The 144,179-nt window shown below is 38.7% G+C and overlaps 1 long non-coding RNA gene across 1 annotated transcript; it reads right to left on the bottom strand.

Moving 5' to 3' along the window:
* Positions 1-43,335: 43,335 nt before the first annotated feature.
* LOC140505910 (uncharacterized) lies at positions 43,336-125,242 on the bottom strand. Its single transcript, XR_011967703.1, has 5 exons — positions 125,182-125,242; positions 121,120-121,247; positions 118,770-118,926; positions 112,068-112,291; positions 43,336-43,489 (listed from the first exon to the last, which is right to left on the bottom strand). It is a non-coding gene; the product is annotated as an uncharacterized lncRNA (long non-coding RNA).
* Between the last annotated feature and the right edge of the window lie 18,937 nt (positions 125,243-144,179).

Below are 144,179 nucleotides of genomic sequence, written 5' to 3'. Positions count from 1 at the left end.
GGCGACCAGCCTAGAGGACATGCTAGGTTCCTGGGGAGGTGAGGCTTACCAGAGGAGAGAGTTGCACGATTATTGAAGGACCCATCTATGATCTTTTCTCTGATTAATTGGGCTTCCCCCGGGGTAGTATTGTAAGTCAGGAAGATTTCCAAGACTTACAGGAAGAGGAGGGCCACTACAGATATAAGGAGAACTATTGACAATCTTTGGCTTTAATAAGGATTCTTTGTATTGTTTATTGGGTTAAATAAGGTCTTTCCTATATTTAACGTTTTGTTAGACTGAGTATTTACATGGGAGCTGACAGCCATTTTCTTTTTGTTGTAAAAACCAGGACATAAGCCAAATTCTGATGTTCCCAATAGGACCTCTGAACGGGGACATACACCAAAGAGTATAATTATTGCTAAGCCCCCAACATCAAATCTGGTCCATATAATCCCAGAGCTCTAATTCTGAACCATAAATTATGCTTGCCTTCTAACAAATTTCTGTATGCACATCTGGATGTGGGTGGGGTTTTCACAAATGGATTACCACTAGACTGTGGTCTGTGTCTAACTCATTCCTGCATTGGTTTAAGGTTGTAGGTCCTAATATACAATTCACTTATAATAAGTTTTCACTATAGTAAGTTTTCACTATAATAAGTTTTAATCTGATGAGACAGAAAGCCATCTGAAACTAAAAATCAATGTGTTCAACTGCAACGAAAGATGGTCAACATTCCCATGAAGGCTCATTTACACACATAATCCAGTTTTTAATGCATCTCCCTGACTTCCAACCAGCAAATACAGCAAGACAAGGAAGAGAATATATGTATAACACATCATATAACGAGCTCCTGGAATATTTTGGCCTTGCACATTAAGCATTCTGATGCAACTCAAGAAAAACTGTGTCCATTGTGATCAGCTTAGCTGCCTGAACATTCAAAACCGAAGGCTGTCAAGGGCTTTTTGCTGCATAATTCCTGCTTAGTGAACTGTTGAATCTTTTTTTTTTTTTTTGAATGTTCCCACAGATGAGCCTGGCTAAATGGGTGGCTCTTTTCCTTTAAATAAGGGGAGGAGGTGGTTTAAGAAGCAAGATAACATCTGTCACGAATGAAAATGATGTGTTGCATCCCATTGTTTTGTGAAATTAATCCTCTCCCATCAGGGTTCTGAATTTATCTGAGAAATTGGAAGTCTCAGATCTGAGAGAAATGCCCTTGGGCCTAGGGGGAAAAAATGGAGGAAACTGGGCCTCCAATCAAAAGACATAAGACGATGCCGAGTCGTAAACTACATCAGGTTTCTGATTTAGTTGAGAAATGATGTAAAATCCCACGTTACCAGACACAATTGGCAGTACATCTGAGGCAGCTGAAATGATTCCTTCCAAAATTCACTCAAGTTCATGCACAATCAGTCGGCCTAAACTTTCGCTGTCTTGGGCAGCAGTAAATGATTAAAACATCTTGGCCAAGCCTCTCGCTCTGATCCTCTAGGAGTAACCTTAAGCACCATGGAATCCCAGAAAAATCACGTTAAAGAAAACAAAAGCCTACCAGGCAATTGTACATTAAGTTCTCAGTGTTATATGCTCTCTCTTTTGGACATATCAGCCATACTCTGATCATCCAAGTTACCAGGGCCTCCCTCACCCCAAGAAAGGGGTGTGTGTGTGTGTGTGTGTGTGTGTGTGTGTGTGTGTGTGTACTTTATTATATAGTATTATTACTTTATTATATTTTAGTATATACACATCATTATATACTTTACTATATATGATATTTATATATTTTTCAAAAAAAAGGTACATATAAAGTCAATCAATAGATAGATTTACTTTCTATCACTTTTTTGTACACATGTTGTTTCTTTATAAAGACAATTCTAAAGGACTCATGATGAAAAACTGCTGTCCAACACCAGAGAAAGAACTGAGGAACTCTGAGTGCAGTGAGGTATAATTTTCCCACTTTTTAAATTTTTCTTGCTTTTTAAAAAAATGTGGCTAATATGGAAATATGTTTTGCATGATTTCAGTGTGTAATTCACATCAAATTGCTTGCCCTCTCTCAGTGGGCACAGGAGAAGGTGGTTGAGAGAGAATTTGGAACTCAAAATTTAAAAACAAAAGAACTTCAAAAATAAATAATAAATTTAAATGATAAAAAAAAAAAAACCCAACTAGTTTCACTATCCTTTCAGTCTTCTGGGATGTATTTTTTAAACTTAAAAGTGCATCTAGCTCCAGAACTCCTGCCCTGAGGCCCTGCTCTCTTACTTGGTGAACTAACTCATCACACCCACCATTTCAGGCAGGTTCAGCCACGCTTCCTCTCCCTTTCTACTGCCTACTGTCACAGCATATCCTGCCCTCTTGCCAGTTATGGGACCATACTCAAACCAACTGTCTTTGCTCCTGGAAGGAATGTGTCAGTCTCATCCCTTTTGGTCCTCCTCACCATTCCTACATCTTTAAGGGCCAAGGTGCTCCTTTCTGGACTCCATTTGCCTATGTGTTCTCCCATAGTATTAGAATATGAGCTCCTTAAGGGCAGGGATTGTCTGTTTTTAGATCCCTAGAATTTGGCACATAGTAAGCACTTCAGAAATATCTTCTCATTTCATGTGAGTTTTGGAGCAGGCAGATGAGCCTGTGGGGCCCTGGCCCACTTCCCTGGCCATGTGTAATACTTTGGAATGTCACAGCAATTCCTCGGTGTCCCTGCATCACCACCACCAGCCTACCCTCTGATCTCCCAGGGATACTTCTGTCAAAGGCAATTTGCCTCTGAAGCAAGAAAAGTTGCCTATTCAGTTGACATTAAATACTTACCTTCTTGCTCATGGCTCTTATCCTTTCTTTCTCTAGAAGACTAGAACATTAGGCATGTCTGAGTTTATCTTATCAGCCTTTTAGACTATGAACTCCCTGAGAGCAGGGACTCTGGCATATCTAAACTTTCTTTCACAACACACAGTGTAATGTATGCTTTATGTAGGTGCTTATAAATATTTGTGGAGTTGAATTCAATTAAACGGAATTAAACATGAGATCTGAGAAGGGAAATGTCATTGCCCACTGACCAAATCAGGGAAGGCTTCCAGGAGGAGGTAGCTTTTAGGTCGTGCTTTAAGGGATGGTAAAGGGTAAAGGACACTCCAGGCAAAGGGAAAATTAAGAGAAAAGTCACAGAGGCAGGAAAATATGGGACACAGAAGTAGGACAGCAGTTTGGCTGCAGGATAGTAGCATGGAAAGGAATACTCTGAGACAAGGCTCAAAGTGAGAGCTGGGTCAGATGGTGAAAGACCTTGTATCTCAGCCTAAACACTTTGGAATTTACTTGATTAGGCCCCCTGGGAGAAGGAACAATGATTATATAGCAGGACTATAGCTTTTCCCATGGCTCTCAAGTGAAATGAATTGCTCAAAATTATACGACTCTTAAGTACCAGTCAGGATTCAAACTCAGATCTCTCCAGACCCTAACTCTGTTCCTTTTTCCACTTAGGGAAGCGAGGAAATAAGCATTTATGCAGTGCCTGCTATATACCAGGTACCGTGCTAAATGTTTTTTACAAACATTATCTCATTTGATCTTATTTTAACTTAGGTATATTCAGCTTCTCCTTTTATAATAATTTATAAGAGCCATAGGACTACAGAATCCATTTGTTTGTTTAACAAGATAGAGGCAGCTTGTGACACAGTGGATAGAACACTGAGTCAGGAAGATCTGAGTTCAAATTTGGCCTTAGACAATTACCAGCCATGTGACCCTGGGCAAGTCACTTACCTGCTGTTTGCTCAACTGTAAAATGACAATAACAATAGCATCTCCCTTCTAGGGTTGTTGTGAGGATCAAATGAGATAAATATTTGTAAAGTTTTTAGCACAGTTTTTTTTTCTTCCTTATTTTTTTTTTAAATTTATTTATTTAACTTTTAACATTCCTTTTCACAAAATTTTGGGCTCCAAATATTCTCCCCATTTGTCCCCTCCCCCCACCCCAAAACACCGAACATTCTAATGGCCCCTATCACCGATCTGCCCTCTCTTCTATCATCCCTCCCTTCCCTTGCCCCCATCTTCTCTTTTGTCCTGTAGGGCCAGATAACTTTCTATACCCCTTTACCTGTATTTCTTATTTCCTAGTGGCAAGAACATTACTCGACAGTTATTCCTAAAACTTTGAGTTCCAACATGTCTTCATGCCTCCTTCCCCACCCATTCCCTTTGGGAAGGCAAACAATTCAATATAGGCCATATCTGTATAGTTTTACAAATGACTTCCATGATAGTCGTGTTGTGTAAGACTAACTATATTTCCCTCCATCCTATCATGCTCCCCATTGCTTCTGTTCTCCCTTTTGATCCTGTCCCTCTCCAAGAGTGTTGACCTCAAATTGCTCCCTCCTTCCACTGCTCTCCCTTCCATCATCCCCCCCACCCTGCCCTGCTTATCCCCCTATCCCCCACTTTCCTGTATTGTAAGATAGGTTTTCATACCAAAATGAGTGTGCATTTTATTCCTTCCTTTAGTTGAATGTGATGAGAGTAAGCTTCATGTTTTTCTCTCACCTCCCCTCTTTTTCCCTCCACTAAAAAGTCTTTTGCTTGCCTCTTTTATGAGAGATAATTTGCCCCATTCCATTTCTCCCTTTCTCCTCCCAATATATTTCTCTCACCGCTTAATTTCATTTTTTTAAGATATGATCCCATCCTATTCAATTCACTCTGTGCTCTCTGTCTCTGCGTGTGTGCGTGTGCGTGTGTGTATGTGTATGTGTGTGTGTGTGTGTGTGTGTGTGTGTGTGTAATCCTACCCACTACCCAGATACTGAAAAGTTTCAAGAGTTACAAATATTGTCTTTCCATGTAGGAATGTAAACAGTTCAACTTTAGTAAGTCCCTTATGACTTCTCTTTGCTGTTTACCTTTTCATGCTTCTCTTCATTTTTGTGTTTGAAAGTCAAATTTTCTTTTCAGCTCTGGTCTTTTCATCAAGAATGCTTGAAAGTCCTCTATTTCATTGAAAGACAATTTTTTCCCCTGAAGTATTATACTCAGTTTTGCTGAGTAGGTGATTCTTGGTTTTAGTCCTAGTTCCTTTGACTTCTGGAATATCATATTCCATGCCCTTCAATCCCTTAATGTAGAAGCTGCTAGATCTTGTGTTATCCTGATTGTATTTCCACAGTACTTGAATTGTTTCTTTCTAGCTGCTTGCAATATTTTCTCCTTGACCTGGGAACTCTGGAATTTGGCCACAATGTTCCTAGGAGTTTCTCTTTTTGGATCTCTTTCTGGTGGTGATCGGTGGATTCTTTCAATATTTATTTTGCTCTCTGGTTCTAGAATATCAGGGCAGTTTTCCTTGATAATTTCATGAAAGATGATGTCTAGGCTCTTTTTTTGATCATGGCTTTCAGGTTGGCCCATAATTTTTAAATTGTCTCTCCTGGATTTATTTTCCAAGTCAGTTGTTTTTCCCATGAGATATTTCACGTTATCTTCCATTTTTTCAATCTTTTGGTTTTGTGTTGTGATTTCTTGGTTTCTCATAAAGTCATTAGCCTCCATCTGTTCCATTCTAATTTTGAAAGAACTATTTTCTTCAGTGAGCTTTTGGACCTCCTTTTCCATTTGGCTAATTCTGCTTTTGAAAGCATTCTTCTCTTCATTGGCTTTTTGAACCTCTTTTGCCAATTGAGTTAGCCTATTTTTCAAGGTGTTATTTTCTTCAGCATTTTTTGGGGTCTCCTTTAGCAGGGTGTTGACCTGCTTTTCATGCTTTTCTTGCATCTCATCTCTCTTCCCAGTTTTTCCTCCACCTCTCTAACTTGATTTTCAAAATCCTTTTTGAGCTTTTCCATGGCCTGAGCCCATTGAATATTTATTTTGAGTGTTTGGGATACAGAAGCCTTGACTTTTATGTCTTTCCCTTATGGTAAGCATTGTTCTTTCTCATCTGAAAGGATGGGAGGAGATATCTGTTCCCCACTTTTTTTCCCTTTTTTGGGCATTTTGCCAACCTGTTGCTTGACTTTTGGGTCCTTTGTCAAGAGTAGGGTATACTCTGGGAATCTGTAAGATCTCAGTTCCTCCAAGGTGGCACAATCAAGCGTGTACTGGTCTGGATGCAGAGATGGATTTTTGTGCCCAGAATCTTTGCAGATACCTCTCCACAGCCACTTGGCCTCCAGTTCCCAAGTCAGCACTGGGGGCTGATTTTCAGATAAGCTGGATAGGCAGGGCCACCATTCAGGGTGAGACAAAGACCAGCTCTCCCAGAGCCTCCACCCAGGGCTGAGGTAAGACTCAGCTTTTCAATGCCCCCAGGGGTTTTTACGCTCCAACAATGGAGCTTCCCCTACAGGCTGCTGTGTACCCCCTGTGGCTGCTGTCTGCTGCTGGAGCTATGGGAAAGCCCTTCTCCCTTCCTGGCCAGCCAATTAAACCCTGTCTCTGACCTTTGATGTCTGTGGGCTGGTGGATCTGAGGACCCACTACTGTGACTGGAGATTCCGCCCTGAGGTGTCCTCCTCCCAGAGTCTCATTGCGCCACACTGCTCAGCCAAGGCTGGGCTGGGCTCCACGCTCTGCTCTGTGCTCAGAGCAACCAACGTTTCCGTGGGCCTTTCAGGTCACCCTGGGCTGGAAATCTCCTCCACTCTGTTGTTCTCCACTTCTGCTGCTCCAAAATTTGTTGAGAGTCCCTCTCTACAGGTATTTTATGGGCTGTGGGGAGGACCCTGCGTAAGTGTGTCTTTCTAGTCCACCACTTTGGCTCTGCCCCCTTTAGCATAGTTTTTTAGGGGCAGCTGGGTGGCACAGTGGGAGCACCAGACCTGGATTCAGGAAAACGCCAAGTTCAAATCTGACCTCAGACAGTGACTAGCTGTAGGACCCTGGGCAAGTCACTTAACCTCTGTTTGCCTCAAGTTCCTCATCTGTAAAATGGAGACAACAACAGCACCTACCTCCCAGGGTTGTGTAAAGTGCTTAGCACAGTGCAATAGAAATGTTAGTTATTAGTATTATTATGGAGTCTGGGCATCATTGTCATCATCAACAAAATTTTGGATGTCTTGTTTCCTTTTTGTAACATGATAACAACATCCAGCAGCATATGCAGTGCTGAACTTGGAGTCAGGGAGACGTGGGTTTGCCACTAGCCTCAGACACCAGCTGTGATTTGACGGTTTAGCTGGGAAGAGAAAAAATAGATGTGAAGACCAATAGTAACACAAGACCGTTGTATACCATGTGCCAAACGGATATTTCAGACAAATATTGCAGGAGTCGATAGGGGAGGGGCTGGGGTAATGAGAATAGAAAGATTTCCTAGAGAAAGTAGGATTTCTGCTAGGCCTTGATGGAAGGTAGAACTCAGACCAGCAGAGAATTTAATCTAATAGACACCATTCATCTTTTGTTTTCTGGAGAAAAAAAAGTCACTAACTCACTGGATTCTTACAATAACCCTGTGAGGGAGAAGCTATAAGAGAATTCTCCATTTTACAGATGAGGAAACTGAGGCTCAAACTGGTTAAGTGACTTGCTTTTGGTCACACAGATGGTTAAGTGCCTGAGGAGGGATGCTGGACAACCCAGTCCAGACCTCTTAACTGAGGGCTAGATGAAATGATTTCTGAAGGACCTTCCAACCCTAAGACTCCATAAAAATATTCTAATTGCTCAGTGGGAAAGAGTCTACATTTATAAACTGCCTGGGAAGCATACTATTATTATCATTATTATAACTACTATCTAGAGTTCAACTTATAAATGTACTTGGTTCTTTAAGATACTGCAAACTATGATAATTTATGACAAATTCCTTTTGAATAATTCCTCCACCCAGGCAAATTGTCATATATCTGACCTAAATACTCATAAATTTGGGCTCTGTATTTCCATATTGATAGGCAAATTAGAGAAGCTGAAACATTCCACAGCACACTCATCCTTCCAGACACCTGGAGAGTCAGTCTAGAATCAGGAGAAATGCCCCCAAGTATGAACAAGTCCGAGGGTGGTGCACATGGGTAAAGGAATAAAAACTGGGATTCAAACCTTGTAGCTCAAGACTTCATGCTAAAACAGGTTCTCGACTTGAAGCACAAGTAAAATTGCCCAGATGTCTTCCCTAAACTGCCTTCCCAAGAGAACATGTGCGTTTGGGAGCTGACTAGGACAATCTTGAAGACACTTTGTTAATCTATTACGAATGCCTCAGATTCATGAGAAATAACTGTAAGGATCCCTTCTGAAGAGGTGTTTTATGGAATCAGACTTGGAAATCTAGGATTATAAGATTTGGCCATTCTTTTGACATCCGGAAATATCTAATATTCCTTTCTGCTACTCTCAGACAGAGAGTATACAAACGTAATTTTGTAACACTCACTCCTATGGTATACAAAGGAATCAATAGCTTAAGAACAATGCATTTTTCATTATATACTTTGTTTCTATTATGGTAACATATTAGTGAGTTGGTATTTGCAGAGCTGGAATGAGAAATACTGGCTCCTGGGGTGAAAAATTGTGGGGCTATGGAGAAGAAACCCATGACAGGACCTTAGACCTCTGGACAGAAGAAAAAAGGACAAGACATCATCTCATGAGGAGGAGACAGAAACACTGACCACCGGCTCCCACATGTTGAACACTATAGAACCAAGAAAGGAACAGGTCAGGGAAGGCTTCATCCAACAACTTATATTATTTTTTTTTAGCATTCATTTTTACAAGATTTTGAGTTCCAAATTTTCCTCTCTCCCTGCCTCCCCTCCCCTATTCTGAAAGTAGTAGGCAATTTGACATAGGTTATACTTGTAGCAGACTGCATTTTAACTAATTATTCTTGCTAATTCTCGATAAACTCACTTGTTCCTACCTGAAGAAGGAATACAAGTGCAATTGGTACCCTTTGAATTCCAATCTCCTGAGACAACTCCCCTTTTACACAGCCCAAGTTAGTACTCTGTGTATTTAAATTCCTTACTGTACACAGAGAAACATTTTAAAATTTCCCCAAACTTAGCAGCCAATACAGCAGAAAGATTCAAAGGCTACAAGAATTTTTTGAAAACACACATAAGAGATGAAGTTTTTAACTTACTAAAAGAACATAAGCACTTAAGATGAAAGAAAAAAATAGCAGATGACACCACAGTATAGATTTACTGAAAAGGGAAAACTGGTGACCCAGGCTAATGGACAACATTCTTTTCTTATTTGTGAAGATACTGCTATCAATTTCAGATAATTAAATGGTTACATGATATTGTTATTTTAATTCAAGGGGTTTGGGATCTACCAGTAAAACTTGATTTTCTCAAAATGTTCAAAATGCTAGAAGAAGGATGGTCTCCAGATGTTGGTCATTCCTATTATTGCAGCTGCATTTTGAAGAACTGTTTTCCTGCAAGTATCATCTCTCCATTGTCCTCATTATTTGGGAGTACATTGTCCCCCAGACTTTTGTGCTTAGAAAGACTTAGCATCATAAGCATACATTATATTAAGAAAATTAATGCATCAGAGTTATTCCTGAATGTTTTTAAAGTATTCTGTCAGTCATAGCTGTGCATAGAGAACAGACCAAGCATGTCAGTTCTATGAATGCTGGTAACTATAAACAATGTGGTCAAATGACTTCCCAAGCCAAACCAAGCAGCATTTATTGAGCACCTACTATATACTAACCAGAGCAGCAAGGTGGTACAGTGGATAGAGGGCCGGGCCTGGAATCAGGAAGACTCATCTTCCTAAGTTCAAATCTGACCTCAGATACTTACTAGCTGTGTGACTCTGGACAAGTCACTTAACCCTGTTTACCTCAGTTTCCTCATCTGTAAAATGTGCTGGAGAAGGAAATAGCAAATCACTCCAGTGTCTTTGCCAAGAAAACCCCAAATGGGTCTCAAAGAGTCAAACAAGATTGAAAAATGACTCAACAAGAAAAAAAACGTGCTAATCGCTGTGCCAGGTACCAGAGACACAACAACAAAACAATACAGTCCCTGACCTCCAGGTGCTTATATTCTACTGGGAGTGAGGGATACAACATTTAAACAAGTAAGCATAAAACATGATCTTCAGAGGAAGGAGTGAGCACGAAGAACCAGAGGGATAACCAGGGGTTTTCTGTACAAGGCAGAATACAAACTGAACCATTAAGGAAGAAAAGAATTCTAAAGAGAGACCCCTAACATGGTAAACAGCCTGTGCAAAGGATCTAAGGTGGGAGATGGATTGCCAAGATCAGGGATACAAATTATAAAAAATGAATAGATTGATTACAATTCCATCAAAAGAGTTATTTACAGCTAGAGATAATTTCCAGCCCTCTCCCCATTCTTTCCTCACCTTAGAAAAAAGTAGTTTGGGGCAGAGCCAAGATAGTGGAGTAGAAGGATGGACCTGTAAAATCTCTCCCCCAATAGCCCATAAAATACCTGTAAAAAATGACTCTAAACAGATTCTAGAGCAGCAGAAGCCACGAAACGACAGAGTGAAAGAGATTTCCAGTTCAAGGCAACCTGGAAGGCCAACAGGAAAAGTCTATCACACTGGTCTTGGAGCAGAGCGCAGTCCATGGAGCCCAGCCCAGCCTTTGCTGTGCTTGCCAGGGACAGGACCAGAGCAGGCCTCAGGGGGTGGGGCCACAGGGAGCAGCTGCAGTTCCCATATTACTCAACCCACAAATGCCAAAGACAGCATCAAAGGTCAGTGAGAAAGCTTTTTCACCTGGGTGAGAAGGGAATGCAGTCTGACCTTGGCTCCAGGCAGCAGCAGTGTCCATTTTTGTAGCCCTCAGCCTAAAGACCCAAGGGGAATAGAGTGGCTGATCTGTATCTCAGCTCTGAGTGGTGGTCCTGTAATGAAGAAGAGCTCTGGGTGGTGCAGGGTCTAGAGACAGACTTCTACTCACAGACCCTGGGCAGAAGAGTGCTTATGGTTGCTCCCAGACCAAAGTCCAGGCCAGGAGAAGAATAAACTCCTCTCCCTTGATTGTGCCACCTTGGAGGAACTAAGAACTTACAAGTCCCTAGAGTATACCCTCCTCTTGACAAAGGACTCAAAAGTCAAGTAACTGGCTGAGAAAATGCCCCCAAAAAGGGGGGGAAAGTGTCTATAGAAGGTTACTTTCTTGGAGAACAGGTATTTTCTTCCATACTTTTGGATGAGGAAAAACAATGCATACCATCAGAGGAAGACATAAAAGTCAAGGTTTCTGCATCCAAAACCTCCAAAATAAATATGCAATGGCCTCAGGCCATGGAAGAGCTCAAAAAGGATTTTGAAAATCAAGTAAGAGAGGTGGAGGAAAAATTGGGAAGAGAAATGAGAACGATACAAGAAAATCATGAAAAGCAAAGTAAACAGCTTGCTAAAGGAGACCCAAAAACATTCTGAAGAAAATAACACCTTTAAAAATAGACTAACTCAAGTGGCAAAAGAGGTCTAAAAAGTCAATGAGGAGAAGAATGCTTTAAAAAGCAGAATTAGCAAAATGGAAAAGGAGGTTCAAAAGCTCACTGAAGAATATAGTTCTTTAAAAATGAGAATGGAGCAGATGGAAGCTAATGACTTTATGAGAAACCAAGAAATTACAAAACCAAACCAAAAGAATGAACAAATAGAAGACAATGTGAAATATATCACTGGAAAAACAACTGACCTGGGAGAGACAATTTAAAAATTATAGGACTATCTGAAAGCCATGATTGAAAAAAGAGCCTAGACATCATCTTTCATGAAATTATCAAGGAAAACTGCCCTGATATTCTAGAACCAAAGGATAAAATAAATATTGAAAGAATCCACTGATCACCTCCTGAAAGGGATCCAAAAAGAAAAGCTCCCAGGAGTATTGTAGCCAAATTCCAGAGTTCCTGGGTCAAGTTGCTGGTCATATTACCAGCAACTAGAAAGAAACAATTCTAGTATCGTGGAAATACAATCAGGATAACACAAGATCTAGCAGCTTCTACATTAAGGGATAGAAGGGCTTGAAATATGATATTTCAGAAGTCAAAAGAATTAGGATTAAAGCCAAGAATCACCTACCCAGCAAAACTGATTATAATAATACTTCAAGGGAAAAAATGGCTATTCAATGAAATAGAGGACTTTTAAGCATTCTTGAGGAAAAGACCAGAGCTGAATAGAAAATCTGACTTTCAAACACAAGAATCAAGAGAAGCATGAAAAGGTAAACAAGAAAGAGAAATCATAAGGGACTTACTAAAGTTGAACTGTTTACATTCCTACATGGAAAGATGATAGTTATAACTCATGAGACCTTTTTCAGTATTTGGGTAGTTGGAGGAATTATACACGTATATATACATAGACAGAGGGCACAGTGAGTTGAATAGGAAGGGATGATATCTAAAAAAAATAAAATTAAGGGGTGAGAGAGGAATATATTGGGAGGAGAAAGGGAGACATGAGATTGGGCAAATTATCTCTCATAAAAGAGGCAAGAAAAAGCTTTTTCAGTGGAGGGGAAAAGGGGAGAGGTGAAAGGGAAAAAATGAAGCTTACTCTCATCACATTTGCCTTAAAGAGGGAATAACATGCACACTAAATTTGGTATGACAATTTATGTTACACTACAGGAAAGTAGGGGAGAAAGGGATAAGTGGGGTATGGGAGGAAGGAATAATTAGAAGTAAACACTTTAGGGGAGGGACAAGGTCAAAAGAGAGAAAAGAATAAATGGGGGACACGACAGGATGGAGGGAAATATAGTTAGTCTTTCACAACAGGACAATTACAGAAGTCTTTTGCAAAACTACACATATATAGCCTATATTGAATTGCATGCCTTAGTGAGGATGGGTGAGGAGGGAGGAAGGGAGAGAAGTTGGAATTCAAAGTATTAGGAACAAATATTGAGAATTATTTTTGCATACAACTGGGAAATAAGAAATACGGGTAATGGAGTATAGAAATCTATCTTGCCCTACAAGTCAAGAGAGAAGATGGGGATAAGGGAAGGGAGGGGTGTGATAGAATGGAGGGCATATTAAGGGAAGGGGTAATCAGAATGAAAGGTGCAATGGGGTAGGGGAGGAGAGAAGGGAAGAAAATTTGGAACTCAAAATCTTATGGAAATGAATGTTGAAAACTAAAAATTAATTAATTAAAATTTAAATTGAAAACAATTTTTTTAAAATAGTTTTAGTTTTTCCCTTTGATGTGGCTTATTCCTCAATTAAGTGACAAACTCTTTGGTGCCCTCAAAGTTTCAGGCTCTCAAAAAACATTGACTGCTGAAAGATGCAGCCTCCAAGACAGCTGGATTGCCCAGCTCTCACAGGGAGAAAAGGGAAGAGAATATTCTCCTTAATTCTGCTGTTGAGTCATTATGAAATGTTGGGAAATGTCAATGGAATGAAAAAGTAGACTCATCCCAATAGCGGTGGTTCCCCAGCCTACGCTATAGAAACACAGACATTCTCCCTTCCTTCAGGCATTCTCTCAGGGGAAGTGAGCTTGCCTTCCATTCACAGAAGGAAGAGTATAGAGCTTGCAAGCAGTTTTGTGTTTTTGTGGAGAGGATCAGAGACGGCTGTTGTTACTGATCATTTTTCAGTCATGTAGGACTCTTCTTGGTTCCATTAGGGGTTTTCTTGGAAGAGTTACTGGAGTGGTTTGCCATTTCCTTCTCCAGCTTATTTTACAGATGAGAAACTGAAGCAAACAGGATTAAGTGACTAGGCCAGGATCACACAGATAGAAAGTATCTCAGGCTAGATTTGAATTCAGAAAGATGACTCTTTCTGACTCCAGACCTGTCACTCTTACTATTGTGCCACTTAGCTGCCTATCATAGACTGTAGGATCACAGATTTAGAACTGGAAAGGTTTGGAGATGTCATCTAGTCCAACTCCCCCCTAATTTTATAAATAAGGAAACTGAGCCCCAGAGAGGGCCAGTGACTTGCCTAGGATCACATAGGTCAGAAGGGATTCACATCCAGGTCTTTGGAGAGGTAGCTGTTTGGAACCTTTGGCAAGAGGTTTGGATTTGGAATGAGGCAGAACTGAGTTCAAATCTTGATGGGGATACTTTTGCTAACTGTGTGACCTTGGGCAAGTCATTTAACTTTAGGTGTAAAATGAGGATGATTTATTATCTATTATTTAGAGTCACCCTCACAGGATTGTTATGAGGATCAAATGAGAAAACATACACTCGGCACTTTGCAAACCTTAAAATGCTCTATAAATGCTAACTAGCAAAGCCCTTGGATTCCAGATTCACTCTGAGAGCCTGAACTAGTGACTCCATGGATCAGTTTCTCATCATTTTCCAGTTGCTGCTAATGGCTGAAATGGGAAGGATAAAAATATAAGTGAGAAGGAAAAGGGAGAAAATACATATTTAAAATTAATGTCACACCTCATTATCAACTAGTCACACGTGGGAACTCATAGCTCCTGCTTGCAAATGGCACTTAAACCCATGGACAACCATAAAATTAGTTTATATACAAACACTAATTAATATGCCTTCCACTTGAGGGCTACAAACAAAGCTTTTAATCTGTTTTAAAATCCTTATTTTTAAACCCACAAAAATCCCTGATTTTTTAGGTATAATTGACTCAATTTTAATGTTACCAGAACCTGCTTTGTTAATCTGCAAACTCGATAATTCTCCCCCAAACCTCAGCACACTCAGCAACAATTTAATAGCAAATTCCTCTAGTGAGGTTCATATTACTAAGATTTTATTACTTTTTATATTACAAAAAAAGTACTAGTACACTCTGAAGTATTATAAATAGCTCAGACCAAGCAAGGCTTGTCAAAAATAAGCACAAGCACATTTTTGCCCTCAGTAGCTGAGATTTTTATTTCGCCTACTGGTAACCTATAGAGCATCTCCCTATTCTTCAACCAATGGAGAAAATTACGAATCAACTTCCTTTGTCTTAAAGTCTTTTTATTTCTGCTGATGTGATTACTAGGGATGTTACGTTATGTCACTAGTAATGAGATTCTGTGACTAAATACAAATAATTGTTATATCTCTGAACATCTAGGACTAATGTGACTTTAAGCTTCATGTCTTTTCTCTAGCCAGTCCTCACAGCTGACAATGGCCAACAAGGCAGCTGGAGCAGGCATTATGGAGTGCTTAGAGGTTGGTGCATCCAAGCCACCAAGGTCATCCACTGCATCCAGTCGACTTGATTTTTGTCTTGCCACTGAACTTGGACAACTGGAAGAGAGAGAGGCTGAGGACTTTGTGCAACTCTGCTTCAATTAAATCCAATTCGTGCACAAGTCATCACCTTGTGATGTCATTGGTCTGCTTCGAAAATGAAGGACAAACAACAGCTGACAAAGTGAAATTCATAAAGCATGGGTCCTACTCCCCTGCACTAAAAGTTCCAGTGGCTCCCTATTGCCTCTAGGATCAAATACAAATGTCTTTGTTTAGTCTTTAAGACCTTCCACAATTTGGCTCTAGCTTTCCTTTCCAGGCTTACCTTAGACACTTCACTACAATCAACCTGTCCTGCTTACTCTTACTCTGTACATGACATTCCATCTCTCACCTCTTTAACTTTGCGCAGGCTGTGCCCCATGCCTGGTGCACATTCCTTTCTCTTCTATAATACTTAGGGGCAGCTACGTGGTGCAGTGGATAGAGCACCAGTACAGGAGTCAGGAGAACCTGAGTTCAAATCTTACCTCAGACACTTTACACTCACTAGCTGTGTGACCTTGGGCAAGTCACTTAACTTCAGTTGCCTCATCCTGGGTCATCTCCAGTCATTCTGATGAATATCTGGTCACTGGATTCATATGGCTCTGGAGGAGAAGTAAGGTTGGTGACCTGCATGGCCCTCCCTCACTCAAAACAAAGTCAAGTGCAAGTCATGTCATCATTTCTCTGATGGCACAGTCTTCTTCGGCAATGAAGGACGAGCACACACACAATACTTAGGCTCTCCAAGCTCAAGTACTACCTCTTATATGAGGTCATTCCTGATGCCCCTCACTTCTAGTGCTCCCATTCCCATTACTCTGTATTTACTTTTATATATAATTATGCATACCCAATTTATATATTATATATTTATATAAACATATATTTATATCATTACATATCCATATAATTTTATATATCATTACATATGTTATTATCCATGTTCAATATATGTTAATTCAGAGTCCTTTATTTTAAATGGTCCTCTATTTCATTTTTTTGCCTCTGTATACACAGCACTGGGCACAATGCCTGACATATAGAAGGTGCTTAATAAATTCCTATCAATTGATTAAAGTGGGCTCCCCAAATTTGCAATGTTCTAAGAGCATTAAGGGATTTTTTGAGATTGACTATATATCAATTGCACTCACTGTCAGATACTCCAGCAGAACTTATTGGGTGAGAGTTCTCTTTACTAATTCAGATTGCAACCCATCTGCCCCTGAGCATTGTGTAGGGCCCTCTTCTGCATTCCCCCTGCATTAATTCACCACAGGTAGTCTGCCCTGTGTGCTGGGACCCTTCCTCATATTCTCTTTCCCTTAGAGGGATAATATCAGAGAACATAGGCTATCTATCTATCAATCATCCCTGGCCCTCGATAGGTGACTGGCCCATCTCACTCCCCCCCAATACGGCCTCCAGTTCTTCATTTGTCCGATGGCATCTGTCTGGGCTCATACTTCATGAAAATTCTAGCAAGTTTGCGGTTTAGGAGACAGAGACATAAATCGAGGTACTTGTTTGAATATTCGATGTAATGCATATTAAATTACATTCAGGAGGGTATTTATCCTCCTATTAATAACTAGTCAAGTGTCAGACCTTGGCAAGGAAACTGTTCAATAGCCTTTTTTTAAAGCACTGCTGTCATTATTAATAAGCCAATTCCAAGCATACAGAAGTATGTCAATCAATAAATACCCAGCTAGGTCTGCATTGAAGAGACTTCCTGCACCTCCCCAACTGAAAGATTTCTATTCAGCAATTTTATGATATCTCAATTTTAAATGGATCCTTACCCACTCATTGTCTGATCACTCTTGTATTTATTTGTAATCATCTGAAATACTATTCATATCGCAAATGGGCCTTTGCAATCCATAGATTCTTTATTAGTGAAGAAGAGAGAAACACCGCATTGCTTATTAAGCAAATCAACTATCGGCATTGTCGCTTGAGCTTGGGCCAACACAGTTACAACAAATGACTTTCCAGCACTTCCAAACTGGATTTCTATGCTACACAAGCAGCAAAGTCTAGTGGCTTAAAAATATATTTTTCAGTACAATGCTTTACATCTCACATAGTGCCTTCTACATTATAATATTTATTATATTTATATAAACATAAATTACATTTATTAAATAATTTCCTACCAAATCAACCATCCCATTCCCTGCAAAACTCTGAAGTATTATGTCAATATACTCTAGACTGACACGGGAGATTGGGGTGGTTCCTTTGAGGAGTGTCTGGCCCTACTGGCTAGCTGCTGCAGCAGTGTGCTCTGGGCATTATTCCATAACAGAGTGGGTCTCATGGGCAAAAAGCTTGTAGCTTTGGCTCCCTGAAGGCTGGAGCCAGGCAATGAATGCCTCCAAACTGTCAGCTGAAGGGAGAATGGTTAGAAAGGCACCCATGATTGCAGCCAACAAGGGATTTCTCCTTTTAAAAATTCCTGGCAGGTCCAGAACCCATCATGGGCCTATTAAGAAGGGCCTGAAACTTGTGTCCTCTTCCTGAGTCTGCCTGAATTGGTTTCCCCTGGGGAGTAATAGGTACAGATTGTTTATCATGGGTCACAGATCACTTTGTAAATTGTACTTCAATGAACAAAAAAATCATTTTTCCTCACTTTTTGATAAGTACTATGCTAAAAGGTGTCCCTGCTCTCAGGGAGCTCATACTCTAACTAAGAGAAACTATTTACAAAAGAAAATTCTACCACAGGGAAGAAGCAGGGACTCCTCCTAAGAGTGTCACTTATGGGGAGATTCTAAGGCCCAGAGGTCGTTGGGTTATATGGGAGGGATGGGCAGGGAGAGTCTACAAGGCAAAAAAGCAGTTCAGCAGCTTACAGGACCTTCAAGAGGCAATGGCAGGCCATGGTTACTTTTCCTGGTCTCCCAATCCACTGGAAGGAATAGAGGTGACTCCCATCTCATTGAAGCCCAGCGGGCGATCAAGCCCCCTTGGTAACATCTACTTACTTTATCAGCAGCACCAACAGTAGCACTTTATTCACTACTTTCCTATACCTAATACTGTAAAATATGAAATTAATCCCAAGTTACCTAGAACCCACAAACTCAAAATGCTAGAGTTGGAAGGGTCCTTAGAGATCACCTAGTCTATACTCCTCTAGGAAAACTGAGGCCCAGATGACTTGTCCAAGAATTCCTAGCTTCATAACATGATTCAAAGTTTTATACTGGTTCTATCAAGAAAAATATTGTTCTTTTATAACACCTAGCATCTAGGATCTATTGATAGCTTCTCTAAACTCCAAACGATCCTCCCTGCTCAGCTACCGAGGTAATTTTCCTAAAGTACAGGCTGGATATGTGACTCCCTACTCAATAAGCTCCACTGGCTCCTTAGTGCCCTCAGAATCAAATATGAAACCTTCAGTTCTTTCCTTAAAGTTCTTTAAAACCTAGGATACACCATAGTACAAATCTGTGGCCATGTAAGCACCATGCTAGAGAGTTTGACTTGGCATATCATATCCTTTTGTTTCAACCTCCTTTAGGGGAATAAGACATTTATAACATGCCTCCTTCATGAGGATTTCTAGGCTTGAGAAAAGAATGTCCATGGACACCTTGATTGAAAAAAAGTCTAATGATGGTCAAGTTAATTAGAAGCCAGACTTATTTGTATGTATATGTATGTGTGTGTGTATATATATATATGTATATATGCATGGTGGGAGGGGGAGTGCAGTCCATATTTGAACTCATACAGGCACTGTTATTAGATTAAATTATATGTCCCTATACAGTCCATGAGCCCAGAGCTCTCCTGGCTCCAGTCTATCAACAGTGAAATAGCTTAGCTCCCAGCAGACATCTCTCTGCTACTGCTGAAAGATTAACCCTGTGTGGGTGGAAACTTATTCACTTTTTTAAAACTCCCTTCTTTTTTTTAAAAAAAAATCTTTCTTCTCTACCCCTAAAACATCACATAAGCTTTTTTGTTCTATGGAGTGAAAAATGCCAACTGTCGACTCACTACTAGCTGCCAAGGAAGTAGCTCAGGAGATAAACATTGGCCCAGAATTTGGGGGGAAATTAGTGTTTTTGATTATAAAAAAGTCACTTGGCTAGCCGCCATGGACCAATTTCTTCCATTCATTAAAGGACTTTGGGCCCTCAATCACTTTTCTTCCTGTTATTTTTCTGCCTGTCAGGAAATTGTATCATTTTAAAGGTGGCCCCTTGACTAGCAGGACTGAAGGTACTAACTGGAAAAAGATGGAAGGCTATTAACCAAGGCCTGGGAATTCATGCTTGATTTCAATTTAACATCCTCATTGGATTCAGTTCTGGTTCAGGACGTGGCTAAGGGCAGACTGGGAAGAGATATTCTATTCGTAGTAGGTGGCTTGGTTACTTCATCTGGACAAGGTAGAGGTCATCAATCCAGATTGATTGTAAAGGACTTAACTGTGAGGGACCTCAGAGGTCATCCAGCCCAACCTCTTGATTTTACAGATGAGGAAACTGAGTTCCAAGGAAGTTAGGTGGCTTCCCTAAAGTCACATAGGTAGTAAACATAGTAAAAAGAGGCAGAAAAAGTAATTCCTCAATCAAGTGTCTATGAATAAAGGTCCCTTATAGTTCTAACAATTTATAAGTGCATTATACATTGCAGATTAGCTCTAGCTAACCAACAAGACTACTTGGAGTCTAAATTCCCAAACCAAACAAGTGCCTAAGTGCCCAATGAAGTAAATAAGATCTAGTTTCAATAGAGATTTAGATATATTTAGCCTTATTCCCTGCCCCTTTCCTTTCTGTAGGCTACTCAATAACCCATTTTTAAAACAAATATTGATATGGATTTACTATGTGCTAAGCACTTGGCTAAGCCCTTTACAATTTTTATCTCATTTGATCCTCGAAACAACCCTTAGAGATAGCAGCTATTATTATATATTGTTATCTAAAGATGAGGAAATTGAGGCAGACAGAGGTTAAGGACTTGCCCAGGATCACACAGCTAGCAAGTTTCTGAAGTGAGATTTGATTCCTGTCTTCAAATCTGTCTTTCCTCCTTTTTCTCATCTCTCTAATTCCACCACCACTAAGCATGACTTCTTTAGGGAAACTGAGGCATAAATGAAAACCAATTACAAAATCACCCCTACATATTCATCAGGTTGAATACTAGATGGTATGAATGAGAAACACCTTAAATCCATTGAAACTCTCATGATTCCTCCGTAAGAGCATTCTCAACCACTCTGTCAGTAAAGGGTATCAGAGAAGACATATGATCTCAGAAAAGTCTGATACTTTATTGCATCTGGGTGTTTTCTCCTTTTCAGTACAGTTAGGAGTGTAGTTCAGATAACCAAGAAATTAATGGGCAAGTACTTAGAGGAGCAGTTGGCAAACACAAAATCAGAATCTTTACCCAACCAAAACTTGATCTTAGAAGGAAGCAAGAATACCTCTGAGCAGTCAAAATACATTTTATAAAATTCATGAACTAAAACCCACTTACTTTATTCAAAGAACTCCTTAGATTCTTAGAACCTATTTATTCTTGTTTTTACACATTGATCTAACCAGTTTGTCTATTTGGCTTCCAAATTCATAGCAGTTTGTAAGTAACAAAGCAGTAGAAAATCTTAGAGGCAGAAACGTAGTACAATAAGTAGCGTGCTTAATCTGGAGCCAAGAAAATCTTGGTTCAAATCCAGCCTCAGGTACTTACTAGCTGTTTGATCCAGGCCTTAGTTTCTCCAACTGCAAAATGGAGATCCCAACAGCACCTAACCTCCTAAGGTTGTTGTGAGAATGGCATGTGGTATTTGGAAAGTATTTTAAAAACCTTAAAGTACCATATAAACGCAATATCAGAAGAGAGAAGAGTTGTGATAAGTAGACCCTGAGATGGCTGCAACGAAGAAGTTGTAAAGACAATAAGGAGGAAGCAGGAAAAAATGAGAAAAACCGGACATGAGAATTAAAAACACATACACACAATATTCTGGAGCATTGCAATGCAGAGATAGACATTGCTACACATCTCAATACCCTCTAAAGCCATAACTATCGGCACATTTCACTAGTTAATGTGCATAACAGGGATTCAATCATCAAGGTTAGACTATGTTAAACGACGTACTCTCTTTAAGAAGTCAAGAAAGTGTGAAATAAAGTTTTTTTTACATTTCCATTCAAAAAGATTAATTTTTAAAATTAAATTATTTTATTTGTTTTCAGTGTTCTACAATCACTTCCATATATCTTAGATTTTCTCCCCTCTTTCCCCTTTCCCTCCCTGAGATAGCATACAATTTTATATAGGTTCCACACATATATTCCTATTAAATACATTTTCACCTTAGTTATTTTGCATAAAAGAATTAAAATGAATGGGAGAAATCATAAAACAAATCAAAACAAAACAATACAAAAGAAAATGGTCTGCTTCATGCTATGATCAAATTCCATAGTTCTTTCTCTGGATGTGGAAGGCATTTCACCTCAAGAGTCCATTGGGAATTTTTTAAGTCCTTGCATTGCAATGAAGTACTAAGTCTACCAGAAAAATTCCTTGCACACTGTGGTTGTTGTTGTCTACAAAGTTCTTTGGTTCTGTTCCTTTCACTTAGCATCAGCTCATATAAGTCTTTTCAGGCCACTCTGAAGTCTTCCTGTTCATCATTTCTTACAACACAATAGTATTCCATTACATTCATATATCACAATTTATTCAGCCATTCCCCAATTGATGGGCTTCCCCTTGATTTCCAGTTTTTGGCCACCACAAAGACAGCTGCTGTAAATATTTTTGTACATGAGGGACCAAAAGGGTTAATTTTTTAAAAATTATTTAGAACGTACAGGGGATTTTTCAGCTCTCTAGAAAATGCCACTATCCAGAATAACTCATTCCCAAAGGGTTCCACAGAACTAAAATGTTATTAAAGATAGACAGGCATCAATTTTGCATGGAAAATCCTCAAATTATAGAACCATATGGTGGCAAAAACCAAGTTTTGATCATAGAATCACACACTTCGTGTTGGAAGGGATCTCAGAGACTATCCATCCAATTCCTTCATCTTACAGATGAGAAAAGTAAGGGCCAATGTGGAAATTCCAGAAGTTCTCTACACAGTCTTTCCAGTATTTAATCACCCTAACAGTCAAGAAAGCCTTTTCCCTGTCCAAGAAATCTCTCTCTTGTTGCAAGTTCAACTCATTATCTTTGCTTGGTCCTGTGAGATGGAGAGCAACCAGTCAGAGTTCTCCTTACAGTAATCTTTCATTGTTTGCAGACCCTTATTAAGTTATTCCTTAACCTTCTTTTCTCCAGGATAAATAACCTCCAATCATTTTCTCTGGAAATATTTTCTATCCCTTAACTCATTTTCTTGTTTCTCTAATACAGACTCTCATCAGTTTCTCCAGCCTTTTTAAAATTATTAGGCACTAATTAAACATAACATTCTATGACCTATTCAGATTATAATGCAAGCCTTACTTCCTGCCTCCAATTCATACTGCATTTGATATATCCCATCATCATACGACTATTTCATATCAATGTTATGTTAGTAACTTGTCATTCAGCTTGGGATCCACTACCACTTTCAGATCTTTTTCAGCGAAACCTACGCTTAATCTCTCTTCTCTTGCTCTTTCTGTTGTTGTTATACTTCCTTGCCTTTGTCCTTATTAAACTTTTTCCTATGTCTGATGGACCATTTTTCTATTTCATCTGGGTCACTTTAAATTCTATTACTGTCTTCCAAGGTATTAGTAATCCTACCTAATTTCTTGTTATCTGCAGACTTGCTAAGCATATTTTTAATTCCTTTAGCCAGGACATTGATTAAATCATCAAATAAACATTATATTAATATATTATGTATCTATTATATATAAATATTATAATATAAATATTACCATAAATAAATCATTAAATGACCCCAGTACAGATCATGGAAGAAGATATGTCCCCCTAGGTGGTTCTCCAGAAGCTAAGGGGAAGAAAAGAAGGAATGCCCAATAGCTTTCAGGATATCACAAGTGAGTCAATTGAACTGCTTGCTAATATTTATTTTATATGAATTTTAAGTATTTTTAGTTGGCCATCCAATATATTTGAGAGAAAAGAGGAGAGTCTCTCAATGGCAATTCAGATTGAAACAATAAAGAGAAATATTAAGTTTAATATTGCAGTTGTTTTGACTTTCAAAAACTTAGGAAAATACCAGCCCAAACTTGTGAACTGAAGTGGGACCCTACGGCCATGTCTAGGGGATACCAAAACCAAAGGCACATTACGAAAAGAGAAAACAATCTGTAGGACTGGTTGTTTGGCGCCCAGTGGAACAGACAATAAGGTTTCAGGCTTAACTTGCCAATTGTTTGGGTGTTCTGGGAACATGGCCAAAAAAGCCTATGCATAATTATTTTTATCTACAATTTATTGTCATTATCCTAAATATAATAAAAATGATGTTTGAATTTAGCCTGTGGGGTGAGATAGAGAAAGTCACATCCCTCAGGGTATTCTTAGCCCTAATTTCAGTAGAGTGGTTCTTAGGAAGATGGGTTCACAGAAGTGAACGGGGAAGGAGAAGATGAGGATGTCAGCATTTATTGGGAGGTGAAGGGACAGTGAGAGTGAAAAGAAAAGTACTGAAATATGGAAAACATCGCACCTTCTTCCAAGGCCTTGGGAGATGAGTTATTATTCTCATATCCCAATTACAGTGAAACCATAGGTTCAGAGATTTAGAGCACAGAAGGACCTTGGAGGCAGCCCCCTCACTTTGCAGACATGGAAACAGATCCAAAGAGTGACTTCCCCAAGCTCATATGAGTAGTAAGTGGCTGAGATGAAATTCAAGTCCAGATCTTCTGACTCCAAATCCTATCTTCTTTCTAATATTCTAGAGATTCCCGCCACTATCAATGCAGAAAGGAGTTTTTTGTTTGTTTACTTTTTAAACAATTAATACATGCAAGGACCAATTTTAGCCTCTGAGAATAGATAATGAAACACACTTCTTTTCTCTCAGTAGAGAAGAGGGGATTATGGCTACAGAGTGTTGCATACTCTGATACACATGGTCAATTTGTTATTTCTTTTAGTTAACTGTTTTTCTTTGTTACAAAGGATAGGAGGTATATTGGGAAAGGAGAGGGAAAGAAGTATAAATAACTCTGCCGTAAAAACAAAAGACATCAATAAAGTTTTTTTTTAAAAAAATATTGTTTGTTTATGAAAACGCAGACCAGACTCTAGCAAAGGAAGAAATTATCCTCATCCAAAAATAATAATATAAAGAAAATCAATGGAAGCTTTACTTCTCTACATAAGGCACTAAGGAGAAATGTTCAAGTCTCATTCCAGCTTCCCATACATCCCTTCATGGATTTGCCTGAAGGGCACATGACTCCTAAATAAGAAATGAAAATGTAAAAATGATCTTCTCCCAGGCCTTTTGTTTCCCAGTATCAATCAGGAAGAATACTAATGAGATATTTTGGCACATACCACTTCTCCCTCAACCAATGTCAGAAATCCAACTTCACTTGTTCATGGAAATGCTTGTGAAATAAAAAATGTAATTCATCTCTAGACAATAACTAATTATTACTGATTACAAAGAAATAAGTCAACAAAGATATTTTCCTGTTTACATTCTTATCAGACTGTATCAGAACCATCTGTGTTTTCAAGTTGGGTTGTTTTTTTTTTCTTTTTATCCCAAGGGATAAGTACTTCACATTGTTCTCTGAATATATGCATGCAAAAATGCCATTTGATGCACTGCTTGCAAAGCTATAGCTAAGATGGATGGGTGGGGGAAAACTTCCACTACCTTCCAGTTAAAATAAAAATTAAGAGAGACAGCCTAGGAGAGTGACTAGAGAGTGAAACCTGCAAGTCAGGGAGAAGTGGACCCTGATTCTATCTCAGATATATCCTGGTGGTGCCACCCTGGGCAAATCAGTGAATATCTCAGCGCCAAAGACAGCTCTTTAAGAATATAAATTGGCAGAATTACTGCCAATCAGGGGAGAGAGGTTTCATACTAGGAGTTTCTTACACTGATGAACTCAACAGGTCCAGACATAAAAAAGAAAATCAACTAAGCCGTCTGCTGAATATGCTGTCATATAAAATTCAAGAAGTTATAATTACTTGCCCCAAACCTCAGATTATTTTCTCCAGGTTTTCAGATTTATAAGCATGTATCATGGGCCTTTGTAACAATAACAGTAATCCCACACTAACAAAGACAATAGGCATGTGTTAATGAGAGAAATATTCTACTCCTGGATGCCTATTCATAAAAGTGACACTTTTATCTTCCTAAATGTTACTTAACCATCACCAGGCCCCTGTGAAACAAAGAATAAATATCACTTCTTCACAGAGAAGGAGAATTACCCCTATGGTTTCAAAAGCGGAAATAGTGGATTTTCAACCTGGACTGTGATACTTAGTGAATTTGCTACATGGCTTGGGGCAAGTAATTAACCTCTCCATGTCTCAGTTACTTCATCTGTAAAATAGGGATAAAGATGTTACACAGGTGTGATGCCTAGACTAATTAGTATAATTATCATTACAGATGAGGAAATGAGGTTGGGAAGCCGATGTCAAATCTCACATTAGAACTCCAGAATCCTTCCGTTAGCCTTCCCTTAGATGAGATCATTTTTCCGAGGTCTAGAGAAGACATGACAAAAGCCACAATTTGTGGCTGGGGACCAAATGCCCAGATAAAATGGACTATATTAACCATACTGTTTCACATCCCTAACGAATCATCTTTTGGGACTGGCTTGTTGTTCATCAGTCAGCTTGGTGTCTAACCATGTTCATACTTATAAATAACATTTAGATCTTAGCATTGGAGCCAGGATGCAAGTGCAAACACTGGATACTAATCTGGTCTTTGTTGCTAAGCTAGTACTCTGCTTCATCTAGTCTGTGTTAAGCCACTGTTACGAATACGTACAAACCTTTGTCTGATTCAGAATCATGCACATTGGACTCAAACTCTTGAAGCTGACACCAAAGGAAAACCAAAGGCAACTAAGAATACTCTGGAATTAGTGTTGAAGTACTACAAAATAACATTTATTCTGATTTTTTTTTTAAACTGAGTCTCCCCATCTTGACCAGTCTGTTAGTACAATGAATACTCATGGACTTGATCCCACAGCTGGTCAGCATGGAAGCTTTGACCTATTATATTTCTGACCCAGGTGGATCAATCCATCCACAGGCAACCTGGTACTCTTTATCCCATTGTATGACCTCATCACATTGGTGGTAGCCTTGGTGAGGACAATCCCACTGGTTTAGGCTGCTGCAGCTCAGAATTCCAGAGGTCAAGAGATCCACCAGCTCCAACCTCCGCAATACAAAGGACTACAAGTATATGCCACTATACTTGGCTAATTATTTCTTTATGCTTATCTGCTCTGCTGGAGAACTAATAGCTAAATGTCACTACTGTCCTGGACCATGAGGGCCTTTGAGGTAACTGGATGCCAATTTCAGTTCAGGAGAAAGGCTGTAAAGGGGGTCCATTGCACCTCAATGAAGACCAGCTCAATTCAACATTTATTAATCACTTACAATGCGTCAGGTACTGTATGAGGAGCTGAGGATACAAAGATGGAGAACAATAGTCCTTGCCCACAAGCTTGCAATTTACACAAACAAGCAGGACACACACACACGCACATACACACACACACACAAAATGAGAGGGCAGCTAAGTGATGCAACAGGGAGAGTGATGGGCTTTGACTCAGGAAGACCTAAGTTCAAATCCTGCCTCAGATTCTTACTAGCTGTGTGACCACAGGCAAGTCACTTAAATGCCTTCAGACTCAGTATCCCCATCTGTAAAATGTAAAATTTGAGGTCGATGGCCTATAACATTCCTTCTGCATCTAAACTTATGATTCTTTGATCTATGAACTTTAAGTATACAAAGAAATTATGAAAAGAAATTTGAGAAGGGAAAGATGAGCTAGGAGAAGTCAGGGGATACTTAAAGGAAAATGTTACATATGGAGTTGAATCTTTAAAGAAGGGAAAGACTTCAAATGGGGCAGAAATATGGGAGGAATCTGTTCTGGGAATTGAGAAAATTCTGTGTACAAAAGATTGGGGCAGCAAGACAAAATTAGAGAAGAGTCTGTTGTCCAGTATGACTGGAATATAAAGTCAGGACAGGAAGTTGATTGAAACAATAACCCCAGAAAGCTGGTTTGAAGGATCTGAATGACAGTTAAGATTTTTAATTTTGTCCTATGGGTAATGGGGAATCAGTAAATATTTTTGAGTTGTGGGTATGACATTTTCAGGCCCATGAATTAAAAATATAATTTTCTTGGGATGAACTGGATTGTAGAGAGAGTAGAGGCCAGTGAAGGAGCTACTGGTGTCTTCAAGATAAGTGGGAAAGCAATTAAAGTATGGGGGGAACAGTTCTGAGGATCTGAATTAGGGTAGTGGATGTGATGATCAATGGAAGGAAAAGGAGTTGAGCAAGAGGAGAAAGAGCAGTGAAAGGGGTAAGTCTTAAGCAGTTTTTTCAAATGAAAACATTCTTATAGGTTCTCTTCTTTGTTTACACTGAGGTCTAATATGATGGAAATATAGCTTTCACATTTCTAGGAAATGTAACAGAGCATAGAAAGGAATATTTTTAAAGAACAAGAACTTAAAAGAGGACTTCTCAGAACTCTGTAGAAGCAATGAAATACAAGGTACAGTTTATGGCTACAAGTAAAGTACACGGACAAAATGGCCTGTATATTAATCACCGGAATTCTGCAGCTACTAACACCACGGTTGCTAGATCCCTTAGTTTCAGGGAAATGTAGCTTCCTCATCACAGAACTCCTGATGTGATTCAGTTATAAGTTCAAAGCAAAGCAAAAAAGCAGCACAATTCAGGGAAAAGAGAAATAACTTGAGAGTCAGAGGATCTGGATTCAAATCCTGACTGCCACTTATGACCTGTGTGACCTTGGAAAAGTCATTTCTCTTAGCCTTAGTTTCCTCATCTATAAAATGAGGAAATCAGACTAGATAACCTCTAAGGTCCATTCCAACTCCATGTCTATGATCTTGACTCTTGAAATCAACAGACATTTCAGCCTGAGATCTAAGTCAAAGGCCGCTCATTTCTATGAAGAGCTAAGCCTGAATGTCAAATGCTCACTCTCCTGGTTCTTTGCTCCTCCTAATTTTTCCTCCAAAGTCTTGGATAACAACTTTCAAGTTGCTGCATCAAAGCTCTTGTCATTCCCATACTCACTTTTGCCCATCACACAAAAACATAACAAGGAGTCCTTTAAGCCAGAGCTGAAACTGCTAACGCAACTTCTCGTACTCCATTAAACCTGATTAGAAATCCCTCTGTGATTAACATTCATCTCACCGGATCGTGCTTGAAGGTTAACATCTAGGCTCTCCTGAGAGAGGGGGAGGATGAGTGTATTTATTAAATGAAAACTGGTATAGGGGCCCCAGTAAAGGAGTAAATTCCACCCTTGGTCCACTAGAGGGTAGCTTCAGCTGAGCTCAACTGGAGTATTTTCAAGGCAGATTAAACCTTCTCTCTGTCTTGCTTGCCTGGTCTTTAGTTGGTAAGAGGAAGCTGCATTAGTATTCATCGCTCTCCAAAGCTCACCCTCGGTGGGTTTTAATTTCAAATAAAGCCACTACACAAATGCCAAAAGTCAGTATCGACCAGGTCATATCATGGGGGGTAAAATCTGTCTATGATGATAGACTGCCTAAAATAACATCTAGCCTGTGTGTGTGTATGTGTATTCACATATATTCACATTTTTTAAAAAATGTACACTGAGGGAGATAAATACATAGTCAATATTAACAGATCCTAAACTTAAATCCCTCATCTATTATTGAGAAGCATCCTTGTGCTGCAGACAGTGGTAGGGAGTGGGAGCATTATAGGAGAAGGCATCTACATTATATATAATGCATAAAGAAATCTACACAGCCTTTGGCATGCCAGATGTTTCTGCTCATGACACTGAGTTATTCATGAAACCATGGAAGACATTTTGTAGCGAATACCCTACCTGGTTGATTTTTTAGCCCACTGGAGTGGCCTACCCACGTACGGTGACTTCTCTAATTTAAAAAGCAGACAGGAATTTAACACGTTGAGCCAAACCTCCATCCCACCCCCTCCCCACCCAATCAAAACCTTTCTTGTCCTGAGAAGGAAGAAAGAGGGAGGAAATGACCTTATTTGGGTGTGCTGTGCACAGGAGAGAGCACAAAATAATCTGTTTTTTCTCTCCATGATATTGCTCAGTGTAGCAAACTCATTTGCTTGTTACAGTAGAGTAAATGGGGTGTTTAATTTGGGATTCAATGTAGTCTGGAGTCAAGGTGCAGCAGTTTTATTACAGAAATACAATTTTATTGGAGGCTGAAGATTTAATTTCCACCTTACGTATGGAGCCATAAACGGACCACCTATTCTGTGTTATGCACAGTATTTGATATATGAAATCCAGGCTCTAATTTTGGATTTCGAAAAAGTAGAAGAGTCGAATTAGGAGTATTTTCAAATAATTTAACACTTCCACTGCAAACACCACCCTGGGGAAGCCATTTAAAAGGCAACATTTTTCTGTTTCTCTGGCATGGGTTAAAAAACAAACAACAAAAAACCCAACACCTCTCTGGTGCCCATCTCAGTTTTTTGCAACATCTTTAGTAAAACTGTTTCTAGCTTTCGGACCTACAAATGAGTTTCTGGTCTCGGGGCCCACGTTTTCTTTGTTTAATTGGGTTTAGTGAATAGCGGTCCAAACTAAGAACGAGACGTTTATGTTGCATGAACAATTTATGTTCCATTGTTGAATTTCATAGCCCAAGATTCTGGTGGCATTGCATCCTGTCAGGGCTATAGTTCTGATATCTACTCAGCCTGGCATATTTGGAAATACCATCTTTATCAGGGATCTGACTGATTATGAACTAAAACATTATTTGTAGAGACATTGCTAATGCATTCCAGTCCGACCTGGAAAAATCACCTGAGGTTAGCAAGATAGTGTAGACATTGCAATCTAAATGCCAGGCATTGTTTCATTTAATTTTCTCCCTGTGTAGCCACTGCAGAGAAATTTCTGAAAGGAGTCCGCTGTTTTCTTTGTAGCTGCTTTAATGAGAATGTCTTTGCTTTACCAACATTGAATGCCGCCTGTTTACCACCAGGTGGCGCCAGTTGTTTATAGACATCTGTCCATTTTCTTTTCCCTAAGATGCTTCCAGTAAATAATACTAGAACTAAAATTGTGTTGCAGACAAGGAATTTAACACCCACAGATCAAAAAAGTAAGGCTTTTGCCTGCATTGGTACAATAAACCTTGGTTTAAGAGCCTTGTTGCTACTAGATTTAATAGCTTACACATTTTCCTATTTACAACCACTGCACACCAAATAGCTGAAAATAGTATTGTTGTGTGTGCCATAAACAGTGTTTCTGCAGATCTATTTTATGGAGTGCAACTGTATCTATCATCTCAAATGTTTGGCAACTGCAACTGATACCACAAACCCTGCAATGTGTCGGGGAGCCTCAGTCTTCTCCAATCTCAGAACTGCATACCTGACTGAAAATAAATTGTTTCTGTTCAGACAAAAGAAAGTGGTCGTGCAGCCATGGGCAATCAGAGTCCATTTTGAATTCTCTTAAAATTTCATTAAATCCAACATTCAGGGTTCGGATGAGGATGAGACAAGGTTAATCTCAAGTTTGCTATTAATGGTGCACTTTGGGACAGTGTGGCTGCTAAATCAAACTACAAACAAGATTTCTCATCTTGTTTAAATAGTTTTAACTTAACAATTTGCCCATGAGTAAAAGGTCATGTCATTAAAAAAATTCCTAATTTACACATGCAAATTTTTGTAGAAGAAGCTAACCCATACTATCTTGCCAATGGCCTCAACTTTCATCTGAAGTAGTCATTTATTTATTCAGAAGAAATACATTCATATCGTCTCTAACTCAATCTCAGATCCTTCTTAGGACTGTGTACTAACTGTGAATATGGGACAACTCCAAATATGACAGGCATTTATGGATACACTATGGCATTATCTGTCTGACTGCAAGATGCTACTGACTGCATTTTTAACAAGCCAGGATCCCCTGAACCAATACATCAAAAATACAGGTTATGGATCTGGGAAGCCCTCGGGTATACAAAGGTTGGACTAAGCCCTGTAATTGGTCCCAGAGATCGACCTAAACCTGAGAAGCCCCAGCTTTTCTGTCAGCGGGAGGACAGGTTCTGCGTTCAGAGGCTGAACGGGAAAGAGCCCTCATGCAACAAAATGCTGGTAACCACCATTTTGCTGTCCGCCCACACAGCAATAAAATGGTGGTTGGTACAGAAAAGAGCTAACACATAATACATTCTGCCTGGTATAGTGGCCTTAGGAGTCAAGCTTGTTTCTCATCTAAATTCTTCATAAACTTTTTTTTATGGTATTAAGAGGTGGTAGATTTTCAATTTAACAAAAAGGCAAAGAAAGACATGACAGGGTCAATTGTATGGAATCTCAGGAAATCATTGGTTAAAAATTAATACTTGAACAGAGGTAGAAAACACATTAAGTAAAAACTAAACAAAGCAAAACAGATTCAAGAAAATTGTTTTGTTTTGTTTTAAGATGTCCTATATATAGTACATAATATTAAAGTGTTAAGTTCCTCTCAAGGTTTCATTACTTGCCACACAATATGCAGTTTGGGGAAAATTAGAATACTTGGTGCTTTGGTTCAAAAGCATTATAAAAATAAGAGGCAATTTTCATGCCTCCCTCACACCTGAAAATCCTGTAGCCTTGCTGTTTCAAATCAAAACAAAACACAAGAACAAATGTTTTTCCCTCCCTCTTCTACTCCTCTTGCTCTCATTTTTAATCCTTTGAAATGCTGCCTTGGCTCTTTCTGAGTGTGGAAATTTTCATTTTCCCCCAGTGCTCTCTGCCTCAGACAGACTCCTTAGGGATGGAGTGAGGAGTTAACCAACTGCACATGGGAAATGAGAATTTCCGTGGTTAGGAAAACTGCAGTCTTCAGTGATTTTCTGTATGCAGTGGAAGCCTCGAATGGTCATATTTTCTTTTAAACAGAGCAACTTTTCTTGAGCACACAACGGCTTAAATATGTGAATATGCAAAGAACCTAGAATCTCTTGTAAATCGTATTTGACCTCTTGGTAAAAGAGTTTTGCTATTTCCAAGTTCATGATAAGGAGGTTGAGGGTTGGGGCAGAGTGGAGGGTGGAGAGAGACAGAGAAAAGGATCAAGCTTTCCCTCTTCTAGGCAAACTTAGAGAAAAGCTGCTCTCTGTGAACTGGAAATAATCCTGAAAGCTGCCTATGCTGGTTATGTAATATGGGACACAGACCACCAGGGGCTGAACTGAATCCACTAATACTTTTCATTGGATCATTTGCTGGTCTTAAACCAGGTGTCAAAAAGGAAAGATGGCAGGCTGACTCGATACTTGATAGTCACATATACCTTCACTTCTGTGCATTTTCCCCCCTTTAAAATTAAACAGCCACTCAAAAAATGTTTTACAATTTAAAATGTCACCAAAGCAAAATATATACTTTCCCAGACATAAGGAAAAAAACAATGGATCATTTTGTCATCAACGGAGCTTTCCAATAAAATGCTAAAACTCTCCTGCGAACAATGCAATCTGAATTTGAGGCTAAGGAGAGGCTATTAAATTGAATCTCCCCCTGTAGTACTTTATAAGATACAATTCATTTATTTGGTTCAAAATTCCGATCTTAAATCAAAATTTGCCTCCATCTAAGCTGAGTGCGTTGTAAGGCTGCTTGTGCACTGCATTATTCAGCATTCTTGACCCTTTGCTGACAATTATCAGAAAAAATACGTGCTCTTTTTAACAGCTGCTTTACAGTTTTGGAAACATAGCTTTGTCTTGACATGCACTGATATTTGTTGGACTCTAACTTAAATAAAACCAGTTTGCTACCCTAATAAATCCAGGCTTGTTACTGAGGAATAAATATATTGGGTCAATAACTCGGAGTCAGATAATAGAAAGGGGAGTATATGATTATGGGTCCAAAAATTAAAGTCTGTGTTTCTAATTGGTGTTATATCCTGCCCAGAGTCTATGAGGTTTAAATCACAGGCAACCACATTAACCTGGGAAGGGGACATAATAATACCCTCTTTCATCCACTAACTTGTGTGTTTTTAATGCTCACCCCCAATTTTTGTTTTAAAAAAACTTCCAGGAAAAGACAACAGGAAACAGTAAACATGGCAACACCATGAAAATAATTTTCTGATGCACTATTTCTGTCAGTGTTCAAAGAGTAAATTGTATAAGCTGGAAAGGAAACTTCTGTATCATTAAATACCATGCAGGCTAAAACAGCCACCCTTTAAGCAAAATGGATACACCCCCCCACACACCTTCTTAATCCCATAAATCTTGTTTCAAACTAGGCTAAAGCCTGGGATTGACTCTGCCTCTCACGTTAATGGCTTGAAACTGTTGTGCATCACAGTTCTATGTTCAAAGGGAATCAGGAGTATTTAAAAACAACTTCTGGTGCAGAGATGCAATTATAACTGACAGCCAGATGTCTGGCCTGTCTGCCACAACAAGTCAAGCAAGATTGCAAATGGTCTTGAGACCTTTGGATCTAAACACTGAGTCCAAGTGAATGATATACAGATAAACAATAATACCACAAATCATCAGCACCAACCTTAAAAGTTGCTATCACTGATAAAGATTTCAGATGTCAAGAGCTGGCCAAATCAGCCTCCTCAGCCTCCCCCTTCCTTGTGCCAAACACAAAGCTTGTCAGTGGATGCAGGCCCAGTGGGAGATGTTTTTACACCCACTGCCAAAAGTTAAGCCTTTAATATGCTTAAAGGTTTAGATTATTGTGGTAAAAACAGAATCCTAAGAGAAGGATTTTATAGATACTACATAGTGATCTGAATAATTTGGTTAACTGTGTACTGCAAATAGCTGTCCTCAATAGTGGATTATTTTTGGAATGCATTTATAGTCTCACATTGAAATCCAAAAGAGAAAAAAAAATGTTTTCAGTGCTAGGTCAAATGATAATCTGTTTGGAATTTATTGTTCTTGAGCATATAAATCAGAGCCAAATTCAGTTCTTAAAATCAGTTATAAAGTATTTTTAACCTAACTATATGCTTTGCTCCATTGATGCATTTCACATAAATTTCTTATCTTGTCTTGAAATGTCTCTCTCCATGCCTTTGGAGAGACATACAGACATATCTATTCCTATTCACATTCCAGACTCACAGGCATACACACAGAAACCGAAGACTTGACATTCAATCGTGGTGATTTTTGTAAATGTATGCAAACTGTAAGCATTTCTACTATCCATTTGAGTTCAGAATTTTGAGGGGAGGGGAGAGGAATCAGTAAATTCTTTTTCATTTTAATATTCCCTCTATTTACTTTTAAAGAATATGATGTTAGATGAATACAAAATAATTTTACTATATTCAACATATTTAATACTATCAGTAATATTATATTATATATATACATATATATCAGTGCCATTTCTAACTCCATCCTATTTTGTAGTCCATTTTAAAGTCCATAAACATTTCCTCTCTCAAGTAAATTTCTATTCAAACGTCTCTTAAATTATTGTTTTTCTTGTTTTGGATGTTTTTTAATCTTTCTTTCTGTCTATCTTTGTCTCGTCTTTTTGTTTGTCTCTTTCTCTCTCTCTCCATCTCTCTCTGCATTTCTGTCTTTCTCTCTTGTACACATAGGCTGTTTTGTTACATTCATTCCTTGAGCTTACAGCTCACATTTTATGTAGTTATATCCCTATTACAAAAGCCCCACTGGTTCTTCAAGTTTCCTAATTCTAATTTTAAATCCAGAAACCCTCAATGTGGCCCCAGATTCACAAGAAAACTGCCAGTAACCATCTCTTCTTTTCCCATAAGAGTCTGACCATACAGTTGTACAGCCAAGGAGACAGCCAGCAGACACTAATACCTTGTGCATTTTTCCGAAGGAAACGTTACCAGAAAATGCTCTGAACAGGCAGGAACAGCAGGGGTAAAAGAAGTGGTCAAGCCATTTGCACCACCTTAACAAGCCCTAATTAAATATCTTGTTAAAAAAAAAAGGAAGAAAAGAAAAAAATGGCCCAAAAAAGGATGAATACAATAGCTTCTTACAGATGCTTCAGGAAATAGCAAGGTCAGTCAGATACAAGTCAGTCATTACGAAGTGGTGCCCCAATGTCTCCTCCAGGTGCTAGTAACTAGAGGTGCTAGTTCATCCTCTGGAAGACATGGTCAGACTCTCCCCTAATGGAACCTTCTTTGCTAAGGGGAAGCAGACTTGCTGATTTCTTCAGTGGCTTGTTACAATGTCCAGTCAATGACATATCAAGCATTAGCAGCCTTAACATTTTCTTCAAAACACAGAATTATCACTAGAAATGAGAAAAACTTCTTTCTGTATAAATTATCCCATTGGTATCCTCCCCCCCCCATTATTTCATTGATAATAGTTCCTATTTATATTACTCTTTGATTTACAAAGGACTAAACATATCTTCTCATTTAGCCTCCCAACAACTCTGCAAGGTAGAGGCAATTATTAGCCTCATCTGACAAAGGGGGAAACTGAGGCTCAGAGAGATTCATTAACTTACCCAAGGTCTCACAACTAGCAAATTTCTGAGGTGAGAGTCATAGGATCATAGATTTAGATCTGGAAGGGAACTGAGAGTTCAACCTCTCCTCATTTTACATATGAGGAAAAGAATTTCACAATAGCTCCATGTGAATATATTTATTTATAAAGGAAGAAAAGGTCTGGGGTAAAAAGAAAGTTGAGTCCTTTTCTTTTTGCCACTAAGAGATAAATAAAAACCTAAAGTTTACCAATTCTTTTAATTGTTTTTTGAAGAGATCTCAAGGCAAGCTTCACTGAAGTCTTTAAATAATTTGGTTTGAGTCTCCTTCAGAGGAAGCACCTAGCTGTCCATCCTTCAGTTCATTCTTACAGGTTTTCCTGATAATTTCACTGGTAATAAAAATAACAATAAACAGTAATATGCAATTACTATACGTCGATCACTATGCTAAACATGTTACAATTATTATCTGATTTGATTATCACAACAACCCTGGGAGGTAGAGGCTATTATTATCCCCATTTTACAGATGAGGAAACTGAAGCCTAGAGAGGTTAAGTGACTTATACAGGGTTACACAGCTAGTAATTATCTGAGGGCAGCATTTGAACTCAGGTCTTCCAGACTCTAGACCCAGAACTCTATCTACTGTGCCTCCTAACTGCCTCCATCACAGTGGTTGCCTTCTTAGAGGTCTGTTTCCTTCCTCTAGAAGTAAAGAGTTGCCTAAAAGTTTTGCATTGTTGGGCCTCAGGCACACCAACAAAATTACATTTTGCACTTATGCTAAATGTCTGATCCACAATTGAGAAAGTGGGATTTGAACTCAGGTCCTCTGACTCTGGAGGTAGAACTCTTCCCTCTGCCTCCAGAAGAGACAATACAGTATATACATGCTTTCTTTGAAATGGCATCTAAAGTTGGTCAGTTTGAAATAATTGGCAACTTAGGTCAAGTCATGTTAGGGGATGAAAAATCTACCACCACAGTTCAATGAAAAGCTATCAACTAATTGGGACATTTGGCACCTAAAGGATAAAATTATTGTAATTCTTTTCTTTTTTAAAAAAACTTTTACACTAGATATTTTACCACCATTTTGAACAACAATTTTCAACCCTTGGGGATATTCCACAAAATCCTACTCATTCACCTACCCTGGGGAAGAAAGAAAGAAAGAAAGAAAGAGAGAAAGAAAGAGAGAAAGAAAGAAAGAAAGAAAGAAAGAAAGAAAGAAAGAAAGAAAGAAAGAAAGAAAGAAAGAAAGAAAGAAAGAAAGAAAGAAAGAAAGAAAGAAAGAAAGAAAGAAAGGAAGGAAGGAAGGAAGGAAGGAAGAAAGGAAGAAAGAAAGGAAGGAAGGAAGGAAGAAAGAAAGAAAGAAAGAAAGAAAGAAAGAAAGAAAGAAAGAAAGAAAGAAAGAAAGAAAGAAAGAGGAAGGAAGGAAGGAAGGAAGGAAGGAAATTAACAAAAAAGAAAAAAGCAGTCCTGCCCCCAAACCTGAATGAATCTGCTTCTGATGGTAGATGGAATTGATTTTGCAATGTCAAAGGATAGCAACAGTAGTCAAGTTCTGGCCTGCTAATATGCAAAGGTATTAAAGAAAAACCTAGTGACACATTATGTCTCTGTCATCCACAACTTAGTCTGGCCATGTTTGAAGAAGTTCTTCATCCCAGGTGATTAATTTTTTTTGGCCACAGGAACTAAAGAAATCTTCTACAGAAGTGAGAAATGGTTACCATCCATGCTGGTAAAAGAACAATGGAAACTAATAAGATATGAATTTTCTGAAAATTTAAATATATTTTAAATTAAATAACATCAGTAAACAAGAATTTATATTCTATTGAAACAAGCCGAAGTCATTAATTTACTCCAGAGTACTATCTTATGAGCACCAGGACTAACCAGAAGAGTCAAATCCACATTAGTACCCTCCTTGTGCCCAGATCGCAATCTGGACAACGATAATCTAGAATGACCACAGAATGAAGAATGTTGGAGCAAATGTTGGCAGTAAGGAAGGATGTGGGCTAAATAATCTGTTTAATTCTGTAATCCCTGGAAAAGAATTGTCCAGCAGTCAAATTCAGATCAAATCTTTACCAATCAAAACACCTTCAGCTGTTTTGGTCAAACCTCCTGTTGTCTGATGAGGGAAGGAAGGGCTAATCAAGTCACCTGATCATCATTTATTAACTGTGCTAACAGCACTAGGCTGGGAGAGATAGAAGGGTAAAATAAGATATGGTCCCTGCTCTCATGCAGCTTACACAGTATACACTTTTGTTTTCTCTGGATGTAATAAAGATGACATGTGTTAGCCCAAATATGAAGCAAGGGTTAGCTGGACAGAAAAACACATGTAACAAAATTCATATTTTACATATATATATAGACACACATATATACACACATACATATACACACATGTGTGTGCATATACATGCATATCTACACATGTATTCACTTATGCAACATACCTATAACCATGTATTGTAACATAAAATTCTGTTTGCATAGCATGTTTGAATCAGTATGTCTATATTACCTGTTACATATTATGTTTATGTGCTGCACACATGAGTATATACATTGCATTGTGGTTTGTAAAAATTTACAAAATTAAATTGAATGTTAAAATAAAAAAAATATTTAAGACAATTTGTTTTGTATCCACAGACATGGAGTGAAAGGATGCAGGGTTTACCCGAGTCAATAGTAAAGACAGACAGGTACAGGGTCCTTCTGCAATGGCTGGTCCAGCATCTTAGGAGCAGCTACAGCTGTCCTTAAGCAGGTGCTGTTGGGGACAACCCTTGAGGAACTGAAGAAAAGAAGGACGATGGGAAAGCTTGGAAAGGAGAAATAAGTGGAAAGCTGGGTAAGAAGTGATAAATGCCATTTGAAATCAGTTTGTAATTCTTAAGTTCTGTTTTTTAAAAGCCCTTTTTGGAACCTTTTAGAGGACAAATTTTAAGGAGCTGTGTAACTAAAAGCAAGACATAGAAAGTCAGGCTGGAGTAGAGTTGTGAAGGTAAATACTGTTTTTTATAATAAAAGTTAACACAGGTATTATTATCCTCATTTTACATATGAAAAAACTGAGTTATAGAGAAACTTACCCCTGTGGACATTGCTAGCAAATGTCTGAATCTAAATTCAGTATTCTTTCAACTCAGCACAGTTCACCAACTGCCTCCCTAAATGGACGGAGTCTCACAGAAAAAGTGACTAGTTCAATGATCCTAAATTGGGAATGTCAGAATTTGAACCCAGATCTCCTCTCTCTGAGCCATATGATGTTTCTATTACACCATGCTGCAAAGGTTAAATTACAATGGCCCAAAAGCTAAAGGTGCCAATTCATTACTCAGATGTCACAGGGGAAGAGAATGGAGGGTTCATATAAGAGATCACATTTTTTGTAATTACAAAAAATGTTTCCTTTGAAATGCAAGGTTTTATTATACTTTAGTAACTAAATAATATTTTTACTTGTTTGTCCTCACAAGATTTTTGGTGAATGTTTAGCAAGTGAAAGTAAGAAGATATTTTGAGACTCAAGACCTTAATAATCCTATACATCCTCCACACTGACTGATATATCACGCAAGCTCTCCATAAGAGCCTCTTATAATTTTTCCTCTTGTATGCTTGACAGAAGCAAAATAGAGTCCTGGGTATCATCTTTCAGAACCATGAGGCATCATATTTTCAGTCTTATTAATCGGGACAGAATTGTCTCTGTGGTGGCCATATCAACACAGAGGGTCCTTCTCCCTAAGCCAGGTTTCAAGAAGTTTTTTACACTTGGGGGTCACAGAAGCCTTAGTATTGTTGTAAGAAGCACTGACATGCCTATGGCATAAAGCAAGAGGAAGAAAGGATGGGAAAGAAAGGAGAAAGAAAAAGAGAGAGAGAGAAAAAGGGGAGAAAGAAGGAGGAGAAAGAGAAAATTTCTTCTATACAGTTCTTCATTTCCATTTTACGCTCCAGGTTCTTCTAGACTCACAAAGGGATAATTACATATGCCTCCTATATAGCCTCTGTATCACTAAACTTTCCAATCTCTATGTAATCATGCATCTCTATAATTAAGTAAGACTTCTTTAAACACCAGAGGATTATAGATCTAAGGCTGATAGGGACATTAGAGGCCATAGAATCCAACCTCCTCTTTTACAGTTGGGGAAACCAAAGTTCAGAGAGGGGAAATAACTTTCACAAGGTGATACAAATGGAAAAAAGGCAAAGTCTGACCCTGAACCCAGACCCTCGGACTCCAAATTCTGTACTTCTTCCATTATACCATTATCCTTTCACTCTCCTATTCAAAAACATTAAATGAGTCCCCATTTCTTATTCCACTGTGGAAATTCCTCAGATCCTCCATAATTTGACTCCACTTTACCCTCCCAGACCCATCCCACATATGCTTTCTGCTGTGTCCTCATTGTCCCATCCTCACCTCTATTTTTTTGTTTAATATTTGTCCTGTTATGTACAATGCCCCATCTATTTCCTTCTGCTTGTGTAAATCCTCAATAACCTTCAAGGGCCAGATCAAATCTAACCTCTTTTACAAATAACATCAGTCCTTTCTCTTATGCTGCTCCAGACTTAATTTATATTTTGCACTGACACTCTTTGTCTTGTATTGGTCATTTTGGGAGTTCATCTTGTCTTCCCAACAGGATTGTAAGTACCCAGAGGGCAAGAGCCATACATGATGTTTCTTTTGTATGCTCCACCACAGACAGTGTGGTACTGAGAGTCACCTAGTACAGCTATTCGGAAATTTGTGGTCTGGGGACCTTCAAGGAGGGATCAATGAGGTCAAAACTATTTTCATAATAAGATGTTTTCATTTCTAATATAGGATAGATATGATCCACATAAATAAGAGTTATTTGGGGTCCTCAGTTACTTTGAAGACAACATATACAGGGCTCCTGAGACCCAAAAGTATAAGAACCACTGACTTAGCAGAGGTTCAGTAAATCATTTGTTGATTGAGCAAAGAAGAGCAAAACAAGAACTTAGGAACATAGCATAGAAAGTTCAAGCAAGTGAAATCCTCCAACAATCACCACCCAATGATATCTTAAAATTTGTTGTCAATGCCTGCCAAACTATAACAACGGCATGAACACTGGTTGACCCAGCCCCCATCCTTGCTAGCCATGGGGGAAGCCATGCTCAAAGGCATCTTCTTGCTGCTGTCAAAGGCCAATGTCTCCTGGCAACCTGACTTCAACTGATCTAAAGCCTCGGTGCCTGGGAATGAGTCACATCTTTGTTACTGAGTAGTTTACTTGTTACTGCTGCTTCCAGTCATTTTCCTATCCTGAAACCTTAGGAGCAAGAGCACAGTAATAAACCAAAGACAGACAGTTGGATTGGAGTTGAGATGCCATTTGCTTCATCACAGCCCTACCAAGAGCACTCAAACTCTGTCAGAACAAAAGGTGTGGGTTCAGCCCATATGTTAAATGAATTATTGGGGATGGAGTAGGATGGATTTCAGCTATTGCAAAGCAATTCTTTTTAAAGTTATATAAGGAAAATCATACATTCTAACCCTATAAAAGCAACTTTTTAAAAATACTCTTTTAAGCTATGCAAGTTTTTTTAAATTAAAAAAAAAACAGCCACAGCTATAAATTTTAACTTGACAAATTCATCAATTCATAAAAATAAAATAAAAATTTGAAAAAATTGCATTGTACACTCGGGTCTGTGATAAAATGAGTTGAATTCTTGCCATGCTCCTTCTAGGCATGGTTTTGTAACTTCAAAGAGTTTGTTACAATCCTCTTGCGTACACCTGCTGCTAGTATGACAGTATACTTCCCAGCTGATTACACTTTTTAGTCTTCACCTGCTCAAACAAAATTTTCACACTGCATTGTCCTAATTTATAAAAGAAAATTTTTATTTTTATAGTCTTTTTGTGACAGAGTTCAAAGCACTCTCTAAACATCTCTTTTTTTTCCTACTACTACTTGTAGTTTGGCACATCCAGTTATCTTCATCTTGCATGAAAGGAAATTGAGATGTAGAAAGGTAAGTTAATTACCCAAGGTCACACAGTAAGGCAGCAATAGAGTTACGTGAAGCTAATGCCAGAAATTTGTAATCTCTGGTCTCCTTTCTAGTCACCACTGTCCATGTTTGTTGCTGCCATTATTGCCAAGAAAATAATAGAGAAACTCTAGTCTCAGAAGAAAGAGCTATCCTCCCCCCACACCTCCTACAACTAATCACAAAGAAAATGGGTTGAAGAGGAATTTCCCTTTGGACTTGCTTTTGTGAAGTTCTCGCCAAACCCAAAACCAAGTCCTTTCTGTTACATATATATGAAATTCTAGATATAATATTATACTATGCAATTGTGTATATATAGTACAAATTTAAGATAAGGGCAATTATCTGGAGAAATATAATTATGTACATATACATATATAACATACACACATAAAAATATCTGGGCAAAAATGGATATACATATATACAAATTCACAAAAATATATTTGTGTGTATGTGTATATATGTATATTGTGTATGTATATACATTCAAATATATTTGCCCAGATAATTGTCATTGGCTTGAATTTATACTAGGAAGGATAAATGCTACCCAATTTTAAATTCAATCTGGAGTTCACATTCACTAGTCGGTAAACCTGGTAGACTGACTTCCTTTTTAGGTTCATTTTGTTTAGAAACTGTAAAACTGGGTCGGTCATCAAAGAAAAACCCTGAAGAGCTATTTCCCTACTCTGAGCTTTGAGAAGTTTTCTTTTATAGATTAGGACTATGCAGTGTGAATACACACACACACACACACACACACACACACAGAGTCATAGATGTTTAACCATTTTTGTCAGCTCTCCCTCCCTCAAATCAAAGTCAACTATAAGTCATGTTATCATTTCCCTGTTGTCATGGTTCTCTTTGAAAATGAAGAACAAACATATAACAACCATTTTTGTATCATGGAACCCTATGGTAATTTGTTGAAGCCTATTGATCCCTTCTTAGAATAATGTTTTTAAATACATAATACAAAATGTATAGGACTACACAGGAAACTAATTCTATTAAAATGTAGGTATCAATATTAATTTTAAAAAAATTCATAAACCCCAAGTTAAGAAGCCTTGTGACAGTGAGAGCTGGTTAGCATTGTAAAGAGTCTAAGTTAGAGCATCAATGCCTTATACTTTGGCTCTCCCTGTATCAAGCCAGAAACCTTCAAGGGATTGGAGAAATGGTATTTTTAAAGAAATGGTATTTTTAAAGCAGACAGAGAATTTCAGACCAAGAGGAGAAATTGTTCTGTCACTTACCTGTAGGTGTTCTTCTCTTAAGTTCCTCCTCGTTCATGGTCACCATGCAGCTAAATATGGATAGTTGATGTTTTGGAGTCAGTATTGACCAATCGTAATTATCCTCTTCAAACAAAGAAGGGGAAAAAGGGAGAGAGTTACCTTGACTGCCCTTCTGACAATTTTCAAACATTGCATGGCATCATGGAAAACATAAATACACAGAAGTGGAGTTTCTTCTGCATTCTCTTCCATCCCTAATAGGTAAGTCATTGAATGTTACGTTCATGATTTAACAGTGATAGTCCTAGATTCCTTGAGTTGATCATTTTCATTTCTATCACTGGTTTTGTATTTGACTACAAAAGATAAAAATAAAACAAAAAACCTACAAAAAATCCAAAAAAATAAAAAGGGAACCAAACAACCAGAAACCTGTTGAGACCAAGCAATCTATAATTTACTGTTGTTGGGTCATTTTAGCCATGTCCGACTCTTCATGACCCCACCTGGGGTTTTCTTGGCAATGATATGGAGTGGTTTTCCATTTCCTTCTCCAGCTCATTTTACAGATGAGGAAATTGAGGCTAACAGGATTAAGTGACTTGCGCAGGGTCACACAGCTAGTAAATGTCTGAGGCCAGATTTGAACTCATGAAGATGAGTCATTCTGACCTCAGAACTGGTATTCTATTTTCTGTACTACTTAGCTGTCCAAACCATCTATAATACATAATACCTAATTAAAGAAAAGCTTTTCTTATCACACCAATTAACCAATCAACAAATATTTAATGGGAACCTACAGCATGGTATTTTGGGGGAAAAGGGAAGGTGGTACAAAGGACTTTATGAAGGGCTGCTGTCCCCAGAGAACTTGCAAATAGAGTAGGACCCAAGTAATTCACAAGTAAAATTTTAAATACTAATCCCAGAAATGAATGACAAGTCAATACACTTTATGCAGAGTATAGGCTTATTTATGTATTCATTATAGTCAATGTGATGGTTCCACACTAATTAGTTTACATGTTTTGCCTTGTCTCATATTCTAAAAGTACTTCTATAAAATCAGGGTGACCTCTAAGATGCTTTCCAGCTCTAACACTCTATGATTCCATTATCTCTGTAATCTAAAAATGTCAGCAAAATTGTCTGTGGAATAAGTTGGCCTTCCTGAGTCAGAAGAAAAGAAGAACCAACAGAAGAAAAGGGACCTTCAGTGCAGTAAATAATCTTCAGTTGGAAAAAATAGTAGGAAATTTTGGGAAAAACCAGTTGTTTCAACAGATTCTCCTCCTACACTCTCCAGTGAGATTCATTTCTATAGCTCAAGAAGCATTAAAACTAAGGTGGGATGAGCAGTGCTTTGCCACAGGGATCCAAAATTTGGAGGGTACTGAAAGTACAGTGTAGGGAAAAACTGAGCATCTAAGTAACAAAAATGATTATTTAAAATAGGAAGTTATCCAGATAGCACCCCATCTTCCCAGCAGTAACCCTGTAGTGGCTAGAGTTTCCTATCACATGCCCTTAACCACCACATCCTGCCCCACAATGATAGTAGTATCTATGGTCTTTCCCTCACCCATATCCTTAATGGAACATTTTTTTGCACCTATTCCAGGTGTGATTTGTGTTGTTTGGCCCAGATACAAACATTTCAAGTTAGGACTCCACTGACGTTTAACTCATAACCATAACTAGGTCCCCTTCCAACCTCACTTCTTTGACTAGTTTGCCCCTATTTTTCATGGATCATTTTTCTAGACTCTAGGATTGGAAATGAAGTATTCCCCATTTATAGACCCTAGCAGAGCATCAAAAGCCTGCATGCATGAGCCATCAGTATAACATTTATTAGACGTTCCATTGATTGAATAATCAATAATCTGTGGACAACTGTCATACACTAATACACATCTCTCTCTCTTTTGTGAGCAGCAATTGGAAACATCGATCTTGTTATATTAACCTTACTTATTTTAAGCATTTTTACCACATAACCTAATAATATCAGTTTTTAATTTGCTAGTTGTTGCCTTTTCAAAAGCATAACTTAAGCTTTTGAAATAAGATTTTACTTGATTCTGTCCTGCTATGTAGTACAATTAAAATTAGCACACTGATTTTTACTTCACTTTTACTTCAAAGCCCCCTGTTTTAAATACTCTTGAATTTAGAGGCTCTAAAGTTTGAATATATATCTCTCCTAGGAAAGAGAATGGGGAAGGAAGGAAAGAAAGAAGGAAAGCGGGAGGGAGAGAAGGAAGGAAGGAAAAGAAGAAGGAAGAAAGGAGAAAGAAAGAAGGAAAGAAAGAAGGAAGAAAGGAAGGAAGGAAGAAGGAAGTACAGACAAAGAAAAAGAAAGGACAGGACTGGAGGGATGGAAGAAGGAAAACAGGAAGGAGAAAGGAGGGAGGAAAAGAAGAACAAGAAACCTAAAAATGTAAACTACTAACAAAAAGTATAGGGGAATATATATCAAATTCATAACCGAGGATCATTCCTTACTTTAAAAACAGGGAAAAAAAACTAATGCAAAAAAAAGCCCCTACATTCACATAGAAAATATTATAGAAAGAAACGGTAGTTCAACTTGCTTAAAAAGAGGGTAATTTGTTTTAAGTGGGGAGGGGTGGGGTGAGGACTGTGTTTTTAATATGTTCTGTACTAAACCTAGAACATCCTGGCCACTCAACATATATGTACTCCCAGAGCATCAGTTTTTCCATGGACAGCAAACAGCTCACAATGAACAAACTCACTCTCTTGAAGCAAAAATAAAAGAACCCACATGAGCAGCCTTGTGTATATCCCTTTGGGAGAGTGCACACATGTGTGTGTGTGTCTGTGTGTGTGATGGACACTATCCAGAGTTGAGTTGCTAGCTTCCCAGAGGCTCTTTTAAACAATGACAGATTAAAAAATCTGGATGTTTTGCAGAATAAGCACACAGAAACATGAACAGACTTATGAAAAAGATTGTCAATGTCCTTCAAAGTCAAAGTTTAGAAGGACATGTGCTATGGATATGGCCACATTAATTTCAAAACTGCTCTATGTATAAGTCTATTATTCCTCTCTTTTATCACTTTGGCACAGCATTTTGGAAATAACAGAAAGAAAAGTATGAAAGCGAAGACAGCAAATGTAATTATAAAACAAAGCCACCCACCTTGCTTTCAGGGTCAGGAAGTATAATGGCCTCCTTTTGATGCAATGAACTTAACACCATAGGGTAAATGACCTTATATATGTACCTATATGTACATATATACTAATAAAAGGGAATGACCTTAAAAAACAGCTGCAGTATCTCAGTCCTTAGCACAGCAAGCCTTAGAGGGAAAAAAAAACCACTGTACTGTGGCTCTGGACACGTGAGCAGAAATCAGTCTCCAGTCACTCTCTCCTTTTCAGGAAAAATACAAAACAAAACAACTGTTGGCACGTGTGGACATACAGTAAAGCCCCTTATGCTGTCCTGTGTTCCCCCTACACATTTTCTCTGCTTTGACTGCAGGAGCAGCACTGTTCAACACCAATGTTACTGTCAGCTACTAACTGCCACGGAAAAAGTATACTTTGAAATAAGAGGAAAGTAACTGCCGGGGAAATGTTGAGCCAGCCCCACAGCCACTAGAAGAGCCTTAAATGCCCACACAAGAAGAATAAAAAGAAAGGCACATTTTGCAAAAGAATAAATTCTTTTTTAATTGAGACAGCAGAAAGTCACATGACCTTGCATGTAGCCTTTTAGGAAAGCAACAGAAACGATGAAAAAAAAATGAACAGGTCAGCCTCCTCCTCTCTCCAAGCCTGTCTGGGAGCTGCATGTCCATGTCCTTCTGAGCGCATCTGTAGAGCTATTAAGTTGGATAATCCCTCTGGCCTTTGATACATTTCTGGACATGATTATTTCATTACTCGCAGTATATCAGTAGGATCATAATAAAAAGGACTTCTGACAACCTGCCAAGAGTTTTGTGGCCTTGTAAACACAAAAGTGCTCTAATAAAATTTTATTAAGTGTTAAAAAGTCATAAAAAGTGAAATAACATAAACTACAAAATTTACTGTCCTCAGCAAATGCTGAAAATATCGTCCATAGTAAAATTAAATTAGCATGTAATAGACAGAGAAGCAGTGTGGAGTGGGTTTAAAGAGGATCCAGCAAGAATGACACTGGAACTGAATATGGGTCACGGGGATTTAATCCAGATTTTTTTTCTTCCATATAAATGTGAATAAATATGCTGATTACAGGAAAGCCGCCCAGGGTTACTCGAGTCTCTCGCACGTTGTCAATACTTTGGGAGAAAGTAATATATTGCAGATTGTAATAAGCCAGAAGAGATTGAAGCGAGTGGTTGGTTTGGGGGGAGGAGGGTGAAGACAGGAGGCGAGGAGGCGCTGATGGTCCACTAGGGTGTGCTGCGAGACTAGGAATCTCCATAGAACCGACTAGGACCTATAGAAAGAATCTTTACGAGTCACAGATCAATAAGAATGTTCACACGCCTCCCCCACCCCCACCCCGGCTTCCTCCAATTTATATTTACAGTACATGTTAGGACTTTTTTTTTTCCTGGTAGCATTTTCTCCAAATAGGGAAGAGGAAAAAAATGGAGTGTAAGTCAAAATGCATGAAGGAAACCCAAGCGGAGCGGAGCAGGCAGCCGAAGTTTGAGGGCAGGGACCGAGGAGGTCGGATGCGGGCTGCAGGCGCCCCGCCGGGATGGCTCTCTAACGGCCCAAGCTCCAGGGGTCCGGGAGGAGGGAGGGCGAGGCCAGGTTCTCGCAGCCCTAGGACTCAGGAAATAATCCGGGGTCAGTAGAGTTTTTATTGCTCCGAGGGAGCCCCGTGGAAAGAGTAAGTGGAAAATGTTTGATTGGGGCTGGGTATTGGGGGATGCGAGGCCATTGGGCTGGGGGTTGGGGTGTGGAGGTGTCTGCCATGGGACCGCGAAGAGGGGGAAGGATGGGGAAGGGGTGGTGGGGAGGAGTCGTACGTGTCCCAAGCTCTGGTTCAAGTACACGTGGGGGCTGGGGGGGAGGGGCTGTGGCTGGACTTCAGGTTCTGGTGAAGTTCTTCGGGAAACAGGGGTGAGCAATAGAGGGGCGAAGCGCTGCCGGGTCACGGCTTCCCCTCCGTTCTGCATTCCTGGTCCCAGTTAGTTGCAGACAGTCTCCCGGCTTCCTAGAGACTCCTCATCTTACCCCCCCCCCCCCCAAACTACCCCCTTTTCTGGGCTCCAAGAGTGCAGGGAGCGCCCTTGCCCCCCAGGGCAGCCTAGGCATCTGCCAGCCTCTGAGGGCAGCGTGGCCCGACAGCATCCGCGGCTCCCTAACTTTGCCCCCCACGTGGAGCCCCGGAAAATGGCCCCGGGTCCCCGATCCCTCCCCCTCCTCGCAGTGTCCCGAGCTCCAGAAGTCCACGATCAGGCAAAGAAATCCTGGACAGAAAATTCAAGCTAGTGCTAGGGATCCTCAGGAAGCCACAGGAAATAGCTCTCATCTAGCCCTGTCCATTTGCTCCACCAAACGCTATCCCAGGGGAAAGGGGGAGGAGGAAAACACCTACTACCATCTCCACCCCACAACACCGCCACCCCTACGTCAAAACTTCGTCCAAATTTGTCAAAAACGGAGGAGAAAAAAAATCAGAAAATAATTCTGCAGCTAAAGGCATCGTCTCTAAAGCTCAGGGTTGGATTGCTGTATTTTAAGTAAAAGATAATGAAACAGTTTAGGTTGCTTTTGCAAAATAATTTTAATGTTGGCCGCACTCTGAGTCAATAATACCAACTTGCCAAGTAAGATTTAGCCAAACAGGAAACAAATGAGCAGTGCCAGGTTTTCATGGCATCATTCTTGCTCAGGATTTCCTTAGTTTCTATGCTACATTTAAAATTGAGCTGTATTTTGCCAGAAAGGAACTAGATGTGTTTTAAGGAACACTGCAGCTACTGTGTGGGGAGGGGGGAGGGGGGAGGGTTTGGGGGGTGGAGAAAAACTATATTAAAGTCCTTATAAAGGATAGTGAAGTTTCACATGTACTGCTGCACATATGGATTATGTGAAGAAATCTTAAAATGAGAGTTAGCCAGATGACATGCAATTGTTTTTCATGTGGCAAGGCAGATGATGTTCAAGGCCAAATCAAGTAACCAGATATAGAAGAATGTTAAGTTGGGGTTTGTATTCAAAATTAGGTATGATGTAAGGTGCAAAATATAGACTCATGCTATACTCACTCAGTAGACACACTTATTTTCCTACTAAAGGATTGCTTTTTATATTGTCACTTTCGAAATTAATGTGTAATCTCAAGAAACTGACATAGCACTGAACAAAAGGCTAAAAAAAAAAATCAAACAAGCCCTCAAATTGAATTTGACATATTTTCAGTCAAAGGATTCAGAAACTAATGAGATATAGAGCTAAAATGAATTAATACATCCTCATGATTTTGTTTTTCATCAAACATAACCTTAATGTGAAAGAGACAGACAGTAGGGCATTGGCCTTCTCAGCCACAAATCTACAAATAATTTGCAACAACTATGCATTGTATATACTGAAGGGTATATTGCATAGGATTCAGGCATAGAAAAGAAAGCTTTGCATGTAAGAGATTCATAATAAATATCATTTCTCTGAAACTTTCAAATTGCACTTTTATCCTGTGTCCATCTCATGGGAATATTCTGTAGCTAAGAAACAAACTCTTCTGTAAATATTAAACACAATATCATAATATTCTAAGTTTTGGATCCATTACCGTACTATTAACATATATACTAGCATAGCCCTATTCAAGATATTTTAAAGGAAGTAGGGAGGTTTTCCAGGCCATGAGAATGAAGACTATGTAAAACTGCCATATTACATGGTCAGTTATTTTAAGAAATCTAGAAATGAACACATTTTCACAGAACATAAAAATTAATGCTTTAAATCAGCTTTTTTTTTTTTTGGCTGGGGAAAACTGTTTTCAATATAGTTTCTTTTATGGAAATACTATCACAGAGCATTAGATAATTATTTCTCAAGTCTACTGCAACCAACAAAACAGTGAACAATTTTGAACTTACCACCAAGAGAAATCTTCAAAATGTTCTAAAACACTTTAAAAGGCCTACACATATAGAATTTATCAAAGTTTTAAGATAGTGCAGACCTTTAAAAGTGTTGCATTATCAAAGAGAGCATCAAGATCGTTAAAATATGGAAGCAATTATAACCTGGCTACATAATTCAAATGCACTTTTCCAGCAACTGCTTTGGGACTTTGAAATTGTTATGCATTCTTTAATTAGTAGCTTTTCTTTTTTTTAAGGTATGGCAAATATTTAATTATATACACAAACTCATAAAAAATGATGGTGACTTGTTCAGTTTTGCATCTTGTATAAAACTCTTTGAGCCATACTCAATTTTAAATCAGCCTCCTCTTTACAAGAGATATATCTGAGTATGTGCTTTTTCTTGGATTAAAAAAAAAATCCAAGTTTGTTTGAATTCTCCAAGATTTGACATTGGGTTCAGTCTCATACACTCATGCTTTCCTTTTACATACTTCCAACTGTTGTTGAAGTCACTTGGGTATACCAGTTAGTAGACAAATACACTTTTTAAAAAATGCAAGTTTTATACTACAGAAAATGCAAGAAATGTAATATTACCAACATAAGATGATAAATTAGGAGTCAGATACTATTTATAGTAGCAGGATTTTAAAGATGATTTTATAGTTTTAAAGGCTCTCTGAATAAGTTGTGTTCTACTTTGACACTGAAAAACAAAATCCCTACCAAATAATAACCTCATGTAGTGATTGCTCATAAAGATATCTGACTTGCTAACTTCTTTGCATTATGCAGAGCTCAGACATTTAAACCTGCATTTTAAAATAAATGTTCAATTCTGACACCCTGACTCAATTTCTTACTGTAAGGTCACTATTTTCTATTTAAAAGCATACATGTAAAAATTACCTCTTCTGCACCCCAAATTTGCATTTTAGTTGCCAGGAATTGCCAAGTCACCATAAAAATATAACTTGTGTTAAGGTCCACTTCTTGTATTGGTCTGACACATATGTGAGTACAAAACCTGGATTATAATTACATCTTGTTCTAATCAATAAAAGCAAGGAAATTTCAAGTCACAGCACCCTATCCTGTTCATATTTCATCTCCCCAAGTGCCTGCTTCAGGGATATGGGAAACACTAGGAGATCTTGCAAAACTAATAGCTAGCTGCCTTGCTTCGTAAGTAAATCGCGAAGCAGGGTTCCCTTTGACCTGGTTGTTGGAAACTTAAGTTGATTACTTTATACAACACAGGATAAGCATGTTGGTTTCTCTGCCAGAAAATTTTAACTTCAGTCTGTTGCAGTTGTGGTTGCTGTTCAAAAGGGAGGGGGACGTGCAAAGCCATAGGAAAATTTATGGTGCTTTTTCCCCCTTTCCCGAGGTGGAATTCTGCCTTTATCCACCCAGATTCTTTCCACTGATCTACCCAAGTGTCCACTAATTCTGCTAACTGCAGGATGAATCAAGAAAATACTGTCTATAAAGCTGCAGGTAGAAAAACTGAGTGCTTTAACTGCTTTAGCAATTTCTGGCGAGCCCCTATATTCCCTCTTCTCCTCCCACTCACCCGTATTCATTTTGGGTGTCCGATTTTGACAAACATCTCATACCATCATTTTTATACTTCAAAGTGTTAGACTCAAAGTCCTTGTTGAAGGTTTGGAGAGAAACATCTCATGTTCATATCTTAAGGAGTCAAGAGAAACATTTAAGAAAAATCCCGCTGAGCTATCCGAGGGATTTCCAGGGATGCCTTATAGAAATTGACTAATCTATCTGCTCCTTTTCCGTGGCTGGCTACGTTATGGACTTAAAAAAAAAAAAAAAAGCTTTCCCCAAGTTTTAATGTTCAGGAATACATTGTTACGCTTTAATTGCCTTCTCTCTAGTATTTTGAGTTTCTGTAACTTAAAACCATGCTAATTGAGATAATGGGGCAGGGGCGGAGGTTGACGGAGTGAAAACTGGCACTAGCCTAGTTTGCGTAGTAAGCTTTGGTCTGCTATGAATTTAAGTGGCTTGGTGATAAGCCCCTTGAAAAGGTGGGGGCCAGAGTTGGAGTGGGGTGGGGAGGTTGTAATGGAAAAAGTTGACACATGTTTAGCCGTGCTCCTTAGGACCAAGTTAATATCCTTCAAATACGCTTCATTAAACTGGAACAAACAGGATCCTGAATCACTATCCTTCTCCGTCTATTTCCCTGATTGGAGGTTATTTTCTATACTTATAATTTGACTTTTTGAAGGAATTTCCTAATTTCCTGACTTTGAAGTCCAGCACTCTGTCACCTGATTAGCCAGTGTCCTTAAAATTCCCCCTCTCCCCACCCCAGTCCTTTTAAATCCTAGGTGGCTCCAAGTTCTTCCAATTAGTTTCTTTAGTTGCCCCCCGAATGTCCTGATACCTGCAGCTGTGTGGTTCTCATTTACAAGTCAGTGCCTGCAGAGTCCTTATTCCAAACACTGTTTACGCTGCATGTTTAGGTCAAAGAGCCTAAAATAAAAGCCTGGAGCCATGCGCTCACCTGGGCACAACTCAAACCGAGAGCCAGGCTTTCATAATGAAGGCCACCAATGGATCATAATTCATAGCTTTTTCAGGACACGAATAACTACAGTTTAGTGACTGTTTCTGGATTCTAGAACACAGCGCACAGTAACTACAGCAGAACCCCGAAGTAGCGAATATAAAAAGAGATCTGTATTGTAGTTTTGTCACAGAGCTATCAGTGGGCTTATTTTTTTTTAAATTGGACACACTTTAAATTTGTTTAGTTTGAATTTAAATTAAATCTTATTTTAAAAACCTTTTTTTAAAAAAAAAATACCTACATTCAGCAACCTACCAAATAACTTTGAGGATCCAAACATATCCTAGTTTAGAGAATTTGGAGAGGATGAGTATTTTTGTGTCGGACCTGCCTAATAAAAATAATTAAATTTAAGAATTTGTTTTTCCTTCCTATTCAGAGAACATGCACGCTTGAAATCCAGACAGTCAGATAAGAAGGGAAAGGGGGGGAGAGGGGGGAAATGCGTTGTGGTTTAAGATCACACAGAGAGAGATCATAAAAGGAAGTACAAAGAAAAATGAGTGAATTACAGGAAAGAGTGTCAGCCTAAGTTATGCACTTTATATTTATTCCCCAATACAGAATCTGTCTATCATTTGGATTACTAAAAGTTCTCTTTTTCAGGATATTGACAGCTTCCCTTGATTTTGCTTTGCTCTGTAAATGAAAGAAAGTACTCTGATTTCCTAGTACTTACTACAGTCCTGGATTATCGTAAACACTTAATAAATTTTTGCTCTGTCTATCTATTTATCTATCTCTCCATGTCATCTATCTGTAACTGAGTTTGTTCCACTATATCTAGATATGTGTGAATACTTTTTCTTCATCAGCTTTCCAGCAAGCATCACATGACTTATCAAAAATGAGCCATCTATAACAGCCCATGGAAGGAGAGGGAGCAAAAAACTTCCTCAGGGTATTTGCCTCAAAACAGGTGGTACTAGAAAAATCCACTGAGGCAGACTTTGCTTTTGATGTTCTCCAAGGACCATCTCTCAGTTTCATTATTTCTTCACCTCTAGTGCTTGGGTTTATGTGAGCCAGTATCACAACAGTTTCTGTGTTTCACAGAAGATTACCCCATCATTCATTACATATACTCACACATTTTACATGGGTAAAGGACTCTAGCCATTTTTACTTCATATACCACATGAAAACAAAACAGGTGGGAATGAGATACTGAACAGCTGAATCTCCAGTACTTAAAAACACTTTGAAGTTATACAGCTGCTTTTTTCCCTTATTTTTAACTGTCTTCAGTGCTTCTCCAAGAACCCACTGGGGCCCCCCAAAAGTAGTCTACCTTAAGACTATCAAGAGCATTTTAACTTGGTAATAATCATATATCTAATAAACTAAAAGGAATTAAGAGTGGAATTTTGTGCTTATAAACTGCATTATGGACCCAAGAGACCAGAACAACGATAAAAAATGTCCTGTTTATTTAGCACTGATTGATTATGAAATTAGACCCAAAATGTTCAGCTAAAATGCTTATATTTCAAGCTTATCTTACAAAACAATATCATATAATAACTCACAATCATGGTTAACATATTTTAAACTACACTGCAGTTGTTTCCTCCCCAAATACAGCTACTGAAGTGACCTTTGGCTCTTGGGCTCATAATAAAAATAAAAGTAAGGTTAAAAAAGAAAAAAGCTAGAGAGAGCTTATTTCTAGAGCTTTCCTCAGTCAAAATTCCCTACATTCTTTAAATACAAATAATTCTTCCTTTTTTCTTTTCTTTTTTTTGTTTTTTAATAACTAAATGCCAAAACACAATCATTTTTTAAAACCTTTGAATGCTAATATGTAGTAAACCTATGCTTTTGCCATTATACTGCCCTCCTTGACATCGGTCAAAACTAAATTTTAATGATTAGCAGATGTTTTGAGCAAGTCTAACTCACATGAATATGAATTGTCATTATGAATGAGACTCTTTGAAAACTTAAGTGTGAAGTGATAGAGCCACCCTTACCTAGGGGTAACAAGAGTGGGCTTATGCTCTGAAATCTGAGAGGCAGTCAAAATATTCATAGAAGCATTTTTGTGTGTGTGGTATTACAGAACTAAAACCAAAGCAGATGGTCATCCATTAGGAAATAGCCAAACAGATTGTATTGCCTACATCTAATGGAATACTACTGCCTTGTAAGAAATGATGAATAAGAATTCAGAGAAACATAAACTGAGGTAGAATGAAGGAAGCAGAGCCTGAAAGAAATATACACATTAATTGCAGTGATGTAAAGGTAAAGAGCAAAAGCACCAGCAATCACAAAACCTATGATGAAATGCTTGTGTCAAGGAAATGATCCAGTACACCCCCAGAGAAGAGATGAAAAAATGGAAACCTTTCCCTTCATTCCTTGCAGAGATGGGGACAAGGTAGATGCTGTCACTCTGTTGATGTGTTAGTTGGTTTTGCTGAACTACTTTATTTTCTCTTTTTATTCTTTGCTACAAGGGATGGTTTGCTAGGTTGGGGGGGAGAGTTGTACTTGGAAATGAAAGTGATATAAAAACAAACAATATCAATAAAGAAAGTAAAGAAATTGGAAGAGGCTTCAAAGTTGTCTTTGTTTTCTTTCCTTTAGAAGAAGACCTCTAGTTTGTTCTTTGCTGCGATTCCCTACCTACCAGTGTGTGTTAAGCCTTTGGAATGGGTTGACAAGAGTGGCAGGGAGAGTTTAGGGAAGCTGCCAAGCTCAGGGGTCAGGGGTGAGGGTTGCTTATCTTAGCAACCTTGAACCTACTTTGTATAACACCAACAATCAGAAAATTAACTCAAAAGTTACTTGAAAATCGAAATTTACTCAAAATTAACTTATTGCAAAACTTTAAAGATCTCTGATTTCGGTGTAGATGATCCTCTCTCTGTGAATGAACAATCCCAAGTTCATCACCTTTCAAGAAACTTAATGATGAGGAGCACTGTTTTTTCCAACCATATGATACAGTGACTAGTATACTAGACTGGACTTTGAAAGACCTGAATTTGAATCTCACCTCAGGTACTTAGTAACTGTGTAACCTTGGAAAATTAGGTTAAAATAATAACTAACATCTATATAGTTATACATATACATATATGTATACTTATATGTGTACATATATAGTTATACATAGACACATAAATTTACACATTTAATCTCATCTGATTCTTGCAACTCTGTAAGTGTTATTATTATCCTCATTCTATAGCAGAGAAAATTGAGACTGAGATAGTAAATTACTTCCCCAGGGTCACACAGATAAGTATCTGACACAGGATTCACAATCAGATCTTCCTGATTTCTGATTCCAGGTTCTATACTCTATCTACTGTGCTACCTGGTTAACCTCTCTGGGCCTCCGTTTCCTCATTTGAAAAAATGTTGGACTTCATAGTCACTAAGGTTCTTTCCAGCTCCAAATCTATGGTCTTGTTTAATTCTATATTAGTTCTGTTTCCCATAAACAGGATTTTTTAGGCATAAACCTCTTTTGTTAAAGCTGTCATTAAAATCAATAAGAAATATTATATTTAAGCTACTCCTGTATTGGATATTTAACACACCTAACCTTTATTCCATTACTTAAAAAAAAAGTCTAGAGGTCACGTATCAGTCTAACTGTATAATGAATGCAGGCTCAAATGCCAAATTTACATGCTGATTTATTTCCAGCTTTCCAGATTTTGGAAAATGAAAATTTGTGAACAGAGTAATGGTGTCATGCACACACACACACACACACACACACACACACACACACACACACCAGATACAAAACCATGAGACTTAGTTACAATAAATCTCCCTTGTACAGAGTGCCCTTCATCATCACCTGGGGCTAGGATTTTTATCTAGCATAGAAAGGACTACATTCTGCTTATAGCTGGTAGTAACCTCTTCCACCCAAGTCAGGGTGGCCAAAATTGGCCCATAGCCACAGAAGAATATAATGTCCTTGGAGGGAGGGGGAAAATTTTAAGGATATGCTCCTTTATTTTGCTGCCTGTGGGTAACTTTAAAATGGTCAAACATTTGTTAGAGTTTTGTTTCGTTTTGGTTTTCATTTTTAGTGTCTTCTGGGACTTAACTTTTTATGGCAAGAGTCATCTTGTGATTAGGTTTTATGACCAAGTTATAAACTCTTGAAAATCAAGGCTTGTAACAGAAGTGCTGACATACCTTTAATAACTACGGCCATGTGATTGGCATCCCTACCATGCCATAACTGATACACAAAATAAATGTAAGATAATTGCTACATTCATATAGCAGCAGAGGAGCTGCTCTAGCTTTTATGTATGACTACATTACACCGTGTAGATAAATTGCTTGATATACTTTAGCAGTGTGGGGCCAATTCATTTTTGTAAATCTCAAAAGGGCCTCTGAAAAACATCATTCCTCATCAAACATTCCCTGAAAAGACTGTTCCCTCTAAGACACAGATATAAAGGATGGAGTCCAAAGAACAATGCACCGTCATATTATGATTGATTTAATGGACCCTGACAACCAAGGAGAAGTCACATAAAGATTGCATTAGTTGATTTAACTGTTAATGAACTACCTGAAACATTCTCCATTTTGAGGGGAGAAAAGAAAGCAAAAGGTTGAAGAATTGCCCTCTGGAAGCAGACTTGCACCCTCTTTTCTTTTTTATTCACCTAAATAGTAATTATAGGCAAGACAAATTACAGCATTTTCTAGGTTTGTGCCAAGGAAGCAATAGCTGATCAGATTTTATATTATGTTGTTTCTCAATACCCTCCCCTACCCCATCAAACATATGATAACAGGATCATGGAGTTGTATTTGGAAGAAACCCCCATTTCATAGATGAAGAAAGCGAGGCCCCAAGAAGCAAATTAAACAGTCTGACTAAAGTCACATAAAAGTAACAGTCAGGGTTCAAACTGAGTTCCTCTGTCTTCAGATCCAAATTTCACTATACCATACTGCAGGAAAAGCCAACAGCTGGGTATGGTTTTCCTGTTCCACCAATGCTTCCTACGTGATTCTCTGTAACATGAAAACCTACCCTGGAGCCTTGTCATACATTGTCTATGTGAGCATTAACCACACAGCAGATTAACAACTTTAAGGCCTACTTCTTTCTCCTGGATTCCTCACTGAATTGATTGTGGCCACATACAAATTATTGGGATTTGCTGGATGTAGGCTTCCTCCATAACTCAAATAAGGGTTATTACTAATAACAGATGTGTTAAAAATTATTTTCACAAAAATATGACCTTCATGAAAGTTGAACCTCAAGCAATAAATCAAATAAGATTTATTAAAAGTCTAATCATGCACTCTGTATTAGAGTAGCTGCTGAGGGGTACAGAATGACTATAAGACCTGATCCCTGCCAGCAAGAAGATTACAATCAAGTTTGGAAGATGAGACTAAGAGAGAGAATGATCAATAGTCTGGGAAAGCAGACTTTAAATAGCTAGATGATGGGATACAGACTGCAAGGGATATTTAGTTCAAAGAAAAAGAAGATCATTGAGAAATGGCAGGAAGACAAGACTTGACCTAGGTTTTTAAGAAAGGTGAGATTTGACTAATGAGTTCCTTGAGGGTAGGAACTATTTCTGCCTTTCTTTCTCAACTCTCACCTCCCCAGCACTTGGCATAATGCCTGGCACATAATAACCACTTCATTAAGTGGTATGGTACCATGGTGTTGGATTTGCAGTCAAGAAGACCTGGGTTTAAATCCTGTCCTGCCATTTACTACCCATGTGACCAATGGGCAATCCACTCACCCTCTGTGAGTCTTGGTTTCTTCATATAAAAAATATGGGTAACATTAATTATAGTACTTGCTTCACAAGGTTCTTTTGAGACTCAAATGAGATAATGCACTGTGCCAACTCTACAGCACAATAAAAATGCCATTATTGTTTGCATATGTTCAAGAGGCAGTGAAGATCTCAAGAAACCCTAATGTTTCTATCCTCTTTACCTGATACTTTGTTCCAGAACAGGCTTTTTCATCTATGATTACCGCTGTGAAGAACAGTCATAGATTTTGGAGTATTCTTTACCTACTCTTTTGTTTCAAGACTCAAGTTACTAATATGTAGCTGGCACTTTAGATTGGCCCACCTAAGTATACTACTGTGTCACATATTTTTCCGCTTTCAAAAATACTTTTAATAATTTCATTTCCAAAATAACTGAACATACTAACTATAATTTATCTTAAAGGTCACTGAATGTGTCTTGGAGTCTAATGGAACCAGGCATAGTTATTATAAATCTAGTGGATAAATATAAACTGCAGTCAATGAAAAGAACATTGAACTGGAGGTTGGAGGACCTAAATTCAAATCCCAGCTCACTACTTTTTATCTATGACTGTACAAATCACTTCATCTTTTAATTCTGTGATCCAGGCTTCAATTTCCTCATCAATAAAATAAAAGAGTTAGACCTGAGGACATCAAAGGTCTTATCTAGTTCTAAATCTATGATCTTATGATCCTATGATGAATAACATTAATGATCCCAACAGCATATATGAATGCAAAGTCAAAATACTATCTATGGTATTCTATAAGAGTAGCACATGTGGCATTAATTGCATTATCAGCAAATTTCCAAAATAAATGTATCTCAAAGAGAGTACAAAAGCTCCACTCAAAGAGACATCTCTAGTGGAATACCACAGGATTTTCTCTTCAGCTTTATTCTAGTCATCATGGTGATCAATGACAAAAATGAAGGAATAAATGGTATACTTTTTAAATTTATGGATCATATAATGCTGAAAAGGACAGCTAATTGACAAGATCAGCATCTAAAAAGATTTTGACAACTTGAAATGATAGGTCGAGTCTTATAACCTGTAATAAATATAAATCCCTGAACTTAGGTTTAAAAAACAAATTCCCATGCATAAGGGGAATGTGGGACTACATTAGCATTCTTGTGAAAAAGATTAGGGGATTTTAGTGGGATGCAAGTTAACTGAATCTAGAGTGTTAGGTCAGCAAAAAAAAAAAAGAGAGAGAGAGACTAATATTGTCTTGGACTGTGTTTGTAGCTGAGTACTGTTAGTAGTATATAATATCCAGTCCATGGAGGTGATAGTCCTACTGCGTTCTGCCATGATCAGACTATATCTGAAGTTCTATGTCCGGTTCTGGATGTCACATTTTAAGAAAGAAATCAACAGGCTAGAGTTTATCCAGAGGATAACTAAGTTGGTGAGGAAACTTGAAACTATGTCATATTAGGAATGGTTAAGGGAATTGGGAATCTCTAAATTAGAGAAGAAAAGATTTAGAGGGGAGGGAACATGATCACTGTCTGTATTTGTAGGGTTCTCATGTAAAAGGGTAATTAGATTTAGGAGACCGAGGGAAGAATTAAAAAAATAACAGGAGAAATTAAAGAAAAACTGATTTCAGCCCAATCTAAGAACTTTCTAAAATTGAGCTGTTCAAAAATGGAATAGGTTGTCTCATGAGGGAGTGAGTTTCTCATTGCTGCAGGTGCTCAGGTAGAGGCTGAATCATCACACAGGATGCTGAAAAAATGAATCCATGTTTCAGACGGATTTTGGCATGTCATTTCTGAAGTTCGAGAAGCACAGACCTCTAGGGTTAGAAGTAAGTTCAGAAGACAAATCATATCCAAAGTTTTCCAGCTCTAGGGTGCTATGATTTATGAATCATAAGTGGAAAAAAATGTGGAGGAAGAGAAATTCAGTTACTTGAAAATTTGTTATTAGAAAGCATAGGAAGAGTCTTTCTCCACAGATTACAACTGTGAAGTGACTAAGCACCTAATAAAAGCACCAACATAGAAAACCATTCTGTATGTGTGTTTTTAAAGCCAATTATTTGGGGACCTTGTTTCTTGGCTACTTGGGGTATAATTAGCTCTTCTATTAAATGGAAGCAATTACAATAACAGCCACTCCATCAGGTGCCACACACTTACTGTACTTAGCACCTCATCTAATGAAATACATAATTGCTACAAGCACCTCTTTAAAACCAATTTGGGAAAGGGCCCATGCAGGGAGAAAGGGTTTCTTACTCAGTATAGCTCTCTCTTCTCTTGGAGACTTTAGAATGCAGAACTCATTTGGGATATACACATCCCCTCTGTGCAAACACATCTGGCACAGGATTCCCGTGCAGAATGTCACTCATCACCAGCCAGCACACTAACCATGCTGCCTGAATTCCATCAGCACACCCCACAACAACTTTGCTTCTCTCAACACTCTGCATTTCAGCCACTCACAAGCTCCATTCATAGACTGTCCAGAGGAAACTGGGCACCAGAAATGAGGGATAAACACCACGTGCCTTTCTTGAAAACTGCATAATTCCCCTTGCCTGTTTCTTTGCACCACAGAGAAAGAAATTTCTAGCCTGAGGCTTAACATGAATTATACAATGAAAAAAAAATCCTATGTAACTTGCAGTCTCATATTTTTTAATCAAAATTCCAGGATGCTTAGAACACATTGTGTGTCATAGATGCAAGGTGTTTACACACAAGGTTGTCCATTTTGTTTTTGTTGTTTTTTGCCTAGGACTTGAATTTTGCTATTGTAGGGAACTCTAGGTGAGAAAACTCCCTCTACCAATATAGATCAACTGTTCTGCATTGTATAGTCTTAGAAAGCTGCAGAGGACGAACTGAAAAGTTAAGTGATTTGCTGGTGATAACATATCCAGCATTTGTCAGAAGAGGGATGTGAAACCAGATCTTCTTGCCTGAAACTGGCTTTCTATATTAACTTTGGATTTACTGGCTAGATTTCTTTCTCAAAAACCTAGCCTTAAATCCATTTCACTCTAGATCTTATAGATTGGACAACAATAGGTCTCTGGCCAAGCACCATTTAATGCTTATTTTTTGGGGCCCTCCTGGCTCAGAGTGAATGTAAATAGTAACTGTTTCTCTTTTGGCCAGCAACCTTGAAGGTCTTCCCCTCCCAGTTTGATTTTCTTTTTTTTAATTAAAGGGGCCATCCCTTGACTCACTTCTTAAAGAGGCCTATTCACTGAATGGGTGTTGCCTCACTCAAAGTGAGAACCTGAAAAGACCTTGACATAAAAAGACTAGGTTCGCCCACTGTATCCTGGGTCATCTCCAGTCATCCTGATCAATATCTGGCCCCTGGACCGAGATGGCTCTGAAGGAGAAAATGAGGCTGACAACTTTACATAGCCTTCACTCAAATCCAAATCAAGTACAAGCCATGCCATCACCTCCCTGATATCATAATCCTCTTCAAGAATGAAGGACAAACCACAAAAGTCTATATTAAAGTAAATTGTTCTTTCTCCCTTAAGCAAAAATACTCATTTGGAGATGCTGAATCTAATGATTGTGTAGTCTTGGTTGTAGGAGAATACTGATTGCAAACAGCAACTGCTTCCCAAGATATTCCTGTCATGTAGGACATGATCCTGTAATTAATTTTCCATTCTTCACAAACCCCTCCTAATTCCACTTTTCATTTTTGCTATGGTTAATAATGGCTCTGAGGTTCAGATTGGTCTGAAATCCCAAAGCACTTACAGCTGCCTTGATCAAAGTTCATGTTTTACATAGATTTGGGTCTATGCCATGCAAGTTCAGGTGGTGCTTCCAGTGGGTCCTTGAAGTGCTTTTCAACCATGTGGGAAATAAATACTCATTGAGTTTGATCTTGTACCAAACACACTTGAGGAGTCTTGATTCCTTTCTGTTGATAAGCCCTGCTCAGAAAGATTGTGCTTTAATTAACACGGCTCTAGGGTCAGTTTGATTTTCCATGTCTCAGCACCTCACAGAGTGTAACCTTATCTTTCCATTTCCTAGCCATGATAGATCTAACATTGTACAGGTGAAGCTTGTCTGATTTGACAGCTGTAGTCCTTCCAAGTTTCCCCGCCTCTCAAAAGAAAAATATTTATTCCCAGCCACTTTAATCATGCGACCTTCCCTGAGCATCCACCATGCCTTAGAGGCTGCTAAAAACTCTGCAAGTGACATTGTTCCAGAAAAGTGGACTTACTAGGTTAAATCTACCCACGAAATTGACAAAAATATTCTGTTGAGAAAGTCAGAAAGGGCAATAATGTGACTTCACAATGTGCTTTAGTTCTTCAAATATGGCTCAAACATGTCAAAAGTTGTGGTCCTTTCCAAATCCGATGCAAACTAGCATTTCATTTTTTTTATCTAATAGCCTTGGATTAAGGGATAAATGGCATTCAAGTAATGGATCGGATCCATACTTGCTGTGTAGTCATAAGCAAGTTTTATAATCTCCCATTCCCACAGGGAAATCTCTGAGTAAGACTGTAAGTTACCGAAAGGTGATAGACGTACATAAGTGAAGGAATTTCCATCCTGGGAGTTCCTCCACATCAGTGAAATCACAGACCTAGAACAACAAGTGCCTTCCTCATGACAACAACGTAGAACAAGGATTTTCTGTAAGTAGTACAATAAGATAGGTAGTATGATAATCCCTATTTTACAGATGAGAAAACTGAGGCTCATAAAAGTTAAATGACATGTCCATGGTCACACACCTGGTAGGTATCAAAACTGAGATTCACATCCCAGTCTCCTGACTCCAAGGCCAATGGTCCTTTCATTATACCAGTTTGCCTTTCAGAAAGAGGAGGCACAGACTGTCATGACTAATCCCATCCAATCCCTCAGTTGACAGATAAAGAAACTGAGGTCCAGAGAGGCAACTTGTCCAAGGCCATATGACTACTGGGTTAGCTAGAACTTAAACTTAGGTCTTTTCAGACTCCATACTCACAGCTTTCCCCCCACTACATCACTGTTGAAGAAAGGACATTGTGTAAAGGTAGTGTGTTGTATACAAAGACATATAAGATGTGCTCCTCTTCCTGCTCAACCTTATAACTAAGGTGTTGACTTTAGATTGCCTTTGATCCTTCATTGGATCTATTTTTGGAACACTGGAATGGGTACTCCCTCCACCCGATGTTTTCCTGCTCTGAGAAGAATATGTGAGCAAAACTGCTGCACTTCTTCGAGCAGGTAATTTCCAGCCCCCATTACTCCAGTCACGTTTGCTGTAAAACATTTTGGCTGATAACCAGTTGCTATCTCTGTCCAAGTTCCTCCAGCGGTAGCACTGGCATTTTTATTGACTGTTTTTTCCTCTGGTGTCTTTGTTTAGCAGGGGAATCATTTTTAGAAATCCCATTTTTCTGGAATTATCTAACACTATATCCTTAGCAGCAGCTATGATATTATGAGCACTCAGTCAGCTTCAAGTGAGATGCCATATGTAAAGGTCCTTTTAACCTTAAAGCGCTATGTAAACTCTAGCTGTTACTATTTTTATTATTTCTGTGAAAAGACTAGCCACAATTCTGCCTATCTTCTGTGACTGAAATTCTGAAGTACTTCGAGCCAGTTGATAAATTTATCTTCTACAGTGTCCACTTAACTACCCATTTATAAGTCTGTAAAAAAAATTGTTCCATAAAATTTCACCATTCATTCCTATAATCAAACAGACCTAGGGAATAAAACCATGCATTCTAATTTAATGTGGTGATAGACTGCACACAAATGTTACTGTGCTGGCAAAGTAAGCTTTATGAGCAGGGGTCATGAAAGAGCCAGAATATCCTAAGAGGAGGAGAAGCATATGTTCAATACACTGAAATTCAACCAAGGCTTTTGAACTCTTGACTGTATGCAAGACACTGTTCTAGACGCTAGGAAAACAAAGACAAAACCAAAATGGTCCCTGCCCTCAAGGTGCTTATAGTCTATTAGATGACATAACATATATACAGATAGGAAAATACAAGATCACATGAGGCAACAGAGCACACTAATTATAACAGAACACTCCAACAGATCAGGAAAAGCTTTGCAGCTGAGCTGAGTCTTGAAAGAAGCAAAGGAAGCTGAGAGGTAAGGGTGAGAAGGGAGTGTCCATATGATGAGGCAGCCTGTGAGAAGAAACAGAGATGGATGATGGGATACTGAATTCAGGGATCAGCTAGCAGGATAGTCTGGTTGGAACAGAGAGAATGTGAAATAAGACTGGAAAGGCAGGTTTGAGACAGAATGTGGAGGGTCTTGTATAGAGTTTGTATTTTTTCTTTGAGATACTAAGGAAGCAGTGAAGATTTCCAATAAGGGAAGTGCTGTGGTCAGACCTGTTTCTAAAGAAACTTATTTTAGCAGTTACATGGAAGATGTACTAGATAGGAGAAGAAGGAAGACCAGTTAGGGAGCTTTTATGGTAACCTAGTAGGAAAAAGTTATTTCAAGCCTGAACACATAGATAGATAAATACATACATATATGATAGATAGATAGATAGATAGATAGATAGATAGATAGATAGATAGATAGATAGATAACACTGAGGATACAAAAGCTATCAAGACAAGACAATGATTACTCTCAAGGAGCATATTTTCTAATAGGGGAAGACAAAGTATAGAGGGGAACTGGAAGTGAAATAAGTATAGCTGGAGCCCTTCATGAAATTATGATTCTGTCCAGAATCCATCAATCTGGAGAATGGGCACCAGGACACTTTGAAAAACGATTTAAATGTATATTTACAAAAGGACAAATATGAGAGTGTTACAAAGGTGGAATCAATAGGTATTTGTAACTGATTGTACATAGGGAGGTGAAGGAAAAGAGTCAAGGTTGACTCCAAGGTTGTAGATGGATAGATAGGTAAATGGATGGATGGATGGATGGATGGATGGATGGATGGATGGATGGAAGTTTAGAGGAAGAAAAGATGTTGGGAGAAAGATGATGAATTTTCTTCTACTGTAATAATGACTCAAATTTACATAGGGCTTTATGGTTACAAAACATCTTACATAAATTATCTCATTTAGTCATCACAATAATGTTGTGAGACAGGTAGAACAGATGAAATTTCAATTATACAGAGAAGGAAATTAAAGTTCATAGAGTTTAAGTGACTTTTTCAAGGACAGGAAGAGGAGAGAAAAAGAACAAACATTTATTAAAAGCCTTGATCCTCACAATAGCACTGAGAGACGAGTGCCATTATTACATTTTACAGCGGCAGAAGCTGAGACAGTTAGGAGTTTAAGTGATTTCCCCAAGGACAGAAGCTGATGAGCATCTGAAGTCAGATTTGAATTCAAATCTTCCTGACTCCAGGCCCAGCACTCTATCTACTGAACCACTTAGTGGTCTCAAGCTGTGTCCAAAGTTATACATCTAGTAAGTGGCAGAGTTAAAATTCAAAAAACAGATCTCCTAAATCCAAAGTCAGGATCTTTTGCATAACAATCTACTATCTTATTAATCACCATCAATTTCTGACTTCATTATTACTATCACTGGGAGCCCAAACTCACACTAAAAGTGGAAGCCCCAGCACCATATAAGGAAAAGAAACTGAAGCATCCCTGAGGGTGATAACCCTCAATAAGTAGGCTCCCAAACCAATCATCCTACTTGGTTCTAGCTCCTTCAAAGTCTGTGCAACTAAAAGGACAGGGGGCAGGCTGGCCACAAAGTCCTCCAGGATTTGCAATTCTGAGGAAACTAACAAATGAGAGTGGAGTTTTGACTGGTTGATACAGTAGATGGGCTGGGTATGGGGGACTCAAAGAAAGGAGCCTTTCTAAGTGTGTGTGTTTGTCCTTTGTTGCCGAAGAAGACCACGCCATCAGAGAAGTAATGACATGACTTGCACTTGACTTTGCTTTTTAAGTGAGGGAGGGCTGTGCAGGTCACCAACCTCACTTCTCCAGAGCCATCTGACTCCAGTGACCAGATATTCATCAGGATGACTGGAGATAACCCAGGATGAGGCAGTTAGGATTAAGTGACTTGCCCAAGGTCACACAGCTAGTGAGTGTCAAGTGTTTGAGATGAGATTTGAACTCAGGTCCTCCTGACTCCTGCGCTGATGCTTTATCTACTGTGCCACCTAGCTGCCCCTAGGAGCTAAAACCCCAGTTCATTTTTGGAGTTCTAACTAGGGCCATAAAAAACACAAGCCATTTTATAAGCACAGAATTACTATAAATCAGGGTCTTGTTTTCTAAATTTACCTCTTAGTTATCAGTCAAGGTTATATTTGAAATTAAAAATAGCAACACTGTTAAAGAATTCTCAAATTCTTACAAAATCACAGAATTTGAGAATTGAATGGGACTTTGGAGATTACCTATTCCATTCTGAATATGAACAAAAGTCCTGTCTACAATGTCCCACAAAAGTGATCATCCAACCTTTGCTCGAAGCCCTACCATAATGAGGAATTCGCTGCTTCCTAAAGTAGTGATCTAGAAGTATAGTTCACAGACACCTGGGGATCTCCAAGATGCTTTTAGGCAGGCTGCAAAGTCAAAACTATTTTTCATAGTATTATTATTTGCCTATTAAAATACTCCTCCCTTTTTCAAGTACATATCTGTGTGAAGCCAGAGCTTATATATTTTATCCAAAAAAACCATGATGAAATAGATTAAATACAGAGGCAGATATGAAAATCCAGATGTCTCTTCTCAAGTAAGGCATTAAAGAGACTTGCAAAAATGTGGAAGGAAAGAAGGAAGGAAGGAAAAAGGAAGAGAGGAAAGAAAGAAGGAAGGGTGGGAGAGAAAAAGAGAGGGATGGGGAGGGAAAGAAGAAAAGAAGGCAAGGAAGGAAAGACAAAATGGAAAGGAAAGAAGGAAGGCTAGAGGGGAAGGAAGGGGAGGAGGGAAGGAAGGAGGGAAAGAAGGTAAGGAGGGGAAAGACAAAAGAGAGGGAAAGAAGGAAGGAAAGGAAGGAAAGAAGGAAAAAAGGAAGGAAGGAAGGTAGGAAGAGAAGGATAGCCCCAAACAATATGCTTCACCTTGACAATCAACAAGTAACCTTTTAGACGAAGCATCTACTCAAAGGGCAAGAACAACAGTTTCAAAACATTTCTCCCCTCTCCATTCCCCAAAATAATCAGGGGCATGTTTTCTTACAAATACCCAAAGAGTCTGTTGGAGGAAAGAGTGGGAAGAAATTAAAAATATAATGGAAATAAGGCACACATGTATGGAGCATACATAACCAAGGCAACTCACAACTCTGGAACTTCAGGGCCTTGCTTTTCTTTCTCCAGATAATTTTTGAGTTTGCTGTAGGGTTTGTTATCAGTGATGGATGAGTCCCTCAACTACTCAGCTGGGCTGACTCCTACTCCTGTGCTTTGCAGCCAGTATTATCAGAAGATGTCATCTGAATGGACTGATATGTGCCACTGGGCTTAGACTAGGTAAGTTGTTCAGCCACCAGACAACCGCTGCCAGACTAGGTCTGGCTAACTGTATTATTTCTGGGTAGCTATTCATGAAGTAGGACAAGGAAATCATTTAAACCACCAAGTCTTCCTCAAGCTACAATGTCCTAGTGGATGAGTTATCTGCAGGTCCCACCCAGGCTCACTCATGATTGGTCATCAGCCTTCTTTCACAACCTTTGGCCACTGGCTCAATTGGTGGTACCATGTGTGGGGCAAGGGAGATCCTGGGGCAGCTAGGTCGTACAGTGGATAAGAGCACCTGTGCAGGACTCAGGAGGACCAAGCTCAAATCTCACCTCAGACACTTGACACTCACTAGCTGTGTGACCTTAGGCAAGTCACTTAACCCCAATTGCCTCATCCTGGGTCATCGCCAGTCATCCTGATGAATATCTGGTCACTGGATTCAGATGACTCTAGAGGAGAAGTGAGGCTGGTGACCTGCACAGCCCTCCCTCACTCAAAACAAAGCCAAGTGAAAGTCACATCATTATTTCTCTGATGGCGTGGTCTTCTTCAGCAACAAAGACGAAGATCCCAAGAAGAAAGCAGGATGCTGGGAGGGGAATATGAGTGAATAAATGTTCCTTAGGATGAGGAGAAAACCCATGGGGAAAATCAGGAATTGGCATGTACCCAGTAGGTCCAAACTAAGTCCTCTAACATGACTCCCATCTCCCCTCAGTCTCAGTGGAGACCGCACATCCAGGAGCACTGAGAATAGCTGTAGCTAGATAGCTGTGAGCTGGAACCAATTCCTATCTGTTTGTGAGCTGTCAGATTTTCAATGTGAGCATTTGCGCCTCAGAAATTGACTAATCAGGTCTTGATTTATTATTTTGTTGATTGCCTCAACTTATGAAAGTGATGGAGAAAAAAATTTAATAATGAAGAATAAACCTAAAAATGTGCTGTGGTACTTTTTTGGGAGGGGCGGGGGGAAGCAGGCATTAAATATTTACTAGCACACTGCTGATCCTAGGTCACCAGCCCTGCTTCCAATCTGACCCCTGTTCTATCATCCTGCAGAAAAAGCCCTGTACAAGTTTGACCCAATAATTGCCTCTGTAGGTGTTACAGACCCCATCTCCTCAGCAGCCTCAGCTACTGAAGGCCCAGGAAAAGAAAGTCTTCACTATCAAAGTCCTTGCTACTGTCAAATGGTTCAAAGTGAGAAACAGATATGACTTTTATCAAGAGAAATGACACTAAAGGTGATGCACTACCATCTGTCTTGTCATTGTACCCTAAGGACCAATGGACCTTTCCCTATGCCCGGAAACTGAACCTTGCTGTCTGCTCTTCTTAGAATGTAAGCTAGAAACTATCTCTCCTTTCTATCTCTATACTTGGTACATAGTATACACTTACTAAATGCTTTTTCATTCATTCATCAAGGAGGACTAGTTATTACAGGGTACAGCTATAAAAAAAAAGGAGGGAAGTGAGACAAGGAGAAAGTAAAAGAGAAAGACATTGCCACCTGGGCTTTCAAAAAGGAAAGGAGGTGGAGGGAGAAAGGTACCTGATCTCCAGTTCCATGGGGACCTGTCTGATCCGAGCCCTGTAGAACCTGAGAAACCTGTTACTGCCTTCATCTCAGTACTGCTGAGAATGCTGGAGTGTTTGGCTTCCCTGATGCAGGTTGGGATTTCAGGTCTGTGTTCAGGAGATGGATGGTAAGGTAATAATTCTTTCCCTTGGATGAAAATAGATTTTCAGCCATTCACTGATTCTCTGAACAGATGCTTCAAGTGCACAGTAGACACCCCAAGAAAACTATCAAACCACCTCTTAAATCACAGAATCTGAGTGGGAAGGGTCCTTTTAAAAATGAAGAAATTGAGGTACCCAAAAGGGAAATGGCTTGTCCAAGGTCACACAGGTAGCACACTGCGCAAGCAAGATACAGACTGATGCTTGAACTCCCACTGCATTGTTCTGTCTCCCCTTGTTTTGCAGGTGAAAACTAGAATCCCAACAATTCAATGTTCAGTAGAGTGTAAGGACTTTGCAGGTCAGGATGAGAAGAAAGTCCAGAAGGAAAATCAGGAAGTGGCAAGTACCTAGCAGGTCCAACCAGTGGCTCTGATATGACTCCCACCTCCCCCAGACCCTGGGGGAGATAGTCCTGGACCCCCATCAACCCAACCAATAGCACTTGGAATAGCAGTATCCCTTAGTGAACAGGAACCCCTTGTGAGTTTGTTTTTTTATTTTTTTATATTTTTGTCTTTGTCTTCCCAGCACCCATAATGGTACCCATACACAGAAAGTACTTCATAAATCTTTAGGGAACTGAATGGAATCTAGGCCACTGGTTCTCCACACATGAAGAAGGCCTTTCCAGGATTCTTATACCTTGCTCTCAGGCTTTATACTCCACAATCCAGTGACACCAGCCTCTTCACTGTTTCTCACATAAAGACACTCCATTTCCCTTCTTCCATTCATTTTCACTGGCTATTCTTGATACCTGAAGTTCTCTCTGTCTTCATCTCCACCTCTTGGTTTCCTTCAAGTCTCAACTGAAATCTGAGTTTCCTACTAGAAGTCTTTGCTGGCCTCTTAATGCTGCTTCTCTTCTCTCTGCTTATTATTTCCAATTTATCTTGTAAATAACTTGTCTGTACATAGTTGCTTGCGTATTTCCTCCTCCATTAGAATATAAGCTCCTTGAGGAAATGGAAGCTTCTTCACCTATTGTCTGTTATCTCCATTTCCTGACACACATGTAGTAGTAAATGTTTATTGAGTTGTCTTGGCTTGTCTAATCCAACCTTTCTCATTTTACAGTTAGGAAAACTGCATTCCAGCAAAGGCAATAGAGAAGGCTGTATAGTGAGCACTGTGTTTGGCATCAGAAATTTGTTGTTATTCAGTCATTTTAGTCATGTCTGACTCTTGGTGACTCCATTTGATGTTTTCTGGCATCAGAAAACTGGTGTTTAAGAGGCAGCTTTTCCATTTGTTTGCTAATGATGGGGCACAGACTCTGGGAACCTCCTCAAATCTTCCTACTTAATCTGGCATTCCCTTGAGGCCCATAAACTTTTCATTATCACTATGCCCAAATCTGTTATACTTCCCACCCTTGATCCTATCAAAATCCCATTCTCCAGGCTACTGGCCACTTCCATTAAGATCCTCCCTAGATTTGATCTTTATTCCCCACAGGGTACTGGTCATTCCCATCAAGACCTCTAGATACCTCGGACTATTGACCACTCCTCCATCAAGACCATCCCTGGAACTCCCAGACTACTAGACCACCTCCAGATCCTTCCCACAGTCTTTCTGTATAGATCCTTCTTGTCTCCATGAAAGCACTCAGATTCAATCTAGCTCATCTTGTATCTGGTCCACTTATTAATACAAGCATTACAAATACTTAGGCTCCTTAAGAATCAACCCAATATGGTGAATCTTTAATAAACTTTGTTCTACTTTGGCTGAAAGAAGGCTTGGGTCTAATTCATTCAAGCAGGACCTGGTGTGTTGGTATTTTGGAATCCTGAGCACCCCAAACCTCAAACTACCACTGAAGTGTTAAGGTAGTATACTTGTATGAGTTTGAACAATTCTCTTCAGTTATCAGGACCTCAGTTCACTCACCTAGAAAATGAGGATTACATGAACGCGAAGGTCCCTTCCACCTGTTAAGAGCCAATGCTCCTATGGAGGGACTAGTCAAGTGTCACACAAACAGTAGCCAGGCCAGGTCCTAGAACTGAAGATCATGGACTCCATTACACAGTTCCATCCCATTATACCATGCTGACCTCTCCTTGGTGACTTTCTCCATGTTCTCAAAAGAGTTCTCCATGTTTACCATGACTAGTGCATATGCAGCAAAATCTCACCTACTGCAGGGGAATATATCTAAAGGACTATTTTAGGTCATCCCAAGTGTGCTCCAGAAAGAATGAATGAGAGACTTCACTTTGGCAAGGTTTTAGACTCATGTTGTAAACTGGCTTTTGAGATATTTCACAATACCCAGCAGCCTTTAGGTATTATTATTGATGAGGTCAGGGATGTGAGATCGGTTGAGATTTGGAGTGCTCAGAACCCCAAAATACCAACATGCCAGGTCCTATCAGATCCTGCCAAATGAATTGGACTCAAGCCTTCTTTCAGTCAAAGTGAAACAAAGTTTGTTAAAGATTTGCCATATTGGGTTGATTCTTAAGAAGCCTAATCATTTGTGACACTTGTATTGACAAGCAGGACAGATAGAATCTCAGCTAGACAGAACCAGAGCTGGATTGAATCTGAGCTCCTTCATGGAGGAATTTATATACTGTGGGAGGGATCTGGGGGTGGTCTAATAGTCTGGGAGGAGGGGTCTAAGGAAGATTTTAATGGGACCAGAGTGACTACTGGTCAGAATCAAGAGAGAGGGATTCTGAGGTGATCCAGGGTGGGAAACTGCTGGAGACAATCAGGAGGTATCAGACCTTGGAGGGCTGGGGTGGGAAGCAGGTGGGGCAATCCTGAGGTCACAGATAATGGAGGGCCAGGTTAGGTAACAGATTTGGGTATGAAATGCCAGATTAAGTGGGAAGATTCAAGGAGAGTTCAAGGAGGTTCCCAGAATCTGTATCCCATTATTACCCCATCATCCCGCAAGAAACAATGTCAAATAACCAGACTGACACATTTCTTCATTTTTATTAGTCATAACTTTTTTCATCTGAAATTATCCTGAAACTTGAAAAATCAGAGGTGAAACATTCTCCTGAATACATTTGATCATGTCAAAAAACTCCAAGAATACAGAACAGTTCAACACTGGGAAAAGGGGTGAGAAATGTTTGGGTTCAAGCATCTGTGTGAGTTTTGGCTTGACATCATTTTATGTGTTTCCTTAAAGAGCCAAGACTTGGAAGGCTTTTTCTAACAGCTTCTTTTGCCAAGTATACTCACTGTCTGAAGCCGTTCATAAGGAGAATACAGTAGATAAATATTCTTTCATAAGAAAAGACATGGGATGGGTTCAAATCCACCATAGTAATGGAAAATAATGAGCTTAGTGTACAGAATATACTTAATGGGGAGAATTTCCCCAAAATATCAAAAGTTGCTATACAAGTAATAGATCATTTTTAAAAGGGACTAGTCTGGAAAACAGGAGAAAAAACAAATCCAGACTTCGAAGGTCAAAACTGAGACATGCTTACAGTGCTTTATAGGGCAACCTGCCAAAAGTTGGTCTTCAGTATGCACGATTACTGTGCCTAATCATTGTGGTGAATGACCCCATTTCATGAACAATAAAGATCCTGAACAGACTTTTGCCTTGTTCTTGGTGTTTCTCTTATATATGAGCCTTAGCAGTGTTCATATCAAGCTGCTCTTTTCCAGTCACTCTGCTGACCTGTGACACAGTCACAGAGATAGAAATGTTTTAACTGCAGAGGCAGCCAAGGCATTTTGGGCATGTCAGGTTGGAAACAGATTTCTTCAGTGATGGAACCAGTTTAGTACTGGGACATTTCTTGAGGGAGAGAAACAACCGTTCATGTCAATTCAAAGCCAGTTTATGTCTTCAACCATTCCACTATTCACCTCATTTCTTGTGAGCTAAGGAAAACATCTACTTAAATAGGATGTTATAAATTAAAATACTGATTTGCCTGGTACTATTGCTATCTGAACACAAACTTGACTGCGTTTGCAAAGTATGACACGGCTAAGTTTGCTCCAGTGTTGGTATTATTCTGGTTAACTAAATTTTTGCTATACTTTTATGAGGTTGAAATTCTTTTTTTTTTTAAATCTAGACATCTGATTTTTTTTTTTAGCTTAGGGATTTTCACCCTATGGAAAGTCCTTCCATGGTTATAGATTCATAAGGCTTCTTTAACAAAGAGAGAAGTTTTTAGTACTCAGATTAAATGACTTGCCCAAGGTCGCTTAGATTTTTCTGTAGAAGCAGGATTTGTACAAAGGTCTTTCTCACTACAAGATTCTCGAGGCCATATGGCTTCCCTGCAATTGATATGCAGAGAGGAAATAGTTGAGGATAATTTCAGAATTCATAAAAACAATGTAATCACTGAAAAATTAAGCAAGTTTTCTTCTCTGCACTTCACCTTCAATATCTTTGAAATGGGGATGTCCATACTTGATACCCAACTCTGGAAACTGTGAGGATTCACAAATGAATGTTGATCATCTATCTGAAGCCCAGTTCTTCAGTGTATACAACAGACCAGAAAACTTCCTGAAACACAGTCCTCATAGCTGTAGTAATCGTCACCTCGTCAACTGTGTTAGCCACTGGTGAATAGTCTTGAGTAATGGTCTAGTGGCCCTACAGTGAGGTTCTATTCCTGTAAAGCTCTTCAGCAGGTCAGTCAGAGTGAGTGACAATAACATTGCTAAGTGCATAGCCAGCCAAGGGCTCTTTTTCAGTCATTGTAGAAAGTCATTGTTAGTTTACAAAACCTTATAAAAGCACATTGTTCCCTGGAGAAGGAACATGGCCTCCTGATATTAATAGGGTTAGTGCTTCTGAGTTCCAATCTCCATTCTGCCACAAACTAGGTGTGCAGCCTAGGGCAAAGCATTTTAATTGCAGTCTCCTCAGCTGTAAAAAATGGGGATGGCAATGCTTACTGCCTTTGTAAGAGAGTTGTATTTATTAATTAGTTCACATTTTGAAGCACTTCAAACTGGAAAGTTTCACTATTGAATTAAAGGAAATTTCCTTTCATTCCATCCACCATCATATTGGGATGAAATGAAACTGTGCTCATTGGACCTAGGAGAAAAATGGAGAAGATTGAAGTGGAACACCTCCCTAAAACAAAACAAAATAAAACAAAAAACTCCAACCCTACTTTCACAAATTGTAGTGGCTCATTTCCCTGATTAGAAGATGGCCCCCATAAAGGGGAGCAGTTTGGTAAATTAAGTATTTTGAAAAAGCAACCAAACCTGCTGTCTGAAGAATTACATTTGTTTCAGGCATTGCTTTTATAGTTCTTTCAACAAAGAAAAGAAGAAAATGAGTCAAATCATTCTGTGACAAGAGATTTGAAAGGGAATTGGTAAACCTTCCCCTCCCAGTTATGCAATGGAATGCTGACCTGTTTACCTGAGAAACCATCTGACTGTACTCCAAAACTCTATCCTTCTCTAGCCTGCCTTTTTACCCTTCACTTAGTCACATGACTACATCTGCCTCTAGGGCTTTTTCATTTAAATGTCTCATTGTCACCTAGAGTTTCTGAAATTGAATTTATCATCATTCCTTCCAAATTAGGACCACTTCCTTCTTGATAGCCTTTCTTCCCTTACTGGACCATAAAGACTGTCAGAAACAGATTTGAAAGAATCTGTCTCTCACAAAACCCAGTATATTTTTGGACATACTGAAGGTATTGAATCAGTTCTGAATGAATGAATAACTATAATCTCAAAGTGACTCAAGCTTTCTTTTAAATCATCTTACTTATTAGGATATTAGGATTTAGGTGTAGAAGGGATCACCTGATCCAACCCATTCCTCTCCCAGATAAAAAAAGAAGCTAAAACCCAGTGAGATGAAGTGATTTGCCCAAATGAAGTGATGTGCCCAAAGCCACAGAAGTACCCAAGTCACAGAACCAGATTTCAAATGAAACACCTCCACCTCTAGATCTATCACTCTTTTCATTCCACCATGAGTACCCGGCAAGAGACAATTACTGTTCAAACAGTAGATTTCATTGACTCTGTCCTCCTCTGGATTACCTCTTAGCTTTCTGGCCATTCCTTTTATTCTCCCTCCTTGAATCCCTTTCCTTTTCTCACTCCCTATTGTATACATTTTTCAAAGTCCTTAGATTCCATCTTTCAGACCCAGCAGGAAGTACAATGGGTGCCTTCCTCCTACCTACTGGCAGCAGCTTAATGACCTGCTCTGCTAAGATTCCATCTGGTGGTCCAGCACGAAGAAGCTCTACAGGAAGTTTCACTTTTCCTACAAAATCTCTCTCCCCTCTTCTGTCTGGTTCCTGACCCTGCATTTCTATCCTTATAGGAGGGAACTCAGATTCCCTGCTCTATGTTACCTCTCAGGCCTTGTCAGTGGTGACAGACCAGGCCCCTTTAGCCTTATCCTTCTTGCCAGGACTAGGGCATTTGAATGGAGAGGATTATCATCTGTAATCTTTCTGGTAAGATGGAGGACAATGGGACCTTACCATCTGATCTAACACTACACCCTTCAGTCCACCACAGTGACAATGAATCTCCTATGGTTTCCCCCTACATCTGGGACCATCTCTGCTCGACTTGATATATATCTTGCCACTGAGACCAGATGGCTCCGAGAGAGAAGGTGAGGCTGGTGACTTTGCACAGCCCTCTCTCTAAAATCCAATCCACTTGCAAGTCAGGGCATCACCTTCTTGGTACCATTGTCTTCTTTGAGAAGGACTGACAAGCAACAAGGACTCCTGGCGTTTGCCATTGGATCTGCATCAATAACTTTAGGACTAAAAGGTCCTTCCAAATACCCTGTAGCTGAACCCTCTTATATGAGTCATCTTTCCCAAGTAAATGAGCTCTTTAAGAGTAGGGACTTTTCTATTTGTATGCCTTGTGCTTAACACAAAGCTTGCCATATTGCATGTAATTAATAAACTCTTTTAAAAGTTCACTCATTTCTTAATTCTCTGATTTGATATTCTCACCTGTAACTTCAACTAGAGTCTCTGTCTAGATGGTTTCCTTTTCTTCCTCCGAACTTTCATAATATTGTATTTGTTGCTGCTTCATTTTATATTAAAGTTATTTATAACTTCCTGAGGGCAGGACACTATCTTATTCATCTTTGATCCCCTTACAATGCCTAGTGGCTTGCCCTATAATGTCATACCCACAATGTTTTTCCTCCTTACCTCCAATTCTTAGTTGTCTCCAACCCTCATCCCAATTCTTACTTCCTAGGGCAGAGCCAAGATGGTGGAGTAAAAGCAGGACCTTCCATGAACTCTCCCCCAAAGACTTCCAAATACCTGTAAAAAATTACTCTAAACAAAATCTAAAGCCAAGTCCTATAAGAGGCTTTTCCTGATTCTTTACAGTCTTAGTTTCCTACTCACACCCAAATGAATTTGCATTTACTCTCCACTTGATTATCTATATACATGATGTTTGCAGATAGTAGAATGTGACCTCCTTGAAGACAGCAGCTGTTTCATTTTTATCATTGTATTTCTAGTTATTAGAATAGTACCTGGCATGAAGTACTTCCTAATAGGGATGTGTTGAACTGGATTTAATTTAGTTGTTTTGTAGTAGGCATCCAGTAAATGTTTGTTTGAATGAATGAGTGATTATAAGCATGTGTGTCACCATCCCAGTGACTTTTAAAGTTAAGACACTCTTTCCAGACTACCACTCCCCAACATATGTTGTCTCACCTTTGAGAATGTAAACTCTTTGAGGGCAGGGACCAGCTCACTTTTGTATTTGTTTTTCTAGAACTGTATTTCTGCTTTTTTATTAGTAGCCTCCAGAAGTAGAAAGAACAAGCTGAGTAGATAGGAAAAGTCCTCATAGAAAAGAGTCCAAGTATCTCCTCCCTTTCCACCAAAGAACTGGGCCTTGGCCAACATTTCCATCATCAGCTTAGGGGAGATGCCCATCCTCTTACAACCCAACAAAATATCACACATAATAATCCAAAAGCCTTGGCTCACTAGATTACACAAAGCAAGGCCCATTATCACCTCTAGGCTGTCAGTCAAACCTACTTTACTTATCTGATTTTCATCACTCAGCAGAGGTCATATCTATTAATCAAAGAGAAGAGCAGTACATATTATGCTTATGATGAGAATCACAGCCCACATCACTGAAACAATTGCCAGAATTTCAAAAAGAAAATGCTTGCTCTGTTTTCTCATTTTGAAACTTTCCAGTTGACACACTCCCTTCTCATTGGAAAACTCTTTCCCAAGGCATGAAAACATTTTGGCAGCAGATGAATTTGGAAAGTTGCCTGTTAGTCTGAGAGTGCAATAGACGTGTGGTTCCGTAGCCTATTATTTGAATCAGTTGTCTGACCCAGTTTCAGGCCTCAAACTTGTAGCCAATAAAACCCTTCCTTCACTTTCAATAAAATAAGTTACTTATATTTGCCATAGAATGTAGCATTTGAATCGGAATAGAAATTTATAAAAAGTTTATATCTCTGAATAATGTTGCTTATATATTAGCATTACAATAAATCCATATATTACTTCCTTACTATCAAAATCATTAAAGTAATTTTTCTTAACCCTAAATATCTAGCAATTCCAAAATAGTTCCATTATAAAGACTTGAGATAATGCTAATAGTTATCCCTTCTTAGATTAGTCAAAAGGAAAGAAGGTTAAATATGGAATCAATAGGAAGGATAAACAAGTAGAAGCAACATTGAAATCATTTTGAAAACAAGAAAAAGTTTGGACCTATCAATTTTTTTCACTTTATGATATTTTGCTGCTCCCTCCACGACTACTTTTCCCACTCCCACTCCTTTTGATAGACTTGGTCCCCAGAGGTCCCAATTTCTTGGAGCTCTAGAGTTAATGGAAAGGTCCAAGTTTCTCTTATTGTTATTCTAGATCTCCAGTGTACTTCACATTGATTTTCAGTCAAACAATGAGTTTTCTGTAAAGGTATTTTCTAAGGTAATTTAGTAAGAACAGCAGGTGGGTAGATAGGTAGATAGACGAAAGATAGTTAGTTAAGGTGGCCCAGTTGGATGGAGAGCACAGGTTCAAATCCAGGCTCAGACATTTAACAGTGATAGTCCTAGATTTCCATGATGAGACAATAACAATGGACTCCTAAAAGGTCCTGGACTCTCCCACAAGGCCTAGAGCTCTGGAACCTGAGGTACCTGGCTCATTCCAGCAATAATCCTTTTAACTGCCCTTTCATTGTGGCTCCTCCACCACTAACTCCCTCAACTGTCTGCACCTGGTCCACTCCAGGCTACTTACCACTCCTAAATTCCATCCAGATCTTCCCACAATCTTTCTGTATAAAATACCAATCTTGCCCCCATTACATTAGCAGAATTTTAAAATCTGGCCCGCTTGCATTGGAGTCACAAATAGTTCAGACTCACTAGGAATCTGGTCTGCTTCTATTGGTGAAACGATCAATCTTGCCTCGGACTAAAAGAAGGCTTGAGAGGTCAAATACTTTCAAGGCAGACCTATGCCTTGTATCCATGCATTTCAGGGTTCCCAAGACCCCTAGACCCAGAGTTAATAATTTTTATTTCCATCACTGGTCTTGTGTTTGATTGCAAACAAACCAAATAACTATGAACTTGTTGAGGTCAAGCATCCATAATTTGTTGTTGAGTTATTTCAGTCACGTCCAACTCTTTGTGACCCCATTTGGGGTTTTCTTGATGGAGATACTGGAATGGTTTGCTATTTCCTTCTCCAGCTCATTTAACAGATGAGGAAACTGAGGCAAACAAGTTAAGTGACTTGCCCAGAGTCACACAGCTAATAAGTATCTGAGATCAGATTTGAACTCAGGAAGAGAAACCTTGTTGGCTTCAGGCCTGACACGCTATGCACTGCACCACCTAGCTGAACAATTTAGATTCTGCTGAGTGATTAATTGGCATGGGGTGCATCTTAAGGCACTACAAACATTAAAAATTCACTAATAATGAAAAGACAACCAGATTAAAATACTGAAAAATATAAATTGTTAACTTTTTAAAATATAAAGATATTTTACTCTCAAGTATACATAAAACCTAGAATTAGACAAAGAGAACTTACTTTAATGAATAGTTGAGAATGATTTTCAATTAGCATATCAGTTCTAAATGGTGCTTCCAAAGTGCTTGAGGGTACCTGGAAACAGCTTGTTCTCCTAAGTAATTTAAATACTTCTCCGGCAATTTTGTTTTCATTATCAATTTACTTAGCAAATCCTTTCTTTATAGACAGTGCAAAAGTAAACCTGACTAATTTCTGTCCAAATTATCACAAATTCTAAATAAATGATGTCTAAATTAATGAGGTTTTACTGTTTATCAAAACTGTAGTCACAGACATCCAGCTTTACTGTCCATGAAATTCTGTTAAGGACTGATATGCTGCCAGTTCCCAAAGAGACACTCAGAGAAAGAGAAATGTGTTTTCTCCTTTAAGGTGGAAAGCAACTTTTGGAGAAAGGAATGGAGATATTCATATCCCTTATCTATGATGAATACTCCAACTGGTTCCCTGAGCCCAGAAGTAACTTGGGTGGGGTGATTGGGACTTTGGAAGAGGATGCTGAAATTTAGAGATAGTTGATAACATTTGGAGACTTTCAGCTGCTAAAAACAGGTCAGTTGATAGTTTTCTGGCTTCTCTTCCTAATGACCACACTCCTGATGTCCTCCTCCCTAGCCCATCCTCCCTTGCTCACTACCCTTACTCTCTGGCTGCAGCTCCCCACTGGAAGCCTCAAGGTATCCTATGGTCTCCCCTGAATCCCAGGTTGATCTGAGGGCATATTTCTTACCCACTATCCTAAACACATTATGCCTGTCACCCCAGTTACAAAACTTTCTAATTATAACTCTGTCTAAACCTTTAGAGATGCATACATCAAAATTTCATCATTTGTCTTTCTTCAGTGAAAAATAAGTAAATTTTACATTAAGGAGCTATGCTTTTCCCATATTTTTTTTTTAATCATTTGGGTTTTCTTCATAAACTAATATTTTCATTTTCTTCTTCCTTCACATTTATAGTTTTAACCCAGGAATTCACATGGTAAAGCAGGTGGGGATACATGACAAGTAGGTGGATTTGCATTTTTGGTATTTGTATTTCCAGTGCTGCAAAAACAATGACCACAAAATGCTGCCTAAATTTTAGAAAATATGGTTAATTGAACTTTGTACTATCAGCATCATATCAATTAAAAAAAAAGTTTATCCTCCTCTAAGAAGTTCAGGGAAAATTGACAAACCATAGCAGGAAACCAGAATGGATCTGAGGAGAAAGGGAATCCAAGAAATCTGAGATTACAAACAGAGAGAAAATATGGTAGAACATGAAACTTCTCATCTGTAGACTTCTAGTTTGAACTGAATCCAGAGTAGGGGGAAGTAAAATCATTATCTGATGTTCTATGGCTCCTCAAAATGCCTTGGTGGTTTCGGGCCAGTTCCTACTAGATGAGAGTCAACATTGCAAAACAGCCAACAACTGGTCTTAACTGGCCCTCTGAGACAGCAAACTGAAATCTGAATGGGAACCGAGACCGAACTGCCCTCTCACACTTAAAAGTCAACCGCTCTACTTCCAGAGAGGGAAGGAAAAAAAGAGACTGAGAGAAAGTTCTTGCTGTTAGTCACCCAGTTCTTTTAAATCTCAAGGCTGTTAATTCAGCACTTTGCTGCAAGAATAATAATAGTTGTAAGAGGTAAAAATACTCTGGTTAGGCCTTCTTAATTCTTTTTAATATGAGCCTGCAGACTTTCTTCTCCAATAATTACTTGGGAGAAATTATATATAGTTCCTCTCATATGTTATATGGAAACGACTTACGTGTATATATACGGTGCTTTATAGTTTCAAAGTGGGTTTATATGGGTTTTTTTATTTGATCCCCCCAACTACCCTGTGAAGTAGGTCGTACAAGGGCTATTATTCCATTTGGGGATACTGAGGGAACCCAGGCTCAAAGCAACTAAGTGAAGGCCCTAGGGCACAAAGTAAGAGGTACAAATATTATATGCATTTCATAGGGGAGAGAACTAAGGTTCAAAGAAATTAAGTGAAGTCCTAAGTCCCAGGGCTGGAACTTGAAATGGGGTCTGCTGACCTTATTTAGCCAGCTTTCCACCGACCAACAGTATATATCCAAATAGGAAGAAATTTTTTCCCCTGAAAAAAAACAAAATTATTTGCTGATTTCCTTCTTTGTCCTCTGTGTCTCTGAGCTCAAATGCTTGTTAGTGGGCCTGTAATACAGTCTAATATAGGTCTCTTTTTACTAATAAATGATAGTCCTTTTCCCATCTAACCTCAGCCAGACTGGAATAGTCACAGCCTGAATGAAATTTAGCTGACCTCATGTAAGTAATTCAATGAACGTTGAAAAAGTTCTCCCAAAGAAGGTTTTTGTGTTCTTATGTTTATAGGGAACCATTGAGGTACATTGGATTTAGAGACTACAGTTTTTGTTCAGTCACTTCAGTCATGTCCAATCTTAGTGACCCCATTTGGGGTTTTTGTGGCAGTAAAACTGGAATTTGCTTTGTCATTTTCTTCTCCAGCTCTTTTTACAGATAAGGAAACTGAGGCAAACAGGGCCATATGAAGAGATGAGTCTTTCTGACTCCAGAGCCAGCATTGTATCCACTGCCCCACCTAGCAGACCAAGGTTCAAACTCTAGTTCTAGACCTTTACTAGCTGTGTAACTTCAGGCAATTGATTGTAACTAACTGCCCTAGGCCTCAGGTTCTTATCTATAAAATGTGGGAGCTTGAATTCAAGAATTCTCAGGTCCCTTTCAACTCTGAATCAGTGATCCAGTAGATAGACCTGTAAAATGTGAGATATGGAAAGAACCTTCATGATCAAGGGATCATAGAGCTCTAGCAGGAAGGAATCACAAAAGTTCATCTATTCTACCTCCCATAGCTTTTCAGAAAAAGAAATTAAGCAATAGAGAGGGTGACAGACCCGACCAAGAACATACAGCAAGTTAACAATAAGTGCAGGACTAGAACCCAAAGCTCCCAAATCCCTTTCCAGGACACTTTTCAATATGTAGGCTGCTGCAAGTCCTATGGCCAGAGAGAGACAGATACAGAGAGATAGAGACAGAGACAGAGAGACAGAAACAGACAGAAAGACGGAGACAGACACACAGAGACAGCCATAGGCAAAGAGAGACAGAGAGAGACAGAGAGACAGAAACAGAGAGAAAGCTTCTTCAAACAATACCTGATGTTTAGAGAGAACGTTTTCGTGGTACTTACTTGTTTTCTTTTTCCCCTTGGAGGTCTTCAAGCAGAGACTGTTGGGTACTAAATTTTATGTTAGATTGATTGATATCTTGAAACCAGGATGGTAGGTTTAAAATATAACACTAACTCTATCTTCAAGTTTATAGGCAATACTTTTATCCCATCACACGCTTTGTGTTGTTGTGCAGAATGGAGAAATCCGAGAAGAACTAACTACCTTAGCCTGTGTATGAGACAGAGAAAACTTTGGAAGTGGATAGAGCACTCATCCTGGAGTCAAGATGTGAGTTCAGCTCCAGGATCAGGCAATTACTAGCTGTCGGAACTTGAGCAAATTACTTAATCTCTCTCTGCTTCAGTTTCCTCATCTGTTAAAATGGGGATAAGAAGAGCACTTGCCTCCCAGAGTGATTGTGAAGATCAAATGAGCGAATATTTGTAAAGGATTTTGTGAACATCAAGGTGTTATGAAATCCAGACCATTAGCTATTGCTATTATAGTACTGGAGTTATAGATAAGTGAAATGTTATATATATCAAGGGCCACTAGGCGGAGCAGTGGAGAGAGTGCTGGGTCTGGAGTCAAGAAGACCTAAATTCAAATCCAGCCTCAGACACTCACTAGCTGTGTGACTCTGGGCAAGTCACTTAAGCTCTGTTTGCCTCATCTACTGAAGAAGGGAAGGGCAAACCACTCCAGTACCTTTGCCAAGAAAATCCCATATGGGGTCATGAAGAGTCAGACATGATTGAACCACAATAGGTATAATGTATCTTGACTTCAGCAAAGCTTTTGACAAAATACTTCACAATATTCTTGTGGATAAGATGATAAACTGCATTGGACAATGATACAGCTGGACAATTTGCAGCTGGTTGAACCAAAGAGTATAGATAATGAATGGGTCAGTGTCATCCTAAAGGAAAGTTTTAGTGCTTTTGCCAAAGGGCTTTGTTATTGGCCCAATCCTGTCCAACATTGGTTTATGACACAGACAAATAAATAGAATGTATGCTTATCAAAATCTGAAGATGATAAAATGATGGATGGGAATAATAACTAAGATGGTGGTTGACAGAATCAAGATTCAAAATAATTCCTTCCAAACTATAATGCTAGGATGAAGCCCATAAGATGAAATTTAACAGAGTCAAATGCCCTGAATTTAGATGTTTCACATGAACCAGCATAATTTAGGTTCAACTGAAAAAGCAGTCTTGGGGTTTTAATTAACCCTAAGCTAAGAAGAATATTTCTTCAGGTACCCATGATTTTATCCATCTGGGTACTCCCTCTCCTAACAGAGATAGCAATCTCTTTGGTAGGCTCTATTCATGAGAAGCCCTGGCTGTGAAGGAAAAAAAAAGAGCTATAGATAAATCTTTATCACCTATCTCTCTATTTGTCTGTCTATCTATCTATCTATCTATCTATCTATCTATCTATCTATCTATCTATCTATCTATCTCAACATCCATCCTATCTACTTATCTGTCTACCTACCTACCTATCCATCTATCCTTTCACCCACTCATCTATCTATCTATCTATCTATCTATCTATCTATCTATCTATCTATCTATCTATCTATCTATCTATATCCCAATGGCTAAGCCCCTCCTAACTTTTTTAGAATGACAGACTTATGGTCCTTTGCCCAGACTATGCTTGAAGCTCTTTCAATGTGGTAAAAATTGCCAGAGCTTATGCTCTATTGACATACAGTAAAGAAGAGTCAGCTCCATGCCACAATAAAGCATTGGAGCAAGACTTCAGTGTATAGGTGATATTTACATGGAGCCATGTCACCAGCACGAGCAGTCTCTCCTTCAGTGCTGATTGTACCCCTTTTATACCTTCTCATCCATTGCAATCCTTACTTCTGTGTCTTAATATATCCTCCATAGAAGTTCTATCATGATAGTGGAGACTTTCCTCCTATATGAAGTGGCTACTAAAAAGGTTAACATAATTTTAGATAACAATAATAAAAGAACACTGTTTCCAAGAGGTTTGCTGCTATTTTAAGGTGTTAAAATTGAATTAAAACTTTTCGGATTTACTTTGTGTCTAGAGAGGAAGGTTCCCAAAGTAGATGGCGAACTAGTCTCAGAGTCAGGAAGATTCACCATCAAGTCTTGCCTCTGGTACATTCTGGCTATGTTGCCCTGGGAAAGTCACTTAACTTTTAAATGCCCCCAAACAAAACTGTAAGAGCACAGGTTCTAGAAGAGCTGCTGGTCTATACAGCTAGAGGAAGTATCCTCCCTATGAAAACATAGGTCATGGCCCCAAATCAAATAAAATAAGAGCAAGCATTTATATAGTTCTTTAAGGTTGGCAGAGAGTCTTACAAGTATTGTCTCATTTTATCCTCACAACAACCATGGAAGGTAATTGCTATTACTATTCTCATTTTACCCATGAGGAAACTGAGGCAGAGACTGATTTGCCCAAGGTGATATACCTGGTAACTGTCTGAGGATGGATTTAAACTCAGGTCTTCCTGACTCCAGGCTTAATGCCTTATCCATTGTGTCCCCATAGTTACCCACTCACTGGAAATCATAATAATTCCAATCTAATCCTGGATTGTCAGAATATGGTTGGGTTCGAAGAATCATAGAATTTCAGAGATGGAAGGGATTTCAGCAACCACTGTGTCTAACCCATAACCAAAAAAGCATCCCTATCACAATGCACTAGACCAATGGCCATCCAATTTTTGCTTAAAGAGCTTTGGGTAGGGGTAAACCACTACTTCCCAAGGCAGCCCATTCCACTTTGGGAGAGCTCTAATCATTAACAAGTTAATCCTGATGTTAAATCTCAGTGAATCTATTTGCAAATTTATATACATTGTTCTTAGCTATGTCCTCTGTTACCAATCAAAACAAATTTAACCTCCCTACCATCCTTCCTTCCTTTTCTTCCCTCTTTCCTTCCTTTCGTTCCCTCACTCCTTCTGTCCCTCCTTCCTTCCCTTCTTTCCCTCTCTCCTTCTTTTTTTGTCTTTCTTCATAGGTCCTTGATTTTTAATTTGTGTATGCATAATATTCAAAATGACTTAGTCATTCAAAGATGGTCTTAAAACAATATTGCTACTACTATGTGCAATGTTCTCTTGGCTCTGCTCATTTCACTCTTCACCATTTCTTGTAAGTCTTTCCAAACCTTTCTAAGATCACTGAGCTCATCATTTCTTATAGTACAGTAGTATTCATCACAATCATATACCGCAGCTTGTTCAGCCACTCCCCAATGGATGGAGATTCCTGCAATTTCCAGTTCTTTGCCACCACAAAGAGAGGAAAACAGATCAAGGAGAGAAAATATAAGAATTATTGGACTACCTGAAAGCCTAGAGATGGGAAGACTTAGGAATATGGCAGTTGTCCTCAACTATATGATGTGCTATCATATGGATAGTTAAATTTGTTCCGTTTGATCCTAGAAGGTAGAATCAGGAGAAATGGATGAAATTTGCAAAAAAAGAAAATTTAAGCTTGATATAAAGGGGGGGCAGATCCAAAAGTAGCACGAATTACCTCCAGAGGTTGGACTATTTGGATAGGGTATAGTGGGGATTCCTTTCTGACAGTTGGGCCAGATTGCTGTTGCTATCTCTTCTAAATATCCTATGAATTTTTGTGAGATTCTCAACACTAACATATGTCAAAGTTTTCTTTCCCTTTTCTTTCTTCTTGGAGGCAATCATTGTTAAGTTACTTGCCCGGGGTCATACAACTTGTGTCAAGTGTCAAAGGTCGGATTTGAACTAAGGTCCTCCTGACTCCAGGACTGATGCTTTATCCACTTCACCACCTAGCTGCCCCTATGATAAGCCAAAGTTTAGAAGACCACCTGCCAGAAACGTTACAGAAGAAATCTCTGCATTGCCTTGGGTGGCAAAAAAGGTAGGATGACCTCTGAGGTCCTTCCCAATACAAAGATTTCTATTATTCCTCCAAGAAAAAGTTATAAAACAATTTTGTGAGGAACTTTTGAATTTCAAAGAAAAACTTCACTAAAAATATTTCTATTGTAATTTGATTTCATTTTTTCTTTAGCTAAGGTGCTATCAACAACCAAAAATGCCTTTTTTCTACTGTTTTAAAAATAACAGAACTCATTTAAACCTGATACAATGAAAAAAAGATGGGTTATAAAGGCAGAATTAGGCCACACTTAGAACTAAGGCCCTTGCTAGGCATGGTGCCACACATCTGTTAACTATTGGAGTTTCTGAGACTAGTGAAATTCTTGAGCTTGGAAATTCTGACTTGCAGTGGGCTAAACCAATTGGGTGTCTATACTAACTCTGCATCAGTATGGCAAGAGGCCTGGAGCAAGGCAGATTAGAGGGCGGGAGTCTGGGAGAAACCAGGCTGCCTAAGCAGGGATAAACCAGCTCAGATCAGAAATGGAGCAGGCCACAGTTCCCTTTGCCAATCACAGTAGGATCAGGCCTAAGGGTAGCCCCTACATTTCCAGCCTGGCTGAGATAGGAAGACCAAGTCTTATAAAAATAAATTTAGAGTCTTGTCAGGTATAGAATACTCCATTCAGAACAATGAGGCTTTGGCAATTAACTTTGATTCAGGAAATTTTTACCTCAAACTAAAGTAATATGTTTGTTGAATTTAGTCTGATCCTGAAATTCTTGAATTCTTGTTTTATAAACTATTATTAAGTCATCATATGTGAAAGAAACTATACAGGGTGCTGGAGAATACAGACAAAGGTACAAATCCTGCCTGCCTTTAAGGTTTATGTTATACTGAGAAAATGTTGACATAACACTTACTATCTAGAGGGCTCTGTGTAGGCTTGACTTGGCTGGAATAAAGAAGAGATAGCCACAAAGTCAAAATAGAACTACTCTCTCTGTCTCAGCCACCACTTCCAAAATGTGCTGCCTGGATTCAGGCCATTATCCTTATCTCCTCACTTCCAGAACCTTGAACTCTGCTTCTGGGACTTTAAACTGGGACAGATGAGCTTTAACCTAGATCTTGCCCAGAACTAGACCTCCACATCATCTCTCAGCCATCATGTATAGATCATGCTCCCATAACCTGTCTCCCTTTCTAGTTACCTTTTGAGTTATCTCCCCCTACCAGAATGTAAGATATTTGCTTACTTGTATTTGTATCCTTGGTGCTTAGCATAGAGCTTGACACATAGGAAATGCTCAGTAAGTTATGTATGTATGTATGTATGTATCTATTTATCTATCTATCCATTCATCTTTCTATTCATCTCTATCTATCTATTCACCTTTCTATCCATCTATCTATCTCTCCATCCATCATCTATTTATCCATCTATCTGTCTATCTATCTACAGCCCTTAGAACTCCACAGTCATACAAACACATACATACACAACCCACTTTTTAAAATCTGCCATAAAAATATGACTTTGTATTTATCAATCACTTTTACTTAGAATAAGCTCCCAGACAGAACTGCATCTTTCTCCCTCTAAATTCTAGGCCTATGTAGAATACCCAGCTTATACAGACAGTCTACAAACAGGGAATGGTGTTGATAACAAACGCACCTTTCAATATTTGCCTCTTTGTTCTAATTTCTGCCATATTCACATAGGTTTAAAGTCTTTACAGCTGAGTAACTATAAGGTGGCCTAAGAGAAGTTGCAGACGTCAGTGTGCAGTATCACATGACAAGTGATGCAAACCCAACACCACTGTCAGCAGCCTCAGAAGGAAGCTGTGGATGGTTAGGGGTGAAGGAGAGCAGAAACCATAGCTTATGTCCATTTTATGTGTAACAAAGCCATTTAGTCAAGAGATACGTTGTTTGTCCTTTGTTTTGAAAAAGATCAATGACATCACTGGGTGATGCCTTGACTCTCATGTGAATTGGATTTGAGTTCAGTCAGTTGCCAGACTCACTCTCTCTTCCCGAGCCATCAAAGTCCAGGAGCAAGACCAAGTCAGGATGCCTGAGCAATGGCCTGGGAAGCAGCGGATGACTTTGGCATCTTTGACGTCTGACCAAGCTCTAAGCAATCCATGGTTTCTGCTTCAGCTGCCTTTGTGGTCACTGGAACAAACTTCTCATCTGCCCATTCTGCCAGAGGAAAATCTTCACCTATTTGGGGTAGACATCTCCCTAATTCACTAGGTATGAAGCCTGTTGTCTACCCTCAACATGGTTTAACCCAACTGCCAAGATGGTTTTTACCAGGGTGTGGCCATGGCACATGCTATAGCTTTTTGAAGCTACAAGTGAGAGTTGGGTGAAGGAGGACAACAAAAATGAATGAGTGGCCATGACATGCTAGTCCTCCCTGAATATCCCATAAACCCCAGTCAAGAAACATACAGGTAAGTCCAACAATTTGGTTCTATTAAAAGAACTGTGCCTCACCTCTGCAGACCTGACTTAATGAAACTAAACTCCCACAGACATCAAAGTGTACTATGCCCCTTGACTGCCAACCTGGCACCAGGAGATCTTTACTGCTTCATATTTTTGCAGTTTATACTGCATTCCAGCGTCCTTCCAGAAAATTGCCTGCCAGAACATATAAGGGTAATAATAACAATAATGGGTTCATAAGGCACCTTTCCTCCTAAAGGCTCCAAGTGCTTCACATCTATTATCTCATTTATCTTCACAACATCCCTGTGAAGTGGATCAGGGCAGGCAGTACCCTGGTGACAATCTACCCCAACAGGTTTGTAATGTTTCTAATAGAGATTTTAGGAGACATCAATCTGAGTCCCAGGCATTTTCCAGCATTCACATCCTCTCTGACTCAAACAACTGCTCATCTAATTATTTTTTTCTGCTTTTGGGTTTTTCCAAAGTGCATTACAGTCTTTAATTAGTTCCAGTTATGTGATCTCAGGGTCTAGATTCCCTGTAATCACCTGTCGCCTTATTTGTTAGGACTTTAATTTTTGTGAGGCCCTTAAATCTAATACCTCTGCTTCACCAGGCATCATTTTCACCACCAACATCTCTCATTTCATAGAAAAGAAACTGAGTCACAGAGGCAAAGCAACATATGTAAGAATAATGGGCCCTATCCTGAAGCTCCTCCCTGAGCAGAAGGATGCCATTTCAGGTGATGCCTTGTCTTTCGAGTCACTCGTGTTCTATTTAGAATTACCCTTAACCATCCTCAGTAACAAAAAATGGCATCCTGGCCCGCAGATCTAGAGCCTAAAGGTGTTTGGACAGTGGGTCAAAGAAACCCAAGGTACTATGCCTCTAGTTCTCTTCTCTCCATGTTTCCTTCTCATGAGAATCTACATTGGTAGAAAATGTAGAATATATTTGAGGAAGCCACAGATAATACTTTCTCCTCTTTCTCTCTTTTATCTACTTTTTTTTGATCTAGTTACATTAATCTCTTGGCTTCTACCCTATATGACTCCCATTTCTAATTTTTGCATACTTTCCTACATCATACTCTGTTCATGCCCCTACAGGCATGCCTAATGGTACAGGGAATAGTAGAAGTCTGAAGAGGTGAAGGAGAAAAACTAGATATGCTAAGCACAAGTGGAACTAATGTGAATTTTCCAGGACTAATAGAATTGTTCTTCCATTAACATCCTTCTGTAATGCTTTATCTTGGCTGGGAGGTAATACTATGTTCTGACTCTTTTTACCTTCCTTCGACTCTGGCTATCTTGTAGGTACCTAATTCATTATATATTGTTAAGTGCATCAGGATGTAAGCAACATGAGGGCAAGAACTGTACTTGTACTTTTTGCTCCCCTTTTTTTTTGTATCTCCAGCACTGAGCATCATGCCTGTCACAGTCAGTACATAGTAAACTAGCAAATGCTTGTTCATTGATTGATTGATAAAAGATCTAATGAGGCCCCAAAGCCTTCCAAACAGTGGACTGGCAACAGACGGCATGTCTGTGTTTGAAGGACAAGTTCAGCTAAGTATGAAAAGGAATCAGAACCAAAGACTGGCCACTAGGTGATGAGTTTTTTTTTAGCTACAACATGAAATATGACGTTATTGAAACCTGGAACCATGGAGAGAATACTCACATCGGCACCATCACAGATCAGAGTATCAAAATATCAGTCATTGGATTGTTTCAGCCTAAAACAATTCTAAGTATTTTCAAGGTGACTCTCAATAATCTAGAAGAGTCAATGAACACTTTGACCCCTGTAATGATCCCTGTTTTTGCTTCCCTCACTCATCCAAAGAATCTAACCAAGTATGTAATGGGGTCTCAAGACTCCTTCACATTCCATACCATTCTTTTCTGCCCTGAACTGTTTTACTTTAGAAATTAGGGAGAGGCTATGTCTCTCCTCAGCACCACCATAAAACTAGTTCCATAACTCAACCACTGTGTTTATTAGCTAAGAATTAAAAAAAAAAAAAAAAAGCAACCATAGAATACGATCAATTGCCCACACTAAGGAAGATTTGCTTTGGTGTGTTAGACCCAAAGGGCCCTAATGATCTCAGCTTGTGACCACTATACAAGTCCTCTACCCTTAGAGTTTAGTGGGCGAGAATCAAAGTTAATCGCTTCCTACTAATGCTGCACTGGAATTTATACCTGTCTCATTCACAGGGATGCTGGGAGAATTAATGAGATAATGTGTTTCCAGCACCTCAGACAAAAGGTGTTACATAAATACAAATTAACAGTCATCCCACCACTCGCAGTCATCTTACCTTCTAAGCCATCTACCGCTTTTCCAAACAACTGCACAGAAGTTCTCTAACACCTAAGCATTACATCACTCAAAGATTATATTATAAATATGTAAAATTATACAGCAGTACATTAACCTAAATAGCACTAATAAATTGCAAAGCTTAGCAGAAAATGGAAGCACTAATGGAATAATGGCCAGTTTGTTTATTCTTGGAACCATCAGCCACCATACATCATATTCCCAGACACCCCCACTAAGAGCAGTAGCTAACAAGGAGGTCGTTCAAGCTCCCTCTCAGTGACGGGATGAACTGATCATTCCAGCTGTCCCAACTGAGCTATTACTTGGCTGCTGCTTTTTGCATCTTTAAGGACTTCCAGTTGTCCCCTTGCATCTGAGAGAAGCAGTGTCAGGGCTCCATTTCAAGAGGATGTTGTAATGCTAGCTGAATTTAGCACTTGTCAAAGGGGGAGGGGGCAGTTGGACAGCTCTAGTAGCAGAGACTGTTATATCCGTAGTACAAAAAATGTCAGTGGTTAATAAGAACTTTTGTAACCCTCCTAAAAGCAACATGTTTACATTCATTCGACCAATTTGTCAATAAGAATTTATTAATCACCTATTACATTCCAGGGATTGTGCTAGTGCTAGGGCATAAATATTAAAATAAAAATAATTTCTAGTCTCAGGTCACTTACATAGTAGGGGAAGAGCTTATATTCTATCAGTACCTTCTCTTATAACTCCCTGGATGAATCTTATTGATTGCCAAGTCTAATGGATCATGCATTAAATCTCATAAATATGATCCATCAATCAATAAACATTTATTCAGTGCCTACTATGTGCCAGTCACTGTGCGTTCATCATTCTTATCATTCATTCATTTAAACATTTACTGAACCCCTGCTATGTAAAAGGTTCTTTTCAAAGGTCACAGGAAGGGGAATGGCTATAAAGAGGAACAACATATAGAACATGGTGTCTGCAGCAGGGTACAATGGAAAGAATGCTGACTTGGGAATCACACAGTCTAGATTCAAATTCTGATATACTACTAACAGCGTGACTTAAGGCAGGTCACTTAACTTTCCTTGCCTCAATTTCTTACATTTTCTAGATGCTATCTGTAAAACAAAGAAGTTGCACTAGAGGGCCCTTGCAGTTCTAGAGCTATGACGCTACATCCTCAAGGGGCTTACAATCCAGTAGGGAAGATGGTAGGGAAATAACAGTTGGTCTTTCAATTGTTTCAGTCATGTCAGACTCTTCTGACACCATTTGGGGTTTTCTTGTATCTTGTATCTTATACTGTATTTCCAGTATCCAAAGATACTAGAGAGGTTTCTCATTTCCTTCTCCAGCTCATTTTACCAATAAGGAAACGGAGGCAAACAGGATCACACAGCTAGTAGGTGTCTGAGGCCAGATTTGGACTCAGGAAGATGAGTCTTCACGATTCCAGGCCCAGGACTCAATGCCCTATGGCACCACTTAGCTGCCCTTGAAATAACTGGCACAAGGCAGTAATAACTTACCAAAATAGATATGACTTGTTAGATGAAAATTTAGGCAGAGCACCTCTTTGATTGAAAATGGGATGCAAAAGATCCTAAATTCATCTTGAATAGAATAAGAATTATAAAATCTGGGAAATCTTCCTGGAATCTTATCTTGTATCACAATAGAGGAGCTAGAGTTATAGACATTATCTCACCATTTATTGGAGACCAGCCCCCTAGAACCTCTCTAGTTTGTTTACCATGTGATCTTGTCAGACAGGATGGAGAAGCCTCATGCAGCCAAGGAGTCAAATTAATGATCTGCACAAATTGCTTACAACTAGAGCACTCTCAGTTGTCTGGAATGAATGAGGAAGAAATGAATCTAAATCTGAAATTTGGTAATAGACTTCATTTAGTCCAATATATATATCATGATATATATTGTTACATAAGTCAATTATCCAGTCCCTATATAGAAGGTACCCTCTAGCTGCCTTAGCTATTAGAAAAGTCTCCCTCTCCTAGTTCTAGTATTTTCTCATCCTAGGATGCTAACACTGAAAATGATCACTATTTGCATATATAACCATGATTAGCAGTTATTTTCCCACTACACATATATCAAGATGTTGGTTTGATTTATACCTAGAGCCTCTGACTGCAGAACTCCTTTATAGGTGCTCTCCGATATACTCGAGAAAGCCCAGGAAGACTTTTGCTCTTTCCCCAAACTGTCATTGTATTGACTGCACTTCTAGCTGAAAAGATGCTATTACCAATTCAAAGAAAAATGGTACCCAGGGAACCTGATTCCCCACATTCATGTAATAGAATGTTCAGTTGTTTCAATCATGTCTGAACCTTCCTTTGGGGTCTTCTTGGAAAAGACAATGGAGTAGTTTGCCATTTCCTTATCCAGCTCATTTTATGGATGAGAAACTGAGGCACATAAGGTAAGGTGACTTGCCCAGGGTCACATAGCTAGTGAGTGTCTGAGGTCAGATTTGAACTCATGAAGATGAATTTTCCTGATTCCAAACCCAGTGTTTTATATACCATACTACCTAGTTGCCCAGTAATAGATATACTATTATACACATCTTTTGGAGAAAATGGCAAACTAGAGAGGCTGAGTACCTCAAGGTCACACACACAAAAAATCAATTAAGAAATTGAAGTCAAATCCAGGACTACTCATTTGAAATGTTTCATCTACTAATGGATCTAATTTGAATTACAGAGGTATATATCAATGCTTTATTTTTAATGTTAGAGAATCCTCCAGTTCTTTCAAATTTCCATAAAATGGATCTTTACCCAAATCTCTTATTAAATGCTTTTGAATAGCTATTCATAGATTTGCCAGATTCAAAGATGGAAAAGATTATATATTTAGAATTGGATGGTCATGTAGTTCAACTCCCCTTGTTTTCCAGATAAGAAAACTGAAGCCCAGAGAGATTCATTTTTGGGTCTGTTACACATTATATTCCCTCTCCATGCTCTACATACCTGTCAAATCCTTCTCCTTGCTGTTCTCCATACACATTACATCTCATACCTCGATGCTTTTGTACAGATTTTCCTTGTTTCTGGAAGGTACTCCCTCCTCCACCTCTTATATCTCCTTATTGTCACTGAGTCATTTTTCAGTTGTGTCCAACTTGTTGTGACCCTATTTGGGGTTTTCTTGGCAGAGATATTGGCATAGGTTCTCCATTTCCTTCTCCAACTCATTTTACAAATGAGGAAAGTGAAGCAAACAGGGTTAAGTGACTTGCTCAGGGTCACACAGCTAATAAGTGTCTGAGGCTAGATTTGAACTCATGAAGATGAGTCTTCCTGAATCCAGGGAAGGCAACTCTATCCACTGTGCCACCTAGTTGTCTCATAGATTATGTATTTCAACCTCATCTTTTTAGAGTTAAGGGAACTGAAACCCAAGAGTTGAAATGATTTGCTTCTGGTCAATAAAAGTAGTATACATCAGAGCTGGGGTTCCAACTTAGGTCTTCCAACTTCCAATTCAATATTCTTTCCAATATAACAGACCATAACCCCTCCAAGGAAAGAGCTAATCTAGCCAACTGAAATGGGGTAGGCACTTCAGCCTAGTCAAGCCCCCTAGCTCCTCTCAGTAGAAAGTCCATTCATCTTTACTACCTCCAGAAGGCACCTCTACCTTCTTGGTTAATGGGGACTAGAAGAAAACATCTGTTTTTCATTGCTTTAGCTTTATAAAAATAGAGAACTTGGCACAATGACTCAGTAGTTTCTTAAAATAAAGTTTAATTTATATTGTTAAATTTATTTATTTATAAATATATAAATTATGTAGTTTATGATGTTTTTACATTACCTACATTTTCCAAAGTATCCCTTCTATCTCCCCCAGAGAAAAATCACTTACAATGAAGTATAAAAAAGAGGGAGAAAAAAAATTCAGCAAAGCTAACCAATGTATTGAGAAAAGACTGACCTCATACATAATATTTCACAGTCACAGTCCTCTACCTTTTCAAACCAGGAAAAGGTACCTCCTCATATATTTACCTTCATGGCATTCAGTTTTGATTGGTTTATTGTTATTATTCTCTTCAATTACACAGTTGTCAATAAAAGCATGTATTGTTGTCCTGGTTCTGTACACTTGATTTTGCATCTGTTCATTTAAATCTTTCCATGCTTTTCTATAGTCATGCTATTGATATTTTCTTATATCCTATTCATTGTATTCATGAATCACAGTTTGTTTAGTCACTTCTCAAGCTATGATCACCAAGTTTGTTTCTGTTTCTTTGCTACTACAAAAAAGTGCTGCTTAAATATTTTGTTTTACATGGGATCTTTCTTTTTGTCATTAATTTCCTTGGAGTAGGTTAGCCATTTAGTTGTCAAATTGAATTGTACATGTTAAAAGGAAAAATAAGCTTGAAATGAAAACTAGGAATAGTAATACAGCTTTCAAAGTATTTGCCATATATAATTCCATTTGGCCTTTATGATAACCCTAAAAGGTAGTATCCATAGGCATTATTGTTTCCCTTTCACAGAAAAGGAAAAGCAAGTCCAGCCAGATGAAGTTTCTTGCCCAGAGTCACATAGCCAAGGAACACCAAAACCCAGATGTGAACCAGACACCCTGACTCTAGAGCCTCCCTATACCATGACTGCCTCTAGGGGACAAAGTATAAGCAATTAAAAAGGGGCTTATTTCTATACATCTTATTTTGTTCCCAGAACATAAGAAGGGATGGTGTTTTTTGTATGTCCTCTAAGGTACATTATGGACATTAATTTCTAAGTTGAAGAAGTGGGAATGTAGAAGTCAAAATATATTTCCTTTTTAAAAGTACTGTTACAATTAAATTCCCTATTTTTAATTAATTACAGGCCTTAGAACTGGAAGGGACCATTGAGATCACATAGTACAATCTCCTTATTTACAGATAAGGACACTGAGGAACAGTATGAATTTTGTTAGTGTTGGGCCTGCTGGGCATTCAGCAGAGCCAGGTTCAAAGCCAGGTTTATCAAATGCAAACACCAAGACTTTTTCTATTCTTCCACAACGGTTCCCTACAGACGATCCCTGACATTACCTGGAACAAGCAGGCTGCACATACCCAGAATGTTAACAATTCATTAATTGCTAATTATAATAAGCAAATACTTAGTATTCATAAGGCATTCCCTCTCCACACAGCCTTTTACACATATTAACCCATTAACTTCCATAGTCCCCTATAAGGGCTGAGTGGGCACAGAGGCCAAAGGCAAAGATGAGACAATACTCCCTTGTCCTGTCCTGTAGATAATTCAGGTTGCAAGCAGCATGTGAGTACAGAAAGAAAATAAAAAAGGAATTACCATAGAAAAATGGTGGCATTCTACTTTGACATCTACTTCTGTTTGGCCCTAGCCATGGCCAGTTTGCTGGGCAACTGCCAACACAAGAGGGACAGAGGTCTGGATGAGTGGGAGATAACTATCTCTGAAGTGGGAGCAGGGATCCTATGAGTTAATTTTAGGTGAGCTGGTGTAATGGAAAGAACAGTCCTGTGAATCAGATGATATCGGTTTAATCTTGGTTTTGTCACTTACTAGCTGTGTGACCTTGGACAGGTAACTCCGCCTCTTGGCCTCAGTGGCCTTATCTGTAAAATACAGATTATAAAACTTATACACCCAGGCAGCTCAGTGGCACAAGACTGAGCACCAAACCTAGAGTCAGGAAGACCTGAACTCAAATCTGAAATCAAACTTAGGATAGCTAAGTGACCTGATTAGCTAGGCACTTAACCTCTGCTTGCCTCATTTTCTCAGCTTTAAAATGGTGATAATAATAGCTCCTACCTCTCCAGGTTGTTGTGAAGAACGAATGAGATAATATTTGTGGAAGGTTTAAATCAGTGCCTGCATTTAGTAGGCACTTAACAAATGCTTCCTTCTTTTCTTCCTTTCCTCCCTTCCTTTCCTTCCTTCCTCCCCTTCCTTCCTCCCTTTCCTTCCTCCCTTCCTTTCCTTTCTTCCTCCCTTCCCTTCCTCCCTTCCTTTCCTTCCTTCCTCCCTTCCTTCTCTCTTTCCTTCCCTCTTTCCTTCCTTCCTTCCCACTTCATAGGGTTGTTGTGAAGGTCAAAGGCTGTAATATATGCAAAGACTATTTGTAAGCTATAAGCACTGAACAAGTGTGCACGGGATTCTTATATTTCTGCCTACCCACCCCCACATGCTTTCAGCAGACTCACCAGGGCAATCACCCAAGTGTATCCATAACATAGCTGTCCTACTCATTGAGAGGATGGGTGGATTGTGAAGTCTCCCACACATACAAGCAAGCACACAAAGACACACACATGCATACACACACATGCACCACACACATGGCTGATACAAATGGCACCAAACCATGCTGTGAAATAACATGCAACACTAAATCATTCCATGTTGTGTCTTGGGAGACAAGATCCATGGCACTCATTCCTTCCCATCCAACACGTAGCTACGGCAACACATGGAAACTCAAATCTGGGTTTCTAATTAACAAATGAAAATCCATCTGAGCCAAGTTAGAGAGGCAAGCTGCTCCATGAGAGCCTTGGCTGCTGATGCTGCTGATGGCAGATCAAACCAATTAGCCAAATTATGGAGACAAAAGGGATGGAAATCTCTAATTCTTTCATGCCCTAAATGGTTTCCTGGTTGGCTCTGGTGTGAGAATTTTTCCCCTTATTTGTGACAAATTAATTTTAAGCCAGAATCACATTTTAATCCAAAAAGGAAAGGAAAGGAAAAAACATCAGCCTCTAAAGATGGCAGTAGCAGTTAAGGTAATGAAACATTTTTGCATGGAAACAATGATTCATGAACTACTCTGCCCCTACCAGAAAAGAAGCCATTTGGAGCTCTTCCTCAGAGTCGAAAGACGCTTCTAATACAGGCAACATTTAGAAAAACTTCATTATAAAGAGCAAATTTCTGCCTTCCATTTTTCTTCTTGAGAGAGTTCACTGGTTGCCTTGGTCTATGTGTCTCTCAGTGAGTGTGAGTGTGTGTGCGTTTCATAAAATTAGATTCTAGCAAAGGGAAAGTGAATTTATGCAAAAGCAATTCATCAAACACTTCTGTGCTCAGAATTCACTGAGGTAATTTAGATACTTTAATGGCAAGGTAGTTTAGGTAGGTATGCGGCAATGCCCCCTCCCCCAACCGGCCAACAGCTACGCTAATAGAAAATGTGGCTTCTAAATGAATCTTTTCAGGAAAGTAATTCGTGTTTTAATTATTTATCCATCTCAAATATAAAATATAATTACACCGTGAATGTCCAGGGGAAAAAAAAAGGCTCATACAACACAATTTATATTATAAAAACTTTCATCTTTTAGGAATTTCCCTTTGTGAGAAGGTGGGAAGAGACAAACAGAAACAGAGAGAGAAGGAGAGAGAGAGAGAGAGAGAGAGAGAGAGAGAGAGAGAGAGAGAGACAGAGACAGAGACACAGAGACAGACAGAGACAGAGACAGACAGAGACAGAGAGAGAATGAGAGAATATGAATTATTTTTAAAAATAAGGTTAGCCAGCAGCTTTTAGTGCTACTCTGTTTCTCATACTCTGCTGCTTAGCCAGAGTCCATCCCATAATAACATTCTATAGCTCCAGAATTTGCAACATTTGCACCATGGCCTTGACCCTGGAGATGTCAGATATGTATATTACCTGGCCACTATGATTTACCATTGACATCATGGATTAAATTTGTTGTTTCAGCTAATGTAACAGAGCAAGCAAGGTAGATCTGGAAACCCAAGCCAGCTACTGAAATACGAGGGCTGTCAAGTATGAATTTACAAAAGATATTCAGACTGGGTGTGGGAGACAAAAATAAATGGACAGAGAAGCCATTTTTGACAGACTGCAAGGGGCTAGAGACTTAAACTTGAACATTGTAAATCCAAATGTCACAAAACGCTGCTACAGAGAAAGAGACATGTCTATTCCTCAGGAATATAAATGGTGATATGAAACCAAACTTTCAAGATGCTGGGCATTTCTGAAAAGTATATCACTGCTGCCTGATAACAAATTTAGCGATCTCCTTTTTCTTCCCTATCCAGCTTCAAAGGCACAGAAAACCACAACTTCACAATGAAGTCCTGAATAAAATGTCTGTATTTATGGAATAGCATTTGGCTTAGAGGGTTAGCAAGATGTGAGTTTCATGGATTTGTAAAGGTTGTCTTTAAAAAAAATAAAAATAATAATAGCCAGCATTTATGGAACCCTTTAAGGTTTATAAATCACTTTATAAATATTATCTCATTTGATCATTTTAACAATCTTGGGAAGCAGATGCTGTTATTATTCTTATTTTATAAATGAGGAAACAGAGACAGACAGAGGGTAGATGACTTGCCCAGGGTCACGCAGCTAGTAAGCGATATAGGCAAGATTTGAACTGAGTTCTTGACTCCAAGTTTAACATTCTATTCACTATGCCAACTATTTACCACTAAAAAAATATAATTAATAATATAAATAAAAACAAATTAAGTCAATCTGTATGTGATAAGGCCCAAAAGCTGAGCCAAGACCAGGTTTCACTTTACCATAGAGGTTTCCAAGACTTAACTGAGAGTGGATATCCTAACCATCACCCGATATTATGACACACACATAGATTAGCATTAAAATGTCATTATGTCAGTTCTATGACTGGCCAGTGAGAATAGCAGGGCCCAGCAGAGTCTGGCATGGACTTCACTATGGACATCTTCCCACTCCGAGTTCCAGGGATTTGGGTCATGCAGAAATGCCTGTATGTGCAGTGTGCTTCATTACAACGTAACCTTTTGTATCATCTTTTACAGGCTTTCTCCATATTGACTTAAGAATCACTGGTATCATAACACAGGTATAGCCAGAGAATGGTCAAAGTTTTGTACAAAGGCAAAATACAATTTTTATTGTGACGATAAAGTTCTATCCAAAATCACTGCAGCTTCTATAGGAAGCCTCTCCCAACCCCTCCAATTTCTAGTGCTTTCTTTGTTTCAATTACTTCCTAGTGATCCCATACGTAGTTTGCACCTAATTGTTTTCATGTTGTCTTACCCCTTTAGATTATAAAGTCCCTGAGGGCAAAGACTGTCTTTTGCCTCTTTTTTTTTTTTTAATCTCCAATGCTTAGCACAGTGCTTGGTGCATAGTGGGCACTTAATAAATGTTTATTGACAAATTATCCCCAGAAATCGTCTCAGAAATGGTCCCTCAGCCAGTTTCCTGGTCCAGCTCATGGTTAGATTACCTCCAGAAGGCACTCAGGCATTTGTCTGCTGACTTTGCATTTTGTACACTTTCAGAGAGGAGGAGATTAGTGACCTGGCATCACAAGACTTTGCCCAGTGTGTTTTATTGGGACAAATCCAACTTTGGGGTGAACTATCCATCAGTAATAATCATAAATGAGCAATGAAAGGTGCTTGACACAAGGCTAAGCATTTGGAGTTACACAGTATATATTATACATAATCCCACCATTTGGAGATCCAAAATGTTTATGAGAGGGGAATAAAGGAGAAACGAGGTGTCAGACAGATAGACACACACACACATACACACACACACACACACACACACACAGAATAAGGAGAGACTTGGGCATAGACTGAAAAAAAGCCAATTGTGGGAAAATGAGGACACCTTTAAGTCCATGACTCACATACCGTTTCTGAGTCATTTATCACTGGATTTGAATGGAGAAAGTACCAAGGGCCGCAGTGGGACATGTCTTTGTCCATGTGCGTTCATTCATTCCCTGGCTCTCATCCTGGTACTCAACCAAGGTTGCCTTGGAAATTCATCTCCTTAGAATATCTCATGACAATGGAGTTACGGGAAATAGGTTGGGCCCTGGGAACCTGTAACAGCCTAGGTACAGGGGTAAGTGACAAGGTGAGAGAGAAGGCGGCACTCATATTTTCTCAAATATTGCAAAAGATTTGAGTAAGGACTGCTTTCTACAAAGTTTAGATTAGAGGACACAGAGCTAGAAGAGATCACAGATATCACCAAGTCCAACCCCCTTTATTTTATAGATGGGGAAACTGCAGAACAGACCCTAAACTGCCCAAGTTCACATAGATGGTAAGGAATAGCGTTGAGATCTGAACCCAAGACCTCCCGAATTTTAATACAATCCAGAACTCTTTCTACCACATGTCATATCCTAAGCTGAAATAGAAACTGTTCAGAACTTAGCTAGTTTAATTTTTTTTCAGAATACCACTTCTTTAGAAATGGTATTTTGAAATGCTTGCAGCACCCCGACTCTAATTTCTAACATTTTAAGTTTCGCTGTGCACACAGTTCTCATGACGGAATTGGATTTTGCTTAACAGATTTAAAATTTCCGCACAATCACTTTATTTACTAAGGGCTTTTTGGTAAATTCAGTATACCTGAGAATACCCAGGAGACATCCCATCTTCCCAGCCTCCAAAAATCAAATGTTAGGCTCTGGGTTTTGCTTTGTAGAAAAGATGAGTGCAGTTCATATACTCATAAAATTTCTATAAAATCAAATCTAGACTAGATCTTGACTTTCAGAATTATCATTTCCAAATTTTAAAGGAACACACATTAACACCAAGTCTCTTAGAGGTTCTTCAAAGCTGGAGATATCATAGAAGGAGGAGCTTCCATTTGGTTCTCTGGAAACTGAGACAATAATTAGGATCTATAATGACTTTATTCCTTATGATCAAAGTGCTATTTTCCCATTCTCCCTAACAAAAAAGTTCTACACATTGGTCACAAAGTTTCCCATTGAAAGATTCTCCCCTCAAAAGGTGATTAGGACCAAATCATATAAGGCTTTGAATACCAGACTAAGGAATTTAGACATTATCCAGTAAGCAGCTAGTACTCACTTCCTGAGAAAGGTGAGAAATTAGATGGGACAACAGTGGAGAAGAGTGGTAAGAGGGATGAAAGGGGAATTATGAATAATCACAGCTAGTGTTAGGAAGACTATTCTGGCAAGGTGGTATCAATTAAATTTGGATTAAAATTTAATAAATTTAAAAGATGGATTAAAATGGAGAGAGCCTAGAGACAGGGAGATCAGTGGAGGGACTACTGCAATAATTCAAGCAAAAAGTACTAAGTTTCTGAACTAGGATAATGGCAATGTGAATGGAAAAGAGGGAATAGATAAGACTGTAGACAAAATCAGTAGCTACCTGAAGGGTAAGTAAGGGATAGGGAAAAGTCAAAGACAATATTATGAATCATGATTTAGATGGTAGGAAGGGTAGAGAAACCACCCAGAAATAAGGAAGTCAGGAGAAGGAGGAGGAGGAGGAGGAGCAGGTTTTAGGAGGAAGATGGTAATTCTGGCTTTGGACACAGTGAGTTTAAGATGCCAGCAGGCAATCAGGTGATGTGGCTACACAGAACGCTATAAATGCACACATGGGGCTTACTAGAACAACCAGAGTTTAGAAAAATTGATTCAGGAATCATCTGAATACTTGAAATTGAGATCACCAAAGGAACAAGAACAAAATCCTGGGGAATATTAATATTTGAGGGGAGATGGAGAGGAACCAGAAAAGAAGTCTGGGAAGGAGTGGTCAGAGAGGTGGGATGAAAACAAGAAGACTGCATTGCCACAGAAGTCAAGGAAAAAGGAGGGGATTCTGGTAAAACAGAATCAAATGTGCAGACAGAGAAAGATGAAGATGGTGAAAAGGTCATTAAATCTGTTTATTAATAGGTCAAAAAGCATTTTCCTCAAGAAACTGGTGAGTGAGTAAATGTAGAAGACATGGAGACATCAATTGTAATCTACTCTTTTTAGAAATTTGTCATTGAAGGGGCAGAAAAAGACAAAACAAAACTTCAAGAGGTATCAGCATCTAGGGAGGGGTTTTTGTTTGTTTGTTTGTTTTTTAGGATAGCTGAGACTAGACCATATTTGCAGCCAGAAAGAAAGGATCCAGTAGAAAATGAAGGTCAAATACCATGCCCAAAAGGATATAAACCTGAAGGTTTAGCCCAGTCCATTGGATTGTGGCAGGAGAACTCTCAGATCACACAATTCTTAGGTTTGGAGCAAAGAACTGGAAACTTAGAGAATGCTTGTACATCGGAGAATAGTTGAACAAATTATGGCATAAGAATAGTGATCAGTTTCAGAGAAATCAGGAAAGCAATTAATTCAATAAAAACAACATTGTAAAGACAGACAACTTTAAAAGACTTGGGAATTTTGATCAATATAATGATGAAGAAAAATTCCAGCAGATAGTGATGAAGCATGCTACCTACCTCCTGTCAGAGAAGAGATGGACTCTGGGAACAGAATGAGACATATATGTATGTATGTGTGTGTGTGTGTGTGTATATATATATATATATATATACATACATGTTAGTATATATATATTTGTACTTTGACAATACAGGAATTTATTTTCACTAATTATGCGTATTTGTTATAAGAGGGTTTTTTTAATGAGAAAGGAGAGGTAGCAGGAAGAAAACTGAAAACAAAATTAATTTTTTAAGGTGTGGTTCAAAGTAAAATGTAAAGATGGCAAAATACCGTATTTGACAAAATACTGAATGAGAATGAAGAAGAGAGGTATATCTCATTCACATAGGAGAATGAGGGAAGTTTTCACTGAGCTGTACTTTGAAGGAAGGGTAACATCTACAGGCAGATATAGACAAAATACAAGTCAGGTATAGAGATTAGGCCAGGCAAATGAAGGAGCAGAAGAGAGCAGGATGTGATTGGGGGTAAAACCAATAATCCAGTTTGGTTAGAAGGTAGAGAGACTGAAGTCATGTGACAGAAGACTATAAAAGTAAATGGGAGCCATATTGTTGAGGATCTTACATGCAGGACTATGTAAATTGCATTTTATTCTAAACACAATATGGGGCCACCAAAGGTTTTTGGACAGGGAAGTAATCTGGTCAGAATTGTGCATTAAGAAGATTAATTTGGTAGCTGTGTGAAGAATGAGATGAGGCAGTTAGGTGGTACAGTAGATAGAGTACTGAACTTAAAGTCAGGAAGACCTGTGAGTTCAATCCTGCCTCAGACACTCACTAGCTATGTGACCCTATGCAAGTCACTTGAGCGATGTCTGCCTCAGTTTCCTCATCTGTAAAATAGTGATAATAACACTTTCCTCCAAAAGTTTCTGTGAGGATTAAATGTAAAGTGTTTTGTTAACCTTAAAGTGCAATATACATGCTAGCAATGATGATGATAATGATTGATAGGAGATGGGAAAGATCAGGACCAGATGCATGATTTTATTGGGAACTTCCAAGGGAAGAAACCCTTGCTCCCAATGCAGATCAACAATTTCTCTCCACCAATTATAGTCTTAGATCATTGACAGGAGCACTACAAGGTTGAGTGACTTGCCCTAGACTGAAAGAAGCAACACATATCAGAGGCAGAACCTGAATCCAGGTCATCCTGGCTCTGACACCAGTTCTCTATTCTCTACACCATGCCATCAGTTGTAGAGATATAATCTTTATTTAGAAAGGAGGTGGTTAGGGTCTGAACTAAGATAACAAAAGAGATGGGGAAGTACAGAGTGCTAATTAGGCATCAGGAAAATCATTGACCATCAGATCTAGATCAACAAGTAAAGCCAGAAGCAGATTCATAGACTGGGAGAATAAAAAGTCACACTGAATGGTTAGCTCAATTAAGGTGAAAAGTAGGTTCAGTAGGACTGAGGAAGCAAAATGGAGAGATGACTGAGAGTTTATAGGTAGGCGGAAAAATTTCAGAGATGAAGAATTTTAGAGATGGAGAGGTTGAAAGTGACAAAAAATGTCCATAGTCTGCTCAGACTAGTGGGTAACTTAAGTTAATTGGAACTGAGAGCATTAAAAAGATCTTTGGTGTGGACATTGAAATATTGAAATTACAGGGGATACAAATATAAAAGTGAAACAGTCCCTGAAATCAAGAAACTTATGTTTCTTGGAGAAAACAGGGAGACAGAGACAGACACAGAGACTAGAGAGACAACAAAAGAGATGACTGATAGGAGACAGAGAGGGAGGGAGGGAGATAGAGAGATACAGATATGTCCATATATAAGTATGTAAGTGCACGCACACAAACACACACACACACACACACACACAATGAATTAAAGGTAGTTTGGGAAGGGAGTGCACTGATCCCTTGGTGGATCAGGAAAGGCTTCATGAGTTCATGTTGCAGGACTGTAGCTCAGGAGAGAGACAAGGGCTGGACATATAAATGTGGGAAGAATCTGCATGTGGATAATAACTGACTCCATGGTGGCTGAGGAGATCACCAAGTCAGAGACTAAAGAGTAAAAAAAGAAGAGAGCCCTGTGACATAGATGATGAATGTGAAGGAGACTGAGACGAAACAATCAGATAGGTAGGAGGAGGAACAGGAGAAAAGAGCATCTCTCAAAAAGAAAGTATATGGCGGGAAGGAGGGGTTGAGTTGCCAGCAGAATCAAATACTGCAAAAAACTGAAGAAAAATGATGATTGAAAAAGGTAATTAGATTTGGCAATTAAGAGATCGTTGGTGTATACAGGATCTTATTAATAAATATCAGCATCATAAAATTAGAAGAGAAGCAAATCATATGCCTTTCACAACTATGGGTTAAAGATATAGTCTTAACCAACTGAGGAATAGAAGGCAATTACTAAAGATAAAATAAATAACCTTGATTACATGAAACTTGAAAAGTCTATACACAGAAAAAAAGTAATTTGCCTAGGATAAGAAGGGAAACGGCTAAGCAGAAGCAAGAGAACATTGTACACAGTAATAGCCACATTGTCTGATGTCTAACTTTGATAGACTTAGCTCTTCTCAGCAATGCAAGGATGCAAATCCAAAAGACTCACAATGGAAAATTCTATCCATGTCCAGAGAAGGAGCTCTGGAGTCTGAACACACATGGAAGCAGACTATTTGCTCTCCTTTTCTTTTGCTGTTTTGTTTTGTGTCTTCTTTCTTGTGGTTCCTCCCATTAGTTCTAAATCGTTTTACATCATGACAAATGTGAAAATATGCTCAATATGAATATGCAAGTACAGCCTACATCAGATTGAATGCCCTCTTGGCAAGGGGGAAGGAGAAAGAGGGGGGAGAAAATTGAAAACTCAAAACCTTATGGAAGTGAATATTGAAAACTAAATAAAATAATTATATTTTTAAAAAGAAGGGAGATGGTCAAGTGGAGGTAAAAGTCTTTGTATCAAATTTCTTAGATGAAGGTTTGGTAGTAAAGACATATAGACAACTTATATATTCAAGAAAAGTCATTCCTCAGATATATAGTCAGAAGATATGAAGAAACAAATCACAAAAAAATTACAGAATATTAACAACCATCTGAAAGAATACTCTGAATCAATAAGAGAAATTCATATCAAAACAAATTCACATCAAAACACCACATTCCTCAAATTGGCAAAGATTAAAAACAGCATAGTTGATTTTGGAGGAATTATGGAAAAACAGGGCCACCAGTGCATTGCTGCTAGAGTTATGAATTAGTACAAATTTTTTGGAAACCAATTTGGAACTATGCAAAGAAAATGACTAAAATATCCATACCCTTTGATCTCCTCCTCTCCATTATACTACTAGACGTAGACTCCAAGGAGGTCAATGATAAAGAGAAAGTTTCCATTTATACCAAAATATATCACCCCTTTTATGGTAATAAAGAACTGGAAGCGTTGTAGATACATATTGACCGTAGAATTTTAAACAAATTGTAGTTCATGAACTTAAAAATGTTTATGTGATGTAAAGAAATGACAAACATGATGACTATCGAGAAGCATGGAAAAAGTTACATGAACTGGTGCAGAGTAAAATAAACAGAGGCAATAAAAACAATATACACATTGACTACAATATAATGGAATATATATTATAACAATATAAATGGAAAGAACTATAAAACAATATAAATGGAAAGAACAACTATAAAACAATCAAAAGTCAATATTGTAAGATGACCATGAATAAGTATGACTCTAAAGAACATGGGAGGTCCATGCATATAGCACATTACATATATTTTCAGACTTTTAAAAATGTATTGACCAATTTTCTTCATTTTCTTTTACTGGTCTCCTTTAAAAAATATTGTTATATGGGCTGGTTCTCTGGAAGGGGATGCAGCAGAGATACTAGGAAAAATCATGGTAAAAGGAAACACAAAAGACATTAATACTTTTTTAAAATAAAGAGATCTTCAGTAACTTTGGAGAGGCAGCTTCAATTGGGTGATGAAGTCTAAAGCCATTTTGGAGAGAGTTTAGAAGAACATGAGAATATTAGAAGCAAAGGTACTAAGTGTAGGTGACTTCTTGTTATGAGTTTGGCTAAGAAACAGAGGAAACAATTAGGACAACAGTTGGTAGAAATGGTGGGATTTAGTAAAGTGTTTTTGTTTTTTTAAGGATAGGAGATATTTTTGTGTGTTTGCAGATAGGGCAGGAACCTGTACAAGGGGAGAGATTAAAGACAGAGGAAGATGATTGCAAGGGAAGGTGAAAAGGGAAGGGTGGGGAATCTACTGGCAAAGACTGAAGGGAATAGAATTAAGGGTGTATATGGAGGCAAAGGCCTTAGTGAGGAGAAGAAGTATCACTTCATTGGAGACTGGAATAAAGAAGGCCATTGTGGGGAATGATGTCAAGGAAGTGAAAGATGATGGTTCATGAGACAAGAAGGAATGCTCTCTCTCTTTTTTTTTTTTTTTTAAAGCTAAGAGCCAAGTACTTCATTTAAAAGGACTGAGATGTTTTGAGAGACTTGAGAAGAAAAGAGAAGTCTTGAAACAGTTACTGTGGAGAGTGAAACAGAGATTCGGGAGTAAAAGAATTGTCCTGCTGCAGTTAGGGTCTAATCAAGATTGGAAAGCAGTGATCCCAGCTCCATTCATCCACATATGAATAGGAGCAGAGGAAACAGAATTTGGGGTTAATCTTGGTCTGGTCATAGCAAGACATGAATAGTAACAGATCAAGAGAGCAAGAGATTTGAGAACAGAGGTAGGGGAGGGTTGAATCAGTTCACTAAGGAGTCAAGATCAGAAGGAGAAGAGATTATAGCCAATTCAGGAGTAATGGCTTGGCACAGAGTAAGTGGTATAGGGATTAGAAGTCAACAAAGACAAAGGATAGGTTCAGAACTAAGGCACAGAGACTGTATAAGTGATTGGGATTAGATAAAGGAATTTCAGCGTTCTTGATCATGGAAGGAGAATACTTGTGGGTGACAGTAAGATCTAAAGTATGGCCATCCTTTGGTGCACAGGAGATAGAGTAGAGGAAGAACTGATTGTGCAGTTGAATAGACTGAGAAATTGGCAACATACTTGAGACATCACATTATCCTGATGGATATACACATGCATACTTGTGTGTATTTAATATATACATGCACACATATCTTCTATCTGGATTGGGTGAAAAGTTTGGATGGAGTGAACCTCAGACAATATCATAGCTGAGTGATAGAGGTATGGGGAACTTTAGTAGTTACTGATCATAGGAAGTAGGTGTTCCAACTCCACTTCTGGGAGCACAGAACGCCACATGTGAGAAAAGTTGCAGCTATTATTGGAAAGGGTGGCCAGGGATGCAGTATCATCAGGTAAGAGTCATGTCTCTGTAAGAGTCAGAAGACAGAAAGAGCAAAAGAGAAAGAGGTCTAAAGCAAAAGGAAATTTGTTGATTGTAGAGCAGGAGTTCATTAGAAAGAAGCAAAAATCTCTGTGCCCAGCAACTTTCACATTTGTAATATGGTAGCCAGAATGGATTAATTCACCAACAAGGGAATGGACTAGGTTAATGACCATCTGGTTTAGGTACCAGAGAGAGTGCCTATAATTAATTAAAAATTTGATTTTCTGATTTATTGATCAGTCTCTTTTGAGTCTGGCTAGCTTGAATCAACCCACCAATACTTTATCACCCCCATGGTTAACCTGATGAAATTTAATTTCTGAACCTACAAGGCTAAGGATCCCTTTGATAGTGGTGACCCAGTCAAGGGCCATGCTATGATGCCTAGACTGAAATTAACCAGATGGATTTCTCCTATTCAGCATAGTAGGATTTGCCAGAGTTTGTATTTTGTTGGTACAGCCAATAAGGTGCCAGATTCATCTCCATGTCACAATAAGGCATCACAGTAGGACTTTAATAATAATAACAACTGTAATTTGCATGGTATCCTACACAAGTGTTCTGCATACACTTAAAGGTGAAGTGGTAGAGTGGAAAATGTACTAGATTTGGACTCAGATCACCTGAGTTCAAATTCCAGTTTTGTTACTTCTTTGCCAAGAAAACCCCAAATAGGATACAGAGTCGGACATGACAACACCAAAAACAAGAAATGCGATGTTAGGAAAGTCATTTCCCTTCTCTCTAGCCCAGTTTCCTCATCTATATAAGGCAGTTAGATGACCCAACAGGTAAGAACTCTGGAAAAGGTGTCAGGAAGACCTGAGTTCAAATTCCATGGCAGAAATTTGGTAGCAAGTCTACTTGCTAGCCTGGTCAAGGCGTTAAATCTGTTTCAACTTCAGTTTATCTATAAAATAAGTAGAATAACAGCACTGGGTTATTGTGGGGGGATCAAATTAAATACCATGCACAGTGCTTTGTAAAGCACTATTTAAATGCTATCTTTAAAAAAATAATAAAACAAGGAGCAGGTGGACTAGATGACTCCAATGGTCATTCCATCTCTAAAGCCTAGGATCCTAAGGATGCACTTGGATTTTTAATTTGTACAACTAAACCCTTCATTTGAATTTTTTGATTATTAACCCATCGATAATCAAATGACTATAATAATGATGAAATTAAATTTATCTAACTACATTGCGTCTATATTATTTACCCAACCAGGATGCAATTACAATTGTTCCCCAAAGTCAATGCAAAATGTAAAGATGGCTGAGGTGAGAAGGGGGAAAAAGAAGCGTAGCACATTCTTAGTTCACTGAGAAAAGGTTGTATCTAATTGCACGATGAGTTTAAGTATAAAATAAGCAAACTCCATCTTGAATTTATCTTTCCTAGAGCACCAAAGCCTAGGTATTAGGCGAGGATTGTACCAAGATACACACGCCAGATACTGTGTGTAACGACAGAATAAACAAACTCCACCTTTAATATAACTTTCCTAGCTCCCCAAAGCCTAGGTATTAGGCGAGGATTGTAACGAAGATACACCCGCCAGACAAAAAGCCCCTCTTGTTATTAATGACTGGTGGAGCCCCAGTGTAATCAAAGGGCACAGCTGCCGTGATATACGGGCAATGACAAACCTCCAGATCTTTGCTTTTCAGCGCTACAAACCCAACAGCAGAGAACTTCCAGGGTTGTATATCTGCAAGATGCATAGCACAAGATAGGAATATAGCGTCTGGAAAAGTATTGTTATATGCCCCACGTACAATCATTCTCAGTATGACTCCAGCGCATTTTTCACCATTTCAGAACTCTCCTTGCTGTTTGTAAATAGCCAGTTTCCAAGTAGAGATTTAAAACCTTCCAACTGCACCAGTTGCTGCAGCCAGATTGGGAACCTGGGGGCTGCCCGGCTCAGGGTGTCTGCGAAGCTGCCTCGGGAGATTCATATCCCCTTTTACGGTGATAGGCAGCATCAAAGGAAGGAATCACCTCCAGAACACACCCGAAATCATTTTTATTTTGGTTCCTAGATCATGCCAAGATGATCTAAAGGGAAAACTCAAACATCGCTCCCAAATGAATTTGACAGAAAGGAACTCATAAGGACAATTCACGGGTGTTTTTGTGCATCTTTTTCTCTTTCCTTCTTGAACTTGTGACTAGTGGGTGTAGGTACGATTTTGCTTCTTAAGAACCCGAGGAATTCAAGTGGAAACCAGGTCCAAGGTAAACAAAGACTGGCCCACCCACTCGACGCAAGGTTAACTTTGGGTGCTTACCCAGGTGTGAATTCCAGTTAGGCGCTCCAGACCTCGTCGCTGTCCAGGTTTCCATTAAGAAATAAAGCGAACAACTGCTCTGAATGGACAAGGCAAGGGCTTTTACCAGATCAATAGCAAAGACACGTCCATGCACACTCAGAGGAAGTCAGCCAGGCTCGGTGACCTTTTCATGAACTTTCTAGGAGATGGCAGATCATTCAAAGGGGCAAAGGTCACTGTTCCTGCTGGTCACAAACAAAAATCAGATTTAGCAATGTAGTGAAAGATTGGAAGCACTCCCCTCTCACTGCTTATACGAACAAAATACTGTTTATGGTACGTTGTCTAACTAACCGGGAAGAAGAAACTGCTTTTTTCGTTGACAGCATCTGCTGTTTACATGTGTTTACTGGGTTTGGAGTATACTAACTTAATCAAGCATAACAAGACTAAATATGTAATAAAAAGACTGGAAAACTCCCGTTAGGATGGAAACTACTAAGCTGCCTAACCTACTACTTGTGGCCAGAGATGGTTATCAGCTTCTGATCTCCAGAGCCACAACACCGCAAGAACCCTGTGCCTGAAGGACAAGATAACAGCAAGTTAAGGGCAGAGCTTCAGCTATAAATAAATTATATAGGTCATGGGGTGGAGGGTGGCAGGGAGAGGAATAAAAGCTTTGTGTCACTCCTTTCTGGGCATGGCCCTATCTCACAAGCAAACGGTGGGGCCATTCATCTCCATCTCCGCTGGAGAGAGGCAAAAGGTTTGGAGGAGTAGTCATGGTTAAAACCAGGAATAAGATGCATTTTGGAAAAAAAAAAGCATCTGGGGAACTGATGGCACTCAGAGTTCTGCCTTTTAAAAATCTGAAAGCTGAGGAGATATAGAGAGAAAAGTGGGTCCTCCCTCCATTTTTCATTTTTTTGCTGTTTTCAGATAGAAGAAAAGTTGCCATTATCTGACCAGCAGGGTTAATTCTAGAGGTATAAACTGGCCTTTTCTATCACTAGGAAATCAGGCAAATACCAGCAAATATTAAATTATTATGTCCTACAAGTGGAATACATTTCAACCTATTTAATTAAGAAACTAAAGGAGAAAAGAGGAGAAATCATCAAAAACCAAAATGTTCTGCTTTCTTCTGAGATTACAGAACCAATAGGTGATTTTACAGCTGAAGAAACTGAGGCCCAGAGAAGCACTCTATGTTGCCCTGGGTTACACAGAGAGTAAGAAGCAGATCTGAGGTTCAAGGCTAAGTGCTCTGACTCCAAATATGGCCCTTCATCATACCATGAAGTTAAGGGGACCCCACAAACCTCTAAAAATACTAATAGTGGTTGCACATCTTAAACATAGGGTAAGATGTGTTTAGGAATGCTCCCAGTCTTTATGTACCATGTCAAAACCTCCCTGTGAGAGTAAGGAAGAAGCTATGACTTTCTCTTTGTCTGAGGACCAGGGTCTGAATTCCAGCTCTGTTACTATCTACCTGACTTTGGCCAGTCACTTAATCTCATTGAACCTCTGTTTCCTTAGCTGTAAAATGAGTCAGTTAGAGTAAGTTATCTCCAAGGTTACTGCTCACTTTAAATCTTTGAGTATTAATAAGCAAATCATTCAAGGCACAAATCAGATAATCAGTGGTAATCTTAGGGAGTGTCTGAGCCCCATATTATTAACTGTCTTGAAGATCAGTCTCCTTGTGATCTCATATATAATATTGTTTCTAGAGAAGCAACTGTTTCCCAAAATGTTATTTCAACTAATCTCCTAGAGGTTAGCATAGTGGATAGAGTGATGGATTTGGAGTCAGGAAGACCTGAGTAGAAACCTGCCTTAGACATTGACTAGGTGTGAGACCCTGGGTAATTTAACCTCTCTTAATTGCTCTAAGCTTCAGTTTTCTTAGCTGTAAAATGGGAATGATAATAACACCTATCTCATAAGGTTATTGGGAGGACCAAACAAAGTCATATATGTAAATCATTTCACAAACTCAAAAATGTCATATAAATGGTCCTTATTTTTGGAATTGGTTAATGATGTCAGGGTATGGTGTGCTGACGTATCATTCTTACCTTACATATTTTTTCACATAAAACTTTTAGCCAGGAAGGCAAGAAAAAACATTTTTCTATGTACCAGTTTTCTCTGTACATTATTAGGCCAGACATCATGATGTAGGGGAGAGAACAGTGAACCTAGACCTGGAATATGAGTTCTGTCTTTGTCACTAAGTAGTCATGGAATCATGAATATGTCCTTTCATTTCCATTTGCCTCAGTTTCTTCTCTGCAAAGTGATGGAGGTGGGCTCCAAAATCATTAATGTCCCTTCCCATTCTAGTATTCCATGATCCAATTTTTTTTTTTAATCACAGACTTGTATAACCAGATGGCATGTCATAGTGGATAGTGTGTTTGCCTGAGAGAAGATTTTGGTGCAAATCTCCGTTCTGGCACTTGCTTGCTGTTTGACCCTTGCAAATCATCTAACCTCAGTGTTTCAGACATAGACCCTGTCTATTAAGAAGAGTTGTTATCTACTTCAGTAAAAAAGAATTTCCACATTAGGAATTCTCCCACAGATTAATCACAGATCCTTCAGGAGTTCTTGTGGTCACTAACATGAGCAAATGTCACTGTCTCCTGAGGATATTCTACTATTATCTATAAAACTTAAGTGCAAAGGATGGTCTACTGTGGTCACAAGGTAGCTAGAAGCAAAGAGAATTTGGGCAAATAAGATTTATCTACTATGTCAAAATGTAATATATCCCCTTCCCCCACCCCCCAAATGAAAGCAATCATCTGAAGTTTACATCTTTTCCTTAGGTAAATGGATAGCCACGTGATGATCAGAACTTCTTTCTGGTTTTGTTTTATTATTATTTTTTTTAAGTTTGGGATATAAAGAGAGTACAGAGGAAGGAACAAGAATGAGTTACTAAACTGGAAAGAGAAAAAAACAAATGAAAATTTTTTCACCGCAGGAATACATGCCAAGCCTCAGCATTTCACCTAAGATAGGATGTTACATGATTATGCATTCCAAGTCTCCTTTGGGTGAACTGTGACAGAAGAGGGATTGAGCTAATATGAACATAAAACTTGAGAAAAAAACATCAACAATAACAGCAACATGCCATCCAAACATGGCAGCTTTTTTTCCCTTTTTGCTGTAAGCATCACTAGGGAAAGATTGTAGCTGAAGAATGAAGGTTGACCTTAATTCATAAGGAAAAATGGTAAAGTGAATTTCAACTCAATGTAGCCACATTTTAAAAAATCTGACTCGTAAAAGACAAACCTTTAAAATGATTTTTAAGCAACCTCACCCCAAAGAGGTCAATGACAGAAAGAAACATATATGACAAAAGATGAATAGCAACATTCTGTGATGGCAAAAAATTGGAAACAGAATGGGTGTCCATCCGTAGGGGGATGTCCAAGTAAATTGTGACATATGGATGTAAAGGAATCTTGGTGTACCATAAGCAATGATTAATATGAAGAGTTTAAAAAAACATAGAAGACTTTCCCTTCAAAAGGATAAAAATGAACCAAGAAAACAATACACATAATGATGACAATAATGTAAATAATGACAAGGCTAAAAAGCAGTTGCTCTCAAGTGAATTGTAATAGCCAATCTTGATCCTGGGGAAGTGATAAAGAAATAATAGACCTTTCTCCTCTCAGTAGAGAAGCAGAGGGGGAGAGGGCACTGTGGGTGTTGAATAGGACACATGACAGATGTGGTTGCTATGTCAGCTCTGCTTAAATATTTTTCATTGTTATAAGGAAGGAAGGGTTCAGTGAGCTGGTAAGGGGTTAAGAGGAAATGACTGGCATAACATCAGCTCATGTCTATAAGTCAGATTTATAATTCTGTATATATGATAACAATTCTATACTACATGCAATACGTAATAATATCTATATAGTGCTTTAAGGTTTGTAAAGCAACCGTACAAATATTATTTCATTTCATCCTCATGATAACCATGTGTAATATGAATGTATTTTCAATGAAATTAATGTATTTTAATGGTAATTTAAATTTTTATTAAATTTATTCAATTTAAATTTAAATGTAATTTTAATGGTAATTTAAAATTTAAATTTTTCCCATTCGTTAATAGGCCTATGTGACCTGCTTAAGTCACATGGAAGTCTAAGTCACATAAGTTTGAGTCACATGAAGCCTGTGGTGGGAGGAGTTTGCTGAACAGGTAGAACATGAAGGGATAGAGCTGTAGCAGAGCTGAGAGGAAGTTGATCAGATTAGTCAGAACTGAGGGAGAGAGAGAAAGCAGGCAGCTGGCTGTGAGTGAGTGAAAGAGCTTGTTTGTGATTTTGTTTAAGGGAGCCTGTTTGTGATTCGCTTAATGGAGCTGCTTTGTGGGAAGCCTGGGGGGGAAGGCTTGGGGATGGTGTTGCCCTCTGCATCGTTATTGTGTATGGATTTCTTTGTTGCTATGGTGGATTTTGTTTTCTGATGTTGGGATTCAGCTTTCTGGTGTTTGAATAAATGTTTTTCTTTTCACTTCTATATAGAGAATGCATTATACTTTGTGATTCAGAACTGCACCAGTATATTCATAGCTGCCTTTGGTACTGTGAATATTGCCTTGGAGATACACCATGGGAGACAGGTACTATTATTATCCCTGTTTTACAAGATAAGGAAACTGAGGCAGACAGAGTTCGTGACTTGTCGAGAGTCTCATAGCTAGTGTGTGTCACTAGATCTGAACTCAGGTCTTCCTGGCTCCAGCTCTATAGCCACTCTGCCCCTTAGTTACTGGTGGAAGTATTTTCATGAAAAAACTGGTCCCCAGTTAGAAAGCAAAACTCTCTTTACAATGGGCTGAGAGTTGAGCTCCCAAGCCCACACTAAGAAAGGTCTCTCTCTCCTGGGTTGCTCCCATTGTACTCTCATGCCACAAACAAATGGACTCCAGGCAACATGAAGACATGGTCAATCATAGTTGTGTATGAGAAACAACATTAAACATAGCAAATATATTCTTTAAGAAAGTTTTTTTAAGTACAATTATAAGGCAGAGGAGGGAGGGGAGCCCCCTCCATATTCCTCTTGATTAGTTTTTTCTTCCTGTGTTTCTGTTACTGGAGCAACATCCACAATAAAACCACACAGTTACACCCCTTCCAAATGGTCACCTCTCATGGTCTTAAGGAAAGGAACTTCAGATGTGCCAGACTCTAGCTGCTGCCATGGTTAAGGCTGCAATTATTCAACAACCAGCACTGTTCCCCTCTTCTCTCCTGGTTTTCTCCTTTTTGTTATAGTTCATTTGTTTCAGCCATGTCCAACTCTTTGTGACCCCTTTTGGGATTTTCTTGGCAAAGATACTGACAAAAATGATTTTCCATTTCCTTCTTCAGCTCATTTTACAGATGAGGAAATTGAGGCAAACAGAATTAAGTGACTTGCCCAAGGTCACACAGCTAAGTAAGTATCTGAGGTCTGGATTTGAACTCAGGAAGAAGAGTCTTCCTGACTCTAGTTCTGGCACTCTATCCTCTACACAACCTAGTTGATGGTTTTCTCCTTAAGAATCCCCAGACTTGAAAAACTCTACCCTCCTATCTGAAAACAGACTTCCCATTAGTTTTATTTCTCTCCAAATTGGGAAGAACTAGAAATCCCAGGGATTTTTGTGGCCAGCCAACCCCTTGTCAGAGGGTGATACATTGACCTAACTACAGAAATAGATATAAATATAAAAATTATAATACAGCATAAATAAAATAAAATGGTCTTTTTAGAAATAAGCTTATTGAAGGCATGGCTGCAGGGACTATTTCTTATTTAATTTTAAAATTTTCTCTCCCCAGTATCTGACACAGAGATTCCCACATAGTAGGTACTTCATGTTTATTAAATGAATGCTCAATATTAAATTTACAAGAATATACTGAATAGTTGAGTAATCTTTTTAAAATGACATTGCTATTTGATTAAGAAAGTAAGGCATAAAAATTTAGCAGTGTATTGACCCCTTTTGTCACAGTTTTTCTTTGACTCTTTAATCACAGAGTAGACAGTGGGGTTCTTAATCTAGGGTCTATGAATTTGTTTTTTAAATATTTTGTTAAATGCATTTCAATATAATTGATTTCCTTTGTAATTTGATGGATTTTATCTTATGGATTTAAAAATAATATTCTGAGGAGGGACTTGTCTTCTTCACCAGATTGCCAAAGAGGTCCCTGACACAAAAATGATTAAGAACCTTTGGAACAGAGGGAGTCATGCTCACTCTTGACCAGTGTAGCTCAGATGTAAGCACACTGAGGAAAGCAGCTCACATTGAAAGCATTTTGTTTGCTGGCACCAGAAAAATCAAAAGCTAAACACAGTCCAGCATAAGGTATGAAAGGAATACCCCAAGATGCTGTTTCTCCTTCAAGGTCAAGCTCTGACCCAACTGCATACACCATACAACGTGATGTCAGCTCTACAACTGGATAACATTCCTTTTGGGGATAGGGCCTTAAATGTTGAGAGAAGAGGGAAATAGCAACATGGTACTGAACAGATTCTGGCCCAACTTATCACACATTTGGCTTCCTGCAAGGCATAAATCCATTATCTTCAAAACTGGGCTGCTCAAGTTACATGCATTCCTACTAAGCAGCTGCAGATGATAATTCCCACTCTACATAATTTACTTTGAAGTACCTTAGAGATATGATTAAGCAGATGATTGGCTCTATTATCTTTTCTCCATGAATGGTCTGTGGATTTCAGTGATTTCAATCACTGAATAGTTATTATTGATCTGGGTTCTTCAAAGATACCTGTATTCTGATTCACAATTCCAAATAATGAGACTCTCCTTTAAAAAAAAAAAATCCAAAAATAGGTTACTTATGGAAAGACAGTAACAACATGTCTTAACACAGGCTTTGGGAGGTTTGAAATATCAAAAACCCATTACAAGAAAACACGGAGCTCACAAGAAGACAGTTAAGCCAGTCAGTTTTAATAAGATATAAGGATAAGTAGGTGGCACAGTGAATAGAGCACTGGCCTTGCAGTCAGGAGGACCTGAGTTCAAATCTAGTCTTCAGACATTTACTAGCTGTGTGACCCTGGGCAAGTCATTTAACCTGAAATGTCTCCAAAATAAAATAATAATAACAATAAATAATGAGAAAAGATACTCATCCATTGAAGGAGTAGTTGGAGAGATTGGATACAGGGTAGTCTACTTCGGTCTTGAATGGAGTTAGGCGTCCTATGGGGGCCCTCTCCCAAACCAGTCTAATCTGGTGTTGGTGTTGCTGTTGTTTTTAATAGGGTTTTTGTCTGGGTCAGCAGAGCAAAGCATTGGAGGAAGGAAGCAAGGAGCCTGGCCTTGAGGTCTGGCTTTGCTTCAGGCTAGTGGGGGAAACTTGTGAGGAACTGGCTTTAAGTCAATATCCAAACTCCCCATCTTTGGGAAAGGGACTTTGCACCTTAATGGTGGTCTTATTCCGACAGAGTGACTCAACTTCTCTGTGGCTCCTCCATTTAGCAGGATACGGAGGCTACTGGGGTTGTTACATAGCACCCCTATATCAATCACCCAGCTGTGTTTCCTTTTTCCCAGAGAAATCTTTCCTCTTCATGGCCACCTTTGTCAATGGTTTTAAGCTAGATTCTTTTGAAATAGTTTTATGAGCCAGAATTAGGTTTCCTGTAGTGTGAAGAGCAGTAAGGAAAGACAGCACACATTGGCATTGGGGGCGGGAAGGGGTGGAGAAGGGTACAACTCTATCCTTTGATCGACGAGGTTGTTGGTGTGACTGCCCTATGTGGCTTCCTATTGCCTCTAGGATAAAATATCAACTCCTCTGTTTAACTTTTAAAGCCCTACATAACCTAGCTTTCCAGCCTTCCTGAACATTGTTCTCACTCAGTACTCTGCGATGCAGCCCATCTTCTTTCTGGTTGTTGCTGCTAGTACTCCACCTTCCTTCTCCATGCCTTTACATAATTCACTGCCAGTATCTGGAACAGGCTTCCTCCTTACCTCAGCCTGCATGGAGTCCCTGCACGATGCAGCTGAGGCACCATTTTCTTACTGCCTGAAAACTTGCACCTCCAACTCATCTCAACTGCTAGTGCCCTTCCTAGACTCATACTGTCTTATATTTAATTACTTTGTATATAGTTGTACTTATTCTCCTTATATTTGTGGTGCCTATATTTTTATATGTTCTTGTCTCCTCCATTAGAATGTAAGCTCATTCATTCTTGGAATACATATATTTGGCAATGAAATGATACTTGCCAAGTGATTGGCTTCCATCCAGTCTGGGGTAGGGAGAGGAAAAGAATTCCTAGAGCAGCATACTTTCCTTATTCCTTCAGTACTAGGCCATTGTGGGATAAATGAATTGGAAGTTTTTGAGAGAAAATCTGGTCTAGCTTTCTGCCTTCAAATAAGGAAATGTCTTTCTTTTGAAAGTTTCACATGGAAAGATTCTGTCTGGTTTGAATGCTTCATTCTCCTAAACAAGTGTACTATGGACTTCCAAGAAATAGTCATCAGTGATGTGACACATGGAAAATAAATAAATAAATACATAAAATAAATAAAATGCCTTAATGTTTTGGTTTTTTAAAACTTCCTGTAATTAAATTCTCCTTTGGAAAATGGGAAAGCTGCCCCAACTCTATTGATAAACTGAGAAACACAATGACAATGGCATACAGACCACGAGGATGTGAGAATCTAGAATGTCTAAAGGATGGGGAGGAAGTTGGGGTTGGTCACCTCCAAACAGTCATATTTAACCAAAAGAAAATACTTACCCAAAAGTCATATTTAACCAGATAGTGATACTTAACCATTTTGATTATGGATGTTTATTACTTTTTCTCTCACAGAAATAAAACAATTCCCTCAAATTTTCCTTCCTCCAACTTTAGGAGATTTTTTTTGCAGCAGTAAAATAACCTCTCCCCGGGCAAAGGTGTTATAATAAATATATATTATAAAGTTATTGAAATAAATTTAGTTTTGACCTATTCTGTAACTTACCCATCTTGCCTCTTCTGTCATTTTTGGTTCTCTTGTCTCAACTGCCTTCCATCCATCTCCAGAGGCTCTGGTGATATAAAGTCACCCAAAGAATTTAGCTTTTATGGATTCAGAAAGAAGAGGACGATCTACTGAGGATAATAAACAGATACAAAGTTGTCACAATGAAAGCAAATGCAGCCGATATAACCCTTAGTGGCCTCTTTTGTAAGTACTTTCATTTTTCTTCCCACAATGACTGAAGCGGGAACCTTCGCAGTGCAACAGAGCTGTTTTGATTTGCTCAGGAAATGGTTAAGTTACTACAGGTTAGCCCCGTAAATTCATGGAAATCCTTGCATTTGTCTCCCACATAAAATCAATTTGAGTCATTTGTGTAACTAACAACTCAGACCAGGACCAAGGCATGAGACAAATATCTTCTTTTCTCCAAAATTACCTTCATATAGGACATTATCATTGTTTTCTCCTGAAAAGGGATTCAGATTTCATGAAATCTGCCTATAGAGTCACTAAAGAAAAGGACAAATTTTACTTTTATTTAAGTAGACACAAAACTCCAGCTTGGTTAACTTTTTATTGTTTTTGTCGGGGGTGGGGTGGGACAGGACTATAGGGAATGTTTAATAAGCTCAATTTGTGTAGGGTTGGGGGGGATATAAAGAGAGGCAGCTTGGTGTGGCACTGGGACTGGGGTATTTTTGTAACACAGACCACCGCGCCCCCTCTCCCTACACCACAAGTAAGTCATTTATTGGCTCTGAGCCTCAGTTTCGTCATCCATATAATGGGGATAGTAATACCCAGTAATAAATACTCTCAGGATTGCTGTAAGGCTCAGATATGTGAAGTACTTTGTAAACCTTAAATTAACATTTCAAATTCAGCTTTCTGTAAACAACCCAAAGGTAAAATTACTCCAGTCTTCTCAGTCACAGAGGCAGAGAGCAATGAAGAACCACATTATCTTTACATCAGTAATGCAATAAATATTAGGTCAGTTACAGATATTTATATTGACTACCCACCATATGATATTAGTATATTATTGTACAGGTTATTTTTTATCAAATATAATCATATATTTCATCAACAGCTGCTGAGTCAGGTTGTTGGGGGTGGGGAGGAAGCTTTACCATCCAGTGCATCACAAAAGTCTGAGTACAGTGTCCCAAAAGTGCAGTTTTAAGCTGTAATAGCTTAAATAGGTTCTGTATTAATATCCCTATAAAACTTTAATAGCTTAAAACCACACTAAGACTTTTGGGACACCCTGTATAGCTTTCAAATGGAGGCAGAAGCTTCGTTCCAAAATGGGTGGTTTTATAATTAAGTAACTTTCTTATTTTACAATCAAGTCACTACAAGACCAAGCAAGAAAGAGAACCTGAAGCTCTGATGTGCAGTACAGTAGTTGGTTTGGTTTTTTTATCTCATCCTGCAACTAGGTATTTGCTCAAAGCTACTTAAAAGGTTCTAAGTACGAAGTTGAGGAATAAATAGAAGAGAAGGAGGAGGAGGAGAAGAAAAAGGAAAAGAAGAAAGATAGGAGGAAGAGAGAAAGAGAGGAGAGAGAAATAAGGGAGAGAAAAAGAGGGAAAGAGAGAGGGAGGAGAAGGAGGAGAACAGAGAAGGAGGGAGAGGGAGGGAGAGAGAGAGAAAGAGAGAGAGAGACAGAAAGAGAGAGGGGAGAGAGAGAGAGAGAGAGAGAGAGAGAGAGAGAGAGAGAGAGAGAGAGAGAGAGAGAGAGAGAGAGAGAGAGAGAGAAGGAGAAAGAGGGAGAGAGAGAGAGAATAAGAATGGAGAGCCAAGAAATTCCTAGACTTGAGAGAGGAAAAGAGTCTTTTGTATTCTAATTTCAAATTGAGCTAAATTCATCACAAACCACCCTGAGACACTAAAGCTTAAGAACACCAACCAGCCTGTATCAAGTCATTAACCTTTTAGGACCCACTCAAAGCAATGTTGTGTGACACTTTATTAATGAATGCTTTAATGTGATATATAAAAGCTAACAAACACCGACACTTGCCGTGATTCATCAAATTTAATACTGCATCAAACCTTTCAGTTTGAACACCAGTGATTTTTAATATCAGAACATCAAACAGAAGTATTTTGAGTCTTTAAGGTAGCATATTTTCATTGTCTCTTTTTATCTCCCCCTCTCCCCTCCCTTTCTCTCTTTCTTTCTCTGTAGCTACATATCTCTGTGTCTCTTTGTGTCTCTGTCACTGCCACTCTCCATTTGTGACTCTTTGTCTCTCTATCTGACTCTGTCTCTTTCTCTCTCAGTCTCTATCTCTGTTTCTCTTTGCCTCCATCTCTTTCTCTGTTTCTGTCTCTGTGTCTCTCAATTTATGTCTCTTTGTCTCGATCAGACTATCTCTGCTTCTGTCTCTGACTCCATCCATCTCTCCATTTCTGTCTCTGTTTTTTGTCTCTCTCTGTCTCTCTCTTGGGAATCCAAAGTCAAATCAAAATTCCAAAAGGCAAATAAAAGGAATACCATGTGGGCAGCCTGCCTTAATAACACTGGGTAATAGTTCATAGACTCTTTCTAGAAGACCAAGGGAACTTGTCCTCTAACAAACAAACATACTTGCTCTTTAACCCACACATTGTCTGTAGCAGTTGCTAGGAGGCAAGAGACCCTATTGTAAAACTGCTGGGCTTCTTGGCTCTAGGCACAGGCAAATTCCACAGTCGAAAACCTAATTAAAAACTTCTAAAATTCCAGGCACTGTTTTACACCATGACCTTTTTTTTTCCTTGGGCAACAAATATTTGTGAGCACTCCTTATTCTATAAGCTCTTTTTTTTTTTTTTTATAAATACTGTACATGCATTTTCTCACTGAATTTCAGAAAGCTGCTCTTCCGTAGAGCAGGTGACTCAACATAGACTAAATCTACATTTCCAGACTCCTTGGGTCAAAATTTTCAACAGACTATATCCCTTAACAGATATTTTACAGAATATTATATTAATATTTATTAATATTTATCAGGAGAAAGAGAAACAATAGTAAAGAGAAAGACAGTTTTGTAGAAAATTTTTGAACATTTTGTTGTTTCAATTTAAGGACACCTCATTTTTTTTTTCAAATCCCCATTTAGGTGTCCAGTGTATAATATTACTGGCAATTACAGTTGCAGAGGTCAATGAAATATATACATGTGTGAATGTTCATTCATGATACATTCATACATGATCATGTCTAAACTAGAGAATTAGGTGGAGAACTAGAGTTTTTGTTGTTGTGTTTGCCCTTCGTTTTGGAACAGGAGCATGACATCAGGAAAATGATGACATGACTTGCAGTTGACTTCGATTTGAGTGAGTCTTTGTAGAATTAATAGGAAAGAAAACCTTTCCTAATGGACAGAGGTTCTTAATTATTTTGTATCAGGGACCCTTATAGCAGTCTGATAAATTCTACTGATGATCCCTTTGCATAATGCTTTTAAATGCATACGGTTAAATATATAGGATTAAAAAGGAAACTAGTTACATTAAAATACAGTAAAAATATTTTTTAAGGCACAAGTTCACAGACTCACGGTTAAGGACCTTTGCCTTTCTGAGTCTGTCAAGATTCCACCTTCAGACTGAATAAAAGGCTCCTCACAGAGATAACTACTGGGAAAAACTGCTTCTATGTCCTACTTTCTGTGTTCTGATCCTGACAAACTCTGTCTTCTTATTCAATGTCTAGGTCATGGTCAGTGCCCAATACATGTTAAATATCTGTACCTGTAATAGAAAAAACCTCTGCCTAATAGTTCTTTTGTAAGATAGAGCTAGAGGCATATAAATTATGTCACCAAGACTATCTACCATATCATCAAAGGAAAACTCCAATGGATTATTATCCTTTTCTATTCAAATCATTCCTTACATTGACAAGAAGCTTTGGAACCTTGGTTCCTCTTTATATGTCTGTCAGACCAGTTATCAGCATCATCATGTCATATTTCACAAATGAAGGAAAAGACATAGAGAATTGGCTAATGTCACATAATGATTGTGCAGATCAAAGCAAGTCAAAAAGCTACTGACCGCAGGATCTCCAGAAATCTCCAAGTGTTTATTATCACCATTGAAGTCAAGTAGAACCTGTCAAAGTAAATTTTTTCGATTGATATTGATTGGTGAAACAAAAAACATCTTTAAATCTAGAACATAGCATGAATGTCCTTCTTACTTACAGTTATATTTCATTTTAAAAAACACGGTGGTCCAGGACTGGGCTAAAGGGGCAGTCAACAAAGCAGTGAAACTAAGAGGTGGGGAATTTTAGGGGCTCCTAAGTGGTGCAAAAGATGGAGCACTGAGCTTAAGAGTCAGGAAGACCTGAGTTCAAATTCAACTTCACATACTTGCTAGTTGTGTGACTCTGGGCAACTTAACCTCTGTCTGCCTCAGTTTCTCCACTACAAGATGGCTATCATGGGGTTGTTATGAGGATCAAATGAGATAATATTTTTAAACTACTTATCACAGTATAAGCATACAGTAGGTGCTTAACAAACATTCTGCCGCCTCTGGTACCATTACTACCTTTATGCCTATTCCTCTGTGGGTGAGAATCAAAACTTAGTCTACCCCATCCGGGGAAGAGAGAAAATAATGAAAATTTTGATCCAGTAGCATGGGAAAGAGGCATGTAGAAGGGGTTGGCCCAACCATGGAATGAGTGTGTTGCCACATACTAGGACTGAGGAATTAGGAACACTAATTTTTCACCAACCATTATATAACCACACAGTCACTTGTTTATATTTGCAGTATCTTATGCAACTCAGTTATTCAGCATACTTACTTTGCATATTTATTCTCTATGGAACATTTGGTTCCACATTTTGGATGTATAGAGTGCACTTCCCAGATGCTGTGCCTCTTTCATAGGGAAGAATGTCAATTCTTTATGAAAATGTTTAGGCATACCCTGAATAATTTGTTCTGACCCACAATATGAATATATTACAATTAAACTTGGCCATTACATCACAAAACTCCTCTTTAACATGGTTTTATGAACTGCCATTTGTGATCTTTTTAGCACCATGCTTCTCTATAAAACTGGGTTTTCATAGTGCCAATTAGGGGCATTAGGGGAGGTATGCCTCTACCCCAAAATGGGGGAAATAACATCTGAGTGGAAAAGGTGTCCATCATAGGGAACAGGATGCACTAAATGGATCTCATGGCTCCCAGTCCCAACCTCCAAAAATTAGTTTCCCTGTCCTAAGAATTAAGCACTTGACCCTGAAATAGTGAGATAACTTAGTCTTGACTTTTAGTCATGTTTGTTAAAGATTCTCTTTATATTAACTCAAATAATTGAGAGTTTAATGATAACTTCATCATATCATCCTCATCACAAAATCATCAGCCAATTTTTAGTGATTACTAATTGTAGGCACAGTACTGTGCAAGAAGATAAAAGGAATTCTCAAGGAGCTCATACTTGAGCTGCAGGCATAGGATCCAGATACACATTAAACGATAATTAACAATATAAGGTAGCATGTGAAATGTATGCTAGATGGAGTGTGATCCAGGCATTCATAGAAATAAAAACATCTCAGAGTCAGAAATTGACTAAATGACTCAGAGGTCATTTAGTTTAATCCTTCTCTATCTAAAACAGGATACCTTCTGTCTACAAGAGAAGTGTCAAACATATGGCCTGCATGTGGCCTATAGTACTCCTGAGTGCATTCCAAACCAGATCAAAATGTAATTGAGAAATATTTAACAAAATAAAAACACAAAAATATAGATAATATTACAATTTAAAACTAAGTCAATATTTGATCTGTAGAGATCCTTATGTACAGATCGGTGGTTGTTCTTTGTGCTTGAAGAGTACCAAAATGACATCATTATTTTGGGGCCAAGGTATGATGTATCCAACTGTTGCTGATCAGGCCAACAGAAGCTCAGAAGGTCTGCAATAGTCTCAACAAATGGTTGATCAGTCAACCTCCTTATGAAAATTTCTAGGGCCAAGGATCACACCACTCATGAGGGCAGTCCATTTTTCCTTTAGACAACTCTAATGATTAAGAATCTTACCTAATATTGCATCCAAAGCTCTGAACCCTATGTAGGATCATAGGACTCCTGGTCCTCAGTCACGGTTATGCCCTCTGGGAACAGGGAGAATAAGTCTAATCCTTTTTTTAACAATAGGGAGGTAGTTAGTTTGTATGCTTATGTCTAGGTCACTATAGGTAGCCTTACCAAAGCTGTCAGATCTGATGGCCATTAACCCATGATGTTGATTCATGTGAAGGAACCCAGAAATTATAGGTAAGGATCATAGCATCCTGAATGGAGAAAATGAAGATGTTGGAAGCAGGTAGGATTTCTATTCTTGAATGAAGGTAAGGAATTCAGAAAAAGATAGACTTGGGAAGTGAACAGCTTTTTAGAAATGTGGAATGTTAGAACAAGATTTGAATTTCTGATATCAACTTAAAATATAGTAATTTATATTAAAATATTACATTATAAATAAAATAATGTAATTAAATAAATTATATTTAAATTAATTAATTAAAATATAGCAATTTGGGACTCCTGATAAAGTATAGAAAGTGCCATAGATCTGATACCAAAAAAATCTGGTACCACATCTGGTACCATAAAAAAACAAGTACAGCATAGCAAGAAGAATGCCAGAAGAAGAGCTGGCCAGGACTAATTCAGACACAGAAGCAAACCTATACATCTGGTCTCAGGTATACTTATATAAATACAGCACTAAGTGTGGGTAACAAAGTTTCTAGATGTTGGATCTTTAGGTCATAATGCAAGAAAATACATTTGACTTCATAATTACTCCCAAGGTTTAGTTGGATAAAACTCATGACAGGAATATAGCTGTGTAAAATTGTATCTTATTCAAAAAGAATAAGATAAATAAAGGTTGGTAGATGGAATAATTTTGTATATTATGACTATAGACATATGGAAAGAAATTCAAGAAATTTACGTCAGAACACCTGGTCAAAAAGAGAAATAGATTTATAATTTGTAAATTACTGATAATTTCCAATTACTTATAAAAGAAGTATTGATTTAAAAAAAACTGCTGGGAAAACTAGAAAGCATACTGGCAGAAATTAGGCTTCAACCAATGTCTTATTTCATATTTTGTGACAAATTCAAAATGGACACACAGACTGAACACTCACAATCATATCAATGAAAAATTGCAAGAAGAGATCAAATACCTTCATGGCTATGGAAAAGAGATAAAGTCTTAAACAAACTAGGGAGAGAAGCAATTGTATAAAAATGATAATTTGGATAGCATGAAATTGAAAAGCTTCTCTGCTAAAAAACAAAAAACAAAACACTGCATCTAAAAATAGAATGGAAACAGCATCCTGGAAAAAAATCTTCACCTCAAAGTTCTCAACCCAGAGTTTGATATCCAAAATGTATAGGCAGCTGACAGACACATACAATCCCCCAAAACTATTACCTAATAGAGAAATAGTCAAAGGATGTGAACAGTTATAAGAATTGTCAACTATCAACGACTACATAAAAGAATGCTCCAAATAACTAATGGTAAGGAAAATGCAAATCAAAACAACCCTAAAGTTCCACTTCACATCCAGAAAACTGGCAAAGATAACAACAGACGGGAATAGTCAAAGTAGAAGGGGCTGTGAGAAACACTAATACATTGTTGGTGGGTTTATTAATTACTATGACCAGTCTGGAAAGCAATTTGGAATTATGCAAATAAAGTGCCTAACGCTGTCTACTTTGACACTGAGATTATATAGCCAAGCATATATTCCAAAGAGGTCACTGATTTATAAAAAAAATAAACCATATACACCAAAATATTTATAGCAGCATTTTTATGTTAGTAAAGAATCAAAAAATAGCAAGAGCAGAATAGCTAAACAAATTATAGTACATGAACATAATAGTAGGTTACTGTGCTGTAAGAAATGATGAATATAGAGAAGCATATAAAGACTTACATGAACTGATACAGAGTGAAGTAAACAGAGCCAAGAAAACAATATACATGACTACAACAATAGAAGTGGAAAAACAATCACCACAAAACATTCAAAAATGAATGTTGCAAAATGACAAGGAACAAGTTTGGCCCCAAAGAAAAAATGTAAAAAAATTACCCAACATTTCCCCCCATGCCTTCTCAGAAGCAGAGGGTTTACCAATGTGGAACATTGTATACGTTGCCAATTTTTAAAAATGTATTGATCAGTTTTCCTAGGGTTTTTTCTTTTTTTCTTTTTAATTTGTTTTTTTTTAAGAAAAAAACCCTTTGCTATAAGAAATGATACTCTAGGAGAAAGAAGGGGGTCAGACATGATTGAAATAACTGAACAACAATGAAATTGTCAAAGTAAAGACTTGCAGTGGAACAAAGACCAGGAAAAAAGTATGCTGGGTTGTTCTTGTCATAATTTTTTCTTGAAGACTCTCATATGAGTATATGGTCTTATGCTATAAACAAGTAAGCCAGAGTACAGTCATAAGTTCATTGTTAAAGAATTATAGTCTATCTCCCTCAGAGCAAGAGATATAGCATCTGCTTTGTGGCAGGGACCATATCATGACCAGATGGAGAAGGCTAAAATGGTGTAATTCCAGGAAGTGGTAAGGTGGGTGGACCCAAAAGGGGTAGCTGAAACAGATTGTTTATAAAAAGTACATTTATAGGTTACAAAGTTTTATAATAACTACACAGCCATTAGAAAGTGGCTGTGTAGCCACTGCTATACAGCTTTGTAGTCATACAATTACCTCAAATGAGGCATAAAATAAGGAGATGTACATTCTTCAAAGTTGTTCACGAAGGTCACACATGTTGCCCTTTCTGGTGTTTAAATGGTGGAGGGATTCCTTTTACATAATGAGATCCTGCAGATGTTCTAGTTTGCCAGTGGTATTGCTCTGATGTCACCAATATCCAGAAACTTGTGATACCTCTTAAACAAGAGCCATTACTGATCAAAAGAGGTCATCCTAATAGAATGCACACAGGCAAACCAAATGGATGAAAAATACTTGTTGTCTGTATAACATCTCTGGGATTCTCCTCCAACTCATACTTGTGCTCATGGATTAGGTCACCAGGTGGCAACCACTTGGTTTCTAATGATGAAGACTGTGGGTATGAATTCCTAATACTTTGTAGCTTACAAGTACCCACAGTTGTACTTTTCATTAATAATCATCCAAAAGACATAACTATTTCAATTATCAGAGACAGCTCTGTCAAGTCCATACTCTTCTCTAGTAACAGAGGTATTCCTAGAAGTTGTTTCCCCGCCTTGAGCTATTGCTTCTCTGTATCCCCACGTCTCAGAGTCTTGCTTCATCTATTCCCTTCCAAATGTCGTGTCTCCAACTGCTTGAGTAGCAGTTTGAGTACCTCAAAGCAGTATGGTCAATGGGAGCACAGAAGAGGAGAAAGACATCTCCTCCATCCCCCCAAAAGTTTATCTCAGTTTTCTCACATATAAAATGGGGATGATAATAACACCTACCTCCAGGGTTGTTGTCAGGATCAAATGAGATAATATTCATAGAGTGCTTTGCAAATCTTAAGATGCCAAATTAATTTTAGCTATTATTGTTATTAAAATTTCCATGTGTATGAGATCATTGGGTCACTGAAGTACCAAAACAAGTCAACTTGGCAGGAGATCTCTAATGCAGAGCCACAGAGATTTTCCCCTGTTCCTGTGCTATTCAATATCTTTATTAATGACTTGGATGAAGGCCTTTGTCAATCAGTAAGTCAGTAAACATTTATTAGGCACCAACTGTGTTCCAGGGACTACGTTAAGAACTGGGGATACAAAGAAAGGGAAAAGACAGTCCCCACTCTCAAGGAGCTAACAGTCTAATAGGGGAGAGAACATGCAAATAACTATGGACAAACAAAGTATTTACAGGATAAATAATTAACAGAGGAAAGTCATTAGAAATAAAGAAGAACTGGAAAGACTTTTTGTAGAAGATAGGATTTTAGCTGGGAGTCGAAGGAAATCAGGGAAGCCAGCAGGCAGAGATGAGAAGGAAAAGTTCCAAGCATGGGGAGTAGCTATCAAATATGCTTCGAGTCAGGAAATGGAGCGTCCATCTTATGTGAGGAACAGCAAGGACAGTGCCTCTGAATCCAGAATATTTGGTGAATGGCTGGGGGTAGGGAAACGGTTGTTGTTGCTGTGTTCATCCTTCTTTGCCAAAGAAGACCATGCCATCAGAGAAATAATGACATGACTTGCACTTGACTTTGTTTTGAGTGAGGGAGGGCTGTGCAGGTCACCAGCCTCACTTCTTCTCCAGAGCCATCTGAATCCAGTGACCAGATATTCATCAGGATGACTGGAGATGATGAAGGATGTACTGGGAGACCTTGGTCCCTTTAATCTCTCTTGGCCCTTAATGTCTCAGTGCCCTCCCACTCTCTAAGACTATATTTTTGTCTGTCTTTTTATCGATTATCTATCTATCTATCATCTATCTATCTATCTATCTATCTATCTATCTATCTATCTATCTATCTATCTATCTATCTACCTATCTATCTATCTACCTATATCACATGAAACTTTGAAGTACCACCTCACACTATTAGATTGGCCAACAGGACAGAAAAGGAAAATGACAAATGCTGGTGGGGATATAGAAAAATTGGAACATAATTCCCTGTTGGTGGAGTTATGAACTAGTTCAGTTATTCTGGAGAACACTTTGGAATTGCATTCAAAGGGCTATAAAAATATATATCCTTTGACCTAGTAATACTGCTACTAGGTCTGTATCCCAATGAGATCAAAGAAAAAGGAAAGGACTTATATGTACAAAAATATTTATAACAGCACTTTTGTAGTGGTGAAGAATTGGAAACTGAGGGGATGCCCATTAACCGGGGAATGGTTAAACAAGCTGTGGTATATGATTGTGATGAAATACTACTGGGCTATAAGAAATGAGTAATAGGATGGTTTCAGAAAAACTTGGGAAGACTTATACAAACTAATGTAAAGCGAGGAGAGCAAAATCAGGAGAATATTGTGCACAGTAACAACAATAATGTAAGGATGATGAGCTGTGAAAGACTTTGCTGCTCTGATCAAGTCAATGATCCAAGACAATTCCAAAGGAACCATGATTAAAAATGTTATTCACCTCCAGGGACCGAGTAGATGAACTCTAAATGCAGATTGAAGCATATTTTTAAAAATATGTTAACTGTTATTTTTTTTCTTTTTTTTAATTTAATTAATTTATTTAACTTTTAACATTCATTTTCACAAAATTTTGGGTTCCAAATTTTCTCCCCATTTGTCCCCTCCCCCACCCCAAAACACCGAGCATTCTAATTGCCCCTATCACCAATCTGTCCTCTCTTCTATCATCCCTCCCTTCCCTTGTCCCTATCTTCTCTTTTGTCCTGTAGGGCCAGATAACTTTCTATACCCCTTTACCTGTATTTCTTATTTCCTAGTAGCAAGAACAGTACTCGACAGTTGTTCCTAAAACGTTGAGTTCCAACTTCTCTTCATCCCTCCCTCCCCACCCATTCCCTTTGGAAGGCAAGCAATTCAATATAGGCCATATCTGTGTAGTTTTGCAAATGACTTCCATAATAGTCATGTTCTGTAAGACTAACTATATTTCCCTCCATCCTATCCTGCCCCCCATTGCTTCTTTTCTCTCTTTTGATCCTGTTCCTCCCCAAGAGTGTTGACTTCAAATTGCTCCCTCCTCCCATTGCCCTCCTTTCCATCCTCTCCCCCACCCTGCTTATCCCCTTCTCCCCCACTTTCCTGTATCGTAAGATAGGTTTTCATACCAAAATGAGTGTGCATTTTATTCCTTCCTTTAGTTGAATGTGATGAGAGTAAGCTTCATGTTTTTCTCTCACCTCCCTTCTTTTTCCCTCCACTAAAAAGTCTTTTGCTTGCCTCTTTTATGAGAGATAATTTGCCCCATTCCATTTTTCCCTTTCTTCTCCTGATATATTTCTCTCTCACCACTTAATTTCATTTTTTTAAGATATGATCCCATCCTATTCAATTCACTCTGTGCTCTCTGTCTCTGCGTGTGTGCGTGTGTGTGTGTGCGTGTGTGTGTGTGTGTGTGTGTGTGTGTGTGTGTGTGTGTGTAATCCTACCTACTACCCAGATACTGAAAAGTTTCAAGAGTTACAAATATTGTCTTTCCATGTAGGAATGTTAACAGTTCAACTTTAGTAAGTCCCTTATGACTTCTCTTTGCTGTATACCTTTTCATGCTTCTCTTCATTCTTGTGTTTGAAAGTCAAATTGTCTTTTCAGCTCTGGTCTTTTCATCAAGAATGCTTGAAAGTCCCCAATTTCATTGAAAGACCATTTTTTCCCCTGAAGTATTATGCTCAGTTTTACTGGGTAGGTGATTTTTGGTTTTAGTCCTAGTTCCTTTGACTTCTGGAATATCCTATTCCATGCCCTTCAATCCCTTAATGTAGAAGCTGCTAGATCTTGTGTTATCCTGATTGTATTTCCACAATACTTGAATTGTTTCTTTCTAGCTGCTTGCAATATTTTCTCCTTGACCTGGGAACTCTGGAATTTGGCCACAATGTTCTTAGGAGTTTCTCTTTTTGGATCTCTTTCAGGCGGTGATCTGTGGATTCCTTAAATACTTATTTTGCCCTCTGGTTCTAGAATCTCAGGGCAGTTTTCCTTGATAATTTCATGAAAGATGATGTCTAGGCTCTTTTTTTGATCATGGCTTTCAGGTAGTCCCATAATTTTTAAATTGTCTCTCCTGGATCTATTTTCCAGGTCAGTTGTTTTTCCAATGAGATATTTCACATTATCTTCCATTTTTTCATTCTTTTGGTTTTGTTTTGTGATTTCTTGGTTTCTCATAAAGTCATTGGCCTCCATCTGTTCCATTCGAATTTTGAAAGAACTATTTTCTTCAGTGAGCTTTTGAACCTCCTTTTCCATTTGGCTAATTCTGCTTTTTAAAGCATTCGTCTCCTCATTGGCTTTTTGAACCTCTTTTGCCAATTGAGTTAGCCTATTTTTCAAAGTGTTATTTTCTTCAGCATTTTTTTGGGTCTCCTTTAGCAAGGTGTTGACCTGCTTTTCATGCTTTTCTTTCATCTCTCTCATTTCTCTTCCCAGTTTTTCCTCCACCTCTCTTACTTGATTTTCAAAATCCTTTTTGAGCTCTTCCATGGCCTGAGCCCATGGTATATTTATTTTGGATGTGTGGGATACAGAAGTCTTGACTTCTGTGTCTTTCCCTGATGGTAAGCATTGTTCTTCCTCATCTGAAAGGAAGGGAGGAATTATCTGTTCACCAAGAAAGTAACCTTCTATAGTCTTATTTTTTTTTTTCCCTTTTCTGGGCATTTTCCCAGCCAGTGACTTGACTTCTGAGTTTTCTTTCCACACCCACCTCGCCTCCAGATCTGCCCAGCCAGTGCTTGGGGTCTGAGATTCAAATGCTGCTTCCCAGCCTCAGGGCTTTCTGTGGGGCGGGGCTGCTATTCAGTGTGAGATTAAGTTCAGCTGCTTAGGTGGGGGCAGGGCTGCCTCATGGAGCTCAGTTCCCTCAGGGGGTTTATGCAGAGACCTTCAACAACGGATCTGGGTTCCAGCCTGTTTTGGGACCCCCAGTCTGCTGCCGCCTCCACTGCTGCCTCTCGAGGGGGCCTGAGTTATGGGGACACCCCACTCTCCTCTCGACCAGCCAAAGAGACCCTCTCACCAACCCTTGTCACCTGTGGGTGGAGGGATCTGCGTGGCCACTGGAGATTCTGTCCCTGAAGCCTGCTCCGATCTGCTCCTCTCAGTGCCAGGTGGCCAAGGCAGGGCTGGGCTCTGCTCTGGGTCCGGGGTGCGAGGGACCTTTTGCGTCAGGTTTTCAGGTCTCTCTGGAGCAGAAATCTCCTCCACTTCGTTGTTCTGTGGCTTCTGCTACTCCAGAATTTGTTGGGAGTTCTACTTTACAGACATTTTATGGGCTGTGTGTTCGGAGCTAGCATGTGTGTGTCTTTCTACTCCACCATCTTGGCTCCTCCCCATTAATTGTTATTTTATTTTGTTTGTGTTTTGTGTTGTAACATAGATAATATGGAAATATGCTTTACATGATCTTACATATATAAAAGAAACCAAATGGAATGTTTTCTTAAAGAGGAGCTAAGGAGAAGAGAGAGCAAGAGAATATAGAACTCAAAATCTTTTTAAAAAGTGTTAAAATTTTTTTACATATAATTAGAAAATATTTAATGAAATGAAAATAATTTTTAAAAGAAGACTATATATTTTAGGGAAAAAGTGCTCAGTAAAGAGAATTTCTCCATCCAAAAGTTCCCTATACCAATAAAATCAAAAGTCTGTTTTCTTCTCTTCCAAGTCCAAATAACTCAGTGTGAGTCAACAGTGTGACATGACAGTCAAAACCACTGATACTAGCTGAGGTTGTATTAAGAGAATCATGATGTCCAGAATAAAAGAGGTAAGAGCTGCTCTGCATATACTTTGCCCTGGACAAACCACATCTAAAGGACTGTATTCAGTAATGGACAGCACATTTTTTGTAAAAGACATAGACAAACTGGAATACTTCCTGAAGAAGATGGTAAACATGGTGACAGGATTACAGAATCTGCCATGCAAAGATGGAATAAAGGAACTGGGGATGTTTAGTCTGGAGAAGAGAAGACAGGGAGTATAAAATAGTTGTCTTCAGAGATTTGAAAGATTGTTATAAGGAACAGGTAGACTTGTTCTATCTGTCAAGACTAGGGGAGCTCTACTGAGAGACTGACAGATTCAACATAAGGAAAACCTTCTTAACGATTAAGAGTTGCATAAGAGCAAAATGAGTTGCCTTGTGAGTTAGAGAGTCACTCTCTTACTGGAAGGCCTCAAGAAGAGATTGAATGATCCCTCAGTGGGAATATGGTAGGAAGAGTTGCAGATCACTTAGAAAGTACACCTGATTTCCCCTAGATTCCTTCCCACTATTAGATTTTGTAATTTTGTGATTCTGGCCCTTCGCATTCTGGAATACAGCTATTAAATATTCCCTAAATTTTCTCTTCCTTAGGCTAAATATCCCTAATTTCTTCAAACCATCCTGAAATGACATGGTTTAGAGGAGAGAAAAATCATCTCTCATGGGCAGCTAGAGTAATAGGAAAAGGCTATATGAAGGAGGTGATACTTTAAATAGAATTTGAAGAAAAGAAAATTTCAGAGGTAGAGAAGTCTGCTTGGCATTCAAGACAGGGAGGACTGTGTCAGCAGAGGCTAGGAAGTAAGAAGCAACAAATGAGAAGACTAATTGGGCAACAACAGAAGTCCCATACTATAGTAATATAATTTAGTGCATAAAGTGACAGAGCTGGTCTCAGAAGGGCCTGTGCTTCAACTTGACCCCAGAATCTAAGTAGTTATGGAACCCTGAGCAAGCCACTTAACCTCTCTCAGACTCAGTGTCCTCATCTGTAAAATGGAGACAGTAATAGCACTTACCCTAGTGTTATTGTACAGCCCAAATGAGATAAGATGTGTAACATGCTTTATGAACTTTAGAGTATTACATACACATGAGCTATTAGCATTACGAGTGATTTTTACTTATGGTCAAATATTTTACCTATGCAGGAAAGCAGTGAGAGAGAATGGTCCAAAGGTAAGTAGGGCCATCTCATGGACGGTGTTGAATTCCAGACTCAGGAGGATGAATTTTGTTTTGTGGCCATTGAGGTACCACTGAAGGTTATCTTCCCATTCCTTTCCATTTTGTGTATCTATCATTTGTCATGTTTCCTGCTGTGGACACTAATAACAACTCCTTGGTGACCTTCATTCCAAATGTGCCCCTACCTAATAGTAGAGTGATCAAGACGGCAATTTCGGCCTTATTGGTGAATATGTCATTCAGGACAGATTCAAAAACCCTCGTGTCTCTCATCTATCAATTCCCTAGATCAGCCAGGCTTGACATGAATTTTTCTTTACAAAACCATGCTGGCTTGTTAAAGCATTGTAGGAAAATTGATTTCAAGGTAAAATTTTCCATTATCTTTCCAGACATAGAAGTTAAGTTAATGGACAAAGTCAACTCTTTCCTTTTTTTTAAAATAAAGGTGCTTCCATCATCTTTTTCATGCCTTTGGATGCTACTTCTACCTCCCACAGAGTCTCTGCAAAACGATTAGCCTTGCAATGACTTTACCCAATTCATTAAGTAGAATGTACTATTGGGACTAGATATACAATTATAAAATTGGAAGAGACCTCTGAGAGCATCTTGTCCATTGCTCTTATTTTATCGAAGGTTAGCTTCAATGACAGGAAGTGCCTTGCTCATTGTCATACAGGTCATTAGTGACAGAATCAAGACTAGAACCCTGAGTCTCACCTCCAGTCCAGCTCTCCTTCTCATGCCACACTGGAAGAGTCTAATTCACCCAAGTGAGTTTCCCTTCCCCTAACTTGGTTTTTCACCCAATTGCTAGATATACTAATTAGTTTAGTTTTCACTACCCTCTTCACTTTTAAATTATAACACATGACTATAATGCTTTATGTTTGATTAAAAATAAAAACTAACATTCATATAGCACATTAAAATTGTAAAGTGCTTTATATACAGAGTCAGTTAGTGAATAAACATTGATTAAGCATGTACCATGTACCAGGTGGCTCTGTGCTAAATGCTAGGAACACAAAGAAAGTTAAAAGACTGTTCCTGTCCTCTAGGAGATAACAGTCTAATGGGGGAGACAAGATGCAAACAGCTATGTACAAACAATTTGAAGTATACATTGGGAATAATTCTCAGAAGGGAGGCACTAGAATTAAGAAGGAGCTGGAAATTCCACCTATAGAAGGTGGAATTCTTAGCTAGATTTGAAGAAAGTTGGAGGTTAGAAATGAGGGGGGAGAGCATGGGAGACAGCCAGAGAAAATGCTCAGAGTTGGGAGAGAGAGGATCTTGGGTGAGGAAATGCAAAGAGGCCAGTGCGACTGAATCACAGAGTACATGAAGGGAAGAGAGGAGGGGAAGTGTAAGAAGACTGGAAAGGTGGGAGGGGGAAAAATTATATTAAAAAGTTATTTTAAAAGGGATTTAAATGCCAAACAAAACTTTATATTTGATTTGGAGGTGATAGGTGTTTATTGAATAGGGGGTAGAGGGCATAGTATGCTCAGACCTGTACTTTAGAAAAATTGCTTTGACAGTTGAATGGAATATGGACTGTAGTGGGAAGAGATGTGTGCAAGGAGACCAATCAAATGCCTATTGCAGTAGTCCAGGAATGAGGTGATGAGGACCTTTGCCAGGGTGGTGCCAGGGAGATTCTGTTACTACAAGATGACAATGGCTAGAGCCCTAGACATCAAAAAAGACCTGGCTCCAAAAACTGCCTCAGATGCTTACCAGCTGTATGGTTGTGAGCAAACCACAGAGGCACAGTTTCCTCATCTGCAAAACAGGGGTAATAATGAACACTACCTCACAGGATTGTTCCATCTAATGGGACAATGTACATAAAGCAGAAAAGGCAAATAGGATTGTAAAGGATACTTGCATGTAAAACAACTTGTAAACCATTAAGGACTAGATCAAGTGTCTGATCAACCATCTGATTTTCCCAGCATCTCTGTGAAGGCATGTAAAGTATACAAAACACTCTACCTTCACAGCACTATCCAAGTATCATTTATTATGATGTCCTCCTAACGGCTCTGTGAGGACAGTGCAAGTATGAATATCCCTATTTTATAGGTAAGGCAACACAACCCCAAGGTCACACAGCCAAGATTAGAAACCAGATCTCCACTTCAAGGCCAGTGCTATTTTACCTGAACCATAATGAAAGTGAAAACCTCTAGCTTTTCAAGCGAGTGGGCTTCAATGAGTTGTTCCCTGACAGTTCTGCCACTGCTAGCCTCATATATCATATTAACATATGCTATCTAGTTCAATCTGGTTTTCACTGAATTTTTCATTTTCAAAAGTATTATTATTACTTACAAGCTCATCCAGCTAGTAAGTTAATGGAGACAGGATTTGAACCCAGACACCTGGGTTGTACAGTGGGTAGAGTGCTGGACCTAGAGTCAGGAAGACCTGTGTTCAAATCTGGCCTCAGACACATGGCTGTGTAATTCTGAGCAAGTCACTTAACCTCTGTCTATCTCAGTTTCTTCAAGGATAAAATGGAAAAAAATAATAGCACCTACTTCACCAAGTCATGAGACTCCAATCAGGTAATATTTATAAAGGCATGTTAGCACAGTGCCTGGTAGTTGCTTAATAAATGCTTGTTTCCTTCCCTTCTCTGTATCTACATCTCTAAAGTAAAAACTTGGGCATCTAGGTGAGTTCAAATCCAGATTTCAGACACTTATTAGCTTTGTGACCCTGAGCAAGTCATTTAACTCTGTTTGCCTCAGTTTCCTTATCTGTAAAATGAACTGAAGAAGGAAATGGCAAACTATCCCAGAATCTTTGCCAAGGAAACCCCCAAATGGAGTCAAGAGGAGTCAGATATGACTGAACCACAAAAACAACAAAAGTAAATACTGTGGTAAAAGGAGGAATTGAAAAATCTCCTTTTAATAAAAAACAACTAGCTTTAATTTTGTTCCCTTACTAAGCATTTAAAATACAGGAGAGCAACATTTACTAATGTATTTAAAGACAATACAAAATCTCCGGGGCCTCTTTGTCCTGGGCAATACCCCGCAAAACACCATGCCAAATCTCTATTTATTTTACCTCCAGTGTGTGTTCAAAACAAGACATCGGTCTCATTTCTTCCTCGCGTTTCATATGCACACATTGCACAGCACACCGAACAAATTTATGTCCCTGCAATTTGCCTGGCAGCCCGCATTTAAATCATCAAGGCTTGCTGCCCTGCACATCGTGGCGTTTGGAGGAGTCACGTAGCCAAGAGCTTGGAAGGCCCCCAGAAGGTGAGGGAAAGAATTGTGAGGCAGCCAGATGATCATCATCTCCTCCCTCCAGAACTAATTAGTATGCTGCTACGTATCTACATACATCTCCCAAATAGACATTGTTTGCATCTTTCCCCTGTGACAGGATGGAGATTGTTCAGTAAAACACCTTACCTTTTAATATGCGGGGTTTGTTAGAAGGAAGGTTCAATTCATATTTCTGTGGTTTTGATGGTAAGTGAATGGCAGTAGCAAATATTAATCTGCAGTAACCTGTCAGTGAACTCTACGGCTAATATGATGTAGTTATGATTTTACCATCAATCAGAAATGAATGGGCTCAGGACAAACCTAACAGCACAACCTCAAAAAAAAAATCTAATTGTGCAAAAGCTTCATTGGTTTGCAACATTTCTTTTTTATCTGTCATAGGCTTCAGGCCTAGTCCACAACCTTTTATTATCAGCCTTATTGCATTAGCTTGTTGGACAAAGAGAAAAGACTCAAGTAAAGAGTTCCTCTGCATTCGATCATTTGTTTGCATGCAGGATTTTCTTTGACAGTCCTATGTCTTTTGAGATGTAGATAAATATTATTAGGACATACAGCATCATATGCACTTTGAAACTGCTTATAGCAAGCACATACCAAAGGACTACAGACATTTTAACATTCTGTAGCACATACTGATAGGAAAGCACAATCGGCATGGGCAAATGAGGTCTACACAGAGAGCTTCATTTTAGATTCCAGATGATTCCAGGTTTGCTCTTCAGCTCGATGTTTCTGCAAAGAACGCAGGCTTAAAAAATCATAGAGGAAGGAAACAGTTTCAATCGAGATGATCCTCGATCCAAATAAAGGTTACACAATTGTAGCCTCTAAGATTGTGAAGCTATGCATGCCTGGGAAACCCTTTGTTCCATGTGTCTGTGCACACATCACTGCAAATATCATCCATTCACACGCTGCATCCACACATGCAGAACATTCCTCTAAATGTCTATGATGCCGTTGGATTCTGTTCCCGCAAGATCTTATGAGTTAAACATGAACCCCACATCAAAGCATCACCAGTGTGCAGAGTTCCAGTGAACTTTAAGACTTAAAGCATAGAAAAAGCATTTAGGAAGATGAACTATTAACTTTATCTGTTTGGTCGTTTTAATCTTTTGCATCTTAAATGTAACCAGGATTTTCAGGACTGAAATTGCTAATCAGCATGTTGGGTAAATGTTTCTATTTTAAAATGTGCACACTCAGATGTAACAGCTGGCTGTAAAGCACATATTTATGCTTGTGATTTAATGTATCACAAACTTTATATTTGATTTCATTTAGCTTCACAAAGAAATGAAGGATATTCTTGCTAGCATTATATGATTTTTACAGCAGCTTTATGGCTCAAGAATAACATATGGCTATAAATCAGGTATGCGTACAGTGCTTTGGATGGGCTTTCAAATTTGAATCGCCTTTTAATAAAAATATATATAAACATTTTTAAAGGATTAGCTCCACTTCTGACATCAGTACAACTCATGTATAGAATCAATAGAATACTCCTATGCCGTTAATCAGGAAGAATCTGTAGAGAATTAAAGAGATTATCTTTCAAAAGACTGCAGTCACACTTCAAAGGCATCATATTTTGGCTATCTGCACATCAACTCAACAGCTGAGTTTTAACCCTTGCTGAACCAGCATGTCCAGCATCTGCCACCTAATAAAAATAGCTGTACAAAATAAGGAAATGGCCATTGTATCCTGTAAATGCAACTGTGGAACTACTGAGGTAACTGACAAAGGAGAAAGACAAAAACAGGATGTGGAATTATTCCTATCCCAACAGTAACTTTGGTGATTTTCTCCATCTTTTAAGGTCTGGGGGAGGGGGTTAAATAAGTTGCCCTAAGCGATTCCTGTCCAACAACTTGAATCTAAAGGACCTGGGGGAAGACCACCTGAATAGATGACAGATGTGAGAAAGAAAGAATTTGTCAAGATCTTTGGGAAGTTTACAGCTTTTAATCCAAGTAGTTCTGTTGATATGCCATCAAATTAGCCTGAGACTTTGTCAGGACAAGAAAGTCTTTGCATTTGCCATAACTAGTAAAAGTCTAGAACATCAGAAGAAAAGAGGAATGGGAGGAGGTAAGGTAAGGTAGACTAAGAGAATACATCAGATCTTTTATTGCTGTGAAAGTGTAAAATGTTGAATACAGAATGTGAAATAGAGAAGAATCTGTGCAGCCAAATTGAAAACCAAGAAAGATACTTTAAAAAAAGTAGTTGATCCCACAAGAACAGTACAGTTTGTTGCTCAAGCCATTTTTCAAAGTTCAATGAAAATCAAATACAATGAAATAATAAAAAATGGATAGATGTGAGACCATGGTGAAAGTTTAAGGCACTATGCAAAGGTAAGCTCATTTACTGTTAGAAGGCGTGTGCAGACTAATACCTGTAGGACAGATGGGTTTGTTGTTGTCAAGTCGTTTCAGTCTTGACTGACTCTTCACAGTATCAATTTTACTACTTACATCTGGAAAATGAGACCATGATCTGAATTCAGAAGACTTCTTAGGAAAAAAATAGTAGAAGTCAATAGTGGGGAAGGACAATCCTTTAAAGGCAAGTGCAGTCACCCAGATTGCTATTATAAACATCCATATGAAATTTCACCATTGCTACAAATTGTCTAGATATCAATGGGGGGAAAATGTCCCTGTTATAAAATTATCTTTTCTGACATAGGTGAACATGTCTGTAAGTCTAATGTTAACAAAACGAATTTTGATACTATAAATAGATATCTATTAAAAATGTAGTTTTGACACATAATTTTTGTGGTTCTTTGAAAAAAATTTGGAGCATATAAATTGCACATGTTCCTAATTTTAATGACATTAATGTATGGAATTATTTTTATTAGCACTTGTTGGATTAAAGCAGGAGGTCAGACTAACGTATTTGGGTATATCATATAGTAAAGGCAGTTTGTAATATATGAACAGGTTGAAAGTCAAAAGTTTGCTCACAACTTAGCTGTTCAGAGTTCAGAATGCATTTTCCCCATAGAAACAGCATACACATACATATATGTGTGTATACGTGAGTGTCTATATGCAATATACATTTAAATACTTATATTTACATAATCTATGTAATATATATTACAGTATATTGTCTGGACCAAAGTATAAACAGCAATTGTTTCCATTCTGGCCAGAAACTCTGAGGGTCTTCCCCAATCAGACTGATTCTTTTGTGAAAGCAAATTAGGCCATCTTTTGATTCAAATAACCTAGCCTTTAACTACTGAATGAGTGTTTCCTCAGACAGACTGGGACCCAGAAAAGCATTAGCTCAAAGACCAAGATCTCCCACTGCATTTGAACCACCACCAGTTTGTCTTGACCTATGTCTTGGTCACTGGACTCCAATGACTCTGGAGGAGAGAGTGAGGCTGGTGACTTTGTACAGTCCTGCCTTATGTAAATCCAAGCTCACTTTCAGGTCAAGATATCAGCCTCCTGATGTCATTGGTTCTCTTTGAGAAGGAAAGACTCACAACAGTATGTCTGGACCTGCGATTCATTAGTGTAGGGAGTAATCGGATAAAAAATCAACCTCTACCAATGCAGATCAGCAGTAACACTATGAGACATACAAGGCCTATTTAGCCCATACTATAGCTGAACTATATCAATAGGAATTTTGGACATTGGAAGCAGGTTGTTGTCCCTGTTTTTCCTTTGTTCTCAAAGAGCTCCATGACATCAGGGAGGTGATGCCATGATAGGCAAGTGAATTGGATTAAGGTGAGGGAGGGCTGTGCGCTGGTGACTCTACTGCCCTCCAACTGAATTAAATCCAATTCACTTGCATGTCGTGGCATCACCTTCCTGATGTCATGGTCCTCTTCGAGAATAAACAGCAACTTCTATGAGTAGAAAATAGGTGCTGCTCAAATAGGGACCCAACTGGAACTGGCCAGTTGGGCAACACAGGAAAAAGGAATCATCCACTGAGGGAAGGAAAAGAAAAAAGCATTAAAGA

The sequence above is a fragment of the Notamacropus eugenii genome, chromosome 5, assembly GCF_028372415.1.
Source record: "Notamacropus eugenii isolate mMacEug1 chromosome 5, mMacEug1.pri_v2, whole genome shotgun sequence".
NCBI classification, from domain to species: domain Eukaryota; kingdom Metazoa; phylum Chordata; class Mammalia; order Diprotodontia; family Macropodidae; genus Notamacropus; species Notamacropus eugenii.
This window is presented reverse-complemented; position numbering and strand designations above follow the sequence as displayed.